General features: G+C 45.2%; 1 protein-coding gene across 1 annotated transcript; it reads left to right on the forward strand.

Moving 5' to 3' along the window:
* Positions 1-7,110: 7,110 nt before the first annotated feature.
* Positions 7,111-121,469, forward strand: ext1b (exostosin glycosyltransferase 1b). Its single transcript, XM_041955173.1, has 11 exons — positions 7,111-8,923; positions 84,791-84,884; positions 88,585-88,692; positions 90,427-90,546; positions 96,274-96,406; positions 99,361-99,479; positions 104,580-104,675; positions 112,001-112,090; positions 114,572-114,732; positions 115,969-116,140; positions 117,413-121,469. The coding sequence occupies exons 1-11, from the start codon at positions 7,980-7,982 to the stop codon at positions 117,596-117,598; spliced, it is 2,223 nt and encodes a 740-aa protein (XP_041811107.1). The 5' UTR covers positions 7,111-7,979; the 3' UTR covers positions 117,599-121,469.
* Positions 121,470-123,823: the final 2,354 nt, after the last annotated feature.

Raw genomic sequence — 123,823 nt, forward strand, 5'->3', positions numbered from 1 at the left:
GGCTTTGGACAGCAAATGATACTCGGAACAAAGGGAGAAAAATGTGTTTCTCGTTTGCGTTTGTTGAGGGTGATTTCTGTGATTTATTCCCTGTTAGTAAGGAGTGATTTAGCTATTTGGCTATAGGGTAATCATTGTTATCAACATCTGTTGTTCTCAGCAAAAAACAAAGTATACTGTTTCATTTTCTGCCTCCTTCTCTGTATTCCTCTCTCATCTCTCTAAATCTTAAATCTTTGTATGAATAAAGATTTCATTAATTCCGGAGATGGGGAAATGGGCAATTAAAATGTGTGAATCAAAGCAGAGAGGTATAGGGAGTGCAATTGACTGAGTCAAAGGGTCAAAGAGGCTAAGTCAGAGAGAAAGGACGAACAAGAAAAGGAGCAAGAGACAGTGATTAAAAAGTGAAAGAGGGAGATTGATTTGCGTATCTTTGACTAGAAACTGAAAAAAAGGCCATTCAAATGTGTGAGGGAAAGCAAAGTGATAGCAAAAGAGTCAAACCAGGAGCCCTATGGACACAGAGAGACAGAGAACGATAGGAAATGAGATTTAAAGATTGATTTCAAATGGGAACTGCAATATGGAGAAACAAAGTGGAAAACAGGGAAAAGATTAATCACAGGGATGAAATTATGAAGTGTTTTTAGCCACGCTAAATCTGTCTATCTGTCTGTCTGTTGGTCCACCACTTTTGGTTCGGACTCAAACATCTCAACAACTATTGGATGGACTGGTCATGGTCCACAGAGGATGACGTCAGATGGATTAAACATATCTTAATTATCAGCATTCGCGTTTTTGACCGAAAAAACAGTGTCCGTGGACTTGGTGACTTGGTGGGCTCCATTGACTTTGCATGTAGTGCCATCATCACCTCCAAAACTAAAGACATCAGCCTCAGCAGTACCTTGTGTTTAGTGCTGATTAGCAAAGGTTAGCATGCTAGCACCCTAAACTAGGATGGTAAACATTGTACATGTTAAACATCCGCGTGTTAGCATTGTATTATATAGCCATGCAGCACAGCTTTCATTTGTTTTTCTGAAAAAAAAGTTCTCATGAGATTTACTTCGCATATTCTGACACTTAACGAGCAGTACGAAATTAAAACCTTTGATATTTTCATAAAGATGAACAACATTTTCTTTGCGAACACACACACACACAAAAAACTACAGCTCACATGAATGTGTCTGACTATCTCCCAATCCTCATGCCAAGAAATCCTCCCTCGATACCGAGCACCCTGCAGCCAACCGCACAGACGTGGCGAGGACAGAGGTCGATGCGGTGAAAAGTGGGTTAGAGTTCAAAGGGCTGAGGAGAGCAGGCACTGCTCTGATCTTTGGCAGGGGAGTTAAAACATTAACATTCACTGTGCACAGCCGGGCTTTACCCCTGCATCTCCTCAAAGACAGCGAGGAGGTCCGTATGGGGCGAGATACATATGGTCCGTGCAGCATATATACAGTACTTGTAAACATGTGAGTTCTTCTTAATAGGATCAGCTCATGTATGTATGACAACATGCTGTATATATGGTGGAAGGATAGAAATCAGGACATATACAGTGTATATATATATGATATTGCGCTCACTAGCTGTGGGAGTACATGAGTCCATTTATTATTACATATGAGTGTGGCTTGCATGGGTAATTGTAAATTAAGTGGATTACTGTGCAGTATAGTCCCTGAGGGAATTAGCGAATCTCTGAATGGATGCAAAATCCTATCATACTGTAGCCAGCAGGTCCCACAGCAGCATCAGCACTTTCTTGAAGCAATGATATCAGCATGAGCTCCTTTGAATGATACTGATTTAATATCAGCACGGTAGATTTAATGATACTGACACTCATTATGTTTCAGCTCCCTGAAGTGGGCCCGACGATTCAAGTGATTGGCACATTCGGCCGCAAGTGTGCTTAAGAGCAGGTTTCTCATGGGTCGCCCTGTGCACCCTTTCATGAGCAGGAATAAGTTCATTCTGTTGAGCCAGGAAGGAGGTTTTGTCTTTAATCGCAAAGTTGGAAAGTAAGTGAGGACAAAGCATATGTAAAGTCGCTCTTTCAGGGCTTTGCGTGAGACAAAACTGCAAGTGGCATTCTCTTTTCTCCTGGCTTCAGTGGCCTTACGCCGACTCAAAATCCACCTCGAATTAATTGCGGCGGATTACAAATGAGGAAGCGGTGGCAGGGATTTCTTTTTTAATGAGGACAAAAACCCATCACCACATCTAACCTGAAACGCTTCATTTGCTGCTGCCTGCCAGCCGGCGCTTCCCAGAAGAATTCCGGGGTTAAAATTGTGGAGTTTCAGCGCAGTTCGCTCTGGGCCCTGGCAACAAACGGTGGCCTCCCTCCCACACCCCCGAACATTTAAACCCAGCTCAGTTTGCCCAAAGCAATCTCAGCTCGGGAGTCGAAAGGTCACTTTAAATAAATAAAGAATGGGGAGATCACTAGGCATCCCACACACGGAGTGAGCAGCACTTTGAAAGGATAGCCAAGGCTACACCATTTAGCATTCAGTAGCCTGAAGCGATCCATGAGGCTGGCAGTCTGAGAACAGAAAGTCCAAGTCCAGATTGACTCCCACTCACTTGCCATGGCTACATCAGTCACATTGCTCATTTAGCTAAACTTCTGGCCTGTTTGTCACTGCACTGTTTGCTGCTGTCAGCTATGAGAAGAGACAACAACATGGAATTAATTCATTGCCTCAGGTTGAGGCCGAGCCAGTGTATTGACCAGCACTTCATTACAATATGTTTATATTTCTGCCTCTCTCAACTTTCAGCCTCTCCAACTTTGCAGCAATTAGCAGTGGGAAATAGCAACGCAGGTGACAAGGCAAACAAAAAAAAAAAAAAACAATGCCCACGAATACTTAGTCTTATTTTTGGGATTTTCCAAATAAAAGCAGTATTGTAGCAATGGAAGTGCACACTCCCTAAGAGACCACGCAGGCAGGATTACACACCAGGAACTTCTCAAGCCTTTAAAAAATTAATTCAAATGGATCCACACACGCACACACACATACAAGGAGCTATAGTCTCAAGTGATACACAAGCCAGGTGCATGGACCCAAACACACACCGCACCCAGGAGATACAGTATTTTCTGGCCTTCGTACACACACACACACACACACACACACACACACACACATGCCCTTTGTCGTTGCAGGAGCCCAGCTTGTTACATCATCCAGAGGAGAGTTTATCAGAGACTGATCAGCAGCAGCCTGAAGACTCTCAAAGGCTGTTTTGTCTTCCTCTCGCCTGAAACTCCCTGAACCCACAGATTACCTTCCAGCCGTGGGTATTTGTTTACCACGGCCTGAATTTGCAAGTCTTTATCGTGGCGGCCTGCCGTCACGGAGGGGAAGTGCTTTATCAGCGCCAGCAGAACTAAAGGAAGGCCACAGGTAATCCAGGTAGTTGACTTGACCAACTTTTTTTCTGTCCTCTCAGTCAGCACATAGAACTATTACAATAATTGCGTTATTATAAATGTGAAAGCCGCCCAAGTCCCATTCATCCGTTTCCCAAATATACAAATTGAGTATCTCGCAACATCTGGACTTGGGGGAAAGCAGGCTAGCAGCAACATTTTTAGACCTGCTTTTTTACCTGTGAATGACTCAATCTGCTGAAACCACCTCATCAATAATAACCGGCAGATAAAACGAGGCCTGCTCTCCACTGAAAACCAGCATCCAAAATGTGAAAGAAAGGGAATACATTCGCCCCTCTTGAGTTCACATGAGGGGCAGAAACAAGATTCTCTGCTTCATAGAAACCAATTAAAAACTTTAGAGAGGTTTGTGTTACCACATGGCATCGTTTTCCTTGTTATCTAAAATATGATGGTACAACTGATGCAACTACTGCTGCACCGAACTCGCCACAGTCCGTCTCAACCATTTATCAGCATTACATTTGAGCGGCAGAGCAGAGAATCCGATTTTCCAACAAATAAATACCTGTTCTGAAGGTTAATCCTCCTCCTCTCCTGTAGCGCCTGGATAAAAAGAAAAATTTAACTAATTTCTCCAGTTGCAACTTTATTTCCTAAAGCAGGAAGCTGAAAATGACAAACGTTCTCGCTCTTCTCCTGCATGTTATTTTGCACGAACACATATGAGGTTGAAAAGAAACATATCTCCGATCATACACTTTGTTTTATTTTAGTTCATGTTGTACATGTTGAGCAACGAAGCCTTGTCTCTTCTGGCCATGGAAGAGGAAAACAACTTAGGAAACCAGTTAAAAATCTTTTTTATCGCACAACAGACAGAATATTTTTTCATCCTGATGGTTCGAAGAGTCTTTGAGGAATCCAGAAATATCTTCAAAACGGCAGTAAGTGTTGTTGTAGTGGACCTTCTGGGCGTTTCAAAGCTCACTGAGTATTTATTTTGCAGAAAATTGAATACTTATCTCTGTGACTCAAATGCAATGGCAATACATGGCAGCCACAAACTGGGGCAACACCAAAGAGAGATAATGATTTAAGCCATTTTGCTATTTTTTTAAATTATTTGAGCTCTAACTTTACACATTGTGACAGGGAGATATCAACATACTGATGTGTACCATCCCAGCCAGCATGGACGAGCTTAATAGCAGATAAAACGAATGATCAAACACTTGTGAGTGTTTCTCTTGTTGGACAAAGCGTTCGCCTTTGTCCCTGTAAGAAGAAATTAGTCACTTCCTGTGTTTTTCTCCCTCCACAATTGGGGCAGTTTCCTGCTCATGCCCACGCCGACACCAGGATTTAATTTGTGCAGAACGGGAGAATCTACAACATAAGGACGGGCTGTCTGTTTCCAACCCGGCTGTTTGATTTCCACTGATTAAAAAGCGGCGTTTTAAACAACAACCCTGCCCAGTCCAGCTTTTAAGGTTCCGCAGCTGTCCAGGATTTCTCGTCCTCTCACATCTCAGACCTGCTGCAGTCCTGTGAAGGAGAGACCAAAGTGTGATTGAAGAGGGGACTTTTTCTGGGGTGGAAATATTAGAAGAAGGACGGATGAAGGAGTGGAGTGAGGCGAAGCTCACTGGAAAGACTCCCAGTCTTCACCGCTGTCATGCAGAGACCACACAGAGCCAAAATGTTCCAAAACAGTTGGTATACGGGTGGGGATAAACTGGGGGTATATGGTGCCTTTGATGGTGCAGCAGTTAACACTGCAGTCTCTGCTCAAGCGCTCCTCTCCTTCACACCTGCAATCAAGGCAAAGGCTTAATGATGTGAACAACCCCGCAATACATAAAAAAGGCACAAGCATCTTTTCTGGTTACCACAGTCAAGGTTTCAAGTGTCATTTAGCAACCAGACATTAGTCCCATTAGAGTTGCAAGCAATTAAAAGCAAAGCCCCCCAGGCATAAACAAAAGAAAGATTCTCAAAAGACATGTAGTGGTGGCAAGTTTCCCAGCTGTGTGGCTTTTCCATCAGTTTACATTCTTGGAGGAAGTAAAGAGAAAATATGAGGCTACTAGAACCAGTTGTGGCGTGCAAATCATAGCCACAGACGGAGAAGTCAGGATTCACGTTTCCCTCGCAGGCAACAAAACTGCCCTCTATGCACTGCTCAGCATTGGATTAAGCATGATAACCACGAAGACAGGAGCAGCCCTCTGGAACAGCACCCAGGCCTCTTCATCACCAGCATATTCCGACGATGAGCGCTGGCCAACCGCAGGATCCTGGCCTGTCTCCCAGCCAGCCCTGCTAATTAGTCCCCCTCTTCTGAGCTAATTGGCCGATAAAAAATGAGGATGGCCTCTTCACCCAGCCCGAGTGTTGTGCCACCAAATGGCAGTGGGGAGGATTATGCGGGCTTATGAGGCATGGTGACACTCAGCGAGAGCCACTCCTCTGCTATTAATTTCCTTGTCAAGCGGGTGGCCTCTGCTGTGTCACTTTGGTTTGTTAGTGGGTAGAAAAAAACTTTGGTCTAGAGTTGACTGTTAACAACTTATTCTTGTTAGATGCCTCCATTTTTTTTTCTTTTAGCTATTTTACTACTTTTTTTGGCATAAATTAACAGTGAGGTCATTGATTTGAGCAGATGCTGAGTGCTGTAGGTGATGTCAGTGCTATTTTCTATCTTCTCTTTGCACTACTGGGACTGTGAGTTAGTGATTCTGGATTTCCAAGAAAAACTCCAAGAAAAATGCAAAAAAAGAAAAAAAATTGGAAGAGGTGTCCTGGTGGTTTAGACACAACATGAGACTGCAAGGTCCCAGTTTGATTTCAGCTGTGGACCTTTGTCACCCCCCTCCTCTCTCCTCATTTCCTGTCTGTCTCCACAGCTGTCCAAAAAAAATAAATTATTATAAAATATAAATAAATTATTAGGGTGAGACAATGAGCTCAGAAACACACCAGAAATTTAGACTGTCAAAGAAAGAAAGAACATAGATAAAAACTTGAATAAATAAGTAATACTGTATGGTATTGTGCTAGCTGTGAGCTGAATATGAAAAGAAATGAACTTGTGTTTAAATTAATAAATAAATAACATGTACTCATCTCAGGTGCAACCCACAGCATGTGTTGTATATGAAAAAAAAATGCTTCCTATACATATGCTCTAACATATAATGTGAATAAATATGGATTTAAATGTAAATAAATATGTGTGCAGCCAACAGTATGTGCTGAATGAGAGAATTTGCAAGTTATCCTGAATTATTTGCCTTTTTTTTATGCATTTCTGTGAGGTTTTTTGCTTTGCTCCTTATTTATGGGCACAAAATCAAAACTATGAATATGAATATTTGTAATGTACAGAATAAAGGCCTTCATGGATAAACTGAAAGAAATAAAACTTCTCCATCCCTTCGCTCTTTGGCTCTTTTCCAAACAACTTCCACAGGCTTACAATTAGATAATTTGCACATGCGGAGGACTCCGGTTATGAATGGGTGCATTTCCCCAAGTCCCGCCTCTTCCGTTCCCACAGACGGACCAATCAGCGACGCCGATGAGCCTCGATGGGACGTCACGTCAGCTGCCGTCGTGTCGGGATTGGAATGTTACCGACTAACAATCGGAACAACTGAGCACTCGGTAATTGGACACTAGGCTCAAGGAATCCCGTGTTTTTTGAGCGTTTTCTCAGCTATTTACCCGGTCTGAGGTCGGCGTTCGTCCCCCTCGTGTCGGCCGGATAACTTCGCCCGCTGCGTGGCTCCCCGCCGACCAGCTTTTTATTCTCTGTCGGCGCGTATGAGCGTATGAGGGGAGGTTGTGATAAATAAGAAGAGAAATGCAGGGATTCGTCAGGTTACAGTTGCACCGCTGAGCTGCCCCTGCGCTACGACGCTCCCCCCGGTTTTTCTGCTTCTCTTCACGCGGGACCATGGAGTGATAAAAGAGGGGGGATTGGACGCATTCACCCCGAGATCCGAGCGCGGCGGCCACACCGACGGGGCTTTTACACTCCCTGGTCAATGTGTTGCCGAGTTTAACATCCAAACCGGGGTATACCTTTCCGTCTGGGAGAGCCTCGGGGACCCCTGCCGCTGTTCAGCCGGGGGGAGAGAGTTCACAGGCGGCTGTCGGACAGTTTTTTTCCGTTTGAATAGCCCCGCACAGCCAGCCTGAATGAGGGCGAGGAGAAGCGCAGGGGAAGAGAGTCGCTGCATGTGATTTGTGTCCGAGAGGGTCCGGGCAGCACGGATCTCTTTAGGTGCACCCGAGCCCCCCTGTAGGCGCTGTGCGACATGGTGAAAGTCTACAGAAGAGGGAGAACGGGACAACACTTTTAAAATCGCCCACATGCACTGGATCAATTGCTGGATTTGGGAACCGAATACGCAGAAGGGGGGTTGGGGATCCTTGGAGGCTGCCGGAGGATGGAGCGGTGTAGCCGGGGTTGGTGAGAGCCTAACTTCGGGCCACTTTACATTTCTTATTCCTACACAACTCGCCCCCGTTCCCAGGACACATGCAGGCCAAAAAACGCTACCTGATCCTGCTCTCCGCCGGTGCATGTCTTGTGCTTCTCTTCTACCTCGGAGGGGTTCAGCTTCCAGCGGCGAGCAGGAGCCGGCATGACCGCAGCAGGAATGGGTACCGGCCCGACCAGCCCTGGCCTCACTTCTCGGACCCTTTACACCCTTTCCTGCCCTGGGATCAGACGGACACCGAGGAGTACAACCTGCACATTTCTCCGCGGCAGAAGAGGGACGTCAACACGAGTGTTTACAGGGGCAAGCGGTGCCGCATGGATTCATGCTTTGACTTCTCTCTCTGTCACAAGAACGGATTCAAAGTTTATGTTTACCCGCAGCAGAAGGGGGAGAAGATCTCTGAGAGTTATCAGAATATTTTATCGACCATTGAGGGGTCCAGGTTTTACACCTCAGACCCCGGACAGGCGTGTCTGTTCGTCCTGAGTCTGGACACTCTGGACCGGGACCAGCTGTCCCCGCAATACGTCCACAACCTGAAGACCAAGGTCCAGAACCTGCCTCTGTGGAACGACGGCAGGAACCACCTTATATTTAACTTGTACTCGGGGACGTGGCCGGACTATACGGAAGACTTGGGCTTTGACATCGGTCAGGCCATGCTGGCCAAAGCCAGCATCAGCACCGAGAACTTCAGGCCCAACTTCGACGTGTCCATCCCCCTCTTCTCCAAAGAGCACCCGAGGACCGGCGGGGAGAGGGGGTACCTCAAGTACAACTCCATCCCGCCTTTTAGAAAATACATGCTGGTGTTCAAAGGGAAGCGCTACCTGACGGGTATCGGCTCGGACACCAGGAATGCCTTACACCACGTCCACAACGCGGAGGACGTGGTGCTGCTCACCACCTGCAAGCACGGCAAAGACTGGCAGAAGCACAAGGACGCGCGCTGTGACAAGGACAACGCGGAGTATGACAAGTAAGTCCCCGAGCTGCTTCTTTGGATAAACACCTCTCTTTTAATGTGCTTAGACTTTTACGCACGGGGTCCGTGCGCATGGAGCTGTCACGCACAGAGCACCAGCCGCGCGTCCTCCAGGGTTCTCACGCTTTGACGCACAGTGTGTGTGTGTCAGTGTGTGTGGTGTGTGTGCGCATTTCACTCACTGCACGTCCTCCTAACTGAGAAAAGGTGTAAACCGATCACAGAATCTAAGTTTCCATCTCATTTTAATATCTAGACTTGTAAATCACGCGTAGAGGTGATAACCGGTTAACTGTCAGTGGTTATGAGCGTTGTAAAGATCCTCAACTGCAGGTCATAGTTAACCAACCTTTTTACGTCCCACTCCATGACTGGTTTTTACCCTCCACTCCACCTCTGCTCCCTTTCAAGCATGAAGTGAAAGATCTCCAGCCGGTCTATTAGCTCCCCGGACCCACCCCCCCTCCTTTCCTTTCCTTTCCTATGAAGGAATTCACCCCCCCCACCACCTTCCAGCCCCACTCCATGGGAGCACTGCAGCCCTTACCAGGATATGCACAGACATGTTTGATTTGCACCCTGCACGTAGTGAAAATTAAGTGAAAGTGGACTGCTGGGAGTTTATTTTATTCATCTTTTGCTCTGACATTAGCGTCTGTGTTACTGTGACCTCGTCATGGCAAAGAGCTGCTCCCCCATTAAAGGAGCATGCAGTGTAGTTTACGCAGGCTGTGGTGTGTAACAAGTTGGGCTGAATTATGGGGTGATTTACTGCATATAAATCAGTCACAATGGGTTAATTATCACCTTCATTTCCAGGAGTTAGTGCCATCTTTTCCACTTAGCCCCCAGGGACAGCTGATTACCTCTAATTTTGGAGGTCTCAATTTTGTCAAGGTGGTAATTAATGATTCCCCCTTGGGATCAACAGCTGTACTTGAATGCTTGGTATGTTTTAATATCGAGGGCGGTGTTTCATGTTTGCATAGCTGGATTATGTAGTGAACTCCGCTGTCGGGTTCATTCGTCTGTGAGTGACATTGGTTTGATCTACGTTTATCAGCCTTTGCCTTTGTAAAGCCTGGATAAACTTGAGCATGTGATAACAGCGCTTGTCCACATTATACCTAGAGAGAGAGAGAGAGAGTGTGTGTGTGTGTGTACCTGTGCATTTAAAGGTTAAGGGAAAGGACAGAAGTGGAACGTATGGAAAGTTAACCTACACATATTTCCATTCGATCAATCAGGCAGACAGAGAAAGGTGCCACGGGGGCAGATGAGAAAGAGTTTTAACCAAACATGCGTTGGGTTGAGGGAGGAAGTGACTCCCCTTGAACTTGACGTGAACCTCCAGCTCCTCGCAGACAAACTGAGAATGCAAGAAAAGGGAGCTCTAACAAAACTTCACAAGCATGCACTTGTCTATCCATTCGTCATCCTTTTTTCCCCACACACACACGCACACACACACTCATTCTTGCCCTCGCCGTCTCCCCCCGGATGCCTTGGGCTCGGTGTCACCTGGAGAGAGATATGTCATCCATTATCTGACATTCCAGTCTTCTCTGGACTGCCCACCCCTGCTCCGCTCCGCTCGCGGCTCTGCTTCCTAGCGGATTCGGCCCCGGTCGGCCCCGGAGGTGCCTCTGTCTCAGGGCGCGTCTCCCAGCCACAATCAGCTGATTGACACAGCTGACGGCATCGCCCGCTCTTTCCACTGTAGCACGTTTCACGGTTGATTTATTTTGATCAATGCCGCCGCCTGTTAGTCATTTTATTTCCAGCATCGATACTGCATTTGATTTCTGTCTCCGCTGAAACTCAATAAATCCAATTTCATTTTAACACACTTTCACAGTGTTTAGCATGCACTTTGCTTTTGCTTGTTATGCTGTGCACCTCAGTGATTTTACACTTCTCCTTGAACCACTTGTGAGTTGGCTTTTCTCGATTTTGCTGGTTATAACCCGCGTTTAAATTAACTGCCTACTTTTGCATTTGGCAACAAAGTGAAACCAATACATTTAAAGCATTTTTTTCCTGTTATGATTTAGCAGACTGTTTAGATTTAATCAAGCAGATGCCTTTCAATTTAATCTAATTTGAGGCCTTTTGGGTGCCGGCTTGTGCTTTGCAAAAACCCCTGACGTAGCTGCTCAGGTAAACGGATCTACATGCAGCCGGCCGGCGTTAGCGCTGCATTTCCACAGGCTGAGGGCGGACAGGGATGGCTTGCGGGGACGCTGTGGTGCAGATTCAGGAATGCAAACACGTGTCAGAGCAGCTGTTGGCGGTAGAGAAGGGAGCACTGCCAAGGCAGGCCAACTGGTTGTCGGTATATGTACAGGTCTGGCCTTATCCACCTAGTTGCTTGCAGTAAGTGCGCATCCACCCGCTGACATACATACACGCATACCCACTGCTGTGACTGGTGCCGCAGAGCTACGCAGGCTCATCTTTGCCTCCTGACCTTTGACCCCGTTGCCTTCCAGAGGAATGCTGCTCCTCAAAGGAATGCATCAGCGGGAGGGCAGACTGGAAGCCGGCATATCGGTACCTGAACCAGCTCCCACCCACACACCGCGCACGCTCCGCACATTTATTCAATTGATTTTCTTAGCTGCAATAGCTTTCAATTGGAGTCACTCTGGTCCACTTCCATGGCCAAACGCTGATGAAAGGGCCCATTCACTGCTACATTATCCACTGAGTTTTCAGGGCTTTCTGACAATGATCCTGGGAGAGGACAGCGAAAGGCTATTACAGGCTCCACAATTGAAAAATTTCACGTTAGGTGGGATTTTGCTGTAATGCTATGCCTTGTGGTCGCTCAGACTCCTTTACTGGCACACCCCAAACTAGCTATTTCCAACTTAGTGATTTTCGTGGGAAACACAGTTCTCATTTCTCTTAAATAGGAAGTTAAATTCCACTTCCTGTTTCAGTAGTGAATCACTTCAAACGTGGATTCATTCATAGTATTACGTCAGTCAGATTTGCCCTATGCCTGGACATTTTTCTATATAGAGTAGAGTGGCCGCCTTACTTCATGCATGTAGCTGGACACTGAATGCAGCATGTAAGCACTGTAAGTGCTTCCTCTTCTGCCAGCAAGCAGATTATCCTGCTGAAATCACAAGTACAGTCTCATCTAGTAAGTCAATTGCGTAAATTATTATTACCATTGAGTGTTCCATTAAAGTCCGTCTGCACATATTCCTTTAATTCTCTCCTTTCTAAGCCTTTCTCTGACTAACAGCAGAGTCATCATCCCCCATTTAATACTTAACCAGCTTTGTTGGCTCGTATTGACTTTGCACTTTAGCTACTTCACTGGCAGCTGCCGCTCAAGGTCACCCGGGGGACCTGAAAACCGAAAGAGGGAGGCATGGCGACCGCGAGCCGACAGAGGGAGAGATTCGGAGAACGGGGAGGTGCAGGAAACTCGTCTGTGCTTGCCTCAAAGTGTCCGTGGAAGGAGAAGAAGAAGAGGAGCAAGTGGGTGTGAGATTGAGTGATAATAGTGTGCGGCGTATGTCGGAGTGCGCGGCGCCAGCTGGGGTGAAAGAAACCGAGAGTCCAGAAAATTGCGCGTGGAGTGTTTTTTTTTTTTTCCCCATCAGGAGTCAATGACAGCAACATCAACCGAGCGCTGCGGCGTTTTCATTTTCACAACTGTGTCATCAGCAGAAATTTTCCCCACTTGAGAAAATTCTCTGAGAGGCGTGAGTGGCTGAGAGGGAGGAAAAGAGGGAAGGAGTGCAGCCTCGTCCTCCCCGGTTTCTGTATTTTCCCTCCCTTTGCTTTTTCTCCCCCCGCCTCTCTCTATCAGAACAACATGGACACACTGATGTGATTTGGCTCGAGATGGCTCCCCGCCACATTTCCATTTCCCCCTCTCTCTCCTTAATGACGCCGCTGCGTTTGACATTTTGTTGACACGGCGCCACAGAATGAGAGGCAGGAGCCGATCTGCGCCAGGCGAAGAAAACCAGCAACACTTCCCCTCCACCTTATCTCAGTAAAACACCATTATGAGTGGGAATAACCGCCATTCACCTGAATGCCAGCGCGGCGCCGGCGCCCCGATAGCGGACTCCTGTTGGAGATTTGGAGTGCAGAGCGAGTGGCAAAACGCAGTCGTGTTGCTACCTCGCTGTTTGGCAGGAGAGGGTGTCACACTCCGCGGGTTGCCATTGTTTGTTTTTCTGTAGTCAGATTAATAAATCATGAATATTTCATGATTGCCTGCTCTCTCTTAGATAAAGTACCAAGCCTGTGATGGAGAATGTTAATGATGCGCAGGATAGAAAGTTTGAATGCGGCGCTGCTTAATTAGGACTCTTTGATATTTCGGTGTGTGTGCATGTGCGTGCGGCAGACAGATTAACTAGATTCAACCTCTGTTTATTTTATCTTATCAGGCCGTCTATCCATCTCGCACCCACTCTGACATTCACTCTCCTCGCTGTAGCCGGCTCGTTCGAGTCGCCTCGGCCTCGTTCGGTGTTATCTGGGCCGAGTCACGGTGTCGCCGTCACACGAGAGGAGTCAGCGCGGCTTCATCAGAGTGTATCTGTCGCGGCCGGTGTTTCCTCAGCAGTCAGTTTCTGGTGATAAACTTAAGCGCTTCACATGGGACATTAATAGAAATCCTTTGTGTTGGTAAGGCTGCAAATAGCCATTATTTTTTAGATGCTTAGCTTCATGGTTTCATCTAAAAATATCACAAAATGGTGAAAATAGCAGTCCGAAAGTAAAGGATATGACATTTATAGTGATAAAAAAAACAGCAAATTCTCACATTTAAAGAAGCTACAACCAGTAAATATGGGATATTTTTGCTTGTTTATTAAAATCATTATTAGTTTTACCACCATTGATCATTGGTTTTGAATCATTTGCTGTTCTTGTACCAGTGTTTTCTGTATTGTGCTGTAAAGAATTTGAATTTTAAATTAGAATCATCATCATCATCATCATCATCATCATGTTTCTGAATCTGAGCCGTTCATCGGTTGATCGTGTTATTAATATACTAGTGTGGAGTGCAGCGAAGTATTTTCATCATTGAACAATATATTGATTATTTTCTCATGGTTCACGAAATGATTGCAAACAGTGAGAAATGCCAATCACTCGCCAGCGCCCACGGCCGCATTAACGAAACACAGAGACGTCCAATTAACCGTCGTGGAAGAAAACCACAAGATGTTCACGTCCGAGATGCTGCCACCGGTGCACAAAAGTCGATCAGTTGTCGATCAGCTACTCGATTAATCCTCTATTAATCCATTTCAGCTCTACTGATCTCACATCTGCTCGTATGTATTCCCTGTTTGTGTTGCTGCTTGTTTTCGTCTGTGTGAGTTTTGTGCGGCTGCTCATCCATCCATGTCTTTTTTGTTTGTGTCTGTGTGTCTGTGCGTGCGCGCATCCTTGCGTTCGGCTCATTGTCTTCGTACGTGGCCGTGTGAACGCGAGCGTGTGTGTGTGTGCACGTAGGATGACTGGGGTCACGACCCCGCTGTCTGTGCCCTTGCTGAGTGACGAAGGCAAAGCCCCGCTCACTGACCCACATTCATTGAAGGATTACCAGCACAGCCAAGCCGCCCCCGGCCTCAGAGGTGGTGGCGGCGGCGGTGCAGGGGGGGGAGGGTGGACATGACCTCGGCTCAGACACACACACACACACACACAAACGCACACATGGGATCAGACTGTGAAGCCCAAGTGAACCATCCTGCACCCCCCCAGGCCAGCTGCTGGCTAGTTGGTGGAGAGAGATTGATCAGCTGGGAGGGTTCCCCCAAAATGAAAATCGATGAGGGTATTAGCACAGCAGTGGGCCGGCCCCTGGAATCATTTCCTCTATTAAAAGCTGCTCACTTCCACCCCGGAGGAAAAAAAAAAACAGGTCCGAAGGCTTGTTGTGCTGCAGTAACGGTAATTGAAAGAGTGATGGATAACAAGGCATCAAAACGCCCCCCCCCTTCCCCGGCCTGTCAGGAAATGTTTAAGAGGAATGAACAAATAAGAGACACAGGAACAGTAGTAAAAGTTGTAAACCCCCTTCTCGCTCTCCTTTTTCTTTCTGCCACTCTTGATGCTCTCTCATCCTTAACTAGAGCTGATGCAGTGATGTAAAAAGTTTGCGGGCAGGTTGGTCTCTGGAAGGCTCTGACAGCCCAGAACCGAGAGGGAGCGAGGAGCCGATTGGGTCCTCGTGAACTCAATTAAACCGGACAGGTGTGTGACTGGCTGAGGCAAGAAGCGATGATCAGGACGGACGCGGGATTGGCTTCTCATTAAATTCTCTGCTGAGGAGGGATGAAAGGAAGGTATGGCTGCTGTCTGCAGGTTTGGCGAGCGCAGTGAGTTCTGACATCTGTCCTCTCTTTTTTTTTTTTTTTTTTTTGCAGTATTTAAAAAAAATCCCAGCTTTCTCTCTGTGGCACGGGGCATGCTGAGACGGGGCAACGCTGCTCTGAGCTCACATTCCCGACGCCGTCATTCCAGCATTCCCACATTCAGCTCCTGCAGTGTTTTACCATCAGCCCGCCTGGTTTATGTTGGCTTTTTCCTCCAGCATTAACCGAGTTAGTGTGAGAACCAACGCTTTCTAATAGCCAACATGCCAAGTTCATAGTTTTATAATTGGTGTTTAATGCTAGGCTAAGGCTAATGATTATTATTTTTTTAAAGTGCTCTTTATCAGTATTTTTATATAAATAGACTTCATGCCTTCGTGGTGACAAACCCACACAGAAGTTTTGTTGTACCGTCAGATCTACGGAGCATTTTAGCATGTTTTAGCTGAATGTTTGGGTTTTACGGCCTGCAGTTTCTACATGCTCCAAATGGCTTTTAGCTAAACGCTTAAGAGCCAGAAATTTCCCTCAGGAGTCGGTGGAGACTAAAACAGAGCTAAAAGCAGAGTGCATGTTGGATTTACACCGTCAGATTGCCCAAATCTCTTTTGCCTAAACAACTTTATAACGTGATGATATCAGTGTAGATTTTTGAGCTTGTTGCAGTGCCATAAAGTGGCTAAAGAAATCAGTCATTGCTGTTTAAGATACAAACTCCAGGCCTGCATTGACAGTCTGCATAGTTTCAGGTTTACCAAGCTGAAGCTCAAACTTCTGTGTTTTTTTTTTAGGTGAACAAAATCAGATAAAATGGTGCTGTCGCATGTTGATGAGGTCCTGTCAGAGTTCTCTGAAGTAAACTGAGCTCATCTTATAGGAAGAAATGACATGAATGAGTCATTCAGCCCCGTGCACGGCTCTAATTTTTGATTTAACAACACATTAGCGCTCCCTTTCATCCCTCGTATTTGCTCGTGACTAGTCGACTGGACACTGGCTTCATTGTGACTGAATTAGGCTGTAGTTATATGGCTGTTATCTTTCCGCTAGTAAACTGCAGAGCGTAGGGTGTGTTGGTGCATGAGAGGTCAGGGTGTGTGTGGTTGTGGTTGTGGGGGGTTTGCCGCAGGTCCCAGTGCTCCAGGGGATTTGTCCCTCTTCCTGAATGACTCTGCGGTCCCCCGGCTGCGGAGCACCTGACCAGAGTTATCTCATCAATGAGGGGCAGTGGGCCGAAACTCTGGCCTATATCTGCGCTGGACAGTCAGAGCTAACACATGCAGAGCTCATTGTTAAAAGATGAATATTTCCTCCCAAATAAGAAAACGTTGGAGCACAGTCCATTAGGCCTCACCTCCTGTGAGCGCCGTCGCTCCCTTGGGGTGTTGCAGCAGCTTCACTGGAGAAAAAGGAGGGGGCAGCTCGTTTTTATGGCAGCTTTTATGGCCCCGCGAGGCCGTTTGGCAAACACCTAGGGACGGCACATCAATGGGACGGCGGATCGTTGACGCAAGCTTGCGCGCTGACCTCCCTCCTTCACTTCGCGCCACGGCAGGAGCGAAAACAAACACTCAGCCCTGCTGCTGGTATTCATATTCAAATAGTAATTGGCAAAAGGGGGAAATCTGAGTAAGGGCAAAGAGGAGGCGGCGGAGTTGGGGGGGGAGTTGAAGAGGGCAATAGCTTAAAAAAGCATTATGTCACTGAAGAATGTGTGTATGGCTCAGTGTTTAAGGGGCCAAGGCTTCAAGGAGAGAAAGAGGGTTTTGTTGGAGCAGATCTGGCTGCCTGGCAGGCTGATGGAAGGGCTCTTTTCCCCGGCTGGTTCATCATGCTTTATGGCTCGGTTTGACTTCCACTCTTAGGGTGTAAAAGTTTGGGGCTGCCCCCAGGCGCTCCAAAGGGGTCCTATTGTGCTAGAGTTTGCGCTCTTTCCAGAGGGGATGCTTGTGCCTTGTTGACATCGCAGCCACCCCATATGGTCCCCTTTTACCCCCAGTTTCAGCCCTCTCCATCAGCCCCGACTCTCCTGCCGCTCTCTTCCTCGTGCGTCCCTTTGCTTTTGAAGCCGGGGCGACAACCGGCAACAATGGCCGCTCTCACAGCTCCAGCCATCGACCACCGTGCCCTGGCTTGAGGTCAGATTCCACGACACTTCACGGATCAGCGGCTAAGCCAAAACTAACTGGGGAGGAGGAGGAGGGGCAGGAGGAGGAGGAGGAGACAGTTACAAGGGAAGAAGGCATCTGGTCTCACCAAGGGGAGTCTCAGCATGCGTGGGTGTATGATTGACCAGAGAGAGGAAGGAAAGAATCATTCTGGTTTATCCTGGTTTCCTCTGCAGGTTGTTTGGTGCTGCTGTTGGTGGTGTTTATTCATGAGCTTGATGGGGCCTCCTTTTCAGATGAACTAGAAGGAATGCACGCTTGTTTTTTGGGAGGCGATGTAGGACAAAGTGCAGCTGCTGGTGGTAATGCTGGGTGTTTTAAAATTAACGCCCACTCTCCTTCGCTACAGTTTCTCCTCGCCTTTTCTTCTCCTCTTTTATGTAGCCGTTTCTTCTGTCTCACACTCCCACAGCCTGAAAAAGCCCACATGCACAACTGTTTAATTCTGCTCACATGTGACGAGGCTCCTCAAAAAGCGTTACTTCTCGGCGGCCCTGGCCTTTCTGTACGATCTCATTACATCACCGATGGAAGCGTTTGAGGAATAAGGTCGTTTCTTGTCGTTTTCGCAGCGATTCAGTGGTTTGGTGGCACATTTCCACAGGTTCTGAATGCAGTCTGCAGATGCAGCTAGTGCCAGATATTCTCTTAAGCTGATATACTGCTACTTTCCCCCCCTTGTGTCTCTTTCTGTAGCCCTATCGCCGAGCCGTATGATGCTTTTCCTGTTGTAGTGGATTAATTTTACCCTGCTGCATCCTGACTGCCAGCGTCAGTCCAACAGCAGCCCTGCCATCAAAGCAAAAACACACACACACACAAAAAAAAAGCAGACGAGAAAGCGCTCGAGTGGGAAAAGCCAGTGATCCTGTCGAGAAAGGTAAAGGCAAAAGAGGCAAGTATAAAGAAGACGTGTAGGAGAAAGAGCAGCAGAGCATCCTGGTTTGTTTAGCAGCTCGAAAGGCTGTATTTCCTTTTGTTTGGGGTGAACTGAAGTGTTTATTTCCCCAGAAAGTTGAGACACGACAGCACTTTGTTTTCAAAGCGTCTGCATCTTGTTTGCCTTTGCAGCTCGCTCGCTAGACACGGCGTTCTCCGGCTGTCTGAAGCGAGACAGGTGAGCGGAGCGAGGAGAGGCTTTAGGCGCTTCGGCTTTCGCGAGCCGTGGATCCTATAGTAAGAGCTAGCAGATATCAGATATCAGCGCGAGGACGAGCGTTGTCACATCCACCACCGAGCACTCGGAGACAGCGGCACATGTTTTAGATACACGGACCAGTCGAAGGTTTGGGGTAAAATCAGGGGACTTGACTTGATTAACAGTTTTCCCTCATCATATAATCAGCTACAGAAATGCTTTGAATTGTTTTGCAAACACAGAGAGAGTCTGTTGAGCTTCAGCCAGATTTGCTTTAAGAAAGAGTGATGATAAATACACCAATCTCTTACTGCCCTCCCACTTACAAAAACAGCATTAATTATGTGTGCTGGAGCATTTCACTGCTTGTATTTGAGCCCAGATGTTTGCAGAGGTGCTGCCTCTGCATCTGCGTCTATATTGCAGAGGCAAAAGAAGGCATCCCTGCACAGCCAAAAGGTGCAAAGCAAAAGAATGAACGAATGTTTCATTCTACATACAATATTTTTTTTAAAAAAAGGAGATCATTTGGAGCTAAGCTATTTGTAATCACCAACATTTTAGTTAGTGACTGGAATGCAGATGAAAAAAGTTTGAAGAGGAAACCTAATCAGAGAGCTTCCGGCGCTCATGGAGAACCAGGAATGGCTCCTCGGGGTGCGGCCTGTCGTCGCCGTCTACTTCCTGGCACTGTCAAAATGCTAATACAAAGCATGCAGAATGGCTCAGTTAATTTGAAATCCGGTCCGAGTCCAAAAGGCCTGTTTTCCTCATTACGTGTGTGTGTCTGCGGGAGTGTATGAATTTCAGACGCCGCCGCCTCCCCTCGTACATCTGCGACATTTGTCGGCGGTGTCAAACGATTTTGGTGCACGTTTAATCAGCGGCTGTGTCTGCTCGGCGATATGCTTTAAGTGTTTTCAGCGGCCTTGCTTCTATATTGAGGTGATAGGTCAGATTCTTCTCAGTTCCCCTCAGACACAGATGTGTGTGTGTGTGTGTGTGAAAGGAAGAGCTTCTATTTGCTCGTGGGCCCAGTCTGTTTGTGGGGTATCTGGTGACTGGAGAGTATTTGCTCGCAGCTACATAGCTTGCTATCTATAAACACACGCTTATATTCTGCAGAGATTGCTGACTTTTCAGGAGCTTAAGGAAAGCACGAGCGAATATGTCTGAACGCACTCGCTGTTTATTGCGTCGAGTCTTCGCCTGTCTGCTGTAGTCGTGGAGTCGCTTAGTCGAGTGTGTATTTTGTCTTTGGCCTGGACAGTGGAGGATTGCTTCCCTGTCTGAGTATCTGCAAAGTGTTTGCTCTGTAGCCGACGAGGGGACAGACAGAAATCCAGACAAGTATGTGTTACGTTTACACTGCAGTCTGAGCTCTGTGTGTGTGCGTGCGTGTGTGTATATATGTGTGTGTGTGTTAAATTGTGCATCTGCATATGTGCATGGCTGTGCATGCTGCCAGGCCTGCGTGTGTCCCCTTCAGCAAAGTAGTGCTGATTCAGTAGTGTGCCCTCCCGTTCCCACTTTTTTCCTGTTTTCCTCAGTGAATGTTATTCTTTTTAAGCCTTCAGGCAACCCTCCTGCTCAGCCCCTTCCTCCCTGTCCACTCACACACACACACACACACACACACACACACCCCTCCCTCACGCATACTCAGCAGCATCTTGTTTGGCCGAAACCCGGCGCTAGCTCTAACTGTGGCCACTCATGTGGAACCCCCAGAAGCTACAAAACATGAATAATGTATCAGCAAGAGGAGTTTTTATTCATGCATTTTATTTTTTTTTTGCTCTTCATATTAAGTAGCATGTCAACACATACCCATGCAGTCGAACTGTGCAGCACAGCCTCCTCATCCTCCTTGTAAGGGTACCGGCAGCCCCTGGATTTCACCAATATTTTCCCTAAGAGGCACGGAGGCATCTGACTTCCTGTATCCTTTGAATTTCATCCAGGATCAGAGAGTGACCTTAAAGGCCTGTTTTTTTTGGGCGAACGCTGAGCGAATTTACTGAGTTCACACGGTCTGAGGAGCAGAGGAGATTCATTATTCAATAAATTGCATTTAATGTGAAGTATGAAGCGAGACCAAATGAGCCTCAAAGCCGGCGGCATCTCTGGATGCTGATAAGCTTTTTAGAGGACGACACAGGGGAGGTTTTTTTGGGAACGGGAACAGACGGACTACATCTTCAAAAAATAGATGCGTTGCTTTGCATTTCCCAGCTGCCGTATCTATTGGGACGGCTGAGGCAAGTAGATCTAAGAGCTCTGTCATTACCAAGTTTGCTGTAGCTTCATCATTGCCGCCAGATCTGCTGTGCATTTTTCCATTTTAAATCTCCCTAAATAAATCAGGAAAGCTTCAGCCGCAGAAAAATCTTCAGAATCTCCTTTTCTCATTACATCTATTGTATGAACTTGATCTGTAACACCCGCGTATCTTAAATTTCTCCGAGGCTTGATCGGCTCCCTTTCTCGTCTTGATGTTCGGGATAAAGACGTCTCCCTCTGCATCAGCTCCGTCAGTGTTTCCGCCGCTGACTAATTTGGTTACTGAGGAGCAGACGCCGGCATCCTCTCTGTGTCGCACATCTGATTAAAAAAAAAAAACAAGTTCACAGAGAGGATGCAATGATCATTTCATGAAGAAGTGGCAAACTTTTATTTCATATTTTAACAACCTGTCTGCTGAATGAGACTCACCTGTCTGATCACATTTATTTATTCACCTGCTTTTCTGTCCTCCCCTGTCTAAATAACACTATACTGTAGTTTCACAGTAAAATAACTGCACTGTAGAATTGTATTAATTGAACATTAAGGCTACCTAAGTGGGCAGGTGGATGGGTTTGTTTGCAATTTTGGGTATATGCTATTAGGTAAATAGAAATACTGAACCTTTAAATCACACTATATATTCCTGCTAGTAAAATATGTCAAAAAAAAGAGCAAGCTGCTCCGTGTAAACAGAGACTCTGTAAACACATTCTGCAGAGCTTCATTAGCTTCCTGTAGGTTTTTTACCTGACTGGAGGGCAGACACACAGTCACACCTGACTTTTCCGTGTACCATGCGCAGCTCCTCGTGCAGGATTACCGGCGCTCCGTGCGGCTACCTGTACAAACAGCTCCGAGCTGCTGTGAGCAGCTGCGATCGGCATCCGTGCTCCGGGCACGCTGCCCTCTGAAAGCCCGGAGAACGGTTTCAGAAGAGAAAAGGCCGCAATCATCCTCCTGGAAGCTCGAGGCTCGCCCACGTAGTGAAACAAACAAAAAAAAAGCTTCTGCACCTTCTCAGTTAACCACTTCACCGGCGTGTCGCTCCGTGTTTTGCTCTTTTGACTCACAAGCTAAAACATGGCTCCCTCATTGTGTTTCTAGTCACTCCAAATGTCATTTAGTTCTGAATGTGTAGCATCTGTTCCTGTTTTTTTAACCTGCTCTGCTCAGTAATAACATCTCATTGCAGTGTTTAAATGGTTTAGACTTCCTGTCAAAAAAAACCCCTGTTACGTTATGCTAGCTACGTGACGTTAGCCAATGTCTTTAGCAGTAAAGGCCTCTCATTGTCTTCACAGTGCAATGCATTTATTGTTGAGTTAGTATCTACAGTAGCTTTACAGTTGAACATTAGCTTGCAGCAGTAATTAAATTTAAACAATGAGGGACAGAAACAGTGCTGACAAATACTAACAGTGCATGGCTAGCTCCTCGGAGGGGGTGAGTATAGCAGGAAAGCTGGGTCAAATATTCCCAGTTCATTCATAAAATATGGCCTTATAACTGGAGACTATTGGTCTCTTGTCCTGTACCGTCAATAAACATCTACTGTTTCAATGATAATCCCTTCCATTATAGGTTCTAGCAGAGCCAAGTTAGCATTAGCCTTGCTTTCCAAGCTAATAAGAGTGCAAATGCGAGATTAGCGTCCGTTAGCCCCATTATCCGACAGTCACTTCAAAGCTATGCCCATCACCTGTCGTCTTCAGTGGCCCCATGTGACCTCCCATTGCGTTAACCCAAGGTGCACTCAGGACGCTATGCATTGCTTTTATCCCGATGCATATTTAATACGCTGCACTTTCGGACGGACAGACCTCTTTTAGATCTGCGTTTTTATGTGCCTCTAATTTCCCTGTGTTATGCTGCACGGCTCTCACTTGACGGCCTTTTCCCTGAGCGTCAGCATCCGACGTGTGACTCGTAAGTGTTGCGGCTAAATTTGGATTGTGTCAGAGAGGCTTGTTTTGTTTGCCGGAGGCATGGCCGCGTAAAGTGGCGAAAGTGAACGGATTTCAGTCAACTGACACAAAGCAGAGCAGTTCGGAGGCATATTCTGGAGTCAACATTCCAGCATTTAGAAGCCTCAGAAACCTGAAGTATGTTTTTTCCCGCAGGTTTGAACACATTTTCACCGTTTAACCTCATAGAAATTGATTGTGTTTTCACTTTCCCTCTCCATGCTTCCTGTCACACCCTCCTCAGACCCTGAAGTGTGTCCTCCTCAGGTCGCCCTGTGTAGTAACCGCGCTGTCTAGTTAATGATTGTCAGATAGCATTACCCAACATAACCTTATCAAGGCCATACGTGTCAGGCTGTCACTCCTTATCAGTGTGTTTCTGCACGGATGGTCGCGCATGTGCCTACACACAAAATAAACACGGGCTGAGACTGCAAATCTGGCCTGCAAATGAACGAGCCTGCCAAGCACAGCTGGACGCTGTGTGCCGGTGAAATACAGGCCGCCTCCCACGACAGTCCGGAGGTGTGTCGTGTTAAAAGCTCCTCATTGGACGGCTCTTCTCTCCTCTTCAGTCATAGTGGCATTTCTCATTACGGCATGGTAATTCAAGCTCTTATTTACTGCTGCGACAGCGCGCAGGTCTTTCGTGACAAAATGCGGCGGGGATCTTCAGGCACGCACGCCAAAATCACTTGTCTCCTCGCGGCGTCTGCGTTCCCGTGAATGTGAATGATCCTTTTAACTGTATGCGAGACCTTCTGTCTATGTAGTAGTTTTGAAGCGTGTCCTCTCTTGTTTCTTTTGCGAGGAAGTTTCATCATGGCAAACAAACTGCCGCCACAGAGTAAAATGGGATCTGAATGCGTTATGTTAATGGATCAGTTAATCGCCAATTGAAGGCAGGAGCACATCGACCACTTATGAATCAATATGGCAATAAGTACATCAGTGGTCACTAAGAGCATGAAAGGGCAAATCTTCTGTGTTAATGCACGTGTGTGTTGGTGAGGCAGCGAAGATATCAAATATATAAAAAAACAACATCCATTTTAGAGCTGAAACCATTTGTTTCAGGCTAAACATGCTCTGTTTTCAGCTTTCCATTGTGAGGATTCCCTGCTTTTCTTGTTCTTCTATTATTAGAAACTGAATATTTTTGGGGGGGTTTGGACTGTTGGTCAGACAAAACAAGACATTTGAAGGCATCGCTCTGGACTCTGAGAAACCGTTTTGTACTATTCTGTGACTATCCTGCAACAAAATTCAAATTTGCTCACTAATTATGCTAGCTATACGTGACGTTAGCCATGTCACGTTAGCCAACGTCTTTTGCAGTAAAGGCCTCTCATTGTCTTCACAGTGCAATGCATTTATTGTTGAGTTAGTATCTACAGTAGCTTTACAGTTGAACATTAGCTTGCAGCAGTAATTAAATTTAAACAATGAGGGACAGAAACAGTGCTGACAAATACTAACAGTGCATGGCTAGCTCCTCGGAGGGGGTGAGTATAGCAGAAAAGCTGGGTCAAATATTCCCAGTTCATTCATAAAATATGGCCTTATAACTGGAGACTATTGGTCTCTCGTCCTGTACCGTCAATAAACATCTACTGTTTCAATGATAATCCCTTCCATTATAGGTTCTAGCAGAGCCAAGTTAGCATTAGCCTTGCTTTCCAAGCTAATAAGAGTGCAAATGTGAGATTAGTGTCCGTTAGCCCCATTATCCGACAGTCACTTCAAAGCTATGCCCATCACCTGTCGTCTTCAGCGGCCCCATGTGATTAGAAACTGAATATTTTGGGAGGTTTTGGACTGTTGGTCAGACACAACAAGACATTTGAAGGCATCGCTCTGGACTCTGAGAAACCGTTTTGTACTATTCTGCGACTATCCTGCAACAAAATTCAAATTTGCTCACTAATTGTACAGTCACCATCTTTACGAACTCGTCATTTAAGCACTTAACCCGTCCCTCTTCGTGAGCTTCCCTTTCCCAACCTGAAAAACCCGTTTTCTCCCCCCCCGACATTGTGACACGCTGCTCTGATTAATTGCTCCGACGAAAATGTACGTTGTGCTAGATGAATCAGTCACCTGCTGTGCCGAATCAGACATATCCTGACACATCTCATCATGTTTAGGTACCTGATGACTGTTTAAGCGATCGCATCACTCATTAGGTACACGGCCTTTGATGTGTGATGCAGCTCCACTGCTTGTTTTCCCCCAAGCTTAATAAGCCTAATGTCACATTTTTATAAAAATGTATTAATTGTTCGCAGAGGTGCTGTTTATCTCAGATGAGGTGGGACAGTAAAACCCTCAGTGGCAGTAAAGACCTAAAATGTCCCGTTACGCTCTAAATGCTGCATTAGTGATTTTCACATCTGCAGAGGGACATTGTAACCTTTTTATCTGAGGCATTAAAATGGTCACATGTAAAGATGATTTAGCTGTTAGGAAGCACCAACACAGTCTTTCTTCAAGCTTTGATGCCTGCGTTATAGTTTGTCCTCTTTTCCCATCCTACATTTCATTGCAACGTGCAACGATAGCCACAAATATTCCATCCAAAAATAGAACGCGGCTTCAGAAACCCGTATCATTTGAATTTTTGTGAAAAGTCCACAAGATATGCAACGCTGGCAGTCGCATGTCTTTTCCAGCCGCTGTGATACGGGTGCGGTTCAAGTTCCTCCACACAGCTGAATGGGTGGCGGAGGCTTTGCGGGGACGTGAATGGGGGGTGTGAAGTGGCCGGCCCTTGCAGACAATAGGTGTTGTGGCTGCTGGCAGGACGGCGAGCGAGTTTAAATCACAGACTCGCAAGGGGGAATGCCAGAAGACAAGTGGCCGATGCTCGTTTCCTCTTATTGTTGGTAGCTCTTTCTCACGCAAATCCTGTGCAGGGAAAGAAACACGAGTTAAGCCCGTCACAAAATAATTCCTGGTCGCTGCTTTTTACAGAAGGCCTGCGTCTGCTGCTGCAGCCCTGCGCACATCACTGACAAACTAGATGCATGCTAAAGATAGTTGTTGACTTTCAGCTTGTTAAAAGTATTACTCATTCCCTTTAGAACTCCTCATACTCTATTGTTTCTGGTCAGTAAAGTCGTACAGGTTGCACATTTTGGGTGTACTTACATACAGTTGTACCTGTCTGACCTTGTGACACAGTATTTTGTACAGGTATTTGCTTGCAGCACCATAGTCACAAGTGGTCTGATAACGCAGCAAACTTGTTTTCTTTTAGAGTCTAAATCTTCCGCTCCACTATCCTCCGCCTATCAACCTCATCCCACCTTTAAGTGGAGCTTGACTTGTTGGACGAACTTGGTCAGGGTGCAATTATGTAACGGAAAAGGAAAGTGCATCGGGGCTTGAGATAGCTGAGTGGCTCTGATGGTCCTGCCGCGGCCTGATGGAAGAACATTTGTGGCAGTAATTTAGCACATGGGTGCTTCTGCTGCAGGGGTTATTGTATCCGTCACGCTCGGCTGCGACCACGCCGACCCCCGCTTGTGTTTTCAGGCCGACCGGCTCCCCCGTAAACTCACTGGCCTCCAACAATGGACTGCAAAATGAGACGCACCAGACAGAGTTGGGAGGCAGACGGAGAGAGAAAGAGGGGGAGCTTGTGGAAAGGAGAGATTAACAGGGTGAGAAAGTGTGTTGAGGCAAGAGAGACGGAGTGAACGCACACAGAACCACCGGCCCAGCCTCAGGGCTACGCTAGGGCATAGCTACGAAGTTTAAGCCATTGGTTTATTAAATGTTGCATTTTTTCATGACAATCAGCAAGACTGTAGTCTTGTAGTCTGTAACTTTTTGGTTGTTTTAAGGAAATTGTGCATTCTACCCAAACCATCATGTTTTATTGACCCAAACCGAACCAAAATGCAACCGTCACCTGAACTGTTTCTCAGCAAGTTTGTGTTGAAAGTCTAACCGAATGTTGCGTATTTATAATCACTAACTTGACAGAGAAGTGAGAACTACGGTGGGCGCAGTCCAGGCACTAATTCTTTTTTTCCCCATTCCCTTAGTTTGAAAGTTGTGCTGAGCATCATGGTTTCAAAAAAAGGAAAATTTGTGTCCGTGCACACGAATCCAATAGATTAAATTTCGTGAGTATTTCACAAACTTTAGAGACCGTGTTGAAACTGCACACCTTGAACAAACGGCCGGGCATCGCCGAGAGCATGTTCATCTCTGTGTCTGCAGCCCGAACATAAACACAGCGTAGTGTTTGAGGAGAATCAATATATCGAAGCCTTGAGAAAATGAATCGAGTCAAAGAGAGACGGCTAAAGGAGGATTTTGGAACGATGTGATGGGGGGGGGGAGGAGATGGAGGGTTTTGGTGTGCTGGGACGGCAGATTGTGTCAGGCCAGACCACAGGAGGCCTCTGAGCACAACATAAACAGAGAGCATGTGTGTTACTGAACCCTAGCAGACCACAGAGGCTCGGTCTGCTCCTGACCAAAACACAGAAACAGGCCGGCTCTGTGTGTGTGTGTGTGTGTGTGTGTGTGTGTGTGTGTGTGTGTGTGTGCTGGTGGGTGTGTCTGCATAAATACGTATGTATACGTACGCGTGTGGGACAGTGTTTGTTTAAAACCACAACATTGCACAGGCAAACAGCTGTCGCAGCCAGTGCGGTCAGCGCTAACCTCCGCTTCGTCCAGACCTCATTTAACATCATATTTTCAGTCTCTGGGGTGTTTTTTGACTTGAACCAGGCACCTCTGCTCTGCCTGTATTAATTAGAGGAGCGCAGTTGCTGTAAAGGCCGTGCTATATGAGCGCCGTTGTGAGGTAGAGCAGCACAGATGGGCCTGAATCGTTGCTGTTGAGCGTTCGTACGTCTTGAAAGATTGGAAAATTTTTGTTTTCAAGCTGAGTGATATGCTTTGATTTCAATATACTCGCTGAAAAATGCTGGATTTTGAACATAACCTTATTTATTTCCACTTATTCCCACAATCACTCACATAGGCCAAAAATCTTTCCCCGTTTGAAATGAAACCTTCCAGCCGTCATATTTGTTTTTTTTGTCTCCAGGCGTCGACATTAACAAGCATTGAACAATCAGGATCAAAGCGTACAATCGACGTTAAGATGAACAGCTGGTAAAATAAACAGTGCGACAGTATGCATTGATGTGGGTTTAAAGGAATCCTCTAAACTTTATTTGTCAGTTTAGATGTGATGACAAAAGCTTTGAGAGCCTGGAAAGTTTTGGTTTAGGTACCTGAAAAGTGCTTGAAAGGTGCTCTGATTTTACTCTTCAGAAGCTGTATGAACCCTGACTGCTGGCTGTAATTTTTGGTTTTATAACCCATCTGAATCATCATTAAATGTCACACACGAACCATGGTGTCAAGATGTAAGATACCGTCTGTCTTTCAACATTCCCAGGGGGGATTTGTAGAGGAAATTCAATCATGTAGGGACATTGTTGGCCTTTTTGACCAAGTAGTCTTTGTACATTTCTGCATGTGTTTCCCCTGCATCTCTCAGACCACCACACATGAGCCTGATGCTGGTTTTAAAAGCTGAGAATTTCAGGAGACAGCAAGCTGCCTAATTGAATCAGTGTTAAGAAGTCGACTTTATGAGGTGGAAAGAGAGCTTGGAAATGATAAAGAGACAAGATAAATATGTTTTCCTTTTTTTGTTGTATGTAACCACATCGAGGCAATTAGCCAATAACATTTTATAAGTTTACATGTTGTTTGTCTCACTCGCGGCTTCCTCGCTCGCCCACTCTTTCTCTTTATCTTACTTATTTCAGACTAGTCAGGAAGTCGGCTACAGAACCCTCATATACTGTAAATATCAACATTAAACATCATTACCACATTACAGCAACATTTCCATCTGTCGTACTGATGACAGAGACGACCAGAGCTCGCCTGCAGTCGAAATTATGGCCGCACAAGTTCGACACAGTCGAAAACGCTTAAACTGCAGACGCCACTCTGATAATTCCTGGACCGCTGGAAAATGCTTGACGAGGAGCAGGACCTCTTTGCAGTAATCCTGCTATCCTGGAAAAGTTCCTGCAGACAAAAAAGTGCCATAAATTGGAGAGCTGGGGATAAATATTCCCCATAGAAACATGAAAGGAGCTGTGCCTTTTTAATATGTCACAGCAAAGCCGGTCATTACCGAGGAGATTGCTTTACGATGCCAAGCAGTGGGTCATGTGGGAATCACCGGAGAACACAAAAAATGGACATCAAATTGGTGAAACTGTTTTACATGATCACCTGTCTGAAAATGTTAAACATATAATACAGATGATTTGTGCACCCCTCTTGATCATAAGAACTAGATTAGATAATTTCATGACATATTTTCAGGTCTGTTCAGTTCAGCTGCCTATAATGGTAGATCGATTGCACTCGATTTCTTAGAGAAACATGCAGGAAACTTCATGATAACGCAACATGGGGACACATTCAACACATGGAGCGGTTTCAGTTGGACCAGACCAGGCACGGTGGAGAAACCTTCAGGGAAAACTGCAGCTTTTACTCAGGCACGGGATGCTGCATCTTTTAATGTGCAAATGAATTCCATCTTCTAATTGCGCTGAAGATAAATGAGTCCTCTGTAAATGAAAGCAAATGTTTTCGTTAGGCCTAGCTGTCATTGTGCTGCTGCTAATAATGACGGACAAGGAAGTCGCAGTTTAGTTTTTACTGTCCTAATGTGCTGATAATGGTAAGAAAAAATCCCCTCCATCGCTCCATCAGCACGAGCTTGCTGGGAGGGAGGAGTGGACGGCCCGGGTGAACCGAGCGGAGCTGGGGGAAAAAATTAGCTCGTTGTCTCCGCGGGGGAAAGCCGAGGTGTGGACTTTGCCCCGTTTGTTTAACATTTCAAAGGAAGTCTGCTGAGAAAGGAAATGAAGGGTGTGGATGGATGGCAGGACGGCTGGACCGCAGAGCAGGAGTGGAACAGGCTGGGAGAGACGGACCCCGCCTCATCAAGAGACCTGACCCCGTCCCCCGCGTTAGAGCTTTCTCATATCGATTAGTTATGCCATGTCACCGCCATTGTCCCCCCGCTTGTCCGGGAATCTATCTCCTTCCGTCTCTGGTACGGTGCTTCCTGCAAAAGCCCCCAGAGAGACTGCGGACGTGTCTTAGCCCTTCACATCCCCTCTGTCTCTCATTGAGGAAAGCTTTTTAGCTGGCAGTTGCCAAGAAAGAAATGACTTAGGGTTGGGGGTGGGAGGGGGCGAAAGAAAGAAGCTGAAAAATGAGAATGTGTGGTGCCACCACCCCCCACCCTCCTCCATGCTCTTCTTCTTCTTCTTCTTCTTCTCCCTCCTGCACACACAAACACACACACACACACACACACACAATCCCTTTCGCCTTAGCAACCGCCCGGCTTTTCCCAGTTCCCAACCCTTTCTCGGCGGCCCGTCACTCACTGTGCCGGAAAATCCGACTTTCTCTTCAGTCAGGGATCAAAGCTCAAAGCTCAGCCCAGCCGTCGTATGAGAAGTCACATTCTTGGGCTTTCGGCTGATCCGCGGGGACCTGCCCTCCTCGCCGCCCGGCTGCAGGCAAGCGCTGCCGCCGCGGCCGCCGTTCATCCAGGAGAAAACACATCTCGCACTTTGCCCCCCCCCCCCCCCCCCCCCCCCCCCTCAGGTTTCTTCATAAATCATGAGTCATGCGGACACACCTCGGCGGTTTCGAGTGAACGCAGGGCCCTGTTTTTGTGCGTGTGTGTGTGTGTCAGTCCGGTGAGGGATTACTCCCCATAGGATCGCGCATGAGGGGGGCAGGCATGAGCTGAACTTACCTTGACCTCCTTGGCAGGAGAGAAAGGGGAAGCTGGTGGCTTGTGAAACGCAGAGAAAGAGAAAGACAGTGGAATGTCTCAGTCAGGAGTGATCTAATGGGAGGAATGATGAATATAGAGCGCTTGTTATGATCCATGAGGGAGGGGATGACTCCTCTTTTCTTGTTCCACCGTCTCTGTTAAGTCCGAAGCAGATGCCATTTGTCAAAGGGAGGACAGCTGGAGTTGGGTTTCCAAGGTTAACAGAGAACGAAAGAACAGAGAACGAGATCCAGCCATTTCTCACGTCTGCTTTTGCTCATTGACGAGCTGCCGTTTTAGAGGCTGGAAGGATCTGAGTTTTTAGAAAGCCTGACCAGTGAACTTTAGGCAACTTTTTTCTCGATTGCCTAAATTTTTATCCTCCGCTTCTCTTTTTGTGCCCTTTTTCTTCCCCGATGACTCACCGAGTTTCCATCAAACTGTCAAACGAGTTTCCAGCGAACTTTTAAATGTCACAAAAACTGAAAATCAGGCGTGCTTCCATCAGCTCGGATGAAAGGGGCGAATTGTCTACCTGAATACAGAACGTAGCTCTACGTTCCTCCTTTCAGGCGGCATTTCTCATGTTTTCAACTGACAAAAAGTGTGGAAAATTTTGTCACGCATCACAAAGCCGCAATAATTGGATGGATGCCCGAAAAGTTTTGGATTATCAGGGAGAGAGAGAAGCAGGAGAATGATTTAAAAAAAAAAAAAAAAAAAAAAAAGAACCGGGTTGAATTGAGTATGAAACGTAGAAATGAAAGTCGCAGGGGCTCATTTTCAAACACGTATCTGTGTGGCCTTTATCCATTTAAAGCTCCATTTCAGAAATCAATCCGTTAAATGGTTATCAGGTTCAGTTATCGATCCAGCTGTGGGCTCACTGTGATGCGGTCGGTGGCTTCCTGGCGCTCGGCGCGGGAGATGAGGAACAGTTGTGGTGTTGTAGTTCTTTTTAATGCCGGCGTGTGTGTTCGTGCGGGTTGTGTGTGTCTGTGTCGCCGCGGTGACAGACTGTCCTTTTCGCTGAGTATCTTTTTTTTTTCTTTTTTTTTTTGTGAATAAAAACGGTTTAAGTTTCCTAGATTCTTAAGCCGCGGGGAAATATCTCGCTCTCTCTCTGTTTTTAATCTTATTTTTCTCTTCCACGGCATGACATCCAGAAATAGACCTGGACAAAACAGTCTGCTTGCTAACTGCATGACTCAGAGACGGAGAGAGAGAGAGACTGAAGGGAGGTAAAGAGGAGGACGGATGGAGGGAGGCGAGAGAGGCAGCAGGAAGAACGTAAGAGAAATGAAGGGAGTAAAGAGAAGGGCAGGCGAGACAGAACGAGTCTGACCCATCACGATGCACTCAATATCCCCAACAGCCGCGAGTTAAGCCCATCAGACTCAGACCTTTAGTGCGCTGAAAAAGAAAAAAACCTCCATATTCTCAACTCTCCATCAAGGTAGAGTTTATTATCCAATTACCGGCAGATTGTTGGAGATAGATAGAGCAGCTAAGCATCTTTGCAATTCAATTCAGGAACAGCCCAGCCAATATCTTCTCATTAAGCTCTTCGCCAGCAGCAGCCAGTCGTTCCGTGGTCGCTCTTTGTGCTCCTCTGACAGATTTTGTTGTGAAGGCGGAGATACCGATTCATGTTTGGAGCTACCTGGTGGACGCTGCTGTGGTGGATGATGCCATACATCCTGCTGTCGCCATTTACTTTACGGATCCCTCACGAACGTGTCCTCTTTGTAGAACAGATGTCAGATTTAGTGCCGGTCTGCGTCGATGGGGCGTGCTGCTTCATTAGAAAACCAATGCACGAGTTTAGAGGCTCATCAGATGCTAATGTAATAAGGCCGCAGCTAGCTGTTATTCTTATTCTCCATCAATCTGGCTATTATTTTCTCTATTAATCGGTTGTTTCGTTGATTGCACGCAGCAGTTGCTGCATCTTTTGTCGGAAATCAGCATTTTCATTACAAAGTAACCAGGTAAGCTTACATGTATTTGATTGGCTACTGACGATAACGTCACGTTGCGCCGTGCAAATGTTTTTTTGTTGCATGAGCCCTTTTCCTGTGAGTCCACTGTGTGGACGGACTAGCTGTGCTGAGGTCAGTCCTTGCAAAATATCGTGTTGCTGGACGTTTGGTGACACAGTGATACTAGGTTTGGGTTATTTTACTAATGTATTGACCACATGCTGAGTCTATCTAGTTTTTCTTTTTCTTTTTTTTTTTTTTTTTTTGGCCAATTTTTGTAATTTTATTTTGCTAAGTTAATGGCCGGCCTCCGAAAAAACGAGTGAGTGCTGCTGTTCAGCGACTTTTTGACGAGCTCAGTAGCACAAAGCGGTCAGCAACGGCAGGAAGAGGGAAAGACAGCATTGAGAGGCAGAATATTTTCACTTCTAACTTAGTGAATAAAGGGTTTTATTGCGACTAAACGAAACAGTGGAAAGACGAAGACGTGTTTGTTGAGTTTTATTTTGTTCCTGTTGAGTTTGAATAAAGTGTGTTTTACGATCCCAGTTAACGGTCAACGGTTGAAATTTCATCAACCGAAGTTTAATGCTACGAGAAAGCACCTTGTAAATATACTGTACTCTTCCTCTGACAGCTGACTTTGCATCTCCCACCAAGAAAAGGCCACATTAGGAACTCACTGTACAGCCAACCGGAAGTGTCAGATGATCAGATCAGATTGATGTTAGATGCAACAGGTTTCGACATAATGACTCTTGACAACACGGCTGAAGAGAAGAGGAACGGTTGGATGATGTTTGCAGAACATGTCAAGCCGTGCATGAAGTTACAAATAACAGCTCGAGCACTTTTTGCACTTCTGCTCTTCAACCCGTGAAGCAACCAAAGGCTGCCTGCTGTAGCTAGCTGACTGCTAGCCTGAAGACTGTGTTAGTAAAGGCCAGCCAATCTGCTTTTATAGAAGCCTATTCATAACTCAGCAAACTACAACCCAACGTGACTTAAAAGCAGACTGTTTCCTTTGAGCTCGAAAAATATAATGCAGAGCTTTGCCAACATGAAGCGCGAAAATGGTCAAATATTACAACCAGCGCACCTTTAGCACAGCCCCAGGAAGTGTTCAGGGGTGTTTAGGCCCTAAATAAATCAACTAAACACTGTGTTTCTCTGTTGAAATGGCTCTCACTTTGCCAAATTTTGAATGGAGAAGGATGAAAGCAGCTTAAAATTGCCAAAGAATCAACAAGGGATTCTGCAGTGGTAGACTGGGCCCACGGTGGCCCCTAATGTATTTGTCCATCCTCCTAACCTTTAGTTAAATGTGTGTGTGTCTGTGCGCTCTTGTGGGTGCGTGTGTGCACCACTGTGTGCCCCAATATGTTCGTCCTTCCTAAATTAACGCATAAAGATTGCGTTTGCATGCGAGCTTGATGAACACGTGCGTAAGAAAAACAAGTGTGTGATCGCTTGCTGGTCTGCGCGTCGTTGTGTATGCGCATATGTGTGCGTGTGCGTGTGTGTGTGTGTGTTGCGTGGATGCCGGGGCGGTTAGGCCATATGGCGCGTGTGGCAGACAATCCGTTCCAGCAGCTCCTCAGAAACAACAGAAAGCGAACAGGTCTGTCTTCAGGGAGGGAGCCAGAGAGCATTCCCACGGAGCCTCATTAGGGACTCTGGCAGTGAGGAGGAGGTGCGAGGAAGAGGCGACGGAGGCAGGTGGCGGTGGAGGTGGGCTAGAACAGGATGTATAGGTATCTGGCTATGAGAGAACAGAAACGGAGGGGAATGGACCTCTGGGGATAATCAAATGATGATGCTACTTTCTGCTGCATCGAAAAGCGTTTGGGTTTTGTTGGCCAGGAGAGGGTAACAGGAAGTGGATGGTAAAAGCACACTTGTGGGCCTTTGCCAATTTCTCACATTTTTATCTTGCTTACGCCCTTCCAGCACCATTAATAGCCCGTTTTTATCTCCTGTGTGTCTTTTATTAAACGTCCCAACCGCCTTCTTCCATCTTTTTCCTCACACGCTTGTTTCGAAGCAACGTGATTTGACGGCCTTGTTTCGGCACTGCGGGATATTCCCCGAAGCCCGTGCTCGCCACTAGATCTCCCAGCGTCTTGCAAGTGACAGGCCAGGGCTCTTTAAAGGGTGAGATAGATGCAAAGCCTCCGAGCGTGGACGCCTCGCTGCTGGGGGGAAAGACGGAGAGGGAGGTGAGAGAATGTACAGAGGTGAGGCGGTAATGATGGGTAGTTAGGAAGATGGCGGCGCCTTGCGAGGCTCCGCGCTGTTTGCAGACACACATAGTTGGGTTTTGATTAGGGCATAAATCACACCGGGGTCGGTGAGGTTTATGTGCGCACATGTGGATGTTATGTTTTCGGGTTCTGTTATAATTGGAGGGAGCGGGCCACGTTCGCCGCCGCGGTTAGCGGTTCAATTCCAGCTGATTTGGCGCAACCAGACCTCGGGCTCTTCAAGCTCACAGCAGCGCTCGGCCCTCTGATTCATCCCTTGACCTACCGTGAGTCATTTGTCGGCTGTGTCGCAGGTTTTAGTGTTTGTGCTGAAATTTCGTCACATCCACCTGGACTTGAGGAGGCTGTTTGAGACGCATCGAGAAATTCCAGCTGCAGGTGGCAACTGCAATTGAATAAATCGCCTAGTTACATAACAAACAAAGGAGGAAAGTCTCCTCTGTGGGGATCTATAATGAGCCAGTGATTTCCTCTTTGGCCTTATTCATTTGTATCTGCTGTCATAGTAATATGCAGCTTTGTCTGGAAAGAACTGAATCCAAACGAACAAAGGCAATGACTCCCTTTCTCACTCACTCACTACTTACTATACCATATAAAAGACACAGACATTTTGCGTCTATGATTTGCAGCGCTTTGCATTGTGGGATTGATGGATGACAGTGTGGACCTATGGAATGATTTCATCACGCTGGCATTGCAGCAGTATGAGATTTTTATGCAGTGATAAGATCTCAGAAACTATCATCATGGTTTCACCGTTTCATGTGAGCCTGGTTGAACTAAAGCTTTATTATAATTTCACAACACATTGTATCCTGACGGACATGCAACTAGATATAAACTTGAAATATTCTTTTAATAACACTGAATTTACAACTTGTACTTAATACTTTTTAAATACCTTGTGTGCAGGAATAATGAATAAATAGTGCAAGCAACTGTTGTGTTTTTTTACATGCTGGTATAAAACATGTGGCCAGACGGTCATGGACTGGCGCTGGAAGCTGCCTCTTGTCCTGGGTTTTTCTCCGTCATCCGGCAGCTTTGTCTGAAGAAGGTGCTGCTGGTTTTCCTTTGAAGGATCTGCAGCAGCGATGCTCCTCACAGACTCCTCCCCCCTTCACTCGATCCCTGCATTTAGAGCAGACTCGTTGTAACAAAGGCGTAAATGGCAAGCACTGCCTCAGAAATACACTCCAGTAAAAAGTACTTGTTCCTTAAATAAAAGTGCTTTTTTTTAAGCAATACTGCTGTCAGTGTTATGTGAGACTCCCTGCTCTGCTGCTGCTGCTCGCTATTTCTTCCAGAGCTGAGCAGCATGAAGCCAGAAGCTTTATATGTGTGCTGTGTGTTTCTCAGCAGTGTGTCTGCTGTAGCTGCTGGCTGGCCTGAGTGTGTGTATGCCTCTCCGGATTGAAAACGGTTGTGTTGCATGAGGGAGAGACACTAGCACACACACACACACACACACACACACACACACATATACATATATATATATATACATGGACTAATCCTCCAGAGGAATGGGGGGCAGCGGGGGGGAACATGTGATCAGTATCCTGGAAGGACACATCCTGCTCTCTGCTTCCTCCATCACCCCCTCTGTGCTGCCTCTCGCTCTCTCTCAGCTGGCTGGAAACATAAAGGAAAGTAAAGGCGGAGTCACGGAGGTCATTCATCGGGAGAAAAATGCCGCGGTTCACTCAGTTCAGCCGTTCGCACATTTTTTCCCCTCCGTGTACTGTGTTTGTGAGGAGTATGTAAGATAAACGACCTGGGCGATCACTTGTTTGTCCAGTCGATGTGAAAGTGGCACAGTGCAAGAATAGAGCCGGCCTTCCTCCGCACAGCTGATAGACCCTCTCACGCAGACGCGAATGGAAGGTGTGAGACGGCCAATCACGGCGAAACAATAGGTGATGTTTTTGCCAGGAGGAAGACAAAAAAAAACCCTTGATGCATTAAAAAAAAGAAAGAAAGCAGAAATGAAAACAGGTGATTGCTGCTCCCGTGGCCCCGGCAAACTGCTTTGTTGAATCACTCGGTTCAATCTGCAACTGCTTTCCCATACGAGAGGTTGGAAATGTCAGGTTTCCGATTGATTATTTGTGTGGGTGTTAAGGAAAGGGAAGGAGAGGATGCAGCACATAACAACAGCGTGTTTCTCTTACAAAAAGACGTCCCTTTTGTTTGAGTTTGACTGATTTCGATGGTTTTGCTTCGCTTGGATAATGAATGAAAGAAAGTCGTCCATTGCGGAGGCATTCAGCTCTTTCAAACACCCAACAATACGCTCACAAACACAATTTTTCCACGCGCAGGCTAAAGACTGCAACCCCGGCTCCCGCACAGCGCGTTTATACACGACAGATTTGCTTTGCCAGACATGTAATCGTCTTTAAATCTGCATTGACTGTTTCAGCGCTAAATGGTTAGCGGCTAAAGAGACAGGATTTAATAGAAACCACAAACAGAACTGAAATTAGCTTGCATTTGCCGGAAACACAACCACACATGATGATGCTCCATGTCTGCTACATATGGAAACATGTAACATATGCTAATACCAACATGTGCAGCTACATGCAGCTTATTCTGCTGCGCTCCATTAAAAGTATCAACAAATGCATGTTTAATAAGGCTTTAGTCACCAAGACAACCAAACATTTTTTTGAATCTGCTGCACAAAATGTATTTGCTAATGCTAATTAATTTCATATGAGCATCGACACCTTGAACATTACTCCAATAATCAAAATGCATCTCCTGTTAGCACCTTTGTGGCAACAGCCTGCAGTAATTACCTCACAACCACTAATTTTATCATGTGTTCATGTCACCTGTCTGTCAGCAACACGGATTTCACACAAAACGAGATTTAAAGCACCTTCAATGCAAAATCGGACAGAAGCAGGTGACCCAAAACCCTCATGCTGCATTAAAACCCTGTGTAACTTAGAAAAAGGTGCTAATGCTGCCACAGACGGAGATGTGATTCCCACCGGGGCCACCCAGGCTAAAAAAGTGCGCTGTGCTGTCAGATGCTTTGGATAAAAGCACCCTAAATTTGGTATTTGGGACTCGAGCAGTAAAAGGTGTGCGGCGCAGCACTGGAAAAGACGCAGGCGATGGATGCATGGAAATTACAGAGAACGAGAGATTTCCTTGGAAGCCAGCATGTTGATTACGTTTATTTTTGTTTTCTCATTTGTGATAATGATGTGTTTGCGCGTCTTCCTCTCTGTGTATACACTCAGGAGTGTGTGTGTGTGTGTGTGTGTGAGGCGGCAAAGCTTTGCATGTAAACCAGTCCCTGCGTCACATTTGTCTGTGTTTGTTCTCATGCCTGCTGACAGCCACCAGCTCTCAAACAGTCCAACAAGGGATTGACTCTGAAATACCCCTTTGATCTCCCCATGTTCCCCCTCTGAACTCTCTCCCTTTCTGTCTGCCTCCATCTTTTCTTTCCTTGAATCTGGGGAGCATCGCCCTTTCATCACGTCGATATTTAAAGCCGGCGTCCGTGCTCCCCCTCGCCGCCCGTCGCTCTCTGCTTTTATAAGTTGGCGTGCGCGGCGGCGGCGTGTGCGCGCGTTAGTGTCTGCGCACATGTGTGTTTGTGTATCTTCGTGTGAGCTCAGGCCTATATTGGTGCTGACAGGTAGTGTTGGCAAGTCCAAATGTGTTGCCATGCTCGGGTGTCTAATGCAGAGGCTGACAGCCCAGTGACACTCGAGGCACCTTTTGTGTGTGTGTGAGTTTGTGTGAAGATTTTTTTTTTTATTAACTTAAACTCAGTTTGACTCACCTTTTTGTGCATGTGTGTTTTTATGTTTTTGCTTTTTCTCTTGTTCCGTGCCTCCGTGACCCTCGGTCTGCCTTCACAGCCATTCATAAAGTGGACTTAAAGTGAATTGTTGCTTTTTTATTTCACCTGCCAAGTCCCTGAAGGCCCCTTTTTAAAGTCTGAATCTAAACTCAGTGCACAGTATCAGAATTCAGACCATGCAGACTCAGCCATGATGTCATCTACAACCTTATCACAAGGCAAAATGTTACATAAGTTATGATTTCATCATCAAATGAAACACAGTTTTGATTTTTTTCCATCAACATCCATTCAGTGTATTTACATTAAGTAATTTCGTCTCTATATCTGCAGTTTTCCATGGCAGGGTCCGCCACTCCTGCACTGGATTCCCATCAGTGGTTCACAGAGAACGATGCAGCATGTAATCCAGAGCCGCTGATTGTGATTTTGTCTCATCTACATCAGCTTCACAGCTTACTGTTCACTCAGAGCTGCGTCAGAGCTGTGCAAAGTTACTGCTAATGCAAACCCTGCATTTCCTACTGCTGCTAGTTCACATAAAAAGCACTCGCCCTGACAGCGAACGCTCATCAAAAACGCTCTGGAAAACGAAACAGGCTCATTTTGTGCCAGTGGATCAGCTCTGATTTTAACAAGGAAGTGATACGAGACGGCGACGCAGCCACGGTGAGCTGTTAGATGAAGAGAGAGGCTGCACACCACAAGATATTAAAACATCAACTTGTTTGGCTGCGCTGTAAGCAGACACAGAACTTCCTCAAGGAGTGTTTACTGTAGAATTAAACTGTTCTTGCTGTTACCGCGGTAACCACAGGTCGCAGAATCGACCAGGAGTGACATCTTTAAGATGATAACTTAAAGGTATGATAAGGATTAGCCATTTAAAACACTGAATTTGCAACTGTTGAATGCCACCCTCGTACCCTTAATATCCACCGGGCGCGTAACGTCCGCTTTCCCTCCCCAACGTGTATGATGCACCTGACTCTGCCTTTTTAGTCAGTGAGAGCATTTCCACCAGGCGGCTAGCGTCTCTGTATCAGAAGTGTCCCAGAAGCTTATCTACAATCTGCTCTGTAAAGAATCTGCGCCATGTTTTTTTTTTTTTTGATGAGCAACAGGTCAAGTCAGGCACAGGAACACTGTAGAGAATCTGGTGAATTTCAAAATAAAACACCTTGTACAGCTCCCCATCGTGCATCAACAAAAAATTAAATTAAAACGGACAAAAAAAGGAACGCGTGGAGGACGGAGCAAATATTCATCCGGTGGGAATCTCGGATGAATCTCAACACCTTTACTTCCCCCACCCCACTCACTTCCTCTCACTGCGCCAAGCGTGTCCCACTTCCTGCGCCTGCTCTCAATGTTAGCGCTGGCTGTTAAACACCCCGCCTCAAACGAAGCAATAAAACAACCCGCGAAAACATTACGTTTCTCATTACACGAGTAAATTAAATCAAGCGCACCTTAAGCAGTTCAGCCCATTTTCAAGCACGTCTTTTATTTCCTGCGCGCTCGTTGCCTGTGTGACTGTGGTCTGACCTTGTTTGAAAGCCCGTGACTCACTGTGGGCCATTGTCAGTCTAATCCCAGCCAGCTTTATTTGTGGGAGCATGTGTATGGCCTCCGTCTAGGCTTAACGTGACTTAATGCCGCTGAGAGCCAAGCCACTTCTCTGCCTTTGATCTGCGGTGGGAGCGCCTGCACGGTTAAGACACTCAAAGACCACACCGTCATCTTCGGGAAGTCTCCATCCCTCCCCCGTTTAGTCTTCTCTCTTTCCGACAGCGCTCGCATGCTTTAATTCGGCGGCCAGTGAAAACCAGCCTGCCTGCCTCTCCTCACTCCTTTTTTTTTTTTTTTGCTTTGTTTTGTTTCTTTCGGTCTGTTTGTTTCCTTTTTCCGTGCTGTGACGTAGCCGCGCTAAACCTTTCACATGCTGCTAATGCCATGTCTCAATGTCTGAGTGCGCTGAACCATCCCGACTAATGCTATGTGGTCGGCTGGTTTTCATGACATAAGCAGACAGTGACAGAGAGATCTATAATTTTCTCCCTCTCGCACTCTTTTTTGAGACTTCCTCTCCGTTTCCATTCCGTCGACAGAAACGGGAGCCAGGGGCGATGAGGGAATACCCTGTGTTTATCCCCTGCTTTCACAAAGATGGTGCTGCTGTATTTATATATATATATATGTGTGTGTGTGTGTGCTGTTCTGTATGTTCCTCCGGGAGCTGAATCCACTTTTTTTTTTCCTCTTTTCCCAGATATTTTTCATGACAAATCCGCACAAGTAAAACCTCTCAGTTCACTTTCCCACCACACATAACAGCCGTGCACGGCCATACATTCACCCCTGCTCTCACTGAGTATAGCGTTACAGCCAGGCCCTCGCTATCTGCGCGTCTCGGATGGAAACGGCAGGACCAGAATCAGGAAGGGAAGCACTGTCATCATCTCAAATTACCCCTCAGCTCCCTCTATACTCGGCCTCCTCGCGTGCTTTCTTATTTTCGTGTGCATTCCTCCTTAATTTCATCTCCCCATCCCTCATCCTGTCTCCCTCTCTCTGTCGCTGTCACTCCTGCTGTATTCCCTCCGCCGTGCATTTACTCCACCTCGCTGCTTTCCCTCTCACACACACTGTGCATATTGTATTTCTCACTGTTTCCCACAGCTTCTTCGTGCTCCGTCACACGTGCACTCTCTCCACTTTCCTCTTCTCTTCTCCCGTGCTTACCCCATATTCCTTGCTTTATTTGTCCCTCTGTGCATATATCTGTGCAGACTTGGCAGGCCGCGCATAAAGGCCCTTTTCAGTCTGATTACTTCGGCCATGCTCCAGAGTTTCACCTCGGTCACGCCGCCTGGCTTTACCCTCCACGCCGATTAGTCACTCGGTGTTTTACCGCTCCTCGTTTATTTTTAAAAAATGCTTCCAAGTTCCCTTTACATTGGCGCTCCCGCCCGTTTTCGCCCATGCCAGGCGGCTGAGGTTAGCACAGGCCAGATGATGCAATGACGTCAATTTTTCCAGCGTTCCTACCTCACGAGTCAGTCACATGGAAACGGACTACGGGTGAAGAAAATCACACGCGCACCGAGGCCACCGCGGCTTCCAAGTTGTGCATTAACGCAGGCCGACGGGGTAATGATGTTCTGTATGACGACCAGATGAGAGTCGTAAATGTGTGCAGCGTGAGTAACACGCATCCACACACACACATATTTGCATCAAGATGCTTTTATCCCTGGACACACTTGGAGCCAGTCAGGTGCTCTTCAGCTGCGGTGTGTGTGTGCGTGTTTATGCCCTCACTGGAACAGCACGGTGTGTGTTGACATGTGCAGTCAGCCCTTAGCTTGTGTGTTTACCCGCGACCACAGAGCATGACTCCCTCCATAGGCTGCCACACACGTGTTTGCGGCCGGAGTTGGACGCTCGAAACTCGTGTCGGTTAGGTGTGTGTCTGTGTCTGCGCGACTGTGAGGCAAGGTCATTAGATCAGAGGAAGAGCAGGTGGTCGCCGCCTACTTTAGCCTCGTTCACCCCTCCTCCCCCTGCGTGCAGCCTAGGCCTCCCCTTTCGCAGTGGCAGAGGTCAAAGGTCGGGCCAGGAAAAGGCTGCTGGCTCGGAGCCAGAGACATTCCAGCATTCCTCTGCAGTCTAAATCGGAGCCAACGTGGCCTCTCCCTGGAGATCAATGGGCCGCGGTGTTATTTAAATACAAGGTGACCACAGGGGAGGACGGGTTTCAGTGGGGGGTCACAACAGCCGCGCTGGTGACAGAAGACACCTCTCTGCAACAACAACAAAAAAAAAACCTTTTTAATCTCGCCCCTGATGACATCCCTCATCGTGAAGTCTTTCTCAGCTCACAGCTTTGACTCGACAAGTTGTTAAATGATTTACATCCTCACAAAATACTGAGATTTTTAAATCTCCCCCCACAGAATATTTAAAATTTCCTTCAGTCCCAACTGAGTTTTAAAAGGAGTTGATGAATTATTCACTGCGATCCACTTGTCTCCCTATGCAGTCCCAATCAGGCCAAATGACGGCTAAATTCTCACTCTTGTGTCTTTTGTCGAGACTAACAGCAGAGTTAACCTTCAACCCTCCGCCAGCGTTTGATTCTTGCTTTTATAGCAGGCATTGTTAAGTGCCTGGAGGATAAAAAAGTCGTGTAATTGCAGTAATATAGCAAACATTGTAGTGAGAAGTCCTTGAGGTCAAAGTGAGCACATGCTGCACATATGACTCTTTCTCAGAAACAGCGCACAGGAAGCAAAGAAGCGAGCCGGGACAGAAGAAAATGTGATTTCAGGGAGCTCATAAGCGTGAGCGATGCGTTCGTCGCTGCTCTCAGGTGCTGCTGTGCAGCGGTGCTACAGTTCAAACTCCACGTTCATGGACATTGTTGTGGCGTTCTTACTTGACACTTCCGGCGATGCAGTTTTAGCCCGCGGGCGTTGCTGCAGTTGCCTCTGTTCTGTTTTCTCTTAATTTGTTGAGCCGTCGCTGCTCGCGCCAACTCTCCAGCTCTCCTTTGAAACTGCAGCTGCTGCTGAAACTTTAATGCGCATCACTTCATGTGCGCCAAAGGATTTTTTTCTACTGGAAAGATTTGACGGTCCTGCAGAGCAGCGACGATGAAAAATATAAAAGCTTTCACAAAGGCAGGTGCGGGTTGATCTAAATGTTGTGGTGCATCGATCGCCAACGAGACATTCCTTCCTCAAATGAACAGTTTTATGCATCACTGCTTTAAATATCAGTGTCATTGCTCTTGTATCATCCCCTGATTGAGCCTGTGTTATGAGTGGCGACTCCAGGACAGGCTATTTCAGGTCCCGTATCTAAAAAAAGGTTTCAGCTGAACCTCGACCACGTGGTTCCGTAAACTGCGGCGATCCCGGAGCACTGCGGGAAAAACGAGGACCGAGGCTGGGACCGAGGTGTGTGTACGTGTGTGGCGTTTGTGGTGTTTGTGCGTGGAGGGCAGAGCAGGAGAGCTGAATGATTTATAAAGATTGATGGCTCGCCATGCCCGGGCGAAGCAGCAGTGTCGCCCGGCCCTGGAAGACGCATGCGGAGCCCCGGCTATTCATCTCACCGTTTTCACTTTTGCTGACGCAGGATCAGCAAACAAATGTGTATCATGAAGAAATATATACTCGAGGGTGATATCCATTTTCCAAAATTCCTATCAGCTCTTGTTGAGATGCGAGCGACATGTACGTGATCTCAATCGCTGCATCAGCATTTATTCTTCTTGCTGAGTCCATCTCCCCTTATCAGATTTTTTTAATTGATCAGCTCTTTTTAGAAGATATCGCTTGACTGAAAGCCACCAATGCTGCTTTTTTGAGTGTGTCTGAATATTGACAACTTTTCCCTGTCCCAAACTTTTGGGTGATATTACAGATTTACATATTATAATGTAGCCAATTTTAGACTGCTGGTTATGTCTTATGATTGAAAGCTCCAGAAAAACAGAACAGAATCTGGACCCTGAAGCTTTAGGATATTGCAACCAGCATGTTTCTCTATTTTACAATATTTTATTGACAAAACAATCATTTGATTAATCGAGAAAATATTCGGCATGCATAAAGTCTAGACACCAGGACTGAAATGCTTTAAAACAGCCTTACACACAGATCTGCTCTGAAATATTTGATCTACATGCAGATGGAGAAGTCAAACCCAACCAACCAAGACAGACCATATGTTCCTCCTGCCCCTTTCCCTTTTTTTTAAACAACGCTCTCTTGGATGAGTTGCACTGTGAATTAAAGCAGAATGACACTGCAGCCGCTGACAGCTAATCCCCAACATTTCTGACAGAATGTGTCTGAAAAATACATCTTCATAATAAACGATCCACATCAGCAGCTCATGTTAATTCATGTGATTGTGGCAGTCTGTATTGTTTTGTTTTTTTTGTGTGTGTGTGGCTGTTGTGATCATTAATATTGACAATCAGAATAATTAATCTAAATTCAAAAGAACAACTGCATCAGATATGAGGATGATTATTTTGACCTACAGCAGGAAACTTGATATTTCACTCTTGCTGATACATTAGGATTCCACAATTAGTAATTGAGGAAACTAGTCATGATTAGACACAATTAATTCTGCAGCCTCAGGCAACTGATGAGACTGATGCTGTTTGATGAGAGGGTAGAAACTGGATGAGAAGCGATGAATTTCTAGTCAGACATCGGGAGTGAGTGGAAAGAGAAGCTCGTGATGTGCGCCTTGGTTCCTGTCCATTTGATTTTGTTTCTGCTGCCAGGCATTTGCTTGTGTGTTTTTTATATATATATATTTCATGTGGATCCATGCATCAGTTGGCAGCACAGAGTTTCGGCTGACGCCGAGTCTGATCACGCTCATGTGGTCTGCGAGGTTGATTTGTTGCAAGGCGAGAGCTTGTGGCTCAGTGAGGCGTTCCACATTGGAGGGAGTTAATGTACAGGCATATGGGGGGGGGTGAATTAAGTGCAACGGACAGCGTCTTGCAAACCAGGCGTGCAGACAACTCATTTCGGCGCAGGAGGAAAGGGAGGAGGGAGAGGTGCATTCAGGAGACAGAAGTGGTGAGAAAGAGTGGAGGTCAGCCTATCAGGTGAGACCATGCGGGCTATAATGGATCCCTTTAACGGTCCCAAACAATCGCTGCGTTTCTGAATCCCATGTCCTCCTCTCCTCGCTCAATCACGCGACGCACACACACAAGCGCTGGCACCCCTGGAAATGAAGATGGATGATGAGCACCTTGCTAAGCGGGGCTGCAAGAAGCTCAGGATGATAATGTGGGTGCACACAAACACCAGCGACGACGTTTACAGCCACCTACTTAGTTCACACCCATTATGTGAGGCACAGAGACGTTTTACAAAAGCTCACGGTGCCTTATCTCGCTTGTCATGTAAAATAGATGTGTTTAGCTTTGTATCGTTGTTTCGTGGTTGCATTAAACCATTTGGCTCATTACGGCCGGAAGCTTCGGGCCTTGTGGCGTCCTGTAGAGAAAGACAATACCGATATAAAGCTTATTAGGCAGGCAGCAGCAGCAGCAGCAGAGTGGCTGAGCGCTGAGCCATAAACAGGAAGAGCTAATGCACTCCTCTCATTAACGTTGACTTGGGCTTTTCCACTGGCCTTTGTGACCACACGCACGTGGAAACACTTGCCCCAGTGCCCACACTGCATTTCTGAGGCCGATGTTGATATCTGGGTTAAACATCTGCTGATATATCAGCTGATGCGTGTTTTTCATGGTAATCGTCTGGCATGCACATAAACAGCTTTAACAGTAAACTTCACTGGACAGGCAAATTTGACAGATATTTGTTGAAGGTGATATAAAAAACATGCACTGGTCAGAGGGCTGATACTGAGCTTATTAGGCATCAACACTGCGTGTGGGTGTAGCTCAAAATCCTGCACCCTACATAGGAATTCTCTATGGGCCCCTCCCTGCATCCACATCTTATTATTCTAGTGTCTTTGTGGCCCCCTTGTCACACACAGGCTGCCCACAATCTCTGGTGTGCTGATGTTAAATTTGGAGATCAGAAAGCGCTGGTACAGGACCGGTCATCCATATCAGGGAATAACTTCAGTTTAGGTATCGATCAAGTATGTAAAAATGCACACCATGAAACTGTGTAATCGAATATAATAAACTACACTGTACTAAAACTAATATTTAATAATATTAAAGTAGTTTGGTGTGGTGCAAATGAACAAGTTCAATAAAATCAGCCCGTAATATGAGTGCAGCCAAAGTATCGGCCAGCCTCTAATAAGCCCTCACAAAACACACTCACACTTGCATCATATGCTGCACAAGCACTGGGCTACACACAGAAACACAAACACACACACACACAGGAAGCAAGGCAGTTATTAATCACGTCAGGGGCTTGTTGTACTGACGGAGCTCCACAGAGAGAAATGCTTCATTAATATCAGCCCTCAAGCCCCTTAAGGAGCACAACTACACACACACACACACACACACACGAAGCAACGTAAACTGTACAGACATACCGCACATGTATGTGTCGGCACAGGGACATTATGCATTGAAAAGGAACACACACACACATTCCACACTGCCGTGTCTTTACCTCATATGCACATCGATCTGGACCTGGCAGCCATACTCCAAATCGCTCATGCATAGAAAATGTCTGCATTGATAATCATCTTAAACACACACACACACACACACACACACACACACACACACACACACACACACAGGGGTGTGAGGGCCCTGAGCGTCTGGTTGACTTATTTATCTATTCACTCACTGCCTTTATCCAGGTCAGGTCATCTCCAACAGCTTAACGCACACATGGCTTGTCTTTGAAAACATCAGCCAACCTCTCCCTCTCTGGGTGTCTGAGGACTGACAGCTAAGTAGGGAACACACACACACACACACACACACACACTCACACACACACCCAGAGTCGGGGGCTCATGGTGGTTCAGTATGTTGCTGCTGCTGAAGTGGTGTATCTTGGCGAAGCTTTGATTTCCTCTGATTCTTGTCTAGTCAGAGTGGAAGCGTTGTTCTCTCCCATGTCGTCAACTGTTTGTCTACCGCTGCTGTTTGATGTTTTTATAGCAACTCTCCCAGTGGAACTCACTAGCTGACCCCCGCAGGATGGCAGCAACACTCTAACACACACACACACACAGAGGCACACTCAAAATCAAGTGAAAAGGAAGTGTCTGATTTGATCAACTACAGGAAATGCCCGGCTTAACTTCCTGTTTGCGTGGGCTATTGTATTCCAAAGTAGCAAGAGAGGCCTGGTGAGGATGTGCGTGCACGCTTGCACAAACACTTACACACATACATACTAGACCTGGCAAGATTAAGATCAGCCTCCCGCTGCCAAGCTCCTACTCGCAAATAAATAGATGTAAAGTACACAATAATTAAGTGTCAGACTTGATACTGCATTCAAAAGGCCTCAGCCCAATTTGCAATTTTAAGCAGACTTAGTCGCCGGCTCTCTTTCCTTCCAGCCAGTGTTCTTTTCTAATGGTAATTGGCCATCCGAGCATTTCTTTGTTGCGTGGACCGAAGTTTCTCAGGGCCTGTGGCTGTCGATCCTTGAAGGCATCGCAGCACACTGATACACACTCAAGTTGACACACAGAGTCAGGACTGTGCTGCTGTCAGCTGGTTCCTTGGATGTCATTATGCTATTAATGGTATAAAAGGAAATGTTACAGTATTTTTTATTTTTCCTTAAATGAAAATGTCTTTTTTGTTTGTTAATTTGTTGTTTAGTTCGGTTTGGTTAAGTTTGCATTTGTACTACTGCCATCAGGGGCACATGATTGAATTGTTACTTTTAGCTGTTTATTTAATCATTCATCCATTACTGTTAGCTCTTTCAGCTATAAAGCCATTAGTTTTAGCTAACTATTTCAACCACATAGCCATTACTTTTAGCTCTTTCAATCATTTAACCATGACCACCTATTTCATCCATTTATTAGCCAATATTTTAGCCATTTCAACCATTTAGCCATGATCTTAGCTAACTATTTCAACCGTTAAGCCCCGATCTTAGCTAACTCTGTCAACCACTTAGCCATGACTTTTAGCTATTGCAACCATTTAGCCATGATCTTAGCTAACAATTTCACCATTTAGCAACGATCTTAGCTAACTTTTTCAATCATTTAGCCATGGCTTTTAGCTAGCTATTTCAACCATTTAGCCATGATCTTAGCTAACTATTTCAACCATTTAGCAACGATCTTAGCTAACTATTTCAATCATTTAGCCACGATCTTAGCTAACTATTTCAATCATTTAGCCACGATCTTAGCTAACTATTTCAACCATTTAGCCACGATGTAAGCTAACTATTTCAACCACTTAGCCATGACTTTTAGCTGTTTCACCCATTTAGTCATGGCTTTTAATTATTCCAACCATTTAGCCATAACTTTTAGCTAACTATTTCAATCATTTAGCCACAATGTTTAGCTTTTTCAACCACTTAGCCATGACTTTTTGCTTGCTGTTTTGACCATTTCTTCATTGCTTTTAGCCATAACAATCATTTATCTATTGCTTGTGTTTGTCACTTACTTTTAACCAACCGCTTCAACTTGCAAAGTAATTTTCACACACTTGATCACACCACGTGATGTTCGGGTGTTAAAAGGTGCGATAGCCGTTGTAGCTTCTGTTTTTTTTTTTTTTTTAATCTAGCTGAGCAACAAAACAGTCAGACTTGTCAGAGTGTTACAGTATCTCACCGAGGAGGAAGACTCTTCTTTTAAAAGTTCTCATGACCTTTAAAAAATGACAAGAATCTGGTGCATGGTACATCACTTCCAGACCCAGTTAAGTGTTTCGGTGTCCCAGCTTGCTTTACAAGATAAGGGTACAAGAGGAAAGCAGCTGAACCTCCTATGCTGTAAATCACCCTAACCTAGCCATAATAGGACATAATGGGAGGTAAACATGCCCCCAGAATCTGTAGAGCTAAAATGGAGGTGAAGTGGAAGTCTAGCTAATTGGCAGCCTTGTTATCCACACTGGTGCAGATCTCTATAGAGAGTCTCAGTACAAGCAAACAACACAAAACACGAGGCCGTCTTTCATTAACAAACCATTAAAGTTGTGAAGCTTCGACAGAAATGATAGCAGCGTAGTTTTAAAACAAAAGCCAGAGAGAGTAACCCGCCGTATTAAATGTGAAAGTCCTAAAGTTGATCTGCACCCTGCAGCACGCTGTTATCATTTGTTGTCTAGCAGCAGCTTCACAATGCTGCTCTGATGCTCGCTGAGACCTTAAGGCCAAAATGCAATGGATGCAGTAATCGACGTACATGAAATGACATTTCCTTGATGCGTTTCGGCGCTGGCTCTGACCACTATACATACACGTGTTTGATGTTTCTGCGCGTGAATGACAGCCAATATGTTCCATGGTCAGTTGTAAAGGCTGCATCAGTCGTAATGGCCAGCTTGCAGGCTGAACAAGGTTTTTTTTTTTAGCATATGTCCTTGTATTTATACACTGCATTACATGTGAGTTTTCTGCCGCTGTTGAAATGACCTGCTTAGATGAAAGATGAATTTTCAAATGTTTGATACTCTATATAGCGCTGAGTATCAAACCTGGTGGAAATGTGCAAACCACAGTGTGCTAAAAACTGTCAATTACTGAAAGATTCTAAATTCAAATGTATTCTTCTGATGAGCGTTTCAAATCAGTTTTATTTAGTCAAATGCAATTTAAATAGTGTTTCTTTTAACAATAGCTAATATATCAAAGTCGAGATAAAACTCAGACTTACAAAAATGCAAATACTGAAACTCTAACAATAAAAAACTTTGCTGTAGCATAATGAACATTAACTGAAGTAATGTAGGGTGTGGGAAAGGCTGTATCATGAATACAATTCCACACATACATCATTACATTATGGTGAAAGTGGTAAGAACAGACTTGCGTCACGTGCCCCACATACTCTCAGAGACACACTCCTGTTTTGTGCAGGTGTTTATTTTTGGACAAAATGAAACTTTTGCATTAATAAGATCAGAGTTCAGTATTTCCCTTATCATTTAGGTATACACAGCGTAAACCATACACAGCGCCATTCATTATTCTCCGAAAAGCTTTAAAGAAATAAATTAAAGGTGATTTACACTTGTGCTTTCACAAGAGGGACGTTAGCCACAGACATAATGCAACCTGCTGGGTGAAAGTGCACAGAGACGTTTGACTGCACATATATAAAGAGTTTCAGTGTCAGTCACAGGGCAACTCGGTGTGTAGGCTGAATCATTACTTTCCGGTTTCAGCTCATTAAAATTCTGCGGTTACGATCCTTTCACGCTGTTTTGCAAGTACAGTGGAAAATAATCCGGTTAATCTGAATCTAATCTAATTACGTGGTGTCTCGGTTACAAAAGGAAAATGTTTGATCTGATGGCGCTGTATATTTCTGTGCTGTAATTAATTGAAAACACAATGATAGTTTCTGACAGGCCTCTCGGAGTGATAACTGCCCTGCAGCAGGTCCAGCATCCTCTCTGTTCGCTCCTCCAGGTCACGAGTGCACGGCTCTGCTCTGAGCTTTACTGGGAGTCCTAGCCGGCACGTCGAGGATGATCTCCTCTCTGTCTTTCCTCTCTCTCTCTCTCTCACTCTGTAGCCCACGCAGACTTCCCTCTGCGATCTGACACCTGAGTCTCTGCAGGTTTCATGTGTTGCATTATCTAAAGAAAGTGGTGGGTGGAAGGAAGCAGTGCAGCACATCAGCTCTCAGCACATACGAAGATACGCAGGCACACACACACACACACACACTGCATGCCGAGAAGAAGACAAAATGTCAGGGCTGGTTCTGGGAGACAACTGCTGGTGCTGCTGTCGGCATGGAGACCGCTGTGGTGTAGGGTTGCAGCAGAAGACCGCCGCGCTTAAATTCACTTAAAATGTCAAAACACCTGAGGGGGGTGAGGGCTGTGCCTGGACCTGACAACTATCAACCTTTCTGTGCCTCACGCGCTCTGACAAAAACTGGTTGGAAATCTCAGTGATAACTGTGTAACCTTTTCAGTAAGCACTTTGCCCTTTATTTGTTTTCAAATCATATTCTTTTCTGTTTTGCTTTACACCAACATGAATTTAGGCAGTGTGTTTTCCCCCTCAGGACACTTTAGGTGGTTTGCAGGTGAATAGTGTGACTAGTGTACCTCTTTACCACCATCGAGCGCCGCACTTACCACAAAAGAGCGTAATAAACAAGACGTGCACATATTTCAAAAGAGCAAGACTATTAAGGTTCCCATTATGGCTCCTTTAGTCTTTGTTCTGTCTCATATATCCCCTGCATGTTAATTGACAGAACCTAGTTTGATATTTAGTGGCCATGAATTTCCTACAATGCACTCTGCACTCGGTGGCGTGGCATTTAACAAAGCCTTAAAGGAGAAGGAGAAAGTGCTGCTCATCATTCAACCGCTCGGTGCAGCTGCTCCCAACGCCGCAAAGATTTATGGGAGGCCTAATCCAGGAGGCTGCTACTGTTCCGTGAAAAAAAAAACCTAATGCGTGGTTTGTCTTAGGGTTTTTGGTGTTTTGCTGTTGTAGGGAGAGATCTGGAGTTGTGTGATTGTCAGACCTTCCTTTTGTACAAAGAGTCAGATATCAGACTAGCCGCCAGAGTGAATTTTGACGATTAGTAAGCAGTAAATACACATTGTTTTCAGTGTAGTAGAGATGAAAGGAATAGTCTTTTTGGACGGATGAAAACTGGATTTCCATTTTGATAATATATTAGTCATTTTTAGTCATTTTTCAGATAAAAAATGTCAAATGTTCTCTGGTTTCTGCTGCTTAAATTTGAGGATTTGCTGCATTTGTTTCTTTTCAGACTGAAAAGCAGTGTTTCATTGGTTGAATGTTTCAAAACATAGTGATGTCACAATGCACAGACACGCCCCAGAGTGCACTTCTACATCACTGCTGCAATGTGAGAAATTGAACTGCTGAAGGTTAGCTGCTCTTTAGCTGAAAAAAAGCCAAAGAAATTCTCTACAGATTTCTTCCCAGAGCCTTAAGTAAAATCTTCAGATTGCCTGTTTTGCCCAACCAACAGTCACAACCTGAAATATATTAAATTTATCTTAAAACAGAGAAAATCAGCACATCTTCACATTTTAGAAGATGGAATCAGCATAAATCTGGGATTTTTCCAAGACGAATGACATAAACTGTCAATAAACAAATCATTTCACAACCGCTCACCGCTCATCTTCAGCGGTTCCCCCAAATGTCTCTTCGGGCTCTCAGGCAGATCCTGTTTTCTTCTCTCTGAAAATGCAACACCAGCATTTGATGTGCTGTTTGCCTGCTCACCACAACACTGTAGCCACAGCTCTTACATACAGAGCCACACACACACACACACACAGCTGAAACACACACTTCCGCCGTGTAGCAGAAACAAGCAAGGCTGCATCTTCTCGGCATGCCTGTTCCCTGTCATCTGATGGGTTTGCTGTAAGCCACATGAGGCCACGTTAGCCTCCTCGGCGAGCTGACTCTGTTTCTGCCTTCCTGTTTTAACCGCAGGAAATTTTCCCGTCGCCGCAGGCACTCTGAACGGCTGACTGGATGTCTGACTGAACGGCTGCCTGGCTGACTTAAAAGGGACTTTCAGGCCTTATGCTGCTACTAAGTGTCCCCAACTTACAGTAATTGGTAGGCTTAGGTCGTTGCCAGCACCGTCTCCCAAAAAGACATTTAGGAATATTTACGGTAAAGAGCAATTGGTCCCCGTAAAGACTGTTGGGAGTTTGGGAGAGTGTGTGAGAGAGAACTAGAGTAGGAGCCATAATATGTCCCTGAAGAGGTTTCAGTGTGGAGGATGCTGTGTGTAACATTTTAAAATCTGTAAATTATTGCTATAATTATCATCGTAATTGCTGTAAATAGAGGAGACTCGTTGCAAAGAAATGCTGCAAGTTTCTGCTCCTCGTTTCACATCATCCTCTGATCCAGCTTCAGCGGAAATCTGCTGGATTGCACAAAAGAGCTTTACCGTGTTAGATGTACGTGATGCTGCAGTATTACGCCATTCGCCCGCCGTTGGAAGGCATGTTCCCTGTTATCAAAAGCTGTCATAATCTCTTATCTCACAATCAGCGCGTGCTTATTTAGCCTGATCACTCCGAAACCACAGTTTACATTACGCTGGATAGTAATCAGACGGTTTCCCCCTCATGTGCTCTGTTTTCAAAGCACTTATTATCATATTTTATGGCGTTTTTAAATGAACTATTAGAAGGAATCTGATTTGTTTTGTGACCCTGTCAGTTTAAGAGTTTTTTGGCAGCACCTCAAGACTGAAAACACAGGCAGGGACAGGCTTGGAAATGAGACCACAGGCTTTTTTTTTTTTTTCATGTCTGAGTTTTTTTTTCAGATACTTGAGTTCTGTTTAGTTGAACACAAATTGGTCTGGTTGCAGCAGGGTTTTTGGACTGAATCCGTCGTCATGCCGGCAGCATGACTTCATGGATGACTTTGTCCACCACTTCAGTCCAGATGGAAATATCTCAAAGCAATTGGATGGATTGCCATGAAGTTGGGTTCAGACATTCATGGTCCCCAGAGGATGCATCTTAATGACTCTGGTGGTGTTGCACAGTGAAATATGCTAACAGCCATTTAATTGACTGCTGTGAACATTGATGTTCTTCAAGGTCGCTAGAGGATATCAACCTCAGCTGTACATTATGTTCTAATTAGCAAACGATAGCATGCTGACCCAGTTAAATATTACCTGCTAAGCATCAGCATGTTAGTGAGAATTTTAGCGTGCTGCTTGCATCGCTGTTAGCGTTGCTTCACAGCGCAGATAGCACGGCCATGTTTTGTTATTGATCCACCAATGTGAAGGAAAACGTGATTGAATAAATGAAAGCCAATTTGTTTTATTTCATTTAGCTGAATCGTAAACTGTGTTGGAAATCATTCTCTTTCAGCCACGGCTGCCTCGCTGCCTCTTGGCTAACAAGCTAGGATGTGACTCAGGTGATGTCGTCTTGCTGGATACGTCTCTGCAAGCAGCTGCTTTTCAAAAAGGCAGCAAACTCGTCAAAGCAAAACTCCACATGTAACTCCTCGGATGTTGGTGTCATTATTATCCATTTATCTGCATTACGAGGAGAACAAGCGAGGCCTAGTTTACCGAAGGCAGCGACTATGAAATACATCAGAGTGATGTATATATGTTTGACTTCGGGGATTTGGATGGATCAATACAGAAGAAACGATTAATTTTTTCCCCGCTTTCAAGCAGTAGCTGGAATTTCAAATAAAAAGTGATAGCAGGCTGAAAAAAAACTTAAAAGAATCCAGATTAATGTGCACAGTAATCAGGCTTCTCCAGTAGAAATATATCTGTGTTGACAAGGTTTTTCTTAATCCCTTAACCTGTAAAAGGAAACCGGGCCTCTCGCTTACATGTTTCTGAAATCGGGTTACAGCTGAAAGCGGGGGGGAATAATGAGATTGCTATAGCACATATAACCGCATTCAGTGATGCTTGGGGCAAGTATCTACATCCTCTTTGCAACATTTTGCATGTTTTAGCTTATCTGTTCAGCTCTGCTTTCCATCCAGCCCATTCCCAATCCACCCTTGCATTTGACCCGTGCCTCTGGGTTTTTGATGTACGTCCCCCCGAGGGGTGGTGAGAGGAGGAGTAAATGTGCACCTTTGGAAGGCTGCAGACAGGAAAGGGAGGAAATAAAACGATGCAAGGTGTAGTGATGGGTCATCTCTGCCATGTGGAGCAGTTGCAAGAAGGCCCACCTGCTGGTTTTCGCTGTTTCTAATTGGGCTTTTCACCAGTTCCTGGCTTCCCACTGGGGGTGTTCTGTCTGTTTGGTACAAGTCGTAAGAGAGAAGAAAATAGGAGGCTGGAGAGCATGAGCAGAAAGAGGGGTTAAATGTGGATTCCAGTAGGAGATTAGAGGAGGAAATGAGCAGATGAAATGGCTGCAGGGGGAATAGAAGGTAAGAGTAAAAGAAAGGAGAGAATAACAAAATGAAAAGTGCAACACTGAAGAAATCAAAAGGGAAGAGCTGGCCTCTTCTCCGTCAAGAAGGGGAATTTTTGAAAAGGAGAGGAATGAGAAAAAGCAGAAGAGGAAAAGTGAAGGAGAGGGTGTTTCACCCAGAGGAGTGCATGGTGGATTTGTTAAGGCGTACTCCCGGCATCAACCTGTTTGAGCCGAACAAGAGAGAGCAGCTTAACTCGCTGTAGGAGAGGTTACAAGTGCTGAACTCACACACTAATCAAGCTTTCTCCTTGTGTTTTCTCCCTCTCTCTCCGCCTCCCTGCGCCGCCCATCATCCTAACCGATCTTCGCCGTCTAGGTAAGAGAACTTTCCACACTTCTTCTTGCAAGCTTGTGTTTGTGCGTGGTGTGTAAATGTGCGTGGGAGGGTTGGGTGGGGCGTGAGAACTGGCAGGGTGGCACAGCGGACATGCTGGGCATATCAATGATGCCCGAATGCAAAAACAGCCCTCAAACATATAGCTCACATGTGTAAATAAGAGGCAGGGCTCCTGTCAAAGGGCCACTGTTATGCCTCTCATGGGCCGCTTTCAGATGACTGAATAAAGAGACACTTTCATCCTTCGTTGTCTGCCAAAAAGAGAGATTATCTGCTCAAATGTAACGAGAACAGAGAGGGAGAAGAGCTCTTAGAGACAAAAAGAAGCTGAATGGAAGGGCAAATTTGTGTCTGCATTTAAAGGAAATCTGAATTCTTAACACTTTTGTGGAGGGAAATGAAATCTAAAATGAGACTGCAGCTAATGCATATTGTACAAAGAAGGATGTTTTTTGGACATATTTCTTGCCGTCTGGATATTGGACTGTGTTTGACTGACAGTTGAGAGCTGGCATCGTCAACTTTTGTGTTGTGCCACAGACTGGAGTGTGTCAAAGCCCTCTGTACCCAGCAAACACTGATACAAAATAGGTTCCCCCTTCCATCAGCAAGCCCACATAGAACTGTTTAGAGTAAGTGATTTACAGCTTTCAACCTCTGGGAGGACCCGGTTTGTTTTACACAGAAAAAACAAGCTAGCAAGCAAAGCTAGCTAGCTTCTTTTTTCCAACGTTTGGGAGGGCCCATTGTGCTGTTCAGTTTGTCTTACAAACAGGAAGTGGAAGCTAGCAAGCTAGGCTAACTAGCTTCCACTTTCCAACTTTTAGCAGGACCCATTGTGCTGTTAAGGTTGTGTTACACTTAGAAAGTAGAGGGTAGTTTCAGAAGCTTGACAAGCATAGTGAAGTAGAAGCTAGCTTCCACTTTCTGAGTGTAACACAAGTTAGCAGCACAGTAGGTCCTCCCAAATGTTGGAGAGAGGAAGCTAGTTGGCCTAGCTTGCTAATGGTATCACTGATTCCCACTACATGTTACTTTTTGTTATGCTAACAGCTGCTGAGTCACTGGCAGCTCAAACACACATAGCATTGAGTTCACCTAACTAGCGTTAGCCGTCTCTCCTTCCGTTGTGGTGATTGTACGTGACCAGACTGTCAAAACTCAACGTAACTGGCAGTCCTGTAACCTCGGTGCTCTGCACGTTACCCTGTGATCTGAATCATTACACACATTAACGTATGAAGGGCTCAAAGCACAGCGAAAAGCAAAGGACCAGCTGCAGCTCATGCTCTGTGTGGTGATTAAACTGTAATGATATGACGATAACTTATCTTTGTTATATATATCAATCACCCCATCTCTCTTCTCTTTCCAACACGCAGTTCAAACAAAAAATGGGACAGATATACAGTATATTACATGACTGATGCATCCTCAATATAACCTGTGAAACTCATAACTGTCATCACCGCCTCCTCATACAAAGCCTCTCTCTCCCAGCCTGCATCCGTCTGTCATTCTCGGAGCTGTGCAGTAGCTGACAGTTGACCGTCTGAGCTAGCAGCTGGTTCACTGGGTCATTTTTTTTAGTGCTGCAGGGAATTAATAATTCAAGGCAATATTAAAAGCTTTTTTCTTTGTTTTGGGCTCTTTGTTGTGAGCTCCAAATTGATCGCCTCTGAAAACATAGGCAGCGATGGGCGGCGATGCTCCCGAGATTCGCCAGGAAATCCCAAATCATGTCTGCCTGCTGGAAAAAACAAGACAAGTGTGTTTTGATCTGTTCTGGGTAGAAGTAGTGTGAGGTCGTGTGTGTATTTGTATGCGTGTGCTGTACGCAGCTTGCGAATTAACAACCTTCATAGCTCACAGAGGAAACAACAGGGTCCTCAATTAACATACATATTTGCTTACATGCCCACACAGTGGTAATAAAATATACAGTATTATTGCACATTATACTCATGCATGGTTAACTTACTCCCACTTGCTTTGGCGGGGCAGCGCAGACATACATTTGCATATAAACTGAAGGCAAAAGGTTTCCCTGCCTGAAGTTATTATTTCGACATTACTGGTCGAAAGATCAAAACGCTCTCGCCATTCCCTCCTTCACCCCACCACCATGTCCCTCCTCCAAAACTCTACCTGTGCTCGTTTCCTCCCCTCTTCCTCCTCTCTCCTGTGCGGGCCGTGTTGGTTGTTTATGGCAGCCAGTGGGAGGGTGTTTGGTCTGCTCTCTGCGGACTGTTTAGAGACGAACAAAGCTCTGAAGGCCGCATCGCTCTCTCTCCCACGCCGGGTTGCTGGTCATGGCGTCCGCTGTTTTGACTGGAGCAGGGCGTCTTCACCCCATCGAGCAGGAGGAGGATCTAAGGAGGCTAATTTTCAATGTCATCACCATTTTGCTAGACCTCCATCGACTTCCACAGATGCTTCTTCGCCGCAAGGTTCACAACAAGCCACTGTGAACTGCAGGATGAGCGTCACATGACTAATTAAGACAGCCAAATACCCAAATAGGCTAATATCAGTAGCCTTGTTAGCTTGTTTACTGGTGCTGTATAAGAAGGTAAACAGTAAAGTACACACTACCGGCCTTGAAAAATCCTGCCACACATTTGAAATTACTTTCACATTCCATTAATTAATTGCAACATCTTTTAGATTGAAAACAGGCAGTTACATGCTAGCACACTATCTCGCTAGCAGTAGTGCTAGTTTAGCGTTAGCAGTCCATCAAGATTCTCTCCTTCCTCACCTGCTCCCTAACTTCCCTTCCTCGTCGCTCTTTCACTGTGGTGAATAATTAACTTTTTTCTCGTTCTTTATCTCAGTCCCTCCCTCCCCTTCCAATAAACTCCGACTTCATTTGCCACAGTGTTGCAGCAGTCTGTTTGGCAGCGCTGACGGCCCTGTCGCACAGCGCTGATGGTTGAATGCAGCGCACCGAGCACACTGGCTGCATTGTGCTTTTGATGAGGCCCTACATCTTAGTCACTCGAGGGCCTGCGACTGTGTGTGTGTGTGTGTGTGTGTGTGTGTGTGTGTGTGTGTGTGTGTGTGTGTGTGTGTGTGTGTGTAGCCGATGGCGAGGGCAAGCCTGTGTGCCCACATCGTGGACTTTAACACGTGCGCAGATGCAAACACACCACGCTGTGTGCACTGCAGCACCTCAGCCGTTACATTCGCCTCCCAGGGGCTGACGCAGCAGTGTGGAGATATTTATTAATGCCTGTCGTGATAATGTGCCGAATGATAAACAGGAAGGGTCAGGGTCTGATCGATACTCAGGCACTACGCTGAAATGCATCCCTTACTGGCCGAGGCGGCTCTCTCTATCTCCATCTTTCCCCCTTGCTCTCCATCGCTCTCACGATAAAGCTTTAAATCTCTGGCCACTCTCCACCCGCTGTGCCTGCCAAAAGTCTCTCCAGAATAACTCTTCTTGCCATGTTTAATGGTTTAACTACCTTAAAGGAAAGGGCAATGCTTTCTATTGTCTCTCGCTCTTTAATCATATTAAGTGCTGGGCAAGAACGACAGCTTCATTTTTTGATGTGCACTAAAACAAGCGTCATATCTCAAGTGCTCGAGTGCCCACTCATCATCTTGCATCCTCTCGTCTAGCAGGTGCCCATTCGTGGCTTAGTGTTGTCTGTAATTCCACGCACATACGCTGCTTCTCTCACATGCACGCAATGCCCATCAATGTTTTACATGCTCTCTCATTGTCTGGTTTCACTTCATATTTCTCTGTTCCACACACACCAACACACACACACACACAGAGAGAAAACCTTCTTCCCACCTGATTGCTTTCCCATTTTTCTTGCAGAGAGATTTATGGTTAGGGGAATGTTGGAGACAGGCTATTACCATGTCCTGTTTGAACTCATCAGTCAGACAAAGTGGTCGAGGTGGTAGCGGCGACATTCGCAGGCCTTTGCTGCGACATGCTCTCCTCCTACATCCCTCCCCTGCTCTCGCCCGTGTTAACCCTGCTCCAGTGGCTGCTCAGTCTCCCACACCGCCTTGTTTTTCATCAGCGTCGGGCAGCAGCGCCGCTCTCGCTCTTTCGCCCGTTCGGCTGGAGGCTGGATGTGAAGCATCGTCCGCCCCGCAGAGATTCACACGTTTACTCCGCAAATCAGCGACTCTTTAGTCGTACAAATGTGCAGGAATTCGACTTTGACGCTGAGACATTTTGACATTTTATTTTGTGATGAAATGCTTGTTGGTACATGTTGCACAAGAGAACCAGACTCCGGCAGGATTTAGAGCAGTTTAATGATACGTTTTGGCTAATGTGTTTCAGCTTGTAGGGATACAAACAATTACTTTTGTTGTGCTGTTCTGGTAACTGCAGGATGGAATCTCATGAGTCGAAACAATTAATCGATTGGCTTTAAATTAATCAGGTACTATTTTGATAATTAATTAATCTTTTAAGTCATTTTTTTGAGGTAAGAAGCCAAATGTTACCTGGTTGCAGCTTCTATAATGTGAGCATGTGCTGCTGCTCTCTATTTTATATATTTGGGTTTTGGGTGATCTGGGAGACTGTGATCTGTGTTTTTTCTATTATTTCCCTTTTTATAGATTACAAAACAATAATTAATTGAGGAAATAATCAGCCTATTAATCCATAATAAAAGAATTATTAGTTGCTATGGTAATATAGATTTTCATTTGCTGGGAGCTGTAGACCAAATAAGTGCACGTTTTTTTCGCATGTGCAGCCTCTCGGTGTGTTAGTGCCACTCTGCTGAATAATGAGACCACAAATGGAGAACCACGTAGAGCATGTGGACACAATATCAGGAATACACACACACTTTAATGAAATCCAATAAAAAAAACGGCCTGCAATAAAAGCTACCTTTGTGAGGCTTAAATTATTCCGTTTTTGTTGAGGCTGTCAGGAACAACATAAATGAATTAGAGGATATGACAGGGCTTGTGTTCCCTCCGTGACATTTTACTGCTGCACTTGCCTCCTTTATTTTTCTCATCTTTCTATCACCTTTTTTTCTTCTTCTCATGCACCTTTTTGTGTTTGTTTTGGCTCTTTTTCTTTGCTTTCACAGCGTCGCCCTTATGCTTATGCTGTGTACCTCTGTGTAAATAAGCAAACAATGCTTAAATTGTTGCTGCCTCTGGAATAATACTCACAGAGGTGGAATGTAAACCGTCATTGCGATTTCCTGGAGCAGACCCCCGTTCCCCCCCTCAGAGTGTCTGAACTTCCTCAGTGGACTCTATCACCGAGGGACAAGGGCTGTCAGGTCCTTTCAGTTGTGCGTTGATCTCTCTTCCTTCCCACACTACCGCACACACACTCACTTACAATGTGCTGTCAAGCCACCCCGTCCTGTTACTATAAATTTAATTAGAAGTGACTGGGCTTTGGTTTGAGATGTATAGAGAGGAGACAGCAGTCTGCAGTGTTCGCTGCATTGTGTTCAGTAGCTGGGGGATATCTCACTAGCGCCGGCTTGGCCAACACAAGTAATGAAGCCCACACAGCTTACTGGATCATCCTAACATTGTTAGAGCCCATATATTTCTTTTTGGCCCATGTAGTTCACAATAGGTAGCTGGTTTGCTGCCCGTCCTGTCATAAGAATGTTAATATTGTTTTTTAAGCTTCCACGGTCGGCGCATGCTGGCAGGCCTCAGTCTTGGCCGGCGGTCGGTTATCACCGCGGGTCCGCCTGAGCCGAAGCCACAGCATCCGTTTCACCTCGGCACGCCTGCCACCAAGCCTGAATTCCACACTTATCTACAGGCAGCAGAATGGGTCTCAAGGGACGGGAGAGAGTGAGGAATTTACTCCCCGACGCTCATAAACTGGCACCCACACACAGATGTGTTCAAGGAGTGCGGCATTAGCCGGTGGAGTAGCCATGTATGTTCTTGAGTACATATCAAAGGCTTCCAGAGAGGCCCTTTTCCCGTCTCGTCCTCCTCCTCTCTGCCTCTGACACTCCTCAGCTGGCGGTGCGTTGGAGCAGGGCTGTTGATAGGGGTGTGTGCCCGCTGATAAGTAAACACTCTCGAGGGGCTTATGGAGAGAACGCTGGCGAATATTCCCTCCGTTGTGTCGCGCAGCTAACTCCGGCATACCCTGCCGTCAGATGGTCGACGTAAACAGATAACCGAACCAATCCCGCAGCCACGTTGACTGCCGAATAGCCGAGTGTGGCGAGTGGATATTAGGCTGTCCTGTTTAGGAAGCGTGGCACAGCTGAAGGCTTGTTGTGCTTCAGTCAACACAAGTGCGTTTTGTCATCCCCTAGGAAGGCTCATCTAAGAATCAGGGCCGCCTGACAAGTCACATTGAGTGAGATAGTGGGAGAAGGGTGGTGAGTGATGCCAGATTGGCTTCCCACTGCTGCTCCAAAGAGCTCGATAAGTACAGCGCAGGGATAGAGCGGCTGCTGACAGCGGTGTTACAGGTGTCATTCATTCGGGCGAGGGCTGGCTGTCTCTCACAACGACTCCCCAAATCAGCGTCACTGCTCTAATCACCTGAATGCAAAGCTGAAGTGCTATTAAATTTACCCCATGCATGTCATTATCCTCAGATCTGTCAAGGAAGGGATGACCTTAATGATGCATATGCAGCCTATAGGCAATCTACTGAATATGATAATGTAGGGTCATTTGGTAACCATGGCAATATGTATGTGCACCAGAACATGAGTGTGTGTTTTCCCTGATTGATTAGAGAGTGAAAAGGGGCTGAATTATCATGGGATGCACTATATGTCAGTTCCTCAAGAGAATATAAGTCAAATATAGCAGCTGCACAGCAGTTATCAACCTACCATATTATAATGAAACAAGATGTTTGGTTTTCATTGTTTCTACCAGTCTTTAATTATTTATGAGTCTTGACTAATAATGCTAAACTCCAGGTTTCTACCTGTAATGAGTAGAAGTGCCTGCCGGCCGCTGTGCATTAGTGTGATTAATAACAGAAACAGTGAAAGACAGTGACAAAGAAACAGGGTTTAATGCGTTTTGGGTCATGTTTGGTCTGAACTGAACCTGATCCTCTTAGTATCAGAGCCGTTGCAGCTGATTGGATCGGTGCATCTCTGATTTAAACACACAGGGCACAGTGATGTGCAGCTGGTGTGGGTCTACGTGTTGATGATCACTGAAGCCGTCCACCAAACGAGCTACCCGGTCATTCATGTAACGTCGTTCCCAGCTCCTGGGCCGTTCATGCTAAGTCGACGTGAACAGGAAACAAAGTAGAACTAAAAAGCTACAGGTGTGAAAGTGACCTTAACATCAGGATGCAATTTGCAAGTGATCGCGCTCTCTCCTTCATTGATAAGCAGGTCACAGATCCTGAGGTGCATTTTTTTTTTTAAACCAAATACCAGATGAGTAGCTGCGGTTTTTAATCACATCACGGCTCCCAGCGTGAGCTCCGTCGCCCCTCTGGAGGAAAGGGAATGCATTGAGATACGTGGTACAAATGCCTATAGGATGCATTGAACAAATGGCAAATAAGTCCCCACAGGACCCCCTATCGAGCTTGTGTCCCGCTGCCGGAGAATGTGTGTGTATGTGTGTGCGTTAATGCATCTTTGTCCTCCTCCCCCCCTTATTCCTTGTTTGGTTCCTGTCTCTGCGTCTGTCTCCTTGACCGCCGTGCCCTGCTCTTCCCTTCCACAAAAGCGTTCATTCGTCCGCCTCAGCCGTTTCCCAGCGGAGGTCTGCGGGCCGAGGAATCCCCTTCAGAGTGGGCCTTTATCTGGAGCGGTGCCAGCGGTAGGAGAGGCCTGGTTTAAAAAGGGCCCTCTGTAGACCTGCTGTCAAGCACAGAGAGAGGCAGACCTGATGGATATCTGAGCTTCTCGGAGAGGCTGGCACAGAGAGGCCCGAGCCGGCCAACAACAACTGCCGGCCTCTATCGCGCTCTCCCACTCTTGTTCATTCATTTCCGCTCTCACTCTGTGTGATTCCATCGCTCTCGCTCATCTGTTTCCTGTTTCGTCTTCGTCGTGGAGCGCTGTTCCCCCACGCGGCGCTGAATTTAACCTTCATACTCGGCTTTTTTTAATTTCGGCGAAGCCGCAGAAGGTTGTTGGAGGTTTACAAGGTTGAGTTAGAGGAGGAGAAGGAATAAAAGTTTTTTTTATTTCAGTTGTAGTGAGGAACGCTTCTCGCTGAATTTCACACAAGCAGTTGAAGGTTATTTGAACTCTCAAGTGTGTTGTTTTTTTTGTTTTTTTCTAGCGCAGCAGAGGGGAATGTTTTCCACCCAGGATGCTTCAGGATGCTGTAGCTGTGGTTAAAACATGAGCAATATAACAATCTCCTTGATGACTACAATATCTTTATTCTGTTCTGGTTTTGCTTTGACCCAGATTCTCTGCTGGCTCATTTAAAATCATGAAAGACACCTCGAGAAAACAACAACATGCCTTTCTGTTTAGTTTTTCGCTCAGAGAAATGACAGGAGTCCCTTCTATTTTAACGTGCATCGAGTGAGTGTCAGCTGAGTGATGAGCCAATTAAGCCAAGCTGCCGAGGTAGTCTGATTACTGGAGCTTACCGCGACGATACGGCCTAATTCGGCTGTAATGAGCGTGGCTGAGGAGGCTGGCATTACTCACTGTAAAACCCTCCTTCAAAGATGAGCTCATTCTGTGCGCCGTTTTTAGGTGAACTTGGGGTTTTCAGATTTCTGCCAAGTCCATACAAAGTCATTGTTCATCCCCAGATGTCGTTGTTATTGTCAAAACACGGTGAATCATGAGTCAGGCGGCAACCACCGTGTCGAAAGCACGTCTGGAAAAGCTGACTGGGAGCTTTGTTAAAATGGGAATAGAGGTGCGGACATGGATAGTTTGAGTGCACAGGAGCACACACCAGTGGGGCCTCTTTATTATGTATTCCAGGCCGACCTTGGTCTGATACATTAAACGAATTATAGCAAATGAGCTCATTGTAAAACTAAGGAAACTGCTGGTGAATTAGGTGGCTGTAAACCTTTTAGATAAAGCGACACACTGATGAATGAGCTCCATTCTTACACTGCATGTTCTCAATAAAATAAATATAGTTAATATGCAGAAGAAACTCCTGTGCCGAACCTTTAGGGAGCTCTTAATACAGAACCTGTGTTGATCTTACAGTGTTAGTGGTGGTTTTTAACCCCTGGTGAGTCACTCCATGTCTAAGCTGAATTTAAGTTGATTAGTGAGTTAATTAATTTCCAAATAGAATTACCATGTAATTGGATTACCATGTAATGTATTTTCTACACTGGAATATGCTATAATCACATCCCTCGTTGCTTTGTTGCCTCATGTGACGGAATGTGTTAACAGCTCATTGCCCCGCGTTAAAAAACAGAACATAGATGTGCTTTATTAAAACCTAATAATAAGACGACATTTCGCTGTTGCTGCATTTTTAAAGCTGTTTGTTATTCATCATATTCCACGAGGAATCTGGGCTGTCTGTAAAAAAGCATCTCATTTCACTTTTTTTTATTTTTTTTTAATGCCACGGTGCCTTGTAATAAACTTGAGGCTGAACTACACCGAATCAGCATCGGCCAATATCCTCTACAGCTCCTCAGGTATCCATATACAACAGCACACAGCAGCGTACAAATATTGAAGCACGGATTAATTTCCTCTGCCGTTCCCGTACACTCACACTCCACCCCATGGTGCCAGTAAGATGATACCTCCCTGCCTGTCAGCGGAGAGCCCTCCATCCTGTAAAAGACAGCCGACAGATGGTGCTTTTGACAGGGTGAGCGCTCCACCAGCATCCCATGACCGATATCAACTGGTGCGTTGCCTTGCCCGAGGAGCTTGGGAGGTGGAATACCTTCTTTGACTTATTAGAGGTGAATCAGCGCCGCTCAATCACAGGTTAAAAGTTTGCCCCCTCGGATGTTAAGCAGAGAAGAGGCCCACTAGCGAGTCTTAAGCATTTATCATAGTCTGTCTACAAGGCCTTTACTGCAGAGATAGCGCAGAAGACCTCTAAGCCTCCAGAAGCAGACGAGGAAAGCGAGGCCTTGTGGGGACCCTTGGGTGTTTTCCTGCACCCTAATTAATCCTGCATTTGCCTGAAATGTTCTCTGGCTTTCTCCTCAGCCTAGTCCCCGCGGTTTTAGTCTCATTCTCGCTCTGCCTATTTACTATATATTTCCCCTCTCTCTCAAGTATCAGTTGAGCGTCCCCAAGGGTTTGATTTCTAGCACAAATAGTCATAAAGAAGACTGATGAGATCTTGGCTCGTACGGCAAGAGGAAAGACATTAACACCGGGCAGCGCCATCAGCAAATAGCTGATGTTGGTGCACCTACAGCTAAACAAGGCTTTAATGTCACTTATCAGCTGCTAAGCTAACATTACCCCCAGCTCAGAGGAAAGGTTAATGTTACATCAAAGATGGACGATTTCGAAAATGAAGCTCTCAATAGTGAAAAAATAAATAATAATAAGGTAAACTCAGCTTTTTATATATATTTTACTGGATAAATCCACCCTGAAACACCTCAAAGGACTACTCCAGCTTTTATTCGCTTTCTTGCAGAGAGTCAGGAGGTTGATAGCACTTTTAATGTGATGCTACTGCAAGCAGCCCGGTTAGCTTAGCTTAGCTTTGCACAAGGCTAGGGGGAAGCAGCTAGTTTGTTCAAAGCTAACAAATCCTGCAGACCAGCACCTCTAACAAGTCATTACGCTGTCTTTGTGCTAAGCTAAACCAATCGTCTGCTGGATGTAGCTTCATATTTAGCGCACAGGCATGAGAGTTATTTTTTTACACTGATGTACTTCTTGGTGATCCAGAGTTGATGTTTTTCTCTGCTAATTTTCCGCTTCTTCTAATTCAATAAAAATTATGATACAGATCTTACTACCATCTAAGCTAACATGCGTCGAGCCCACCAGCGCGTACCTTTTCTTTATGTTAGACTGCTGACAGAAAGCAGACTAGCAGCCATTAGCCATACAGTGGATCGCCATTAACGCTGCATTAATCTGGTCCTTCATGGCAGGCCATTGTTAGCTTGTGGGTGCAGAGCGGAGTGTGGAAGCATATTTCTCCCTGCGGCATCTAAATATAAATCTGTGTGACCTTTTTATTTCCCCAGATGTTCCACTGCAAAGTAGATTGCATCTGCTTTCAAACAGAGCGCCACAGCTTTATTTTCTCTCATCTTGTCTGGTAAATTGCTCTTTTCTCATTTCGAAAACCAAGTGAGGGTGATTTGTTTCGCTGCTCTGGTTTTCTAGAGGCGAAAACACGATTTTCCTTTTTTTTGTTGTTGTTTTTTTTTTAAGTTTTATTCTGATTTGAAGACAGAATGCTGCTGCTGTAATTTCTGAACAACAATTGTTTCTGTGGAACCAAATTTCCTGTCTTTGTCTTGATTACCCTCAGGAGGAAATCTGCCATACTGTTATACCAAGAACTTCCATTCATTATCTGTAAGACGCTGTTTAGTGGTGGATTTCCTCGCCACCGAGACTCTATGTCTCCGTGTCTTCTCTGTAAGCTTGTTACAAGTGTTGGTAACACTTTAATTTTGATCTATAATTTCCTTTCTTAGGAAGCTTTCCAGAAAGAACTTTATAATTTATTACTAATTACAATGAAAATAGGAGGTTGACTCCAAGACCACCACGGACCACAGTGTCATTTCTCAGCGCTTTCCTTTAAAGGCTACACCCCCAATTCAGTGATTCACGTCTTTCACAAGATCCTTGTGGCTCGAACTCAGTTTCAACCCCAGATTAACCTTGATGACATCACTATGATGTCGCCAAGTCTATTTTTTTTCACACTTTTGAAAGCTCCCTCCTGAGCCAGAGAAGACATTATCCTCAGATATCGCTGCAGTTTATTTGCTTTTGATGGAAGAACTTATATTCCTTTCTCATGTGCAGTTCTGTTTCCTGTTTTTACCCCTTACACCCACCTGTTCACCTGAGGCTTCACACACTCTGCTCATTATCATTAAAGGCTCTAACCTGCTGCACTGCGCTCTCCTCTACCTACAAGGACCTCTAGTCTGTATCACCGCACCGTGTGCTGTTCATTAGCGGGCAGCCGGGCACTCCAGGCCTGCATGTCTTTGAATATTCTCTGTAAACATATCGAATGTGCCTCTCCAGATAACTGCTCGCTCTCACTGACAAAAACATGAAAGACCACCATGTGCTTGTGTATATATTGACACTCCTGACCCATGCTGTGTAAAATATGTTGCTGTTGTCTTGCGCAGCAGAAAATTGACAGAAGCTGCACGTTTCAAAGCAAGTGGCTGCTGTGTGAGGAACGAAGAAGGCCTTAAGGTTGGAGTGAGGAGAGCGCTGCTCGGGTCTGTTTGTGCGCTTGTTTTCAGCGCTACGAGACCTTGGCCCAGACCAGTGTAATTATCAAGCCTGAGGAAAGTGTATATGCGCCCATGTGAAATCTAGCATCATCCACTAGCACGCCATCTCAACTTGTAAAGCAAACAAACCCACACACACGCAGCATCCACACACACATGCTGCACGAGCTGGCTGGTCCAAGGGGGCTCGTCTCTAAGCTGCCAGTAGGAGGGGGCGTGTAGATCCTGTGAGCGCTAATTAAATGTGTTTAACCCAGGGTCATTCGCCGAGCCGAGAGAGAAGCAACGGACGAGACTCGGAGAGAAGTCCAGGCTCGTATACAGGGAGGGAGACTGAGGGAGAAGGAGCGATGCAAAAACAAGCCAAAGAAGCAGACTGAGAGGAAGGTCGGGGGGAGGCTTAACCATGTTGTAAATGTTTTATTGGGCTCCTTTGAACTACTCTGACTGACGGCACGTGTGTGTGTGTGTGTGAGTGAGAGAGTGTCAGTACAAGTCTCAAGAGAGCACCATGCCTCTCCCACAGATGACCCAGTTAACATTGAGGGTGGGAGGAGAGCCACTGACACCCAGGCTGGATTGATGAGCAGATAGACATTTCCACGGATTCCACTGCTGGATTTTGTTTCCAGTCTGACGAAAACTGGGTTTTTTTGCGGTGTTACGAAAGCTAAATCAATATACGTTACAACATGCGGCCTTTCTGGTGGTAACAGTGATCCAGGTTCCCATGTATAGACCACAGGGGCCTGTAAAGTCATCTTAAGCAGCTTCTGTTGCAATAGTAAAGCAACTTGTGTATGATTACAGTGCAGCCAAACAAACCCTGGGCTGAGAGGATTTGTCTGATGGTAATACTGAACTCATGATATGTTGTCATCCCCAGTATTCAATATGCACACTTTTTTTTGTTGTTGTTGGTTTTTGTATCCCATCTTCAGTCTGAGAATCTCCTCTGTGTGGTTACCCAGTTTGAGTCATGTACGGGAAAGGCGGACCCCGCCAGTAAATGAGAATGCTATATAGAGAGGTAGTTAGAATGTGAATACATTTATCGACGATTGCTGAAAAAAAAGTGGGGAAAACGGGGTTGGATACAATGAAAATCTGAAGGGTTGTAATTTAAGAGCAGCACTAATCAATATTTTTACATTAACAGTGGATCGGATTGCTGCGTATGATGTGAAAGGTGATGCTCTGCAGCACGTCTTTTAGCACCAAACAAGAGACAGAGTTAGCTCTTAGCTTCTGAGCATAAGGGAACATCTATAGATAGCAACAAGGGTTGGTAAAGACCTAAACAGAGCTAAAAGTAGAGGGAATATTGGATTTATATTTGCCAAGAAATGTGTGGAAATGATTGCTAATGTTCTCAGTTGCTGAAACTCTTTGCTAGCACGTTAGCAGCATCAGGCGATCGTATCGATTCTGTGTTTAAGGAAATTACTAATAGAGGTTTGAATCGACTTTTAAAGGAGTAGAGATGGAGAAAGAGAGGAGAATAGACGTGAGAGATGAAGCATGTTTTTGGGGAGAAGGAGATTAGTCGAGAGGCAGGAGATGTTGTGATAGCTGATTAAATCAGCTGGAGCCGCCTGGTTTATGTGCTCAGTTGTAATTGCGCTGCGCTGTTGCCGGGGTAAACCAAGCACCGTGTCCTAGCTAGCGGTTTTAAACCATGATGCTATTGTTATGATTAGCACTACCATTAGCATTTATAGCTCTTGTAATTGGACTCTCAGTTGGAGTTAAATCCATTATTGTGGGATTAAATGCTGTCCCAGCTCTTAAATTTACATTTTTTTTTGTATGTGTGTGTGGAATAGGGAAGTGTGTGTATGTAAAGTAATAAAAAAGAGATGGTGCGCTCATGAATTTATTTACTGTACGAATATACAATGTTGTAATCTAAGACAATCAATCCCATATGTCCCATATGTGTGTGCACATTAACGAAACTGTCACTCGAGTTGAGTGAGTGTAACATGTTTCAAACCGGAGCCTGGGTGTGTGTGTGTGCGTGCGTGTGCGTGAGACCCGTTTGCCAGACGGAGGTTCATTTGTCGCGGATGGTTAATGCAGCAGCAGTGGTGGGATTGTTATGACTTTCAGGAAGTAGAAAGTGTGCCACCGCCAGAGCGGGTGACTAACAACACAAAGCTGCCGCCGCGGCGTCCCACCGGAGAGAATTACATGCTCGGATTGGAGATGACATTCTCTCACTGAGTCAGATCAAAGCGGCCAGATTATTCTCCTGCGCTCTCTTTGGCCGGAGGAGAAGACGTCCATTGTTGCATTTAAGAGAAGCGATGCCTCTGAGCGCGTGCCCGCGTAATAAGGTGTAAATACTCCGCATGCGCGTCTGCGTGCATGAATACAAAAATGTTTGCCGGGCTGCTCTTTGATGATCTGCTAAGCATGCGAGTTGAGAAAGTCACGCTGTAATAGGCGCTAATATTTCCTCCTCCTTGCTCCTCTCCATGCTTTCCTCACCTTGTTATTTTGTACCTGTTTGTCCTCTCCCTCCTCACCGTAGCTTTTAACGTTTCTGTTTTTGGAACGAGGGCGCAGGAATGCTCGGAAACCAAAGCCGTGGCTCCTTTGCAACAATATCCCTCTGTTACAGGTACAAGAAGAGAAGGCTGGCTCTCTGCTCCGCTGCACAGCAGAAATGCCCGAGAGCGCCGCTTCTCCATGGAAACGAGGCAGAGGCCCCCTTTACACCTCACATTGACATTTGTCTCGTACCCAGATTGTATCCAGATACGATTAATCCGGCATTCCATTTATGCCTGGCTTTAAAAACGTCCCTCCACATTGGACTGCTCTTTCCCCTGTGAGACACTCGTGAATGCCATGTGTAAACTGAGATACGAGGCGAGCGTGACAACAGGTTTTTTTCTTTTCTTCTCTCCAAGAAGAGCTTTTTTTTTGTCGGACACAGCGCATCTATTCATCGTCAAAAAGTTTCTCCTCATTCGTCGCCGCTCACCCCCGTCGTCCTCGTCACATCCCCGAGAGACAGACGGGGCCGATTACAAAGGCGGCCGCGGAGGAAAGCGCTTACCCTGCGAGAGACAGATATGGAGACAGATACTGGGAGACATGTAGAAAAATGCAGATAGTAAGACGGCGTGTGGAGAATCAGATGGAGGGAGGAATGCGAAGGAGTGTCCCACAGCTCCGACGCACGCCGGCGTGTATCGTTAAATATCAAGCCGGCGATCCTCACCACGAGCTGCCTCTTCGTGTTCATTCTTGCTTCATTCATATTGCATCAGAGAGGAGGGCTTTTGATAAGACGCCTGCTTTTGTTCAACGGACTTGAACTTTTCTCTGCGTTTGAAAAGCCATCGAGTTTCACAAAAAAAAAAAAAAAGCGCTTGCAATGTCAGAAGCAGAAGGACTGAAACACTAAAGGAATATCTTAAAGTCATCGGATGTGTTTTCTGAAGCAAGATTCCCCATCAGTAGACTGACTCGCACGTCCTCTACGATACATAATAATCTGAATATCTGTGGATTGTTTGGATTGTTGGTCGAACATACCGTAATGCTCATTTCTCACTCCTTATTGGCCAAACAATGAATCCATTAATTGAGAAAACAGACGTCAGGTTGAGTGAATATTGCTGTGCGATTTTCTCATGATCATGCACTTACACCAACACGGAAACAGGCCATCTTTTCCCGTGCCCGCATAATCGAACGACACGCGCAGCAGGCGTGTCTTAACGAGAATTCCCCGTTGTCGCTCCTGCGTCCTCCGCCCAGTCAAAGTGGTCTTTTTTAACCCCGGCTGAAGGAAATTAGCCGGCTTCCGTCAGCTCGTCGGCAGAGCGCATGCAGAGAAATTCCCTGTGGTGCTGGTGCAGAGCCGCCCTGACAACAGACATGCCACGGCTTTGACGGTGCATGCAGATATGAGATAGCACAAGGATAACAGCCACCTCATGTGCATCGCTCTCTGCGGCGCTCTTGTATAATCTCGTGTATGAAAAGTGACACTTTGGCTTAAACGCGACCCGTCTAAATCGTTCTTTTTGTGTGAGTTCTTCCGTGCGTGGCCCCCAGCAGGCTGCAGGCACATACAGTATATTTACATACTGAGCTGAAACAGGAAATCTAGCCTCTGATACGCTAGAGCATGTTGCTAGGATACTATTTATGGAATCTAATCCCCCAACAAACACTTGAGCGCCACCACTCCAGCCGAAACTCATGAACACAGTGCAGCATGTTATACATGTGTTTAGTTATCTGTTCAATTGGTTCACTTTATACCAAAGCTCAGAGTCAAACCTCTCGCCGCGAAGGTGACCTGTAGCATTCCCATCTGAGAGCTCACCTCCCTTCCTGTCTCCCTCTCGCCCTTTTTTTATTTTAGCGCCCACGTGTGCTTTTTATCTTTGCAGACTTTTAATGATTTTGGGTTCAGTTGCCTCACAGATGGCAATCGGCAGAGTTTAATTGAGGCTTGCAAGCGAGTGGATGAGAGAGTTTTCAGAGAGGATTTTAAGTAGCACCTTGAACAACTCTCTCTGTATTTTTAAAGGGTTCCACAAAAGCCATAAATTGGCTTTTGGCCTAGTTCCATCTCTTGCTCTGCTCCCTCATATGCTTCTATAATGTAGGCTGCAAATATTATTCTTGCTGCAGATATTATTCTTTTGCCGAATCTGTCAGGCAGAAGGGATTTAGTGTTGGGTTTCAGCATAGATGAGGCAGGGCGGGGTGGGGGGGTTTTGTTCTTGAAATGGTGTACAACAGTTCCAATAGTTTTTCTTGGTGCCTCGGAGAGATGAGCCCATTTCTCTCCCCGCACAAGGCTTATTAGTTTTCACTGTCAGCCCCCTTTTCTCTGCCGCTAGTTTCTCTCTGTTGGAGCAGGGCCTCTGCTCTCAACCACAGCTCATGATTGTCTGTGCAAAACTATAAAGTGATTTCTCAGACTTATCACATTATGTGCTGTCCTGAAATAAGCATTATCTCCAACAGTGGGTCTTTATTCGAGTTGCTCTGCAGTCTTGGCTGCCGGGCTGGTTCTCCATCAGGAGAGTCAACTTGTTTATGAGCTTATAACCGTGAGTAATTTTCTTAAACGTAAGGGCTTTGCTCAGAATGCTAAGTGGCTGTGGTTGATGGGTCTGGATCGTTGGAAAGGAGCCCTCGGCCGTACGTGCTTCTCGTCCTGTGTCTGGCTGCGGCGGCCTCGTGGCCAAAGCGCGCCGCGGTCCACGTCGCGTGCTGCTAACTGTGGCTCCTTTAAACAGAGACGTCTCTTTTTTCTTCTTCTTGCGTTGTCTCTTTCATGCACAGCTAAATTTCTGGGAACCTTTCAGGCCCCATGAGTGACTTTCGCTATTCACACATGCAGCGTCATTTAGGAATATTTCCATCTTGTGCCTCTTCAAACATGGCCACGGCAGTGCCGGAATAGATGGGTGAATGGGGTGGCGGTAATGCAACACTTATGGATGCTAACTCAGTAGTAAAAACAAGAAGAAGAAAACGCAGCAAGGATGCGGGCGACAATCTTACCGGGACTTGAGGTTGGAAATTAGCCGCGCAGATTTCCACATGACCCCAAGCGGGAAATGTTCGTGAACATTTCAGGGGTAGGCTGCACGCGTGAAAGGGGCTTTTCACTGGCGTTCATCATGTCTTTCTTTGCAGCCTCATTCGGTCGTCTCATCTTGCCTCAGCTTGTAAAGTTATCTGCTCTCCTCTGCTCCTCTCTCCTCTCCTCAGCTTGTAAAGTTATCTGCTCTCCTCTGCTCCTCTCTCCTCTCCTCTCCCACGTTGTTGAAGCCACAGTTCCCACAAGCCCCGGGGCCACAGCTGTAGCTCGTCCGTGTCTCCCCCTGACCTCCCCATGTAGCACTGGAGAACAGCTGTTCCCTGTACACACACACACACACACACACACATACACACATACCAGCCAGCCAAGTGCAGCGCTCTGGGGGAAGCCTGCAGTAGGGGCAGTAGGTTTGCACTTTGGGTTCATCATCACACTTCCTGCACACACAAACACACAGAGACATATGTGGTCTGACATGAAGAGAAAATCTCACCACTTTGCACTCAGACAGAGACATAAGCTGTGTCTCATAAAGGTACACACACACACACACAGACACACAGACAGCACAACTCCCCCAGTCAGCCTAAATCTGAGCCACCAAGGCAGTCACTGAAAAGCTTAGCGGTCCCTTTTGTTCCTCAGGGTGGGGACCGGAGTGACCTTTGACCCATGCGTCATGACCCCACCCGGCTTTGGAGCCTAAGTTCAGTCATATGAGAGCAGGTTCGCCCTCCAGGGGTGTGTCATATGACTAAGATGCAGCGGTTGTAGCCGAAGGGGCCGTTTGCAGTGGTGACATAATAGAGATACAAAAGAATGCAGACAGACACTCAAAGGTTAACGCCTGATATTAGCTTTTGATAATTGTTTTTCTGTCAGTTTGTTTAGATTAGCACTTTATTTGTTTTCCCTTTTGAAAGCAACACGCAAACAAGAGAGATTAAAAGGAATAAATTCATCTGCAGGTTTTAATTAATGCTGTTACTGTCAAAAGTTGCCACTGAAATGCTCAGTGAGATTCATAGTCTTCCAATATCAAACTCTTTATTTAGATCAGAATTTAGCTTATTTCAGACTGTATTTTATCCATTTAAAGTTATTTTACAGATGCTTTGTTTTAACTTTTTCCTTATTTTTATAAAGAAGTACATTAATTTTTTTGTTTTTCCGTTGAAATACTTTTAAAGTTCATGGGGGCCCGCAGCTGAAATGACCCGTTTTTTTAAGTTCATTGAATGCACCGTGTTTCCAAAGTGAATGAATGGTGATGATTTATATGTTTGCCCTGTTTGAGCAGCCCTACATTCAGTCACTGTTTACCGCCATATTCTTCCTGGTCATTAAAGCTGCAGCATCACAACACAGCGGCTCTGCCTACGCCGACTCTCACGGCCCTGCACACCGTCAAACGTGACAGATCAGGGGTCAGCACAGACAACAGCTACATGGCAACTCACATACAGATAAGCAGACAAATATTGACCCACACACACGCACGCACATTGAGATACACACATATATAGCATAACCTTTGCTGGTATGGAGGCTCAGGAGTGTCGGCTGAATTTGAATGCAGACCTCCAGCTGACATCTATCCATGATTAATGAGAGAGTCTGGGTTAAGTTTTGGCTCCTTAATGAATACAGTTTGAGAAGTTGAAGAGCCTATCAATATTTGACATGACTCTTGAATATGTTTGCATAATTGATGCAGGAATCTAAATTGAATCATAATTGCATCATGGTGGACGTTTCGTCCTCTTTCTCTTTCTCATTATTTTTCTTGTCCTTTGTACCCGGCTCCCCATGATATTTCTCTCAAGACCAAATATGCCCCATTCGCTATCATTTCCTCTCTCTCACACACACACACACACACACACACACACCACACACGCATGACGCACACACTCGCTCAGATGGGCGCCGACAGACAATCAATGTGATCTCAGGGTGTGACTGACACATGGTACTGATGAACCCACTGGGTAGCGTATCGCTTTGCTTCCCTCTCTGCTTGTGATTGACAGCTGTTCCTCCTCCCTCTCTCTCTCACACCCCCCCACCCCCACACACACACACACACACACCCTGGGAGCGCTGACTGTCTCAGGCATCATGCTGCTCTCCAGTGTCATGCGGTGCTGACATACTCTGTGTTTGATGCTGATGTCAAACTCACTCTCAAATGATTGTGTACGTGCTTGTCTAAGTGTCTGTGTGTGTGTGTGTGTGTGTGTGTGTGTGTGTGTGTGTGTGTGTGTGTGTGTGAGTAACAGAGATGGAGGATTCTTTGTGAATAAACTGAAATACAGTATCTATACAGCATAAACCAATAAAAGAAGCAAATTAAGGTCACATGGTGTCTATAAATACCGATTTGTAGCACAGTTGTTGGTAAGCAAAGACAGAAACATGTGAACTTTAAACCCCCATCAAATGGTGTGTTAATCAGATGTCGTTTCAGCTTCTCAGTTATAAGGATTTGTTGTTGTTTTTTTTTGTTTACCTTGATGAACCAACCCCGAATATTCACGTTGCCGTAGTGGATGGAAAAATGCATTCATATTTTTGCCAGTTTTTACAGTTTTGTGCCACATTTGGATGAAACTGCTAACCCGCTAACCACTAATATATGATTTTCAGACTTGAAATCTTGTCCACAGCAGATGCACATCATCGAATAAAATCACAGGAAGACTTCGCCATGCTGTTGTTGTCTTTTTTTTAAAAGTGAGGCCAAGTTTGCGTCACCCCCCCTCTTGCAACAGTCTAAAGCCTCTTGACCCCAGCGACTCCGAAGCCCTTTCTTTAAAAACCTCAGTCAGGCTCCAACAATGCTCGGCCGTGTGTTTGAAAAGAAGCCCGACTCTCCCAATTCCTGCAAGGCCGACATTTCAAAGGTGCAATCTTTGACTGATGGCAGTGCATCTCGCCGTCCGCCCTCTGTGTGCCCAGCCGTCCATTTACTGTGATGGTTGTGGCACTGCTTGGGGTGGGGTCTTAGCATTCGCTGATTGGTGGTGTTGAGCCGAGGGGGGGACCCAGGTGGCTCCAGGACCGGGTTTATATTTTGATTTAGAGGAGTCTTCAGAGGGAATACATTAGAATGTGTTTGCAGACAAGAAATTAGACGCGATTAAGTTTCTCCTCACCTATTGGAGGAGAGTGGAACTGGTCTTTGCTGGCAGATGGGACCCTGATAATGGTCGGTGGTGCTTTGAAAATAAGGGGGTTAGTGTGAGTGTGTGTGTGTGTGTGTATGAACATGGATGCAAGAGTGAGAGTGTCTGAATGTCTTGTGTATGAGAGAGTGTGTGGTACTTAGACTCTTCAAGACTTTGGAGAATGATTTGTCACGAAGGAGCCTGCAGCGACTATCATGTGGATGGACAAAGTTAAGCATTACGTGTGTGCGTGCGCGTGCGTGTGTGTGTGCGTGTGTGTGTGTGTGTGTGTGTGTGTGTGTGTGTGTGTGTGTGTGTGTGTGTGTGTGTCAGATGAAAGGACATCTCAGTGAGGGGTAACTCCGGCCTCTTCTGCGCTCCTCGTTTCAGTGGCTCTGATGACAAAATGTGTCAGTGTTTAAAAAGCCGCCGCAGAGCACGTCCTGACATGTCTAAATCTGAGACTGTCTCACACATACAGACCTACACACACACACGCACACACACACACACACGAACACACACGAACACACACACACACTAACATGCACAGCGAGCCATCCCGAGGGCCATCTGGAAGTGCAGAGCGAGGCACAGCTGGTCTCCAGTGAACATCGACAGAGTCTGGACCCCTCATCTGCAAGATCACACAGTGAGGCGCCAATCACTGACAGAGTGTGTGTGTGTGTGTGTGTGTGTGTGTGTGTGTGTGTGTGTGTGTGTTGCAGCCATCTAGCTGCCCATGAAAACAAATTCCCCCAAATACTGGATACGTGTGTGGAATAGGTGTCGCCGAGTTTGGAATCGACCTCACTTCCATCCTCTGGAGAGTCGAGTGTGTGCGTGTGCGCACTCGGGGACTCTGACTACTGCACAGACACTAAATGTAACTGAAAAATTGCCTCCATCTGTTGGCAGTGGAAAAAATCCGAGAGGACAAATTGAAAAGATTGCAAGGATAAAGCCGTCATAGTGAATTAGTATCGCGGCAGGAAGACTTCTTGTTATCGGGGTATTTGTAAAATATTCAGGCTTACACGTGTGAAGGGGGGAGATGGGTAGCTGCAGGGAAAGAACAGGCTGCTGACTTGAACTGATCCAGAAGTTTGCGCGAGTGTGAGTCTGCATGTATATGAGCGCCGTCTTCATGAGTGTGTGTGGACATGTTTTTTATTTAGGCTTAACGTGGTGCACACCCACCACCTGCAGCTGTACTTACCGCCCGGCGCTCATTTGAATAGTAATATGGATCCAGCACAACTATGCAAACTAGCGTGGCATCTTAGAAATTCCTTAAAACCCGGGTTACTTTTCAATTCAAGCTGCAACGCTGAGTCACCGGGACTTTCCAGGCAAAATCTGACAAGCGCGGCTCATTTATCGGCAGCCAGAAGAGACTTTAGGAACACGAGCTGAGAAGGCTGCAGGTCGCCAGCGAAGAGAAGGCCTTTATTGATCAAAGATTTTCTCAATGCAACAGCAGGTTTTCATTCTTAGCTTTGTGCTCTGTGTTTCGAAAACTGTTTTGAGGGTTGTTATTCTGCAGTTGCTCTGCATTCACACAGGGTGAGAGCGAAAGAGAGCCAGAGAGAGAGAGAAAAAGAATAACAGAGATATAACTGTGGGCCTATCAGTCAGTGTTTCCCCTCAAGAAATTGTTCTTGACGGGGCAGAAAGACCTGTCATATTAAGTCCTCGTTCAGATCTTCCACCCAGACATATCTGCGTTCGGCTGAAATCCACTCAACTCCGTCCTCTGAGTTCACACCTGGTACCGGAGCACCTCTCAGACGCGTCTCCAGCGAACACTTGGCTTTCACTTCCCAACTCATTATGCAAATAACCACATGTGCCACTCCTGTTTCCCAGAGATCAGAGTCAGAACATCACAGGCTGGCATCGGCTCTCACATCGACACTTACCTACGCTGCGCCCGCGGGGATCAATGCCGACGCTCAAAGAGGTTGTCGGTTGCTGTTGCTGATTGTTTCGCTCTCGCGGTGATGAGGCCGGCTCATGCCGGGACACGGTCGTCCACTCGCGCAGATGATGCTGGCCGGCGTTCGGATGCTGCACCAAAGCGTCCGCCGTTTGTGCCGTGTGCCGCCACACCTGTGACAACAGCTGGCCACTTGTACTGCGGCAGCTGATAATGTTGTCTGGATGTGTTTGCTTTATTAATTTATTGTTTGATGGCTTTAGACTGCTCTCAGGCTGTCTTTACATTATGGTTTGCCATATTTTTCTTATTGTTCTGATTTTACAGTTTTGCATTTGTCCATTGGGATCTGGTGATGTATTTTTTGTCTTATATTAGTTTTCTGTAACTCAGTGCTGTTGGAAGCTGTTGCAGCCAGCTACTCTTAAAAACTCTGTCAGATAGAGCTCAGTTAGCTCTGTCTTACACATTTAAAAGTTGTGCATGTAGTGCTTCAGCCTACAGATTCACTGGAAGCACTGTCCTCCACGATAGTTCAGCTATAAGTTAAATCACTGCACCACATCCAGTTCACATTATAGCCCATGCTGCTCTTTTTTACACAGTTTTACAGTTTTTTCACATGCACTCAGCTGTGTATCACATGTCAAACTACCCGCTGAGCTCTGCAGGACGAGGACGCTCTCCGGGCCGGGCGGGGGAACCTGTTCACAGTCCTGTTAGTGGGCGTAAACAGATTGGCCCCCGCGTGCGGACAGACCTCGAGGTCGTCATGGATTTGCCTGTTTGTTGGGCAGGTGGACCTCTGGGTCATTCCATGCTAGAATGCTAATTGGAACTAGCATAAGCTGGCTAATGAGCACTAATTAGGCTAATGAATTAGTTTCAGAGTGTACAGCAGGCGTTACGGCAGCGGAGGAGGAGGGACAGAATGTAAAGGCACACATCTGGATGCAGACATGCAGATGCTGACTCACACTTTTCCACACAGCTGCAGGGGGGGGAAAAGTAAAGAGGGTGAAAGTTAAAGGGGGCACACACACACACACACAGAAACACATGCATGCACACCACTGATTTGTCTCTCGAGCTTTTATCTGTCACTATACGCATGTGCGCACACATTATCATCCTCAAACACACAGAAACACACACTCCCCCTCCAAACACACTATCTCAGTTAGTCAAGAGCCAGCGATGCCCCTGTTTTTACCCACAAGCTCACTTAGCCCGCACATCTGTCACACTCTCATGGGAGCACACACAACAATATGCTTCAACTTAGACACTTGTGTTTATGGGGAGTACGAGGCTCCTGTTTAATTACTGCTGGAATCCGTCCTTAGTCTGTTTGGGAGTTATTTACCAGACAAATGAGCACATCTGCGCTGTGACATCCATAATGATAAATATTACTTTGATGTGCAGCCACCACATCTGAAGGTTCACATTCATCCTCATGTGCAGAAGGACACAGTGAGAGGAAATTAAAGCTCTCTTTTATCATAAATTAATAATTTGATGAGTCTGAGTCTTTACCAGAAGGTTTTTTCAGCATGTACACATAAACTCCACTACAGTACAGTACCAGAAACACTTCCCTGGGTTTTGTTCCAGCCATCAAGACCTCCAGACACCCATTCTTTCACACGCTCCTGCAGACACACACACAGAAACACACTTTGGAAGACAAAGAAATTAGTGAGCGAGTGGCAGAGGGAGACAGGCGAGAGGTCCAGGAGGCTAATGCAACAACAGTCTCAATAAGCAGCAAATTGGATCTCTTTCTCTCTGCTCCCTGGAAGACACTCAGGCTGGTGGTGGTTTTATGTTTTCATCACCCCGAAGCTCCACATTCAGGCGTCTGCTGGGTGCCCACATGGTACCAGCGAGACCAGGTGGCTGCCCGCCAAGTGTGGACCTTTGGGAATCTGGCCTGCCGCAACAAAGTACATTTACTCAAGCAGTGTGCTAAAGTTTGAGGTTGACTGTTTCCATTTTGTGCTACTTTATGCTTCTGCTTCGCTGCATTTCGCTGGGAAATGTTGCACTTTTTTAATGGAAACAGTGTGTTCGCATGCTTTCAATTCAAGATGCAAATGTTAGCGTGCTAAATAGCCTGCTATAGCTCTAGTTCCAAAGCCAAGGATGTCATCAGTTAGCTGCATTATTTTGTGGAATTATAGGTGATGCTTCAAAAAGCAGTATTTCAGATCAGTGTGTGGGAGCTGTGGCTGGTATATCTGAGATATCAGGGTAACGTTAGCCGCTCTGTCTCCTCTATATAAGCTTTTTTCAAATCTTAGACTCGAGCAACCCAACAGCAAGCAAGACTTCAGTGGCCATCCTGCAATAAATAATGATGCTGCTCCTTACTTTCGTGTCTTCCACACAACTGGTGAGGATGCTGACTTTTCCTGGGACACGGCTGTGCAGCATTAGCCTCAGTGTTTTAGCATGAGTCACCTGGAAACAATAAAGCCGTGCAAGTTTAAAGCCAGTGCAAAGCTGATAAAAGCTGCTCGCGACAGTTGTCATCATAGATGACAGAAATCAGTCACTGGCTGCTGATGAGAGGCCGGCTTTTTGTCTACTTCTTTGATGCTGAAATTACCACTACAGTTTAAAGGCCCGCTGTGATTCTGGTATTATTGCTGATGCTTTGTGAGCAGTACTGAGGATCTGAATAAGTCTTCCACCGCTGGCCATAAAGGAGCAGTTTCTTTCAGCTACCAGACGTTTCTTTCGGCTACCAGAGCGTTAGCTAGACAGCCTGTTTATTAAAAAATACAGTTTTCATCTCCTCTCCTCGTCCATCCCCCTTTATCCACTGTCTGCGTGGATGCAGCGCCGATCCCGTGTAATGAACTTGCTGCAAATGAGGGCACTTAATGACAGGCTGCCAAGGCAGTCGGAGCTGTTGGATGTGCTGACGCCAGGCTGCACATGCAGAGGTCATCTGCTGCGTTTTATTATATGAAGCCTTGTTTTCCGTCTGCTTCAAGTTTTTTGCACGCTGACGTCGTTTTCTGCTGTTTTCACCCCAAACGTGGTGTAAGTCTTCAAGTAGACTATCACTTCACATTTGTCACATGTCATTGCATTCGTCTGTTTCACACAAACACACGTACACACACTTATATGTACAGCACAATGGAAAGTATAGATACATCATGCAGCTTAGCTGTAGTTTTCCTCCGCCGGCTCAAGGTCACAGGGACAATGAGGAGGGGGAGCTGTTGTTAGACACAACAGAAGAAGGAGGAACAAAAGAAGTAGAGAAGAAGAAGAAGGTAGGGGAAGCAAGCTGTGGCCTCTGAGCCCTGCGTGAAGTGCAAACCAGCAGGAGGTTTGAGGAAAGGAAGAGGAGTTGGGAGAAGGAACAGGGAGGCGGGAGGTGAAGGTGGGTTTACACAGCGGGGGGACGTCCTCGTGTAGGCCTCCTCCTGCGACCTCTTCAACTCATTCAAATCTCCAAACCGCAAACACTCCCTCGTAAAAAGAGAAGCGTCTCGTTCCGGCACGATCCGAGTCGTGCTGAGGTTAAGGTGCGCAGCAGGTGAATCACGCGCCGGGCTGTGCTGCAGCTCTGTCAGCAGCCGCGTCCCAGCCATCCCCTAGCGGCTTTCGAACATTAAAGAACCGAGAAGAGAAGTTTAGAAGTTCCTCCCACGACCGATCAGTTCAAATAGAAACAAATAGAAAACAGTTGTGTTGTATCAAACATACATAAGACAGAAGATCTGACGCTCATGACAGCGCAGTGGTTAGATGAAAGGTTTCAAAAGGCCGCTGTGTGTTAAATCCTCACATTGATGTTCGCCCGCTTTGTGTGCTGTTACACACAAACACACACACACACGCACAAACAGGCACCGTCCAGGCAGACAGCTGGCGTGGAAATATGGGCTACGATAGCTTCTTCGTCTCCATCGAAAGGTGACGGAACGTCAATGTGAGGGCGTGCAGCTGTCGCTTGTTCGCGCCGCGTGTGTGTCTGCGAGGCTCAGTGTGTGTGTACGATAACTGTGTTATGTGCTGCACAGAACATTATGCATGTAGGTGTGAGCGAGGGTGGGATTTTATCACACGCTGTCATGTCCCGGCACTTCATTAGAGCTCGGCTAAAGAAGAGACGAGGCAGCATCTCACCAGCAACATCAGCAATCACCATCAAGCGTGTTTGTGTGTGTGTGTTGTGTTTGTGTGTGTGTGTGAGAACACAGAGCTTGGCTTCCAGCTTTGCCCTGTCAGCTCCGTCCATACAGGCACATACTGAAGGCAGCATCAGCAATCACTGTCACACTACTTCAGTACAATCTACAGTACGTCCACGGCATCGCCAATAGAGCCGTGTGTGTGTGCGTGTATGTGTGTGTGTGTGTGTCCTTTAACCTTCAAGTTCTATAGATTATGGCTAAATGAGAAATGATTTTCTGCCTCACCAGTCTCTTAACCCCCAACCTGAACAACCCTTAGGGCTCATTATTACTTTTTTTTTTTTTTTTTTTGGTTGCAATAAAAAAATCAAATTTAAGAAATAAATAGTAAAATAACATGCAAGTTAAGTGATTTTAAAAAGAGCATTGGCAGCAACTTAAAATGTTTATTGTTTTTTTGTTTATTTGTTTGTTTTGCAGAGGGACCCTGGTGCATAATTAGAATCTCACTTATTCTTTCATCCAGTTTCCATTTCCATATTTTATAAAACACAGCTGTCATTGTTGCAACGAAATACAGTTTACACCAAAGGGTCGTGATCAGTCCTCCCGCAGCAGGAAATGTAACGTTTGGGTGCATGGTGACATAAAATATTCATCAATTATTTTTTAAAAATCAGGCGGTTTATGAGTTGAAATAAATTAAACCTGGTTCTGCAATGCTGGTTAGCATGTTAGCTTTTATTAGCCCTGTGTGTATGTATGAGAGAGTAGGAGTATAAATACTTTATGAAGGAGATCAAACATGGTAATATGAAACAGCATACACACTCACACACTCACACACACATGGCTTGTTCAGTGGTAACACAGAAAAGCAGCATGCATGCAAACACGAACAAGCAGACTGATGCACAGATACACACTGTCTCTCTATTTCTGTCTCTCACACACACACACACACACACACACAGAGCCAGCTGTGTGGTGGAAGCAGGTGTCACTCTCAGCTCATTACCTCTGGCAGGGTTGATCACCCTGTTTGGAGAGCAATAAGACACACCTCGCTGGAGAGATAGACGGATGAGGAGGCAGGAGGAGGAGGAAGAGGAGCTGGCAGGGGGAGGAGGGGAGGGAAGGAGCGTCGGCCTCCTGCTTTAAGAGATAGAGGGATTGAGAAAGGTAGCGAGTGAAGACGAGGGGGCGTGCAAAGGAGCATGTGGTTTGTGAGATAGGAGGAGAGAGGGGAGAACGAGGGAGACAGGAGAGGAGGAGGGATGGAGCTTTTGGAGAAAGAAACGGAAGCAGAAGGAGCTATAAAGAACGATTTATTAGAAATTGGATCATATTTGGTGCGTTTTGGGTATCGTTCCCGTCAGTGAAAACCTCGCAAACATCACTAAAAAGGGGTCAAACAGGGAAGGAAACGAACCCCAGCTGAGAAAACGAAGGTGAAAGCTGCTCAAGTTCAGTTTGACCTCCAGATAAAGATGTAGAGCACACGTCGTGTTTAGCATTAAAAAGCTATGATGTGCTAAGTGCTATTGAGAAAATTAGCTATTGATGCTACATTGACAGTAGCTCATTATGTTTAATACCAGCATCTCCATCAGGCTGCATTGCTCATAACCACTAATAACTCTAATGTTTGTACTGTATGTGTTCCTCTAACTACATAAATGTTTTAAGCGTGTTGCTGTGTCATGTTCGTGTTTATGTCAGTGAACTCATCCTGTGTGTGCGTGTGTGTGTGTGTGTGTCTGCAGGTATGATTATAAGGAGATGCTGCACAACTCCACCTTCTGTTTGGTGCCCCGCGGCAGACGACTGGGCTCCTTTCGCTTCCTCGAGGCGCTGCAGGTAAACAAGCAGCACTCACTCACGCACACACACACACACACACACACACACACACACACACACACACACACACACACACACACACACACAGTCTATTATGAGAGAGCAGCGCACATTAAATTCATGCCTACCAGCAATATTACTGGGAAGAAAACGAATCCCTTCCCACACTCAACCTCCCACTTAGCTTTTGTTTTAATGGTGCTACCTCTAGCATTAAAGGATCACTAAATCATTACCACCTTAATTTTCAGACTAATATTGTAATGAATATAAACAAACCAGACCTTCACTGAAAAGATTAGCTGCTTCTTCCTGCCTCTAAACTGTATTTTACTTCGTGGCACTGGGTTTATTTTGCCGATGAACTGTTAAATTGTTGCCTGACTGTGAAAATTGCAGACAGTGAAATTATCAAAGAGCTAGTGGAAAAATAGAAACGTGTCAGGAAACTCTTGATTTTGTTTGTAATTTAATCATTTTGATCAAGTGTCAGATGAGCAGCCATCATTGCCCAATTTCTCTGAAATTATTGCCCCTCTGATTCTAACAAAGATATATAGTCGATATGACAAACCTCATTTTTGTGCACAAGCTCAAATAAGGACACACCAATTAAATGGTTAATGCTCGTAACAGCATTTTCATGCAGCCTAGTTTCTCCTGGCAGGCAGTTTACTGTGAGAGAGGAAGAGTTTAAACCTGCAGAATTTCACAGTGAAGTCAGTTCATTTCAGTGCATCGCCAATAACAAACCGTCTCCACAGAGCTGACCTTTGCTGAACACCTTTGGGTTGTGGAGACATTTGAGGACACGGCTTTGGGCTTTGTGGGATCAACATTTTTATTTCTTTTTACCATTTTATGACATTTTCTGGACCAACTAACTAATCGATTAATCAAGAAAAAAAACTTACATCATGCACAGTCTAAAGAACAAGAAAACGGCCCAGCAGAGGGAAATGGAAAGAAACTCAGGATGCTGTTGTCACTGGCTAGCCTGTTAGCAATTAGCAACCAGCCACAGCTCTAGAATTAAATATTTTGCAAAGATTGTTGCTGTGACGCTCTGGTTTGGCCACGTTGCATGAACCCTAGCTATAAAGCGGGATGTTAAAATGGCGTACAAAGATAGATCCGTGAGGTTTTGCGCTTTCAAACACCGTATTGTTTGTCATGTTCAGTGAAGGTGAAGCCAGATTAGGGGCTCAAATCTCTGCATGTGACATCACCACACTGCATGCACCATAATAACCTGTGAAGTAAATTCCACCCAATTCTAATAGTGGATCCGCATTTACCTCCACTTTACTCGCTCCTCTCGAAATCCACACACTTCACACCCTGCGCCCCCCCACCACCACCCGTTCATCCATTTCTATAACTGCAGTGCATCAGTACTGCACTGTCCTTTACCTCTCCTCGCCGCACGCGGAGTGCAGCCACATAAGTGCGCTTATCTCACTATCAGCTGCCACACACACACACACACATAACAGCGCACTTCACTCAGGAGGAAAATATGCCCTCTCTCCTCCTTCCTCTCCTCTCTCCTCCTTCCTCTCCTCTCTCCTCCTTCCTTTCCTCTCTCCTCCTCCATCCATCGACTCGCACCGTCTACAGGAAGAGGAGGGAGAGTATTTACAGGCTTTGGTCTTTGCATGAGAAAGCAATTCCTAATAGAGGTCAACCCTGTGTGTGTGTGTACGCCTGAGGTTGTGTGTGTGTGTGTGTGTGTGTGCGGTGGTGGTTTTGTGAGGAGACGTCAGCCGAGCCCGAGGGCCTGCTCTGGTTTAGCTGACACCTTTATGACCTGGGAGTGACAGAGCCGTCATTACATCAAACTCCCACCACGAACACACAAACACACACACGCACGCACGCACACACACACACCAGCTGTTCCCTGTGCCGCTCCTCTCATCCCTCCATCCCTCCATCCCTCCGCCGCTCCTCTCATCCCTCCATCCCTCCGCCGCTCCTCTCATCCCTCCATCCCTGCGCCGCTCCTTTGCCAAAGGTCACATTCAGCCTCACCACCTCCCCTCTTTTCATCTTTTTTTTTTACATCTGTTTATCCACTTTCTCCTCTCTTGATCTTTTTTTAATTCCCCCTTTCTCCTCCTTCTATCATTCCTCCTGCTCGCTCCCTTTGAGTAATTGACTTTCCAGCGACCTGAACTCATTTTAATACTCGCCGTGTCAACAGGTGCGGCTGCGGAAAGACAAAGCGGCCGTCCGTCCGGGTGACGCGAGAACAACCCGAGCAGACTGAATGTTTCCGTTCGGTTTTTCAGGCTCATAAATGATTCAGACATTTCTAGTAATCAGATAAACACAAACAGAATCAGAAACAGAAGCATTAAGCGTGTAATCAAGAAATTCCTTTTGTGCATGTTTGAGTTCTTGTGGTTCGCAAGTGTTAACAGCAAAGTGAATAAATGTTTTCTGTTTGTACATCTGCAGCTCAGTCCCAACTTTGAACTGTTATTTTTACTCGCTCTTTTTGATCTGCTCTCCAATAAATGGCTGCTAATTTTTTTTCCATCTCAGCCGTCATTATGCCGAGTTCCTCGCTCTCTGTGGCTGTACGCCGCCTGCCTGCTTATCTAGATTGCGCGTTCAAGCTTATTTCTGTTTATCAGATTGCTAAGATGCTTTGTGCTCAGCTCATGTTTGATCTTAGGTTTTAATAAAGCTGTGATCTAAGCAACACGTATAGTACAAGTGTAGGTTACATTCGAGCTTGTGTGTGTTTATTCTTACTTTTGAATGAAAGCTGCAGTTTGTTTTTATATTGCTCAAATGACTGTGTGTAATGTGAAAGTGATGAACCCAGAGATCAACAGACTGTGCAGTTCCCCTTAGCGCTAATGAGCGTTTTAGCTTCTTTAAGCTAATTGTTTTGGTGTTAACTCCTGCAGCTTTAATGTTTTGGTTCACTCTCAACACTCTCGTCAGTAGCTTCCAGCAGCAGGCGGCTGTTTTCAGGGTGAAAATCCAGAACGTGTCATGTTCTGCAACACATTCACAACATCAACTTTATAAAATCATGATTCATGAATGTTGTGTTTCCGGCTCGTTCTGCTGCCCCCAAGTGGCCAAAAAAATCTCTTGATTCAGCTTTTGGTCCGTTCTGCAATTTTGCCATTTCCATTAATAGTTTGGAGTTTCTGCCATGTAGAAATTTGTCAGGATGTAATCCAAAAGGTTCAGTGTCTCTCATATAATTAGGGCTAATAATTGTAATTAAGTCTGCAGCGTGATCATTTTGTCGCAGCTGCTTTCCCTCTCACTTATTAAAGTTCAGCCCTTTGATGAGATTTACACTCTGAAACAGCGTCGGGCTGTAGCTGATAAAGTTGGCAGCTGTAATAGGCCTTGTTCTGCATGTGTCATCGGTGTGACGTCCCTACTTTGCTGCTACAAGCCTCACTAGTGATTTTATGTATGATACGTCCACTTGAAACTCAAAGAAAATCCAATTCAACCAAATGGGAAATTTAGAAACAGGAGGACTGATCAATTATAATACAGTCCAGCCTCTGTAATGTTATATGAGAAAAGCAGAATATCACAGCTTTAATAATCAGGATCAATATGTAGCAAATCCGCCACGAGTTAGTGGTAGCTGTGATTGTGTTTGTAAAGGATCGTGTCCAAACTTCCCTCTGTATTTGTGTGTGTGTGTGTGTTTCAGGCTGCGTGTGTGCCGGTGATGCTGAGTAACGGCTGGGAGCTGCCTTTCTCCGAGATCATCGACTGGAACACAGCCGCGGTCATCGGCGACGAGAGGCTCCTGCTGCAGGTAACAGCCCGACGGCGACGCTCTGCAAACCACATGCTCTGCGTATCAGACAGAGGAGCAGCAGCTGATGTAGCGCCTCTCTGACTGTCCACACACACACACACACACTCTGCACTCATATTCGCCCTGATCCTGTTTTGTTTTCCAGTGGAGGGGCTGTCAGCTATTCAAGCAGCATACCAAGTCCTTGAAAATGTCACTCAAATCCTCACATTGTTATATGAGAGCGCAAATAAATAGAATGAGCAAATGGATTTGGCTGAAATTGCTTGAACTTCATGGGGGAAAAAGTAATTATATGCCCATTAAATCTTAATTTGAATGAAGTGTGTAATAATATTGTTTGACATTGAGTTTTATAATGTGGGAGCTCCATCTGAGCTCGCTCTGCAGCGCCACTGTGCCTGAGCCATCCCAGATCGGCCTGCGGATTCATGCACTTCACAGCAATATAATGGGCCAAGATGCACACAAAATACAGTGTGTGTATTAACATATGTTTTTCATTAAATGTGGCATACCTGCACTGTACAGGAAGTATTTACTCCCTCTTTAAAGCAGGAAAATACTGCTCATACAGTGTATTTATTTCCTCACTTAGCAGGAAATACAGTATTTACTGAAGAGTGTTTGTTTTCCTTTATCCCCCTTTATCACGACAAATAAACTCCCATAAGAACTAAAGTACACAGATCAAATAAAAGTATAAAAGTGTTCACCTAATGGCTGCTGCAGCATTTTAGCTTTTCTCCACTAACACAGTTTGATGATGATAGCTGCAGTTGCTGTTATTGTTTGCAAATTCCTCGTGTTGTGTGCTTCATCCCCTTGAATAAAATCAAACGTTTGTTCTGTAAATGCTCAGTTTTTCCTCTGGGACTCTGCCTTTTTAAAAATAGCATCCTTTGCCCTCCATGCTGAGGAATATGGCAGACTTGGCAGACAACGCTGGACTGTAGGCTTTCAAGGAAAAGTTCAACATGTTGGGAATTATGCTTCTAGCAGTGATGCATGAGAAGATCAATACCACTCATATCTGTCTGTCTCGTAAGGCTGCAGCCAGAAGCCGGTTAGCTTAGCTTAGCTTAGCACAAAGACTGGAAACAGGGGGGAAAGCTAGCCTGGCTGGATGAAGGTTCATTTCTCGACCTCAGCTTCACAAAAACATCCTCAACACAAGGTCCCACATTTTTTAAACGCATCTCATGGCCTTCCTCAGCGGATGCCATTGCTCAGTTGTCATGGAGACGGTTTAGTTTGTTCTGCGTGATAGCAAGCGATCGTGGGGACGAGACGACAACTGAGAGCTCCATCTGCTGAGGAAGCCCATGCAGTAAAAAGCTTCGGAGACCTCGGGTTGACTTGGACCTTATTGTGAGATTTATTTAGTTTTTTGATCTTGTAACATCCTGGAATGAAAATACGGCCTCAGTGACAGGACTTGATCTCAGCCATGTGAACTACAGTTTTCCAGTAATGCTCCTGTAAGCAAAATGTTCAAAGGCCGAAATGTTCAACGATTGAGGGCTTTGTTTTTGTTTCTTAAAACTTGTGACTCAACTTGGACTTGCCCCCAAGGACCACTCCAAAAACTTGCAATATCTGCGTCAGCCTACAGTTCAGGCTTTATCTGTTGATGGCAATTTCCGGAGTGTATCTCTGGGACCAATTTTAATCTTCCTGCCCCGGATGAGTGCTGACTGCTGACTGACTGCTGCTGTTTGTCGTTCGCAGATCCCGACCACCGTGCGCTCCATCCACCAGGATAAGATCCTGTCCCTGAGACAGCAGACTCAGTTCCTGTGGGAGGCCTACTTCTCCTCCGTGGAGAAGATAGTGCTGACCACGCTGGAGGTGAGGACTCGCAGCACACATGCACACAACCAGCCGCCCTCTTGGCCTCCCCGCCGTCCTCTCTCCTCCTCCTCCGTCACCGGTCTTTCTCTCAGAGGGCTGCGGTGTCACAGCAGAGTCTCTGCAATCCTCGCTTTATTCTCAGGCCTCTTTTTGCTCTGTTTGATACCAGGATAAAAGCAAAATAAAAGGGCAGAAAGGACATGCGCTCGGAGAATTTCTCACAAGCTGCTTTTTGTTTTGTGTGGTCGAAACAGTTGCAGTCACTTGAATGTCCAGTATATTAGCACAGTTTCTGTAGTGGTGCTGCTGATAGATGTAAAAATCATCATTAGTAGTGTTTGTAGTGGCGCCAGTGGTGTTTAGTGGAGGTTGTAACTGAAGAGAAAACAGTATTCTGCTGTTTTCAGCAGCTTTGCATGAAGCAGTTCAGCTTTCAGTATCTTGTTCATGGGCAGCAGAGTTGAGGGTGAACTGGGCTGAGTTTTGCCGGCTCATCTGGAGCAGTGGTCCCCAACCTTTTCTGTACTATGGCCCAGTTTAATGTCTGACAATATTTTCACGGCCCAGTCTAAAGGTGTAGCAGATAAAAACAAAATAAAATGATAAGATCGGCATTAAAACTGTGGTATTTTCTCTTTAATAATAATAATAATAACAATAATAATGAACGTAAATCCACTTTTTAATCATGTCAAGAGGACCTGGCTGCAGACTGGCACTGTCAGGCACCACCTGTTTTTCAAATTATGTGAAAAAACAAAATAATGGAAATTATTTTTTCTTTCTGTGCGGCCCAGTACCAAATGACCCACGGCCCACTGGTGGGCCGCGGCCCAGGGGTTGGGGATCAATGCTCTAGAGGATCCAAACCTTTTTTTATGAATATTAAACACCCACAGGAGGCTTGAAAACTAAAACCTTCTCAGAGAACAGAGGTGATGAATTACAGTGTCCTCCAAAAGTGTCGTAGAGTTTAAGAAGCTTTCAAGAAGCTTCTTAGGTCTTCAGAGTCCGCAGAAACCTCTCAAATAGCGCCAGCCGCATTCTTTCATGTCCCCACAGTCCATTTTTTAGGATTTGTGTGTTCAGAACAGTCCAAAATATGGCTAATGGCGTAAGCTTGAAAGAAAACTAGTTCATGCAGCGTGTCATCCAACCATGTCTCAAGGCAACAGTGTTTATAGCTGTTCCAAATGGCCACACTCAAAGGCAGGGCAAAAAGCCTGCCATCACAGAGACGAGCGAGATGCAATAATGAAATGAAATGGGGACAACAGAGCACACTTTCAGACAGTTTCAAGGTGTTGCACTCGCCACTCGACAGAAGTAGTTGTGATGAATGAAGTGGGAGAGGTTGAGTTCAAACCTTGCGTACTTTCTCATTGAATTGGGGGCCATCGCGGAGCTGGAGGCAGGTTCATTAGTGTAGACTCGACTCTGAAGTGTGAGTGTTTTAGTAAGTTTTGAAGGAAAACTGATCGCTGTTGGATCCAAACTGAACACAGCTGCTGTTCTTGCTGGAGGACAAACCACCGAAAATATCTTTCATGCTTAAAAGACAGAAAGTCCATTAGTATTAAAGTGCGATCTGTATCCGGACGCGTTATCCAGATAAGGAGAAACGCGTGCTAATGCAAGGTGTGATTGAAATGTGATCGGACCTGCCTGACCACATCTGGAGGTTGTCTGGCTCGCGTTGTGTTCGGATCTTAAGTGTAAGTGCAATCCAGACAACACGTTGGCGTCCGTACGCAACACAATATTGATACAGATATTTGTTTTTAGCTAACATAAAATAAGCGAGCAAGCGAGAAACTGAAAGAGACAGGCCTCTAATTACTGATTATTGTGTGACTGAGTATTCTGTGCCATGAAAGCACCAAAAGATGCATTTTTCAACAGAACTGTGTGAACAATAAAGCAGTACAGGTGTGAAATGAATGATATACAGTAAGAAATGAGTGTGTTTGTGTGTGTGTGTGTGTATGTGATGCAAGCTGATCTGCTGTTAACAAGGCAGATAGTTTATCTAGCAGCACGCTGCTGCAGCACAGCGGGACAAACTGATGCAATGTTTTTACTACAAAGAAATGAATAACTTCATGTATTACTTAAGCCATAATTGCCGAATTTACAAGAGGAGACAAATCATTAGGAATCTGTGGTAGACATAGTTTCACAGAGTTTATAAAGTTTCCTCTAACGCAACAACTCACAAAATTCTCTGATTTTTTAAGGGAGTCTGGGGCTCATTAGGTGCCACCTCAGATTACTCATATGCAGTAATCTACATTTTGTATATACGTATATGTATGAAATCAGTATTTTGATTTCAGACGACGAGAAGACATTAAAAATGTCAGGTGTAAACACAGAGGCAAGATCAGACTGTTTATTATCCAGATGATGTGTCTGGACTCAGATCCCATTTTAATTCCAGGCGTAAATCGGATGAGATTCAGGCTTTAAGTTCAGAGGCCTCCATCCTTGCTCTGACCTCGTACTGTCATCCGCATCCGCTTTATTAACAACAATCGAGTTTAGAAAAATTTGTGACTGGAAAAACAATTCATAGCATCTAATCCCCGATCCCCATTATTCAGTTTAAACAAGTTGTTTATAGATGCAGAGATAACACCTGGGCTTACTGCTGGCTCCACGCTGTGGTTACAAATGTCGTCTTCTTCCTGCCTCGTCTCTCACCCGAGCATCCCATCACGCATTTCATTTCCTCTCTCACTGCGTCGCTAAAGCCTCGGAGCAAGAATCCCCTCAATGCTGCAGTCCTACTTATGGTATCACCTCCCGAATCTTACATCTGAATTAGACTTCTACACACACACACACACATGCCTACACACTCCTAAAACACACACGTAATGCGTCGAGGCTTCAGCGTCTGGAGTCTGTCTGACTTTAGCGAGCTCTCTGGTGTGTTTGTTATCTTGCCCTGTCTCTCGCTGTCTCTCTCTCACACACACACACACACGCGCACACACACACCAAGAGTCTCATGCATGCATCTCCATATGTCAAGGTGTGTCAGCGCAGATACACGTGGCACCACCCGGGCATAACCTCGCTGACATGTTGTCACTCTGCACTAAAGAGCAAGGTGACACCGAGAAAGTGTGTGTGTGTGTGTGTGTGTGCGTGTGTGTGTGTACACTGAATACAGCAAAGGCTCAATGCTTAATCCTGACTGACTGTCCTGTAAAAAGAGTGGTGGGAGAAGGGGCGAAGAGGAGAAGGGGTGACACATGTAAATGGCGTTGCCGTGGCAGCCCATGAGATAACGAGCGATATGGTTTATTCATCCTGTCGAGGCTTCATCCTCCTTCCTCCTCTTCCTCTTCCTCACTGCAGATCTGCGATGATACAGGCGCGCGCACACACTCCGACGTCTTGACAGATTGAACCTCCTCACATACATTCACAAACACTCTTTTATTGACTTCCCACATCCACTCCAAAGTGTGTGCGCGAAGTCGGCGAGCGGGCAGGAAACGCGAGTTCAGCCTATCACGCGCCATTTCCTGTCAGCAAGCGGACGCATCTCGACCAATCACAAGGTCAATATTCGGCAGGCCTGTGCCGCCGGTGCACCTATTAAACTCACCTATTAAAGCCGAGCTCACAGCGCGCCACTCACAGGGAGAAGCAGGATTTATCTATCATGCTCTAATTGGTTGATTGTGGCTGTTCTGGGGTGAGATTGAGTCGTCCATCATGTCCCGACTGAGGGCTGCCGACGGGGGAGGAGCGGCAGCCAAGCGAGCAAAATTGCCCCTCATAAGGTGTAAGGGCTCGGGGTTTTTAAGGTGGCAGGCGGCGTTTTTATAGAGAAGTTAACGGATTCCGAGTTAATCTGCTCGGCTGAGGCAAATGGTTATCGACCGCCCTCGGGGAAAGTTTAAAAAAATAAAAAAAAACCTTGCACGGTGCACGGTTTTTTCTCTCTTTCGTCACATCACCCGCCTCCTCGTGATGAATTTTTATGTTGCTTTGTCAATATTATTACAGCAAACCCCCTCCAGGTGTATCATTAACTGCTCGGCCCACCTGACTCACCTCTTCCTACGCGTGACCCAGTAGCGAAGCTGTAAAACACTGCCACAAACCTGTGTCTCTTTTACTGAAGCAATTCAGCATGGCTCAAGGGCACAGCAGCGATATCTCTTCCCTCTCTGCCTGTCCGGCCGAGGCCCGACGGCGAGGAGGAAAATAGCGGCCGTTCTGGCGTCCGCCCGTTTGACTGACTGCTCTATTTGGGCGCAGAAAGGATCGGGGCGGGCCTGATTGACTGGTGCTCAGATGCAGCTGATGACTCTGCCTCCGCGGGACCGGCCGGCTTCCGTCCGGTTTGTCTGCGGAGGAAATATTACACAATAACATGGATTTATCTCGCCGTCGGCTTTGTGCTACAGCGATCCGCTCCTGACACAATCAATAGCCGCTGTTGAGGTGATACAAAGCAACCGTTTGGAAAGACGCCTCACAGACTCGCTTTTCTATCAGTTTTTCAGCCGCTCTAATTCATCAACTGGGCTTTGAATAACGCTCTGAATATCTCTCTGAACTGAAACGAGCTCACAGGAGTTGGAACATTAGCCGCGTTGGTATTCATTCACGTTTATGACTGTCTGCTTCTTGGCTTTTTTTTTCTTGTGTGTGTGTGTGTGAAAACTCATTTCGCAGTGTTTTATAGGTGTGATTACAAGGCTCATTGATCAAATCCTTAATATTTCATCCACCATAATCTGAAAGGCAAACGTTTGTTCCTTCATCAACACAAACATTTCAGATTTTTACGAGTCGGCGCTGATCTGAGCCAAATATTACTCAGTCGTAGTTTTTGTGTTTGTTGTAGCTTCTTTTTTTTTTCGGCCGAGCGGCCTGAAGAAAAGAGCTCCTGCTGTAATTACAGTGACACAAGTTTGATCCTGGCAACACACTGTGCGGCCGCCAGAGCCACACAGATCTTTGTGGGTTCCTTTAATGTCCGACATCGAAAAGCTTCAGAGTGAGATCAGACCTGTTTCTCCCCCACAGACAGTCAGCATCCACAGCTTCTTTTGGACAGATTGTTAATTAATGTCTTGTTTGGGCACTTTTGGAAACACTTCTTTTATTGATGATTGATTGTACACACAAGAACAGTGGATAGTGGGTTTTTACCTGTCAGCTAAGAAAAAACTATGCTATCGGATTGCATTATGGGAAATGTAGGATACAATGCTTTTGGAGTTGGCCCATATTAAGGACTGTAAGTCAGGATATTTCTGCCTCTGCTGCTTTGATTTTGATCAGTCTTTTATCTATTTCTTGCAAGTTCACCAGTGGAATTTATGGAATTACATAACTGTACCCCTGTCATATAAACGTAGTGTTATTCACTGCATTGAAGGAGTCTGTCTCGAAATTTTGCATCTCAAAATCTGTATCCTGAGGTCATTCGTTAGTAAAGGGGAAAAACTTAATATCAGAAAAGAAGGATTTCAGGAAGAGCAGCAGATGAGAGACATAGAAGAATAGGTGGCTTATGTCCAGAGTAGACAGCAAGTTGCGGTATTTCATGTTTCCTATAATTAATTGTCCAAAAATGGTTGAAACTGTAACATATGAAAACGTCCGGCCCTTGAAACTGAATGTGAATTAAAGATAAACACCCTCAGCTCATTGATTTTTGGTCTGACGTGTGTTTCCACCTGTTTCCGTGTGTAGATCATCCAGGACCGCGTGCTGGAGCACGGCTCCAGGAGCAGCCTGATGTGGAACAGCCACCCCGGGGGCCTCTTCGCCCTGCGGCAGTACTCCGGATACCTGGGAGACTTCCCCTTTTACTACGCCACACTGGGTCAGTAACACACATCGTAAACTGTGCAAAAATGTGTGCTACATAACAGCAATCGCAGAGTACACGCGGGTGTAGCGATGAACTGATCCGTAAAGCTTGGTGAGAAAAGCTTCTCTCGAGATGTCTTCATCAGCTGGCGTCAGATGCTTGGGAAGGACACTCTGTAGAAGTTGGTGGAGCTGCAGCTGTGGGGGGTTTTGGACTTTGTCTGACCAGCAGAAATATGGCCCCCAGCCCTGATCTACCGCCCTCCACCAGCGGCTGCGTCCAGCAGCAAGTGGAGTGGAGGAATGGGCCTTTGACGGATGTTTGTGTTAGTCCTGCTGACACACCAGCCCGTCCATCAGTGCTTTTTTAGAGTCAGCATTGCTACTGCTGCTGCCGCTACGGTTCAGCGGCGCCGCGATTTCTCCCGCCGCATATCTGTGACCCGGGAACCTCTCCACCCCTCACTTCTTCGCTCCATCATCATATCACCAGCACGCAAACGCGGTTGATGAAGCGCTCGGGATGGAGGGCTGATATTAAAATGGATGAGCGCAGTGACAGGCCTGGATTACAGCGCCGGCAACTTCATTTGTTTGTCAAAGGGGAACCAATTAAAACACGGATGGGTTTTTAGGAGACAAGGTGTCTTGTCGCTGATGGGTAAAAGAGAAAAATCAAAGACGTAGAGTTTGTTTCTAAGTGACACTTGCTCTCTGAGAGCTGATAACAAGACACACACACTCATCATGCATATTAACACTGAGACACGCACACAGTTGTTGCTTTAGTCGAGTGGATGTTTCATTCATTAGATATGGATTTTTGCCTAATAGCAGTATCTATACTCAAGGAAAATGGTTAAAGGGTAACTCTGGTATTTTTTAAATCTGAGCATTTTAAAGGGTCAGTTTGGATCCAAACTAGCATGTTAACACACCTCAGTCACACAATAACACAAATAAACTAAACGACTGAGCCAGCAGTCGACCAGCAACTCCCCTGTTCTATGAGGTAAAATTGCTGTTTTTGTCAAAGGAGTTTGGTGGATTTGAGCAGAGCGATGTAACAGCTCACTGTCTGAGAAGGTCTGTCTCTGCAGGGATCTTTTCCATAAGGTAAGACACTAACAACCGGGAAAGACAAGCACATTTTAGTGGACGTACTTGGACGGGTGCATTCCCCCCCCCGTGAGGATTACATTAAAGACATTGCAGCCTGTTTCGCAGCTGCCGGCTGCCGTGATCTGCTGCACCAGTTCCAAAACTTGTCGTGCCTGTTAGTCATTTAGACCCGAGAATATGTCAGAAATAGGGCCGATGTTTAAAGATACCAGAATTACCCTTTAATATGAGTTTTATTTAAATAATGTAGCTATGAATTAAAAGATAAACAAAGCTATATTAAACTTGAATGGAGAAAAAGTGCTGTTTACTGCTTTGCAATGTCTTTCTCCAAGACACCCATGCACACTATGTGGCCAAAAATAAGTGGACACCAGAACAGTACAGTTTAATAATTTGCTATAACAGCCTTTCCAAAACATTTGGAGTCTGGTTGCAGGGATTTGCTCCAATCAGCCACAAAAGTGTGATAGAGGTTGGCCACTGATGTTTGCTGATAGGGCCTGGGTATCATTCCTGAGCTGTTGGATGGGGTTCAGGTCAGGTCACGGAAACCAGACCTAACTGGGAAGATGATTTCTTGACTTTTGTGCGCAAAGGAAACTGTTGTGCTAAAACAGGGCAACACAAGGGCCGTCCTCAATCTGTCCCCCCAGGTCTCAGGTCCCCATCAAGGGGTCCCAAGATAAATCAGAGGGTGTACGTTATGATTAACGGGATAGGAAAAAAGTTCTGCCACAAAATGACAATTTTTGTTTTGTTTTTATGTGCGCTTTAGTTTTAACTGCTGGTTTCTTGTTAAAATGTTGGATAGTTTCACTATTCACTAAAAAACATCCCCCGACTAAAAGTATGTTGAACCGGCATGTCCATTTACTTTTGGCCAAATAGTGTATCTCAAGTAACCAGAGTCACTGTGAGATTAAATGGCCTCAAACAGCAGAATCCCTCCTAGAGCAGCCTTTTGTGTTGCCATAAACATGTAGCCAGTGAGATGTGTAATGTGCTGATACAGGATGTGATAAAAAGCCGCTGAGAATCATGCGCTAAAGGCAGACAACAGCATGCGCATCCAAAATTTACTACATGCCGCATGACACTAATTGTGCTTCGGGTTTTGTTCAATGTTTCATGAAAGTCTGTTTATGGGCTTGTTACAAATTTACGTCCCAGGTGTTTAAAAACTCTGCACACTCTTAACTTTTTCATCGCAAATCACACGGAGAGTTTACCAAGTTTTAAGACTGCGGATATTCCTCATCATAAAAGTTGCTTCGTGGCGGAAAGGAGACTGTAATGCTATCTCCTCGGCGCCATGCTTTGTTGGTTTGGGTTAGATTAGATTTAAATTAGGAAAAGTTGAACGTCCTCTATGATCCGTCTTGCTCAATATCTTATTTCCTGCTCATTTTCAGCCTCGATTACTCTATTCCAACATCAAGTCAGACTGAATTTAAAGTCACATCAGCACTTAGTCGTCTGCACGGCGGCTTGCAGACACAGCCGAAGAGTTTCCAAAATGAAATATTCAGTGATCAAGAGATTTGGCATTTTCAAAACACATTAACGTTGCTGAATATTTTAAGAGTGGCTTGAAAACGTACATCCCTGACAATTAAATCATCTATATTTTTTGAACTGCTGACAGACTCGTTTCAAGTAACATCTTTCACTGAAAATAGTTCTGAAGTGTTTGGGACTGAGAGCCTTCAGTTCTCCTCCGGCTTCATTCTCATCAAAGAGCCTGAAATGGCCCTGATGGCTGACAGGCGGATCGCCGTGTTTCAGCCAGCGCTGCTTTCTGGATCTGCTTTAATGAGTGACCAACTTTCTGTTGTGTTTCAGGTATTAAACCGTACCCCAAGTTCACAGCGGTCATCCACGCCGTGTCCCCTCTGGTGTCCCAGTCCCAGCCCATACTCAAGCTCCTGGTAGCTGTGGCCAAGTCCCAGTACTGCGCACAGGTAAAGGATTTATGTGTGTGTGTGTGTGAGTGTGTGTGTGTCAGCACTGCAGCATCGCCCGGAATCTCCCACTGATCTCCACCTTGTGACTCCCCAAATTGTGCCGCATTATGTGGTTCATATGGCTGCTTTGCGATCGCATTTTCCAACCAGAGCAACAACAGCGCTCAACCTCCATCCCCGTGTGTGTGTGTGTGTGTGTGTGTGTGTGTGTGTGTGTGTGTGTGTGTGTGTGTGTGTGTGTGTGTGTGTGTGTGTGCGCCTCCGTTGGATTGAATTAGAGCAGCAGTTTGCAGCGCTGCTACATCTGTCTCCATGGCAGCGAAACCCCCTTCAGCACAGCTGGAGACGGCATGTATTGATTCCCCTGCTTGCTCCTTACCAGCACGGGAAATGAAATGGAATTTGCTCCCCAATGGCTGGTTTTTGTGTGTGTGTGTGTGTGTGTGTGTGTCTGTTTGTTTGTTTGGCCAGCAGAGCGTATGAAAAAGCGAGTTTGTATTTTGTGTAGGAGGGATGCGTTTCCGTGCGAGTGCCGTGTGTGAATGTGCAGCCCTGCGGTTGTGTGTTGTGTGCGTGACAGTAATTGTTTGGCCAGTGGAAGATACAATATGAATGCATGTGTGCGTGGGCGGGGTGCTTGTACAGTACATGTGTGTGTTGAGGAATATAAACATTGTTTTCCAAACCCCTTTTTTTTCATTTAACACAAGAAGCCAAACTTCTCGAAACGTTAAAGAGAAACTGAATCCTACATTTCCCATAATGCAAAGTAGTATTTTTTTTGTTATGGCTTCCCTGCCTGTTAAAAACTCTACACTTCTAGTTTGTCTTCTGTTAAACAGTTTTCAGTGACTGAGCAGCACTTCTCGTGAACATTAAATTGACTTTAAAGGGTGAATTTGGTGGTGTCCCTTTAAATGTTGACCATAAACAAGCAGCCTGGCATCCGTTTTGCCTGAATAAACTACAGTAAAAAACTGAGCAAAGTTATTGTAAGTCAATTCATGACAAATCTAAGATGACTCGATGTGGTGATGCGGTCAAAAGCTCCAGAACGAGCGAGTAAGTGGCCCTTGAGTGGAGATTGTTGCGTCGCATGATGGAAAAATCGGTAGAGTACAGATCTGAGGGCCAAACGTTGAGGCATTCGCAATCAAGACACATTTCAGCCGGAGGTTCGATATGAGAGATCAGCATCAGATATACCTGCTTCTGTGCCGGTCAAATATCTTTTTATTTATGTTATGTACGCACATTATGTGCACTCGTCTGCCTCATTTACGGTTGTTCATTTTCAGGTGGATTTTGTTTGTCCAGTAGCCAGAAGCACCTAATTTTGAGATCGAGATGAGATGAGAGTGAGAGGAGGTCCTGCATCCTGCTGCAGAGGAAATGTTAAAGTTATGTAATAGTCAGTGTTTCATTATGGACATACTAATGAATTTTCCATTAAAGAACATTTTTGTTTATCCTGGCAATTATAGCTGTTAGAAAGAAAGAAAATCAGGTCAGATTTTTGAAACTAATAAATCAGTCGGTGCATCTGACGTCCAGTCTTGCGTCTGTGTGGTAAAATTTAACATTATCGGCACGAGTTCAGCGGAGAAAGGCTCTCCTGACAGCGGGCTGAAGGATGCACTCTGCCTGCTTAACTTTTACGGAGGTGCTTTTGTGTTCGCGTTCATCAGGCTGTGCATGCCAGGTACGCAGCCGGGGTGTTTTCTTCCACTCTCGGCGCACAGAAAAGAGGGGGAGGGGGTTGCTGGGCTACGAGCGGATGAGGAAAGGGATATAAATAAATGAACGGTAGGGGGAGAATGAAAGAACACAGAGGGTAGAGGAAGCTAAATTGGACACAAGAAAGCTTCTTGCATTCTGACACAGCAGTGGCCTCCTGCTGCGCACGTGCACGTGAATGCGTGCACGAGTCCTGCAGACACACCGACAGTGTCTTCACCATTTTCATGCACACACACACACACACACACACACACACACACACACACACACACACACAGAGGCATACATGCACGCCGTCAACACCCGGAGAGGACTGGTGAGCTCACAGAGGCACCATCTGTCTCTCTAGTCAAACAGGAATACAGCCCTGTAAGAGTGGATTAACGCCTTTCTCAGCTGTGTGTGTGTGTGTGTGTGTGTGTGTGTGTGTGTGTGTGTGTGTGTGTGTGTGTGTGTGTGTGTGTGTGTGTGTGTGTGTGTTTGGCGCAGAGATCCAGACTGTATACCTGTTGTTATCTTATAATGACAAACACTTTCTCGCCTGTACTGGGCCTTGCGAGCGATGCTTGTTTTGTTCTTTATCTGTATTTGCTGATAATAATGAGATAATTTTGCCATTCATCAAACAGCTGCGTGTCCCCGGTTCCTTTCTTTTTTCCCTCTCCTCAAACATACAGCTGCTGCACATCGGCGCAGACAATCCGAACGGCTCCCAGCTCATGATTTGGCAGGTCCAGTCAGGGTGCAGAGTCCCCCGAGGGGAACCGCTGCTGCGAGTGACGTAGTTAATGTCAGAATAATGTGAAACTTTATTGATCCCTGCAGGGAAATTTTTGCGGTTGGGCTCCATCAGGGACGTCTGAGCACAGTGTCGGCTGCAGCTCTGCACTGTGGAACTGGGATGGATTAATTTACTGAGTTGTTCAAGGACGTTTCAGCAGGGCAGATGTTAGCTGACACGTTCATCTCTGGGGATAAAAATATGTTGATACTGGTTGTTTTTGTGCTCTGCTTTGCTTTGTCTTTAAGTCTCAGTTTAATTTAATAATTTATCAACCTCAGATTTATGAGAAGATTCACTAAACCCTTTACCTGTATAGTATATAAGAAACTGAGTGACATACTATTTAAATTTACTCTTTTTTCTGAGAATTTGGTAAGTTTTTCCTAAAGAAAAAACGCCAAATAAAGTTTGCTGAAAAATACCAGCATTCATACTAAAATTGCTAAATTTTTGAATGTGGTTTTGATGGACATGACTGTCCCACAACAGAATTGGAGGAACTGGAGGTAAAGCATGGCAGGTGGTGGTGCCTGTAACTGGGCCGACATTGATAATTATTGATTGTTTTTACTTACAGCGTATTAACGTCACCCGACTTTACGGCGGCGCAACACAGTTCAGGCGTGTGTGATGCTTTTTATCATTGTGATCGTAATGATTCGAATATAAAGTGGGGAAACTGGGTTCATCTAATACAATTACTTATTGACTGTAGCAAAGCTTGGTTAACATGTTCATCCAGCAGCGTGTTGGTCCTCTTCTACTAAACTGTCTAACTAAGACAATAAGAGTGTAGCTCACAGGAACACTAATCATTGCTGCCCTCTGGTGATCGGGAGTATTAACACCTTTTACAGTGACAATGGGCACAATTATAGATAAAATTTGTCAACATTTGAACAGGCTGTGCCACTGCAACACAGTTACTTTTATTAGACATAACTAGAAGTCTCTGGAACTAATTACGAATTTTCAGTAACTTATTAACTAAGTAAGTTTGTATTCCCGCTCTTGATCGTGATGGTTTTGTCGTGCAGTCGATACATAATGATTTTCTGTTATTGGTCAGACTTAAAAAATAAAAAAAAACTGCCATACTGGCGTCCTTTTTTATAAACATTTTCCTCGAATGAGATGCTAACTCTTGGCTGTAGAAATACCGCTCAGCTAACTAGGTAGGTTGTAAGCTAAGCTAGCTAGCTACACATGCTAACAGACTGCAGTGTTAGAGTAGATAAACACACTGTTCGGTTTGTTCTGTTTGAAAAGGCTAAAAAAAACCCACCACCCTCCAAACTCTACTAATACTAATACTCTTACTGCTGCGCCACGAACACCACATCTCGACAGGCCTGCCGTGTCTCGTTACGCTTGCTATGCTATGATTGGATAATTGCAGTTTGGGGGAGGGGTTTAGCGATGCATGAGAAGACCAGGCTGAGATATATTGGTGTGAATGTGTGTGTGAGGGCAGACGGGAGTCATGTCATGTGTGTGTTCCTCATCAAGCATTAATGAGGTCCACCGCGGTGGTGCCGTGACCGGGGAGGGTTAACTCCATGTGACACTTCCATGTTGGCTGATGTGCATGTCCACAGTGCGGCTGTGGCTGGAGAACACGAATCCTTCGTGTAAAAACACCATCTGATTAGAGGCGGAGCGTGACATCACTTGTCGAGCAACGTGTCGCAGTTAGAAATGAAATCTGACAATGTAACGTGATTGATTTGGGACTGAAGCAAACCATTGTGGAGCCGTAATTGGAAATGTTTTATCACTTCAGTTGCCCTTCTGGCTCTTTAACATTCAATCAGCCTGTAATAAGGTGACATTTGCTGCGCCGCAGGTCACATAAATGTCACATGTTCCGTTGCTGATTCGGGAACACGCCGCTGCGAGTTGTTTTTGGTCGGAGAAAATCAAATTACACTGCGTTCCAAATTATTATGCACATCCCATTTCTTTTTCAAGGCTGGTTTTTCCTAAACAGTCAATACAGTTGATGTTTTTTTATCCTCATCAGTTCTATGGAAGATATTACAAGCTCTCATCCACTGAACTTGTGTAGAGTTTCTGCCTGTATTTCACTGGAGGATGCCAGTATTGTCTCTCTGAGCGGTTGTCTTGAGGAAGACTGCCCCCCGCCCTTATAGACTTTCACTCTGAGCCCGCGGCAAACATTCCCCTTGGCGAGCACTGGTTAGCGGTGGCCGAAATACAGCTTCACGCACAACTGCAAGCTTCTTTGTACTCCAGAGACTCCAGCAGCTTCAAATGCCTGTTCAGCAGTGGTGCTCTACAGCTGCCCCTTTAAACTATGAGTTTGCCTGACAGAAAATTTCCTTAAGCCTTTATCTGAATTCATCTGTGCTCTGAATCACACACAAATCTTTCAACAGCTCGATGATTTCTCTCAGGTTTTTCTCAAAGTATCGATTGTTTTCATGCCTTTTTGCAAGACGGGCAAAAACTGCCAACGAGCCGAACTGAAATCCTGCTGATGCGTCGTTATAATCTGGCAGCGCAGCGCAGTTAGTTGGTGCAGTTAATAAGATTTTTCGTCTTTCCTTTAGATCATCGTCCTGTGGAACTGTGACAAGCCTCTACCTGCCAAGCACCGCTGGCCCGCCACCTCAGTGCCCGTCATCGTCATCGAGGGAGAGAACAAGGTGAGCCTCAGCACACACTCCTCCTCTCAGGTACCTCGGAGGCGCGATCGCTATCATTTCTAATTACGCAGCTCATCTCATGCATATTCTCTGAATGTAAAGCTACTGTGTCCTGACGCATAGCATCCAGTCTGAGAGTTTGTGGGAGTTAATGAGTTTCGATTTGTGCTGCACTGATTCCATTAAAGGACAGTTTGTGTGGTTTTAATTAAAGCTCAGTAATGGGAATAATATACATCGGGGGGCTAATGCATATTGTTAGGAGAGATAAGGAGGCAGTAAAGCACATATGCACAGTCGCTTTTGTTTTTTATGCATTTATTGCTGTTTGTTCTTTACTTTAATCGCAATGAAATATCTAATTAACTGGAGAAGGTGACAAAAGTTCTCTGGAGAAATAAGTTACAGTTGAGCTGGATTGTGCTCTGTATAAATGCACGCGATGAATTCATGCACAGAAAACGACCACATTGATTTAATTATGTTTCAGGTTTGATTTTCCCTTAATGTGTCCAATTACTCATGAGCGTCACATCCAAGCAGCCTTTCAAAACCCAACATTACAAAATCTATGTTTTTAGGGGCGCAACCGAGAATTATTTTAATTACGTGCTGATTATTTTCTCCACGTATCGATTAACTGCTCAGGCTTAAAAGTGAAAATAATGATTGATGAAAAATCAAAAAATCCCAATAATAATAATAATAATCAGTTTAAAGCAAATCCTCACAGTTGAGAAGCTGAAACGGGAGAATTTCGAGCATTTTTTCTAAAAGAGTGAGTGAAACAATTGTCAAAATAGTTGACAATTAACTCTGTGCTGATTGACTAATTGATTAACGGGCTGCTTCTTTCGCCTTTAATGTTATTGTTTCTTCCTTAGCAAGTACACAGAAGAAAGAGGCTTAAATCTGAGTCAGAGCTTTAAAAACGAAATGAAATGTGCATAGAAATAATGTTTTTTTTTTTTCGCGTGGGCGTCAATTTTCTCAGCGTGTCAGTTCAGAGGAATCTTGTTTTTCCCTCTGTTGTTATGACCGACGCTGTCATACGAGACACAATCTGTTTTCTGTGCAGTTAACCCTCCAGCCAGACGTCGCCGCAGCCCCGAGCCACGAGTTGCCTCAGTGGCGTTTATTATGACAACCTTATTAAGCTTTTATGCTGGAGACTCTGCCTTGTTGAAGGGTTTGCTGTGTTCATGTTGACCTCCCTGTGACCTTCCCTCGTCAAAGTCAAAGGTCAGACGTGGACACGCGGGGCGACGTTTGCCTCTAGACGCTGATCCGAGCTCAGCTTCACACTTTCCGAGCCCACGTTTATGGTTGCTTTTGAGGGAAAGGAAACAGGATCCGGCCTCTCATCTGTACTACGAGACTTCGGACTCATCCGCCGCCGTCCTCGCTCGCCCTGCGGCTCGTGAGGACTAAACTTCACCTGCCAATCAGGCAAAGTGGTTTTCACATCAGCGTCAGTCACCCGGCGGTAGGCTGGGTTTATGGTTTACCTCTCCCCGTGGCTCTGAGTGGTTTCTCGCAAGCTGTCAGTCACAGCGGGAGGGCTGCGCGTGTAGCTGTGTGACCGTGAAAGCAAGCAGAATGGGCTTAGTGTTTGGACATTATGTGTGTGTGTGTGTGTGGACATGTTACACTCATTGTGGGGACATAAATCTGTTTACACAGTCACACTGTGGGGACTCGCCCTCCTTATGGGGACGAGTCCTCATAATGTAAATCATTACAGCGTAGGGTGAAGACTTGGGTTAAGGTTATGGTTCAGAAAATGAGTGTAAGTCTATGTAATGTCCCCAGAAGTGATGGAAACGACTGAGTGTGTGTGTGTGTGTGTGCGCCAGGCGGCCTGTGGTTTGTTGTGGTTGCGGCGGGTTCTGTTTACTGTGGCGAGCCAAGCTGTGTTCCTCCACCCCACAGAGAGAGAGAGAGAGAGAGAGAGGGTTTTTCATCTTTTTTCCTTCCACTTTCTTTCTCATCCCCTCTCTCTTTCATCCCCCCTCTCACCCGCAGATCCTCCATTTTTCCCCTCTTCATAATTTCATCTTCTTTTTGCTTCTCTCTGTCACATTATTGTCCTCTCCTTTCTCGCATACTAGCCAGAATTTTAGAAATACTGAGGTCAAGTTAAGTTCCCCCAGTGCAGCCCCCCTCTACCCTAATTTATGCAATGATTTAGATGTCTCATATTTTTATTTCTTCAGTATTTCCCTAAAATGAAACAAATTCTGATTCAAAGTCTCCAAAATGTCAGGAATATGAAAATACTCAAATCCCTCATGTATTTATTTATTTATTGTTGACCTAAAAGGAATCAAATTTAAATACGCTGAGCCTAAAAATACCAGACTACAAGCCCCCACGATGGGTACGTGTTAAATTTTATAATTAAAACTTCCCTTCGGTTTTCTAAAAGCTGCAGATTCCCAGAAAAGAAATGGTAGCAACACTCCTGCCTCTCCTTACTTATCCCTCTTTCAATTCTCTTAGTTTAAAGAATAAACCCAACCCTGAGTCCAAAAAAGTTTGGACGCTGTTGAAACATTAATAAGAAAGAATGTGATAACTTGCTAAACACTTTTCACATATACTCAATTAAAACACTGCAGAGACAATATGTTTAATATTTAACCTCATCAGCTCATTGATTTTTGTAAATATCTGCTTATTCTAAATTAAGATTTATGTGGAGTCCCTGGCATGAATTCTCACTCGTACACCAAATGTGTATTAATCCGCATCTGAAAATAGTCCCAAATAAATATGCACCATGCACTCCTGTTTGAGTCCTTTTTTTAAAAATGAAATGACACGTTTGTGACCCGTTTTTAAAGATTTCCGTCTTCAGGAGGAACGAGTGCGCTCGGGGCTGAGTGACACAAACGTGGAGGCATTGTTAGTTTGGGTCTTTTCATTGAGATTTGTTGACAGTAAGAAAAACACAACACCATCCTGATCCTCTAACAGTTTTCTCCCTCCCTCTGGCCAAAAAGATGGTTTATGACGGGCTGATTTAAGCCGTGTGATAATCCCAGCAGCGCTTAATATGTGTTCCAAACACTGGTGGTCCTCCTCGCTCCTTTCACCGCCTCCCTCCGCTGCTGCTGTCCTTTAGAGAGGAGGTGAAGCGCTGGAGGCAGATTCCTGCTGCAAGAGCTCACATTCCTGGAGAGCAGCAGGCAGCCCCAGGCTAATATGTCACACTTCTAACATTACAAACCATCTGGGGGTTGGGAGCACCAGCCTCTCATCCCCTCTTTGTCTTTATTCTTTCCCTTTTTGCTGTTTGTCTCATTGTCACTTCCACCCCTCTCCAGTTCTTCTTCGCTGGTATTGTCTCTGACACGTTCTGCTGAAAAGCAAGTGGAGAACAAGGAGCGGAGAGATGGGGTTGTTTTGTTTCTCTCTTTAGGCCCGCAGGAAATTACAGCAGTAACGATGATACTGGAAATGAGAGGGGAGGGGGTGCCGCTTCTCCTCTTCCCTCTCGACATCTTTTCTTCGTCTGTGAATGCAACCGTCACTCACACGCCTCGACTCCTCCGCCCTGTAACATTATGAGCAACAGTCTAAACTTTGCGCCGCTGTTGTCGCCCCCGGAGGGTTTTCGGAGAGAGGAGGAGTAGATGGCACTTGACCTCGCTGACAGTTCCCAGCTCTGTCAAGGCTCAGCTGCAAATGCAGAGATGTGCACGTAACATTAAGCACTGGAAATCTGTGTTTTATACTTTATTTCGTGCTGCTCAAACAGAGACTTAAGCCTTTAAAGCAGTATTAAAATCTTACTTTCTTGCCTGTTTATAGTTGTAGTTCAAGCGGCCTTTTTTTGTTATTTTTCTTTATATTCTTCATCACCAAACTGAGCCATATTTGTCCCATGACAGTTCAATCATGAGCACATTTTAGTATGCAGTTGGGACAGGTGCCCCAGTGTGACGTGACAAAGAAAACCAGCCTCATCCGTCCATCTTTATGTCCCATCATGTCTGAAAGAGAATATTATTAATAGTATTTACATGTTTTAAATACAGTTTTTTTTTTTGCTTATTATGGTTGCTGATTAGTAGTTTTTGACATTTATTTAACTGCTATGTAAATTAAATCTGCTTTTTTTCGTTTTATAATTTAGAAATCATATTGGTCCGAAAAATATCGAACATTTAAAAATCTGTCAGTATTTCAGCAAGCAAAGATGTGCAAAATAATGAAAGTGTTTCCTTCATCCATGCATCAGAGCAGATTAGTGTTGAAACGAGGAGTCAACCAGCAAAACATCACAACTGGAACTGGAAAAAAAAAGTGAGTTTTGTGCAGGTTGCCGCTTTTCCAGCGGGATTTGTTGCGTTTCTCTAGTTTACATCATCGCAAACTTTATTCTCGGTGTGGCGTCATGAACACCTGGTGGACAGGTGCGGAGGAAAATGACAAGAAAGCTTTGAAGTTCTGCACATTGTTAGTTTATTAGAGCTGCAGAGTTTCAGACCTTCATAAGTCATAAAATTCTTAATTTAAGGATGTTGCACTTGTCTCAGGTGTTTTTTTGTGATTTGATTCTTCTCGATTCCCATTCTGATTTTATACGTGTTGTAATCTTAAAATAAAAATTTCTGAGTTTTAGACTGCTGGTCAGATTAAATAAGCAATTTGAAAACATCGCCGTGGTCACTGGGAAATTTTGATGTGCATTTTTCAATATTTTCTGACATTTTATAGTTGAAAGTGATCATTAGTTTTCTGCAGTGGAGTGGATAACAGACTTTGCACAGCTTGACATTAAAGCCATTTATTCTTGCATTTTCTGTGGTGTTAGTTGCTGCCCTCCACCGTAGGAGTGATGAGGACCTGTTGAGAGTTAGGTCACTCTGCTGGAGCGCAGCAGGCGGACAATGCCAGGTGTTTACAGAGAAAAGAGGTCAACACTGACTATTCTTAAATGTAAATGTAATGGCTTTTCAGCGCAGGTGGTGTTTAAAAAGTATTCTTACAGAGGCCTGACCTTCAGAGCTGTGCTGAATAAATGAATAAGAGACTTTCTGGGCTGTTAGTGCAGTACATGTAGATACTGTGTGTCTACCATTAAAACTATGCATCCGTGAGCTGTTTCTTGTTTGTGTGGGAGGCTGTTTGAGTTCGAGCACACATCCAGTTTACAACACGCACACTCATCCTCAATGAGAAGCTGCTGTTTTCCCATCCGAGCGCTCTTCATCACAGCCAGCACACCAAAGACTTCCTGTCTAAATATCCTCAAGATGTTGATCTTTCCATCCACCCACCAGGCCCTGGCCACCATCACTCTCGCTGCTCCCAGTAAATATTCAACCGACATGTATTATACAGTTCGTTTTCATTTGCCGTTAAATATACATATTCGGTTTTCAGCAGCGGCGGCGAGGAAGGGTAAATATGTGCCATATGTAGGACACATGACTCATGCTGTATGCGTCTGGCTGCATTTATGTGTTATTGATTTAAAATAGAAAGACGACCCCGCAGCAGTAATGGAAACTTGTATCAGCACTCTATCACTGTTGAAAACAATGGGGAGCAGCATGCAGGTTATTGGCTTTTCTCTTCTTCTCTGTCCGCTGCTGGTTGTTCATGTAATGGCTTCTTGTCTCCCCTGAATCCCACAAATTTGTAAGGAATCGTTAAAAATCTATTCAGTAGAAAAGGGTTTTTATTGTAAAATGTATCTCAAGGTGGAGCTCTACATTCATCTCAATAAACAGAGATCTGCGCATAAATGCAGAATCTGTAGGAAAGAGACAAGATTTTACTATTGGAAGCATTCTGGTTTCTGCTTGAGTGTTGTTGGCCAATCACGTTTGAGCAGGCTTTGATTGTATGCAGGTAAACAGTCCGTGTGGAGAGCAAAAGAGGCAGAATGCATTGCGTATAGGGATTAGCTGAAATGCGGTTTTAGCGTCTTAAGTTGCTAATCGGGCTGCAAATAATGACTGAAGAAGAGGAAGTCTTTGCCTGTCCTTTATCCAGATATCCGCTTGCTACACCAGAAGCCCTGAAACATTGTCCGTTGTCTCCAGAGGATCAATCATCCTCGATGGTAGCTGATGGGTTCCAACGGTTGTAGGTTGACCAGTGGATCTAATTTCAAACTCATGAGCTTTGGGTCGTGACTGAAAGAATTAGATGTCAGGGTGGCTGAGCTCATCCATAAAGCAGTTTTAATCAATATCTTTGTATTGGATGGATTGCAGGACTACTTGTATGTGAAAGGGGTCACAAGTATCGAAGAACTTGCAAGGAATTGTCACCACACTGGGGTTCATCTCAGCCCTAAAGACCTTTTCAGCATCTCTCAGTTCATTGTTTTGTTTTTTTGGTCCACACTTCGCTGTTTCACGGATTTCATGGTGTTTTCTGCAACAGAATGTCTAAAACCAACTGCCATTACCAGACGGCGCTAAATGACAAAGTTAGCAACTAGCTGCTGACCATAGTGGAGGATTTAGCAGCTAAAGAGATTTCCCTCAAGAGTTGGTGGAGACCAAAAATAAAACTAAAAAAGTAAATATTGGACTTACATTTGTCAGTTATGCTACTGTAATGTTTGCTAACAAGTTGGCTATATCAACATTAAAGGCGATTATGTCAGTGTTGTGTTTAGAGCTTGTTTCTGCTGCCCTCAAGTGGCCAAAAAAATCAGTAGGCAGCTAGCCAGGCGCCTCCTGGTGGTGGTTTGTGTGTAAGAGGAGACCCAGGACAGACCCTAATGCTGGATGGATTACATCTGGTCTCCCATCATGCCTGGGAACGTCTCGTGATCTCCAGAAGGAGCTGAAGGATGTGGTTCTGGGAATATTTCATCTAGGCTACCTGGCTGTGTCTACTGCCGCTGCTCGCTGAATCTGAATAGGCAGCAGGAAAATAGATGGACAGATTAATTTCACAAAACATGTTTTTATTGTTAAATATTCCCAGATGTTAGATTAAAAAAGACCATAATTGGAACAAAACCCAACAAAACAACCTGCAGTAATTTAGGATGACATGGAGCTAGTAATGTTTCCATGGAAACATTCAATGGGAGCTGTCATCTGCGTGAACAAACACCTCCGCACTGCTAGTTTGCAAAAAATATGCAGTTTAATGAAAAAAGGGGACAGCGTGTACAAGATTTCAGTCATCCGACCATAAAGGCGTTTATTCCTTCATTTTCCACCGCCTTCAGATCTGCGTTTGCTCCTTCAACCTTTTGAATATGTTCCAGGAAACCGAATGATCACAAATGAATGCTGTTTGAAGAGGTGAATCCAGCTCATTCTCACGATTTGTGTTTCCCTCTGCAGGTGATGAGCAGTCGTTTCTTGCCCTACGAGACCATAGTGACCGATGCTGTCCTCAGCCTGGATGAAGACACAGTGTTGTCCACCACAGAGGTATCTTGTGATATAATAATATACAGCAGAATAGAAAACTCTCTTCTTTCCCTCGTCCTATCTCCCTCTTCTCTGTCTCGATGGTCTGGTCCTCTCGAGACAAAACAAAGCCGCAAACTCTCCGTGTCCCAAATGCAACTCTGATTGTGTTTTCTCTCCATTTTTTATCTCTCTTTCTGTTTGTCCCTGGTGTTCTCAAGTTATCGCTAAGCAGCAATCGCTTAAACTACTCTAACTTTTACTCCCAGTGCCTTACTTTCCCCCTCTTCTGGTCTCCCTTTCTTTCTCTTCCTCTTTTTTCTCCTCTCTTTCTTTTTCTTTCTCTGTCCATCTTCTGCTTTGTGTTTTGGCTCGCTTGTAATCACACTGCACCTCCCCAATCCCCAATTTGAGAGCAGCGCTGTTATGGGCATTTTTTTTTTTTTTTTGTTCCTCGTGCTGCGGGACTGTTCCTGTTTTTCCCGGGGACACGTTTTGGCGCGGCACCATGGGAAGCCAGATGCTGCTTTGAACAGTGTAGAATTAGATCTCATAAAGGCTGTTTGTGCGGAGGATCAAGATGGCAAGGCAGAGCTGGCATTGAAGGGAAAATCCAGCCCCAAAAACCGAATCGACCCGTGTTTCTCCCATGAAGACAGTTGGATCATGAACATAAACAATTCCCAAAGTTTTAGAGCCCAGGGAACATTAATGCCTGTGCAAGTTAAAAAAAGAAATCCAGGCAAAAATACCATCACAGATTTCCGAACATGTATCCGCCCTTCCCATCATATAAAACCTTTCACAGCATAAAAGGGTCAGTTCTTTAGTTCTTCTTCTTCTTCCGCAGTTTCCTTCACCCTGTAGTGAGAAGGAGGATTGTCCTTCACAACGCAAAAAATGCTAGCATCCAGTTCTTCATCAAGTTTTTTATTGTCCATGCAGACTTTTTATTCCTTGTATCTTAATTGTCATTCATCTCCCTTTCTCTTGCATTGAAAGCAACAGCAAAACATATTCAGGGCTTTTCTTCTTTACCTGAAGGGCTTTTATGCACAAATTCTGTCAGGAAGATAAAAATGATGTGTGTTTTATTGTGGATTCTGACAGAAGTGTTCGTTCATACTGTGGTAATATGTGTTGTAATGTGAAACAGCGCGCTGTTTGCGGAGCCACTGAGGCCTTTTTGATGTTTTCGTCTAATTATTTGATTGAACGCTTTGATCGCCGCCACAGAACTTGGCTGCAGGCAGCTGCTTAGGAAAGACTGCTTTGTGTTTGATGAGGTTTTGCCTCTGTTGTATTTTCACTTTGGCGTGTTTGAGTGCGCACTTCCTTTGTTAATTCTCCCTGTAGTCTCTTTCTTTCCTTCTGTCGTTGTTCTCACAAAATATATACAACGTTTGAAAAATGAACCAACGTTTCAAAGAAAATATTTCAGGTTTTAAACGTATTTTCTCCTTCGGGAATACTCTGCTGTCAGTTTTTGTTCTGTGTTATTACATTTTTCAAACTGTCTTGTAATAATAGCTTTCTAATGGTTAATGAGTAAATTATTAATGCTTTGTGTATCTGTTATCAGCATACTGATAACAGATACATACTCAATGTGAGTAATTTTTGGGTTGCCAGGTTGTGTCCCTTTGGCTGATATTTAGACTTCCTGTTTGGTAAAAATAGTTATAAATGTTGGCATTCCATTAATAAATGCTTCACACTTTCTAATAAGCCACCAAGAACCAGAGTTATAACTGTTAATAAGTTGTTTATAAATGGATTTGTGCCCAGATAATCTGCAGTGTTTTTTTTCCAGAATGCAAGCAGTTTATTAATAGAGCACTTACAATGGTCTATTCAAGTCTAATAGACTCTAATAATAAGAGTAATATTAATAATAATTAAGTTAACAGTGGATAAATGGTTAAAACAGACTGCTGAAAGATAAATGTGACATAGCTAAAAGTAATGAGCAAATGGTTGAAATAGCTAGAAGTATCGGATAAACAGTTGAGTAGTTAGCTAGAAGTATTGGATGAACAGTTGAAATAGTTAGCTAAAAACAGTTGAAATAGTTAGCTAAAAGTAATGGATAAATGGTTAAAATTGTTAGCTAAAAATGGACTAATGAAGAAATAAGAAATAACTAAAAGCCACAGATAAACAGCTGAAGTAATTGACTAAAAACCATTAAAATAGTTAGCTAGAAGTATCGGATGAGCAGTTGAAATAGCTAGCTAAAAACAGTTGAAATAGTTAGCTAGAAGTATCGGATGAACAGTTGAAATAGCTAGCTAAAAACAGTTGAAATAGTTAGCTAGAAGTATTGGATGAACAGTTGAAATAGCTAGCTAAAAACAGTTGAAATAGTTAGCTAGAATTATTGCATGAACAGTTGAAATAGCTAGCTAAAAACAGTTGAAATAGTTAGCTAAGAACAGTTGAAATAGTTAGCTCATTATGTACTGTGTCCTGCATTATAATATGTTATTTTTGTCTGTCCAGGTGGACTTCGCCTTCACCGTCTGGCAGAGTTTTCCAGAGCGAATCGTAGGTTACCCCGCTCGCAGCCACTTCTGGGACAGCAACAAGGAGCGCTGGGGCTACACATCCAAGTGGACCAACGATTATTCGATGGTGCTGACCGGGGCCGCCATCTACCACAGGTACGGCACGCGCTCCACATCGTCTTCTTCTGATCTCTAAAACCTGGTTCCAGTACAGCTGTTTACCTCCATGTGAGGCAGTTCTCGCTGTTCCGCTCTGCTCTGCTGTTTTCTTTCATGCTCCTTACTTCTGTTCTGTTCCCCTTCTGTTATACAGGGATCACAGCTTTGCTCTGCTCTGCTCTCCAGTGTTCAGTTGTCTTTCTTTTGATACAACACTTTGATGCAGTGATCTGTAGATTATAAAAGTAGGTGCGATGTTCAGCATAGCACAGCCTCGGGAAACCAGTGTTTTGACACAAAGTATGTTTTATCCCAAAAAAATGTCAATTTGTCTGCTACACAGTGTTCCATAGTTCCTGCATTTAGTCATACTACCGCGCTGTCAGCTTCAATATGGCTTCACTCAGCTGTGATGGGAGCAGTCCATTAAGCGGAAGTCAGCCAATCACTGCAGCCAAACGCTTAATCACTTTCAATAAGTCAGCCGTTTAATCCGTCCGTGAACTTGAGCAATCAGTCTGGTGATGTATTCAGAGATCTGTCCGAAGGCTTCAACCTGGAACGTAAAGGTGCCTAAAATTTGTGATGCATTTAAATTAAGTTGTCCCCACAGTTCTTTGTGACAGACGCTGCTCTTCAGCCATCTTTAAAGGTGTGAAACTGTGGGACTGTTCACCTTCATGGTGGCCTTTTCAGGCATTAATCCAACAACAATCTTCTTAAAGTGTGCACAATTTAATACGTGCAAATGGGAAAAGTGTAAAGGAAATGAAGAAAGAAACAGTGAAATTTAATAGGACTTCATTTTTTGTTGTTTTGGATCACAGATGTGCAGTTTTTTACAATTTTGGGAAAATGGCCCATACAAGCAATTGTGCATCGACAGACGTCACTTGCAAACCTCCCTTCAGTCTGCTTCACCTTCCATTAAAATGCTTTCACCTTTTAGTCCATGCGACATTTGTTTGACACTGTGGTCACATGCAGTACATGCACACTGGCCACTTGAGGGCAGCAGAAACAAGTAGCGACCTCAGCATTGACATATCGTCACCTTTTAAGTTGATATAACTTGTTAGCAAACAGTTGTCTGTTCACGGACATTAGCCAAATATGACGTTGGTCCAAACCATTCAAATATCTTATTTTTGCACATTATGTTCAAAAGAGGGCAAACCTGCTGCATTCAAATCAGCTCCCACTATTCTAACTACTTTCTTTTGTCTCTTGCAGGTATTACCATCACCTGTACACCAACTACTTACCCACGAGTCTGAAGAGCATGGTGGACCAGCTGGCCAACTGCGAGGACATCCTGATGAACTTCCTGGTCTCCGCTGTCACCAAGCTGCCGCCCATCAAGGTCACACAGAAGAAACAGTACAAGGAGACCATGATGGGACAGGTGAGTCTTCTCATGACTGGATTTATGCCATCTTCCTTTTTTTCTTATTAGCGCTGATGCGCTAAAACAGGGCAGCTGCCAGTTGAGAGAATTGGTTTGCATTGTAGAAAAATGAATTACAGGATGTGGCTGAACTAATAACAATCTTACTACTTTGAATCACACTCGTTACGTATTGCACTTTGATTTTGTCCTCCTTTTTATAAATCATGATTCATGCCGAAGCCAGTGTTGTTTTCTTCCCATCGTGTGTGTGTCACGGCCTTTCAGCTGGAGCAAACTCTTGCTGCTCTACGAGCAGCATGAATTATTCTCTAAAAATCCTTTGGTACGACCCAGGGGTAAACAGGACATGTGATGTACAGTGCCGAGACAAAAGCACAGAAAGCAGTCGCCTCACGTCATAGTTTCTCGTCAGGTTCCAGTCTTCCAAACCCAGAGTACGATCCAGCTAATGATTTATTGAGAAACATTAACGTCAGTCATCATTCAGTAATGGTTTTCTCTTGTCACAGTGTCTGGAGTCGTTACTGTGATTGAGTGAAAGAATGCTGGTGATTGTTATTGTCAGTCTTTCATGTAATGAGAACATCTCTCTCCCTCCTGTAATCTAAAGCAGAGGTTTTTAACCAGCGCTCCCCCACTGATGATGAGCATCCCTTCATCGATACCACCCCAACTCTTTCAAATAATACAGCTCTTTTTTTAAGTGGAAGTACTACAACATAGTGGAAACTGTGACAATTTTCTTTGATACAACTGAATCATCAGTGTTTACGGTGATTTTTAGCTATTTCAACTGTTTGGCAGTTAATTTTAGCTAATTTTTTCAACTGTTTCTCAAGCACTTTAGCCCAATTTAGTCACCAGTCAGTCAGTTTATCAGTTTTGGCTAACTATTTCAACTGTTAAGTCATCGCATTTAGTTAATTATACCAATGGCTTATTGATCATTTTTAGCTAATTATTTCAACTGTTTATCCATAATTTTTAGCTATTAAATTAAATATATTATTATTGGCTAATTTTAGCTAATTATTTCAGATGTTTAGCTCTCTGGTTATTGTGAAAAAGCAACTCCACAATCTTTCCCTGCACCATCAAGCAATAGCAGACGGATCGGCTCTGTTTTAAGTACCGTGTGGTTGGGAATTCCTGTTCTAAAGCTATAATTATTCATCAACATGAACAGTGAATCAAAGCGATTAATAACACTGATCATATGAGGCTAAAATTGTTCCTTCATCTTCCCTCCTTCTGTATTCCCACCAGTCTTCGAGGGCTTCTCGCTGGGCCGATCCGGACCACTTTGCCCAGCGGCAAACCTGCATGAACAAGTTCGCCAGCTGGTTTGGCGCCATGCCGCTGGTCCACTCTCAGATGAGGCTGGACCCTGTCCTGTTCAAGGACCAGGTCTCCATTCTCCGCAAGAAATACAGGGACATCGAGAGGCTCTGACAAGACCGGCGCCCCCTCGGGGGAGACCCCACGCAGGGGGAGACGCGCGAGAGAGACTCTGTGGAGAGTAGAAGGAGTAGTAGGACTACAGCAGGATGGACAGGGAGCGACACAGCTCTGTCTTCCACTCAGCACATTGCCAATGACCACAGCGCCGCTGCTGCCAGGACTTGACGAGGGAAGGGACGAATAGGAAACAAGCAGATGGCATTTGGATATGAAAAACACAAACAAAAACCGCAAACACAGACAGACAAAGAGGACTACACAAACTGACGCACATGCCAAACAGTACTGTATGCTTTGCAAACGTGCAAACACGCAGCACGCACTACTGACGACGAGAACTCTTGGATAGAATATTTTTTTGTACAACACGAACGAGGACGACATTGACTTTCCTGCTCTCTCGGCACACGTGCAGGACGGTAGAAGAGGGGAGGTGTTCGTGATCGCAAACCTGGCAACCCCACCCACCATAAATCCTACTGGTCGCCCCTAGCAACCCTCCCCAGTCTGCATCAGGACGTAATACTGGACTCGCTACCAAACCCCTGCTTTATAGCCCAGGAAACCCTGTTCTTGAGTTGATTTGATTTCTGTACAAATCAGCACTCTGGTATCACTGTTGGCTCTTTCTCCTCTCTGAGGTTTGAAGTCAGAGCATCATCAGTTTCGTGTTTCTGTTCTCGAGGCAGAAAAGGTAAACGGCAGAGTCCAACCTGTTATTACAGTGGCCTGGCGAGGTTTTTATAGCAAATCAGCCATTATTTCCTTAAATTCTCGGCTATTGATACACATCCTTGAGCCCGCAGTCTGAAACATCCTGTCTGTCCTATCCTTGGCTCTTTCCTTGATGTGCTGATATGGCTTTTATAATGGTCTATCTGCTGCCCTGTTATCACGAAGATAAGTAAGAAAAACATTGTGTTTCATATCCCATTTTCCTCTCATACTCACCAAGGCAGTCGTACTTTTCTCATCTTTTTTTTCCCCCACTTACTTTCATCATCTTTTATTTCCCCCTTCAAACTCTCTGTACTTTCACTCTTCTGTGTGTGTGTGTGTATGTGTGTGCGTGTGCGTGCGTGTTGTGTGTTCAGAGCCTTGAAAAGTTGGCTCATCCAACCATAAGCTCAAGCGGAGTAGATTTTCTCTCCGTTGGAATGGGCGAAATGAACATTTCTGGATGAAATGGAGCAGAACGTTGCATTCTAACCCAAACTCGTTTCGCCCATTTATTTCTCCCTGTATCCTTACAGGGAGGAATGGAATAAGATTTCAGACCATAGCAGGTCTTTAGTGACCGGCGTCATTTCACAGGAGTGCTTGTAGAGAGATTTTTTTTTTTTTTTAACGCTGAGCGCATCAGTGCCATTCTGAGGGTCTGCCTTTAAAATTGTTTATTGCACATCACGTTGCCTCCATCAGTTTGAGATGCCTAGATGCTCTCGCGTTGAAATATTCTAGTCATCAGTCCGATGTGGCTCTCCTGCCGCCATTTTTTCCCCCCCCTGTGACATATCAGAGGACCTCGAGGCCATTAAGTTGACAAAAGGTTTTCTCCTCCATTTGTCAGGCAGAGATACTGTACGTTTGGGCTTCAATTAGGTAAACCTATTTCATGTGGAGCGCTGTTTTATTCCCAGGGGACAAGCTGTTGATGAAACACTCTAACATTATGGACCATTGTGTTGTGAAAGCAGTGACCCACACACATGACCTGCTGGCTAATGCTAGCCTTGGGAGGACAGCCTAAACACCCCCTCCCCCTGTACGCCGCTGAATCTACAGCAAACCTCCTGACATTATGCACCTTAAATTACCTTGTTGCTATTGGACAAACAGATCAAAATGCTAAAATAACTAGCTGTCTCGCCCTTAATTAATCATTTCAAAGAGGAAATGGCTGCCTCGTGGCGGAGCGACGGCGTCATTCGCTCTGCGAGCAGCATGCGGCCGAGCGCGCAGGCAGCCCACTCTCACATTTAGTTCCCAAACACTTGAATGAAAGCGGCGAGCTTTTAGTGGCCTTTCTGTCAGGCGGGCGGGCATTCAGCATAATGTCTCAGCCAAAGCTGTTCAGCGTGTGTTAATCAGTAGCTGTCATCAGGATCAATCACACATTCAATTACTGTTTTACTTTGAGGTTTTCCTCATTGATTTCTCTTCATTTTCTTCTGCTTCATGTAAAATGTATTGTAAAGCCAAGGTTAGCGTGCGTTCATAAATGCCACCACAGCAAAGCTACTCTGTTTGTATTTACATTCTGAGTTTGGAGTGTTATTTGTTTGCCAGGAGAGATTTATGATCTGTTTAATGTTTGCTCATCTACGCGATTCTGGGAAAAACGTGCTCCTCGCTCGGTCTGCATCTGGTTCCGATTTCATCTTCAGAGAACCATATTGTTTGAATCCATATCAAGCCTTTTATGTCCGATCACTCGAATCATTGTTGCCGATCGTCTCGAGAGAACCGCATCCCCCTGGCTTTGCAGATAATTCACAAAAAAAAAACAAAACAAAAAAAACACCACCCATTTCAAATCCCCGCCACTCTCAGCACTGTACATAGGCATATATTTATTTTTGGAAAAAAAAAAAAAAGAAGAAGAAGACTGTGTACGATTTGAGGTGACGTGGCGACAACATAAGACTGATCCTGCATCGCTGTGGGGAGTTAATGGTATTTATTCAGTTTATTTTCTTCACGCTGTGCACATTAATCCACGAAGATGCCAATACACAGCTCGTATTATTTTTTCACTCATGCATTGGTTTTCCAGGGAAACATTCATCACGCTCTGTCTCATTCAGAACTCCCCAAGAGAGATATAACATTTCGTTACTCAAGTCGTAGCGGTGGAGTTTTAACTCTAAAAGATTGCATACACCAGCGATCTAGAATTGGATTGGGCTGCACCATCTCGGCTCTCCGCGGGAGTCAAATTGCAAAGTCCCAATAAAGACTACACCAACTGAAACATGGAAAATAATAAGCAGCTGGGTCCCCTGTACCAGATGGAAACATTTTCAGATTCTGCTCTAACATCTTCCCCCCATGCATTACAATAATGGGTCTGAGGCTGCGACACAGTTGAGTTTAAATTGACTATTTCAAAGCTTGAATTCAGGTCAGACAACTTGGCAACAGAAAGTGCTCCATCTTTCAGTGCACAGCGCATCATCGAGTCCAGAGCTCGGTCAAGAGTGTGATGGATGTGATTTAGGCCACCGGGAAAACCTCTGCATCCGCTGCAATGTCTCTTGTCACGTCTGCCATTTGATCAGGGGGAACATTATATGCAAGTTATCATTTTGTCTTTAAAACAGATGGAGGAAGGTTTACCCATAACGTGCCAGGAAGTTGGTGTTTATAGTGGCGGCGGCATGTGTGCTGGAAACTAGTCTGTTCTTGATTTGTGCCTTTTTTTTTTTTTATCAACATGTGAGTTCTTGACATGCCGAGCACTGTCTGTCCTAGACTTGTTCTTTCCAGTAGACGGGCAGCAATAGCAGCACATGCAGGGCCCAGACAGCCCTGCCTTCATACACTGGATGAGTCACAGCTTCCATTCTCTTACTAGAACGCCCCGTTTTCATCTTTGTGTTTGGACACTGTTGCTAAGGCGACGACGTATGACCACTTCCTGTTTGGGATTATTTATCAGTGATTGGCTGTATCACACGACCAATCAGCAGTGCTATCTGTTGATCTGCAAGGACTCGGTCAAGCCCAGCTGTCCCGATGCCTTCTCCTCCCTCCTACCTTGTAATTAACAGAAGACTTTTATAGAGGTCACAAATGAAATAACTAAATGCCAATTTTGTAAGAATGATTTATAAAAAAATAAACTCATATTTGATGATAAGTGCTCCTCATACTGTTTTTTTTTCTCCCACAGGCTGTGTTTAAATGTTTAAAACATCTTGTTGATGATTTGCCTCTCGTAACACTTTTTTGCTTTCTGTTCTGCTATCCAGTTGAACTAGTCTCTACTGTGCTCGGTCTACCAGGGCTGGGTACCAGTCCTCCTGTCAAAAACTGAAAACTGGCAGTCAGATGTCTGGTCACATAATCTTGTTAATCTTGCCTTAGTCAGAGCCCAAGCGATCCTGGATTTGTGAGGCTAATACTGATCAATGAGTTAGAGACATCAACACGGGTTATTAAAAAATCATCAACAAGAAATGTATGCAAATTAATGCAAATTCCATTTCTATACAGTTGCATCTTATCAGTCGACATATACACTGATAGCGTGCAGACCTCAGGGAGAATAGCTGCTTGGATTGGTGACTGCTAATGGGGAACCAAAGGACTTAATACATGAACAGACTGTCCTGATCTCAACTCATTTTAGCCAATTTAACTAAATTCAGGCAAAGTTGAACATTTCCAAATACATGCTTCCTCTGTTAAATGAAAAAAAAACCTTTTGTATAAAATAATCTTAAAGTATAGTTTTGGTTTTGATACTAAAAAACACAAGTATCCAAAGGTAACACGCCACAGAAAGCCCGACCAACCACAAGGGCATCTTGCTTTTTAGCTTTTTCAGTCGAAGGTGTTTGAAAAAACCTGCGTCTGAGAAACACATCAACAATTTTAGGGCTTAGACTTCGAAAATTATCCGAAATCGGAAAGCTAGACGAGACTAAAACAGAATCAGAATCAAGCACTTGTTTGTACAATTCAAACAGAAAATCATCACACCAGCTTCCCCTCCTGTCCTCTCTTCACTGACGTTAACTTCACAGACCAGGATGCAATGCAGTCGTAAGACATGTGGCAAAGTCCCACCGAGCTACAGCGTCGCCACCAGCCTGTTCACCTACACGCAGCGTGTAAGGCCACGTTAAAGCATACGGCACAGACTGAGGAAACGTAGGCAAGCCCTTTACAAGAAATAAGGAGGGAAATTACATGATATTGAGTGCAACAGTGTTCGAGCATTCATTCTGTTCTGGACTACTAGCCTGCGGCAACGTGATAAAAGGACATGCTGACACGAGGACCGATGGTTCGTGTGTGCCTGTGTTTTGCATGCACGTTGTAAACAGAGTGTAACCCTGTGAGTTTTCATATACTTCATCATTTGCGACAGGGCGTGCATGGACAAGTACTCAGCCCCTGACCTCTGCCTCAGCTGAATGAGAACACACTCCATTTGTACAGTAATAATAGTCCCTCAATGCTGCACTGCCCTCGGAGATATAATAACCACCCCTGTATTGGACCACTGAGGAGGGGTTTATTAGTCACTACTCAGCATTGATTTTTTTTTTTACTCCGCTGAAAGCCTTCTCGCTGCTCAAATGCTGCATCTGTCCTTCTGCTTCTCCCTGAGGACAATACCCTCATAACACATCGTAGATATGACCCCGGCTTTGCTCTGAATTATTAAACGCACCCATATTAGACACTCATTCTCATGCATATCCGTGATCGGACAGTGGTGCCGTAGAAGTGTGCGCGCAGATTTTAGATCATGTTTCATGTTTGGATTGAATGAGGTCCTTTACGAATTTTTCTTTCTCTGTCTTACTTTGTCTTCTTTAAAATGGGGGTAAAAAAAAAAAAGAAAACGTGAACCAAAAGCTCCTCCTAGCTGAATTAGCTGTTCCTATTAAAAAAGAGGGTTCATATTCATCAAGCATCTCAGTGAGTGACACATTTTTGGACACACTAAAAAGCATTTTATCAGCTTTCCTATCCTGTTAGGAGTTGCCAGGAGATGGCGTTCAGGCACAGAAACAGCACACTGAAGGAGCATTGAAGAGGGATGTTCATTAATTAATTAGCTTATTAAGATAATTGTTTGATGGTCCTTGTGCAACCGGGATCCTCGCAGCGTCACAGCGACGGCAGAGAAAATGCAGCTTTGCAGCAGCTACGACTCAGATCTGTGTCACAACCAACAATTTCTGCAGTCACACAGACATGCAGACTGTGGGTTTATGTTAAGCTGTAACATATAGTTTGAGCCATCATTCATCACGCTCACTCACAACACTGACATTTGAATTGTAGATCAACATTCGAGTACGTATCGTGGGGCTTTGCAGAGTGTTGTGTGTGGAGGACCGGGCGGAGCGGAGGGACAGACGCCCGCCGACAGCTGCTGGGACTCGGGGAGCTCTGGAGGACAGAGCCGGGGGCAGACCGGAGCCTCTGGAGGAATAAACACCCAGAGTCAAACCAGATCCTGCTCTGACCGGCAGC

Source organism: Chelmon rostratus, chromosome 16, assembly GCF_017976325.1.
Source record: "Chelmon rostratus isolate fCheRos1 chromosome 16, fCheRos1.pri, whole genome shotgun sequence".
NCBI lineage: Eukaryota > Metazoa > Chordata > Actinopteri > Chaetodontiformes > Chaetodontidae > Chelmon > Chelmon rostratus.

What these genes read in the sequence shown, in the direction of transcription:
- ext1b (XM_041955173.1), top strand. Translation starts at nt 7,980, where the DNA reads ATGCAGGCCAAAAAACGCTACCTGATCCTGCTCTCCGCCGGTGCATGT. An exon ending in GACAACGCGGAGTATGACAA is followed by an intron (nt 8,924 to 84,790) that starts GTAAGTCCCCGA and finishes GTGTGTCTGCAG; the next exon opens with GTATGATTATAAGGAGATGC. An exon ending in GCTTCCTCGAGGCGCTGCAG is followed by an intron (nt 84,885 to 88,584) that starts GTAAACAAGCAG and finishes TGTGTGTTTCAG; the next exon opens with GCTGCGTGTGTGCCGGTGAT.